Source organism: Chanos chanos, chromosome 10 (genome assembly GCF_902362185.1).
Source record: "Chanos chanos chromosome 10, fChaCha1.1, whole genome shotgun sequence".
Classification (NCBI taxonomy): Eukaryota; Metazoa; Chordata; class Actinopteri; order Gonorynchiformes; family Chanidae; genus Chanos; species Chanos chanos.
In genome coordinates, this window is record NC_044504.1 from 2,187,149 (window position 1) to 2,326,245 (window position 139,097).

A 139,097-nucleotide genomic window follows, 5' to 3' on the forward strand; every position below is an offset into this window, starting at 1 on the left:
ACAAGATGACAAGATTATCAAGATGAATAAGCACATTTTCAGCATTTTTCCTCTTTCCTTTCTCAAGTCCTCTGAACAGCTGTGTCCTCACTGTATTGTACATAGCATTGCAGATCTAAATGACTCAGAATTCAGTGGGATCAGCAGGGTTCATTTTCATTATTCACAATGAATGATGACTAATAGGTGATTCGACAGTGTACTTTAACTAAATTACACAGAATAAAGTCTGTAATTCTAAACGCTAATGTTGACATGCAGTGCCATCAGACCCTTTCCCTTTTTCCACATTTTTGTGTTATAGACTTTTTTCAAAATTACATCAATTTTTAAACACCCGAATGAAACCAATACCCCATACCACAACATTTAGACTTCAGACTTTTTAGAAAATGTATTAAAGATAAAAAAAGGTAATCTCTCATGTGCATAAGTATTCACACTCTTAATTCAGTACTTTGTGGAATCACCTTTAGCAACGATTTGGCAATGAGTCTTTTTGAGTTTGATTGTACCAGCTTTGTACACCTGGATATTGGCAGTCTCTCCCATTCTACCTCACAGATCCTCTTCAAGTCTCGTCAGCATTGTCTTGACTGTGTGCTTTGGCTCCTTATCATGCTGAAAGGTGAATCTCTGCCCCAGTATAAGGTTATGTGCACTGTGGAACAGAGTCTCTTCAATGACCTCTCTGTATTTGGCTGTTTTATAATTTTATTCAAGATGTATACTGATGTTTTCTGTGATGTGTTACTGTCTGGTGATTGCCTGAATGTGGTGATGTGTGAATGTGCTGTAAGTGTGTCTGTCTAATTTATAACTGTTCTTATGTAACAGCTCTGTCTTGAAAACGGGATCTTTATCTCAATGAGACTACCTGTGTAAACAAAGGAGTGATAAAAGACGTAATTTCTTCTCTGAAGTGTGTTGCGTTCTAGCAGAAGTATTGTCATCAGTCTGGAATAACAAAATAAATCACCATTAGGCAGCGGCATCTTTGACAGCAACAGCACATAAACTACTGTGAAGCATGAATAAAGAAATGTCTATATATGATTTCACATCAGAGTCACCAAGACTCATTCAAACATGAATATATCAATAAGCATTTCAACGACCATTTGTCACAGAAACAGTAACCTAGAGTTACGTACAAATAAGAATATTACTTCTCTGTCACAAATGGATCACCGTACATAAAGGACAATGGCGAAACATACGGCAGACATTTCCTCCCCACATGAAGGCAATATTAACTCTTCACAGCAGTATAAATGATACCACTTTAACTTAAATATCTGAAGGAAACACAGTCTTCTCAATAGCTACTTTAATACTTCCATGAGTCAATTACAGCATGAACGTCGTGACAACATTGGCAATATCTCTCATCACGCTGGATAAGACACGCTCAAATGTGTGATTAAACTTACAAGATATAAACGTGTCAGAGCTGATGGTCGTTTGTACAAATAAACAACCTGCCTCGTGTCCTTCTCTCTGTCTGAGGAAAACAAATATGAGAAACTGGTCCCATCAACGTGCTCTGAAATTTACTATCCACTCAAAAACTTAAGATGATTTAGCACAACAGCAAAGCAACAGGCACTTACTTTCCATCACTGACTCATTATTTGGAGTATCACAAACTGGATCATGCAAGAAGGAATAAGGAATGTTAATCGTTACAGGTAAGCGCATCTAAACTTTAATGTGGTGCACATTCCTTCTCATACAGTGACAAAACTAGCAAGGCACATACGTCATCTCCTATAACCATAGAACGTGAGTTTTAAGGTGGTTCTATTTCAGTATTCTCTGTTAAATTGTTCTTGTCAAGGTATATGTAAAGGTTACAGTATACAAAGATGTGTTGTGGGCCTGTGTGGGTGAGGTGGATATAAATAGAACATAAATCAAATTCAGTTATGTATTCACTATAATTGTAGGTTCCACCAGCTAAAATGATTTTAATCCATTTAAGTACCAACTGGAACGTTTCAGACACTACTGTGAACTCAATAACCCAGTTGTCTCCAGCTAAAAACAATACAGTCCAATTGAGACCAGTTCAACCACTACAGACCATTTGATACCAGCAGCTTCTATCAGTTTTTTTTCAACTGGAACCAGACCAATACATTCCAGTAGAAACTAGTTATGAAACCAGTTGAAAGTGTTTCAATTTCCCTATAAAAACCAATAGAAACCAGTTAAAATTCTATTGGTTTTTAAATGGTTTTCTGCTGGTGTTGTTCTGGATGTCTACCGGGATTTTCTACTGGATATGAACTGGAATTTCCACAAGGGAGGCACCTAGACATGTCCAAGCCTTTTAGACACTGTAGTCTGGATCGAATGCTAAAACCCAGCATTGTCCTTGTAAATGAAAATTAGATTTAGGATCAGAATTCAGAATTTCAAATAAAATGAGAATTAAAGGTTTGATTTAAAGATATGCAGGCTCAACGCTGTCACTTGGATAATTCAGTTATTTTGGATTTGATATATTTTGTGTATGTGTATGAGTATGTATATGTGTATGTGTGTCTGTGTGTATGTACGTGTAGGTTTCTGATAGTTGTTGAGAAACAGATTTTCCTTTATCTTTAAATGACTGTCCCCTCAAATTCCGCATTACTATACCAAACAACAAAACATATTTTTTTCTCTCTTTCTTTCTTTCTTTTTTTTTTTTTTTGGCAAAAGATGAGTAACAGAAAAACATGTGATGGTGTATCTTTGTTCTTTATTCATATATTGAGGATCAAGAAAGGGACCAACAGGAAATTTAGGACCTTTGTGTTGCCCAGTGAACAGCACGCCACCTCCAAATTTGCATTTACTTTAAACAAAAACAGTCATGATTCATAACCAAAGCTATTCAGAGCCTGAAAAAGCAGATAAGGAGAAACCAGCTCTAGTCACATGCAGCTCATAAAGTATCGACAGGATGATTTGCATCGTCAAATTTGTCATTGGCCAGATGTACAATCTGGGTCAAAGCCTTTAGAATCAGAACATCTATGTCATTTTGTGTGTCAATCTCCTCATGGTAGTTCTTAACAGGAAAGATGTGGACCATGGGAATGCCCAGATTGATGTGACAGATCTCCATCTGGTTAAAAGAGAGAGAAATAGTGACAGAGAAAAAGAGGAGAGGAGGTGAGAGGGAGAGCTGAAAGGCTGGAAGAGGTGGTTAAATAGCCACAGTATCTGTGCACCACAAGTCAAGTAAAACACAACATATCTTCTGGATCAGCTGCAGTGAAGGCGATCAATTTTTGCAATCTATTAAAAAATGCCATTTAATAAAGTTAAGCTACACACACTGTGCTCTGTTAGGATAAGAGTTCCAGAGAACAGTGTTGACTGAATTCCACTCTCTCTTCTTCATCATCACTATGTTACTTTCAGTCAGTTTCCTATATGAAAACCACAAGGACAGGACTGCACTTTATCTCAGTGTGGTGTGTTGTATTAGAGCAGTATGTGGATCATAGTGTGAAAACATGGTCAAAATGAGCCGATCTTAACCGTTCCTGGTTGAAAAGACTGTATTGCCATGTTAGAAAATGCAAACAAGGGGGAATATCAAAAGGGACCTGATGTTTTAATTCCTCCAATAATCTGACGTATGAGCATATAGATTTAACTTCAAATCAATGGTTCCTCGATGGTGGAATGCGTTGCCCAAATCCATCCAGTCTGCTGACGCCCTTGCAGTTTTCAAAAGGCCAAAAGACTCACCTTTTCTGAGAAACTCTTAACTCCACAGCCACAAACTCACCCACGCCTCTGTACTTGACCCCTAATTACTGTCTTGATGCCTCATATGTACCAGTGTATTGTTCATCGTTCTTTCAAGGCACTTCCTTACAATTACTTTAAATCCATACTGATGCTTATGCCTTCCTGTCTACATTGATTTTCTTTCCTTCTGTTAAAAGTAATACCTAGCACTTATTTATGATAATTATTGCTTGAGTTACTCCATGGTTGTATCACTGGGTCTTTTGACACACCTGTAGTTTGACACACCTGTAATTTGACACACCTGTAGTTTTGACACACCTCTTATTTTCCTTCAGCATTTCTTGCATTTGTATCTGGACTAAAACTGAACTCAGCAGTGGCACTTATGCAACAGACAGCTCTTTAATGGCTATATGCTTGCTTTGTGTTTTGCCTGATTTGGAGGTTGCTTTGAATAAAAGCATCTGCTACATGAATATGTAAATGTAAAGTTACCTGTTCTTTGACTTTCTTGCTCGTGTAAACCTTTTTCAGATCCTTTGCGACCAGCTGACATGCTTTGTCGACCCTGGTCAGGAGCAGTACCTGGGGTACCTCTGCCGAACAGACAGGTGTGATTAACAGAGAGATCAAGGGGCAAACACTTTCCATAAGTAAAACCATCTAACCAACATTTCCAAACTAGCAGTTCCTCAACTTTCATTAAATTTTTTGATAGAGTTATACATATTGCTTTCAGAGTGTATGAATACAAATACTGAGAAGAAGATCTTAAGCATTGTCTCACCCATTTTAGTGGCTTCCTTCCTGATTCTTTTCAGCTTCTCAAAGACTTTAAAACTCATTAATTTAACTTTGTCTGCTGGCAGAACAAACACTAAACAGCAGGTTGGCTTAGAACGATCAGGATTGTTTACGAATCCTGGGTCATTCAGAGACAGTGAGGATACAGGATTAAACTGTGCAGGGGAGGATAGAAGAAAAGAAGAAAGAACGAGAAAGAAAGGGAGAGAGGGAGAGAGAGGAAAAGAGAGGGTTAGAGAGGAGAGAAAGAGCGAGGTTATGAGTTGTATCAGAGACAGAGTGTTTGAACAACTGTATAAGCTAAACATGTGTGTAAGCTATGCATTGAAAAAACACATTTTCTTAATTGGTTAGCACTGAACAGAATTTGTTCTTTTTTTGTGTGTGATTTCATCTTTTTATTCCAATAACAGTTTTAATTCTGTGTGTGTGTGTGTGTGTGTGTGTGTGTGTGTGTATGTGTGCCTGAGTTTACATGTGTGTTTGAGGCTATGCATGAAACAAATGTATTAGTCTTACAGTGTAACCTTCCTTCACTTGATCCTGTAAGGCTTTGATGAGGTCATCGGTGCGGACCCCATCTGATTCTGCTTCCTCAAGACCCATGGTATCACTGAAGACGAAGGGTAACTTGGAATGTCCGCTTTTAGTGTAGTGGGTTTTGTACTAAATACGTACACACATATATTACAAGTGGTTTCAGTACATTAATCAAGAATCCACTTTGAGTTTGTGAAATAAACAGTACTATGAGATTACTGTTGTTGGGAAAAGGCCACAGATACTGAATGAAACTGAATGGCTAGTGGATCCAATGCAAAAATATCTGTTTCTGATGTTTTGGGCACATTACATGCTCATGTTTGTAAGATATACCATATTTGCATGTTTGCCCCAACTAAGTTACTGACTCTGAACATCTTTTCCAAATGATGTAAAATACCATAATAATAACAGTTTACATCATGAAGTAACCCTAATATGCCTACTTTTAAAGTAAAGCTGGCGCCAGAGCTCTCCGCATTGGCAAAGGCGGCGCACGTCATACGACCTTGGAAGACATTGTTGACAGAGTTTATGAAATTGGATTTGCCTGCACCAATTGGTCCAACCAACAGAATCTTGACGAACTTTGAGGAGCTGCTCAGTTTGAATTCTGTCAGAGCCTTCTTCATGTTCTCTTTCTCTCTGCAAAAAACAAATATTTATTTTCATTAGCAGAGATTTAGTCTTCACTCCAGTGAACCAGAACACTCTGTCTTGTATTTTGGGAATGTGCAAAATATACAAACTAAAAAAAATAAGATGCTAAATAATGTGTATTAAATTAGTTAATGTCTCACAGTTTTCACAACTGATTTCCTGAAATTACTCCCGAAAAAAACATCCATTAACTCCAGAATTATTGGCATAGGCTACTTCATGAAACTGGGCAAAAATAATTGTGTAAAGTAAACAAAGAACAAATGCAGAAATGAAACAAACTTCATAAAACAAGTAATTATCATTAAAAACAAACAAACAAACAAAAACAAACAAACAAAAACAAACAAAATATATATATATATATACACATCCATCCATCTCCACAAACCCTGGAGTTCTCAAGATTCAGAATCAACTAGACATCACCTCTGTGTCAACAAGCTCTCTAGAAGGGATGTACAAAAGGAGCCCAAAGTGAGCGTAACTCAGAAATTGCAGTGCCTGAACTTTGCTAAGCGTTATTGGAATTACAACAGGAACTGTGTGTTGTGGTCTGATGGAACCAACATTCAACTGGTTGGCCATGCAAACCATCAGCATGTTTGGTCAGTAGCAACTGGTTTGGTAGGATATTTTAGTTGAAGACCTGGCTGCTTCTGCCAGGAGGTTGAGAATTGAAGAGGGCAGTCCCCACGCACGAACCTAAGACTATTAAGGATCTTGAAATGGTTTACTCAAAAACATGTTATTTTTTATCTGAAGCATGCCTTCAGATGAAAATTTTGCCCTCAGATGCAACACTGAAGCCATCAAATAGATAGACATTACTAAACAGTCATTACTCTCTGATGAGATCACTTCAAAATGCTCAAAATAAGGACTAATTAAAACATTTTTAACAATCACTTAAAACCCAAATCCCATTCTATGGCAAATTGTTTTTTTGTCTTGTTTTGTTTTCCAAAAAAACCCCACACAATTATTTGTTTTTATCCATGTAGAAACCAGTTATTAACAGCAGTCATAAGTAACAAAGTAAGAGTTCCTTGTCACTGTATTTACTGTATTCATTTGTACTCTGAGAGAATATCAACAATGCAACTTGAGTGTAATGCTGTCCAGAATTTATGAGTAGATCTTAAAAAAAAACACAAAGCTCATCTTCTGAATAGACTGTATATTTTCACAAAAAAAGATGTTCTATGTTACTTCACACATTGCTGCAAAGCTATTGAATTTGCCTCTATCTGTTTGATTCTCTCAATTAAATTCTTCATCCACAAACACACATATCTTAAAACCATTCCAAAACTGAATGTATTTTTAATAGAATTTGAATATCTCTTGTTGTCTCTTAGAAATGATAAAAAATAAAAGTTCTGTTTCTAAAATATTACAACAGCTTAATGATTGTACAACCCTTATGGTATGTTATTACTTATTTATCTTTTTTATGTGTGTTAATGTTTGTTATATCCTTTACCATTATTTTTGTTGTTTTCTTTCTCTTTCCTAGACGTTCCTTATTTTTTGTCCCACCCTCCCCTGTATTACATGTTTGTAATACAGGGGAATACTGTTCTGTATTTGTTTGTATCCAATGTTTGCTACATTGTGTAATTGGAATTTAAAAAAAACAAAGATGGTATAGCCTACTACACACCTAGGCTATATGGTGTAGCCTGTTACTCCCAGGCGATAAACCTGTACAGAGACACGGTAAACACAAGATGTATGAGGCTGCTGCTGGCGTAACACGGCATACTGTTTTACAGTAAACTTTTTTTTTTTTAGAAAATATACACTCTAATGATAAAGTACAGTATAGTAAATACATAAACCAGTAACATTATTAAAATATTATGCACCATACATAATAGTATGTGCTATACTTTTATATGACTGTCAGCAAAAGACGTTTCACACTTACACCGCTGTCCAGTTTCTCCAACAGCTTGACTTTCTGTGCTGTATATAAACATAAATGCTTCCTCTTTTTCTTATCAAGTTACTCATAGGAGTATCTGATGCCCTTTTTTGACATTTTCAACAATATTTTTGTACCACAGAGGAGAGACTAAGCAATAAACACAGTGATTAATGCACTTAGGTCTGGCGTTGACGATGGTTGGTAACAAACTGGTGCCAACAGAACGTCAGAGCCCCACATGGGCAAGTGAGGTTAGGTGCAGAATTTTCCACTTGTGGTGTCATGTCAGCACTCAAAAAGTTTCGGATTTTGGAGCATTTCAGATTTTGGATTTATGGATTAAAGATGCTTAACCTGTACTAATAAAGCAGAATTGCTTTATCAGCAGTCAGAAATTTGGGATGGATTAAAGGGCCACAGGGGAGTTGATATGTTCTGGAGATTTAGTGCTTTTAGATTTGGTTCTGGGCCTCTCTTTTCTGAACTAATGTCATTCTTTAAGAATTTACGTTCATACATCCAGTGTCAGTGTGGAAGTGACTGAGAAAAATCTAAATACATTTGTTGTTACTTTGTGAAATTATGGGAATGATGCAGATTTCAAACAGTTCTGTACTGTTGTAAGATCATATTTGGAGAACATAGACTTACGCCCAGTTTATCTGCCTCCATGGCGTGTCAAATTCTGTTGATAAAAAGGAAACAGCGCAGAACTTAGGTACATTCATTTCAAGGACAAGAATTTGCATTTTCTGATTTCTAATAAAAATTCAAGGACTTCCAGATGCATTCCTGTCTACACCAACAATTTATTCATTAGCATACATTTATTTAGCAAACACTCTTATCCAGAGACATATACAAAAAGTGCTTAGAGTTTAAAATAACTTGTGTGCAGGTTCTGGTGTAGTATTGGAGAGAGAAGTGATTGGAACTGGAAGTTAAACATGACGCCAATGCCAAATTTAAACAATACAACGCTAAAGAAGTTATGAGTCTGGCAACTCCTCCAAACCATCAAACAATAAAGTTTTTCTTTCAATTTGTGCATTATTCAATTAATTATTGGCCTTTTAGTGTCAATATTTTGAAATATTTCAGCTTATTCTATGTAGTGCTAACATTATAGATCCTTGTTTAAATCTGTGTTTTGGTGTGCTTGTTGTAATCATACCGTCAAAAAGCACGATTACAAAATAGCTTAAACTCTGGATGAGAGAGGGGTTTTCACATGTGTCATTTTTTCCACCTTTGCTGGTTTGATGATCATGCATTTTAAAGTGTTCGTGGTGCTTTCAACCCTAATCTGAAAGTAAATTTCCATGATTAGCACTGCTAATAAAACATAAACTCACCTGGGGATGGAAGAGTGCTCTCTTGTTCAGGTTTTGATTTAAAACCTCCCATTTTTGTTACTGTACAACATATTGAGAAAAAAGAAATATCATTCAAAAAGCTGAACTGAAATTCAGTGCTGAACACTTAAGTTCTGTCTCAAAAATATTGTATTACAAAGCCAGGACAAGTGATACAATATAGAAATAAAGTCAAAATAATATGCTTAATCATTTCTGTCAGTATCCCCAACTGTCGCTGCAGCCTCTGCATAGACTGGAGAGCAAATTCTATCTCGAGTTTGTGAAGTGACAGTCATACGATACATGTCTAGTGGATGGAGCTTACTCTCGTTTCAGTGATCTGTCTTTTTATGCATGCAAACCCAGCTTTGGGTGTTCTTTGTTCTTGTTCTTGTCCTTTGTTTCTTTGCTGTTTTCTTTTAACTATATCCTGCCTGCCGCTATCTGGTTCCTCACTGAAGTTGCACTGTGTATGTCAGTCGGACTGACTGATGCCTCAACACACAGTCGAAAAACATTGATACAGTTACAGCTTATGTACATTAAAGTTTATTTTAACATACATGTTTATTTATTTGAATATTTATTTTAATGGATCTTATGATAATTACAAACCTCTTTTACTTTCTCAGTTTGGAAAGAAAGAGCCAAAGATGGTGGGTGGGGGTGAAGAAACTTGTGAAAAATATGTATCATGTGAAGGTTTATTTCATGATATACAGTATAAGACCACATTTGACACTGTCCCCCACCAAAAAAAGAGTAAAAGATCTGATACAGGCACACAGTGTCCAAAAACAATATCATCTATATTTTCACATTGGAACAGCTTATAAAACAATGTAAGAGAGCAGAGGATGTTGACTTACCAGGAGTGCAGGAGTCCAGGAGTTGGTCTGGTATGTGGGTCTGGTTAGCGTTAGTTATATTTTCTGGTAAAACCTTCTCCCTTTTTATACCTTCTCAGACTTTCACTTTCACTTCATTCAAACACCCAGACATGTGACCAGAATTGAACCTTGTGGTAGTTCTTGTATGTTGTGGTATGATCTTACCCTCCTTCAACATTTAAAGACATAAGCTCCAAGAAAGTAATTCTATGCCCCCCCCCCCCAAAAAAAATACAAAGATATAGAGATACCAGAGCTATGAGGAACCGTCTCCACACTCAAGGCCAACCACTGCCCATAAGCATCTATTCTTCTAAAAGGGCCAGGATGATGCAATTTGTCACTGTCGACCAGTTTGCTGTGGTTTGCAAACATCCTGTTCTGTCAGCTTCAGGCCTAGTTCCTATCTAAAGTAGGCTAATCACTTCTTTGGTTTTATTTGTTCATTTACTTTTTGTGGGGATGCAGTTTTCTGTTGAACTTGCACATTAAAGAGATTTTCCCCAGAGTCAGTGTGTTAGAGTGTTGCCTGTTTGTCCATGTCTCTGTCCTATGCCCTCTGTTCAGTGTGAGGACTCTCTGCTGATGGAGGAACAGGGAGGTGAGATGCACATGAAATGGCCAAAGTGAATCAAGCCTTGGCCCAATGCCTTTCTCTCCAAAGCTGCTCCCGCCTGAACCTCTGCCGAGATACCCATCATAAACAACTGTCTCCGCCCACTCCCGGAGGATTTATTGTTTCTCTTAAGATTTGTCTGCATTCCCACATCATCCCACTCTGTGTCTCTGTGATGTCTTAAGATGTATTTCATTCCCACTTGAATTTTCTGTCTTTCCTCGTTGACTTTTATGGGTTCTTACTCGAGTGGCTCTGCTGAAACAGGAGCCTTTCCAAAGAAGACTAACATTCTCAGTAAGAATTCACTTATTCACATGATGAACTGACCTTTAGATCAGGGTGCAGGACTATTACAGATACATCCTTTGTAATACACAATACTGTAAACACTATGGGTTAAAAACAATATTGTGCAGTAGTTTAGCATGGATTCTACCAAATTTGTACACCTGGATTTTGGCAGTCTCTCCCATTCTACCACACAGATCCTCTTCAAGTCTCTTCAGCATCATTTTGGCTGTGTGCCTTGGCTCCTTGTCATGCTGAAAGGTGAATCTTTTCCCCAGTGTGAGGTTATGTGCACTGTGGAACAGGGTCTCTTCAAGGATCTTTCTGTATTTGGCTCCATTAATTTCTACCCAAATCTGGACCAGTCTTCCAGTCCCTGCCACTGTGAATCACCCTTACAGCATGATGACACTACTATGCCTTATCGTAGGGAAGGTATTAGGCAGGGGATGAATGATACATGGTGGCATTGCTCTTCATAGTGCAGTGTGGCTGGTAGAGTAATCTTTCTAGTAATGGAGCCTTAATGACATGCAGGATGTCACATGACTCAGTCCAGGGAACATTGCTATGAAACAGGATTTCTCAGTTTGTTAAGTGATATAAATACTTTTGTTAGAATAGGTGAACATTCTTTTTGGACAGTGTTACATTTGGAGTGTTTTTACCAATGACATATTTCATTTGACAATTTTACATCTAAAACTCTCAAAGTTTTATTTTATTCAAGATGTATACTCATATTTTCTGTGATGTGTTACTGTCTGGTGATTGCCTGAATGTGGTGACGTGTGAATGTACTGTAAGTGTGTCTGTCTAATTTATAACTGTTCTTATGTAACAGCTCTGTCTTGAAAAAGATATCTTTATCTCAGTGAGACCTGTTTAAGCAAAGGAGTGATAAAAGGCCCATCAATACTGTAGTTGGGAGCTAATGCTGAAACCCAACATTGTCTTCGTAAAAGAAAATTGAGGGTAGGGTAAAAGCTGTTACTAGGATAATTCAATAATTTCGGATTGGATGTATTTTGTGTATTTGTCTGAGTATGTATATGTGTGTGTGTGTGTGTGTGTGTGTGTAGGTTTCTGATTGTTGTTTAATTAATTTAGAAATAAATGTTCCTTACAGCTCAAATGACAGTCCCCTCAAATCCCTCATTATTATACCAGGCATGAAAACATCCAATCTAGTTATGCAGAAGATGAGTAACAGTAAAACAATGTAATTTTGTATCTATGTGCTATTTTTACTCTTTATTCATATGTTAAGGATCAGGAAAGGGCCCAACAGGAGATTTAGGACCTTTGGTTTATTGTAACAGTTATTTATTGTAACAGTTATAACACTGATATATGCACAAATCTTGAACAATAGGATTGTTGCCTGGTGAACAACACACCACCTCCAAAGTTGCATTTGCTTTAAACAAAAACTGTCATGATTCGTAACCAAAGCTATTCAGAGCCTGAAAAAGCAGATAAGGAGAAACCAGCTCTAGTCACATGCAGCTCATAAATGTCTTGCTTTACAGAGAGTTGTTTTACGCACAAGTATCTACAATACATCATCAAACTCATTTGCAACATCAAGTTTGTCATTGGCCAGATGTACAATCTGGGTCAAAGCCTTTAGAATCAGAACATCTATGTCATTTTGTGTGTCAATCTCCTCATGGTAGTTCTTAACAGGAAAGATGTGGACCATGGGAATGCCTAGATTGATGTGACAGATCTCCATCTGGTTAAAAGAGAGAGAAATAGTGACAGAGAAAAAGAGGAGAGGAGGTGAGAGGGAGAGCTGAAAGGCTGGAAGAGGTGGTTAAATAGTCACAGTATCTGTGCACCACAAGTCAAATAAAACACAACATATCTTCTGGATCAGCTGCAGTGAAGGCGATCAATTTTTGCAATCTATTAAAAAATGCCATTTAATAAAGTTAAGCTACACACACTGTGCTCTGTTAGGATAAGAGTTCCAGAGAACAGTGTTGACTGAATTCCACTCTCTCTTCTTCATCATCACTATGTTACTTTCAATCAGTTTCCTATATGATATCCACAAGGACAGGACTGCACTTTATCTCAGTGTGGTGTGTTGTATTAGAGCAGTATGTGGGTCATAGTGTGAAAACATGGTCAAAATGACGCTTTTTTGATTTGAATCTTATCTCTCAGAGAAAAGCACTGTGTCCACTATAATAAAGTGACCTCTGAGTACTGTGAGCTTAACTGTGGTGTTCCTCAGGGGTCTGTCCTTGGCCCTCTTCTATTCTCTGTTCACATGCTCCCTTTGGGTGACACTATTCATAGTTACAACTTTAACTACCATTGTTATGCTGACGATACCTGGATTTTCTTACCTATCAAACACAATGACCACTCTGAATGGGCTAACCTTGAGGCGTGTCTTTGTGCCATTAAGGGTTGTATGTCTTCAAATTTCCTGATGCTTAACACAGGCAAGACTGAAATGCTAGTCATTGGTCCCCCTTACACATAAGCATCTTTTTAGTGATCTTATCCTAAATTTTGACAACTGCATCGTCAATCAAAACTCTACAGCTAAAAACCTTATCACCTTTGTAATATAGCTAAAATTAGGCCCTTTCTAAGTATGGCTGATGCAGAAATCACTGTTCACGCATTCGTCACGTCTCGCTTCAATTACTGCAATGTTCTGTACTCTGTTCTGCCTGTCTCTATTATCAAAAGTCTTCAGCTGGTCCAGAATGCTGCTGCCAGAATCCTGACCAGAACAAGGAAGTTTGATCATATTACACCTGTCCTGGCTTCCCTTCATTGGCTCCCAGTTCATGCCAGGGCAGATTTTAAGGTCCTCTTATTAACATACAAAATTTTACATGGGCTTGCACCGGCCTACCTGTCTGACTTAATTACACCCTATAACCCCCCTCGCACCCTGTGCTCTCAAGACTCTGGACTATTAGTCATTCCAAGAGTTGAAAAGAAGTCCGCTGGCAACTGAGTCTTTTCCTACCACTCTCCCTTCCTCTGGAATGGTTTACCTACAGATATTAGGGAGGCAAACTCTCCTCATACTTTTAAAACCAGACTAGAGACTTATCTTTTTTCTCTAACTTATGGATAATATAATTTTGATTTGACTTTGTTATGGACATGTAAAGCCCTTTGAGACCATAAATAGTGATATTGGGCTCTAAATAAACTTGTATTATTATTATTATTATTATTATCACTTCCTTCCAATTACTTTAAATCCATACTGATGCTTATGCTTTCCTGTCTACACTGACTTAGTGCCTAGTAGTACCTAGCACTTATTTGTGATAATCATTGCTCAAGGTACTTGATAGCTGTATCATGGGGTCTTTTGACACACTTGTAGTCCACTCTCTTATTTTCCTTCAACATTATTTACATTTGTATCTGGTCTGAAACTGAACTTAGCAGTGGCACTTATGCAACAGACAGCTCCTTAATGCTGTTTTAATAAAAGCATCTACTAAATCAATATATGTAATGCAAATGTAAGTTTACCTGTTCTTTGACTTTCTTGCTCATGTAAACCTTTTTCAGATCCTTTGCGACCAGCTGACATGCTTTGTCGACCCTAGTCAGGAGCAGTACCTGGGGTACCTCTGCCGAACACACAGGTGTGATTAACAGAGAGATCAAAGAGCAACATTTCCGAGCTCCTTCAATTGTTTTACAGAGTAATACATGTTACTCTCAGACTGTATGAATACAAATACAAAAGGGAAGATCTTAAGCATTGTCTCACCCATTTTAGTGGCTTCCTTCCTGATTCTTTTCAGCTTCTCAAAGACTTTGTCACTAATTAATTTAACTTTGTCTGCTGGCAGAACGAACACTAAGCAGCAGGTTGGCTTAGAACGATCAGGATTGTTTACGAATCCTGGGTCTTTCAGAGACAGTGAGGATACAGGATTAAACTGTGCAGGGGAGGATAGAAGAAAAGAAGAAAGAACGAGAAAGAAAGGGAGAGAGGGAGAGAGAGGAAAAGAGAGGGTTAGAGAGGAGAGAAAGAGCGAGGTTATGAGCTCTTAGTGAGTTTATGAATTTAGGCTATGAATTATGAGGTTAAGAGAAAGAGGAAAGAAAGAGAGAAAGAGAGAGGGAGACAGAGAGAGAGAGAGAGAGCAGAGGGAGAGAGAGGTTATGAGATGTATCAGAGACAGAGTGTTTGAACAACTGTATAAGCTAAACATGTGTGTAAGCTATGCATTGTGTCAGTACATCTGCCAGGATTGGGGAATTTGGCCGCCCTGCTGGCCACTCTGTGTATTGTTATGGCTTGTGCTTTTGTTTGTTTTGGCATTGCCATGTGCTTCTGTTTGTCCCTGTGTACTCCTGTCCCCGCCCCCTACCCGATCCCTATTATTACCTGGTTTGTTTCCTCCAATAGTCTGTCTCTGTCGTTAATTGTTCTGTGCATTTAAGTCCTGTGTTTGTACCTGTTCCTTGTTAGATTGTGACCTTTTGTTCTTTCTGCCAGGCTGTGCTGTGCTGTGCTGTGCTGTGCTGTGCTGTGCTGTGCTGTGCTGTGCTGTGCTGTGCTGTGCTGTGCTGTGTGGTTTGCTGTCTGTGAGTTACAAGTTTGACTGTATTTACCTGGACCTGTTTTTGCCTAATGTTTTGGATTTGGTTGCCCTGTGGATCTCTGGCTTTGACCTTGTTTGTACCCTGTTTTTGACTGATCTTTTGCCTAACGATTTGGATTTGTTTGCCTTCTGGATTAGACCTTGGACTGGACACTTTTGAGACTGCCTCTTGATTTTTTGAATAAAGAATTAAACCTAATTCTACCCAGTGGGTCTGCGATTGGGTCTTGGTCTGTCAAAACCTCACACATTGAAAACACATTTTCTTAATTGGTCAGCACTGAACTGAATTTCTTTTTTGTGTGTGATTTCATCTTTTTATTCCAACAACAGTTTTAATTCTGTATGTGTGCTTGAGTTTACATGAAACAAATGTATTAGTCTTACAGTGTAACCTTCCTTCACTTGATCCTGTAAGGCTTTGATGAGGTCATTGGTGTGGACCCCATCTGATTCTGCTTCCTCAAGACCCATGGTATCACTGAAGACGAAGGGTGACTTGGAATGTCCGCTTTTAGTGTAATGGGTTTTGTACTAAACACACTCACACCACAATCTTTAGTGAGATATATTACAAGTGGTTTCAGTATATTAATCAAGAATCCACTTTGAGTTTGTGAAATAAACAGTACTATGAGATTACTGTTGGGAAAACACCACAGATACTGAATGATATTGGATGGCTGTTGTATCCAAAGCAGAAATATCTGTTTCTGATGTTTTGGGCACATCACATGAGCATGTCTGTAAGATACATATGATTAGTTGCACCAGCTAAGCGACTGATGAATATTTTTCTTAAAGATGTAAAGTAGCAGTTTACATCAAAGTATCCCTAAATGACTTACTGCTGAAGTAAAGCTGGTGCCAGAGGCATCTGTGCTGACAAAGGCGGAGCACGTCATACGACCTTGGAAGACATTGTTGACAGAGTTTATGAAACTGGATTTGCCTGCACCAACTGGTCCAACCAACAGAATCCTGACAAACTTCACGGAACCGCTCAGTTTGAATTCTGTCAGAGCCTTCTTCATGTTCTCTTTCTCTCTGCAAAAAACAAATATTTATTTTCATTAGCAGATATTTAGTCTTAACCCCAGTGAGCCAGAACACTTGCATTTTGTAATTTGCACGAATTACACAAACTAAAAAAAATGAGATGCTAAATGATAAGATGAGAGAAAATTCTATTGAATGTGTATTAAATTAGTTAATGTCTCACAGTTTTCACAACTGATTTCCTGAAATTACTCCTGAAAAAAACCCTCAACACTAGAATTATTGACATACTTCACGAAATTTTGCAAAAATGACTGTGTAAAGTAAACAATGCACAAAATGAACCAAATGCTTTCTTCAGACATTTGAGGAAACTACTTACCATCATAAAACATGTAATTCTCATTTTTCTACAAAAAGTTTTTGAGTAATAGTATTTTTCTCGAGTACACAGGGATCAGAATGATTAGCACCTCTACAGAATATTTAAAATAAAAGCAAACATAGTGGCATCTTCTCTGAAAATGATACAGATAAGTATCATGTACTCAGATACACACACATATATATATATAAATTCTAAAACAGCTGCACATTTTCCAAGAAGTGGACCCATATAAACATCCCCCATGCATAGTAAGGAAGATACTGAGGGAGGCAAAGCAGAATCCCAGGATCCATGACAGAGCTGAACAATTTAGTGGAATCTTGGAGTTCTCAAATCTCACAGTTAGACATCACCCCTGTGTCAATAAGCTCTCTGGAAGGGATGCATAATAGGAGCCTTACGTGAATGTAACTCAAATTGCAGTCTGATGGAACCAGCATTCAACTTGTTGGCCATGCAAACCATTGGCTTGTTTGGTAATGAAAGAGGACTGCAGACAAAGAAAAGTGCCTGATCACTATAGTAAAATGTGGTGGATCACTAAGCCTTTGGGGCTGTTTTGTTGCCAGTGGTCCATGGGCTCTTGTTAAAGATGGCATAGGGGATTCCTCTAAGAACCAGGATATTTTGGCTCAAGACCTGTCAGGAGGTTCAGACTTGGCCATAGATGAACCTCTCAGCAAAACAGTAACCCCAAACATCAGTGTTTTGGAATGGCCATCTCAGTCTCTCATATACTTGGAGATTTTGCGCTATTAGGTTTGGTACTGGGCCTCTCTTTTCTAAGCTAATGTCATTCTTTAAGAATTTATGCTCATACATCCAGTGTCAGTGTGGAAGTGATTATGAAAAACGTAAATACGTTTGTTACTTTACGAAACTGTATGAATCATGCAGATTTCAAACAGTTCAAGGACAAGAATTTACATTTTCCAGTTCAAATTCAGGGACTTCCAGAGACATTAAACAATTCATTTATTAGCATACGTTAATTTAGCAAACACTCTTATCCAGAGAAATGTACAAAAAGTGCTCAGAGTTTAAAATGACTTGTGTGCAGGTTCTGGTAAGTGTAGTATTGGAGAGAGAAGTGATTGTAACTGAAAGCTGAAAGTTAAACATGACGCCAATGCCCAATTTAAACAATGCAAAGCTAAAGATGTTCTGACTGTGGCAACTCCTCCACACCATCAAACAATAACGTTTTTCTGTCAATTTGTGCATTATTTAGTTAATTATTGGCCTTTTAGTGTCAATATTTAGGCTTATTTTTTCTAGTGCTAATATTACAGTTAAAGCACTGCTATTAAAACAAACTCACCTTGGGATGGAGGAGTGACTCTGCGCTGTGGTGCAGGCGCTGAACTTGCCCCTCCCATTTTTCTTACTGTGCAAAAGATCATATTCAAAAAGCAGAGCCCAAGTTTGGTGCTCAACACTTGCAATATATTTGAGACAGAATTTATCACAAAACTATATTGTATTCTGTATTGTAAAGTGATCCAATATAGAAGTGAAGTCAAAATAATCTGTTTGACATGTTGCTGTATAAAAATAGGTTTATCATTTCACTGAAACTGTCAGTATACCGGCTGTCGCTGCAGCCTCTGTGCATGCTCCTGTTCCAGTGATCTCTCAAAAGATGCATGCATGAAAAAGGCCACACCCAGCTTTAATACTGTGCTTTTTTTCTTTGCTGTTTTCTTTCGGCTATATCCTGCCTGCTGCTGTTTGGTTTCTTACTGAAGCTGCACTGTGAATGTCAGTAGGACTGACTGATGCCTCAACACACAGTAAAAAAAAAAAAACCCACTGATACAGTTACAGCTTATGTACATTTTAATGTTCATTTCATCTTATGTTAATTTTAATTCATTTTTATTTACTGAGGATCTCATGATAATTCTGGTGTGGAGCAAAAGAGTCAAAGCTGGCAGGTGGGGGTGAAGAAACATACAAAACGATTATATCACATGGAAGGTTTTTTTTTTTCATGATATATACACAACATTTGACACCCCCCTCCTAACCAAAAAAAAATAAAATAAAAGATCTGACACAGACACACAGTTTCCTTAAAACAATATCATCTACATTTTCACACTGGAACAGCTTATAAAACCATGTAAGGGAGCAGAGGATGTTGACTTACCAGGAGTGCAGGAGCCAGTGTGTGGGTCTGGTTAGCATTATATTCTCTTGTAAATCTGACTTTTCTTAGACTTTCACTTTCACTTTCAAACCCAGACGTCTGGCTTTGCTGACATCATGCACTTTCACTTTCTTCAGACACAAACAACCAGAATTAAACCATGAGGTCATTGCTGTAGGTGGTGGCATGATCTTACCCTCCAACATTTCAAGACAAAACACAGGGTTTTTTTTTTTTTTTGCAGTCATTCATTTGTGACAGACTGTATTAACACATGACCCAAACAGTTTTATTTTATTATCAGCATTTGTAATTGAATAAATTGCATGGAAATGTCCATTAATCTGACGTGTTTGTCTCACTTTTCTCTGACCACACTCTGCTGTGCATGAGTAATCTGAGGAATTGTTAACCTTATTTAATGAGGATTTGACAACAAGCTCCAAGAAAGCAATCTCTACCTCCTCATAGTCTTTCACTTTCTAATTCCTCTGTGAAAGTGAGAGTGTGAGCGAAGTCAGGGACTTTTTGAGTGACTGGCCTCTGGGGATGCATCACCATATACTCTGAAACCATTGTCCTTCCTCTGAATTTTATATTTTCCCTTCCTGAAGGCTTTTTTTTATCGATTAATGCTTCCTCTGTTTCACTGAAGTTGAATCATTTAATACAACTGGTATTTTTCAGCTCTTATTTTTATTGTAGTGTGGAGTGCTGGAGACAGGTGAAGGGAGTTTACACAGTTATTTACTTATTTATTTTCCCTTGTTTATTTATTTTTGCGTTCCATAACACCCTGTCACAGTCTGAACCTTGTCTTGGACTTTTGTTTTGACATGTCTTGTGCTCCTGGGGGGTATTTCAGAAAGCAGGTTTAGTGAAAACTCAGAGTTAGTTAACTGAGAGTAAGTAGTAAACCTCCTAATAGAAGAGTCCTGTGGCTTCATTCTCCTAGCAAAACAAAGCCATAGGGCTCTTCTATTAGGAGGTTTACTACTTTCTCTAAGTTAACTAACTCTGAGTTTTCACTAAACCTGCTTTCTGAAATACCCCCCTGTTCTTTGTGTCTCTGTCTCTGCCCCTCACCTAATTCTGTTCATCTTATTTATTAGCCTTGTTTCACCCCATTGAGTTTAACCAATCATGCTTCCTCTGATTGATTCCCCTTGTGTGAGCCGTTGTGTTTAAGCTGTCGTTGTTTGTGTTTGGATACACACTGTCTGGTTGCACCTTTTTGTCACTGGTCTTGGCTCCTGGTTTGCATCTGTTTATTTGCCCTTTTTGTAAGTAAAGTTCTCCGTTGTCGGCCATGACATCAGTGCAGTAAGGTGTGTTCCACTGGTATGGATGAATGCCTCTCTTAATGAGCTGGTTTTCTGCATAGCTTTTAAGACAGTTGTGAACAGCAGCAAAAAAAAAAAAAAAAAGCTTGTTTTCTTGTTTTTTTGTGAGGAGTGGAAGTAACAAAAATTAATTGATTAAAATTGGAGTTGGTAGAAATGCATGTGAATTGAAAAACATAGCGGTAAAAATGAATGTGAACTGAAAAATAGTGATTGTCAACTGATTTGATAAACTTTATTGTCATTTTATTTGAAACAGTGTTGCTCTGATAATCACCTTGACTGACATTTATTGCTTACAGCAAGCACTTTTTGTTACTTCTGCTCATCGTTTACAGCAAGTTACTTCCACTCAAAATGTCAATCAAAAACCCACCCCCTTCTGCTACATATCTTTAGGTTACTTGTATAACCCCGGTTCTCTGGGTAGCATGAGTGAGTGTCTCACACTAGGAATGCCCACAGCGTGACCTCATCAGGAGCTGCTATTACATTCTGCCAGGACTGGCTGGAACTAAGCACGCCCGTGTCAGGGGAGTGTGGAGACACCCCCCCCCCCCCTTTTATAAGGGCTTAACACTGCATTGCCAGTCTTTCAGCAAAACCCCTAGAGCTATAAGCTGAAGCAATAGCCCCCCACAATCCAGTGAGAGCTGCCGCTTTGAGACCGACTTCCCCAAATTGGTTCTTTGCCCAAGACACAGCTGGTCACTTTTCCCACAGCTTTTGGTTCTGTCCGTGTAGATGCATAAAGCCCACACTGGGCACCTCCATCGGTTCAAAAGGTGAGAACGAAAGGGCATCCAACACAGTGGGAAGGTCCCAGGATGGGACCAATGGTTTAGAAACCTGGGAGATTACGATGTGCACCTCTCACGAAGCAGCAGACCAAGGGATGTTGACCCACAGCCCTCCCCTCAGAACCTTTCACCAAAACAATAACCCCAAACATACATCAGAATCAACACAGAAATGGTTGCGAGGACACAAAATCAGTTTTTTGCAATAGCTATCTCAGTTTCCAGACTTGAATCCTATTGAAAACCCATGGTCTGACTTGAAGAGGGCAGTCCACAAGCACAACCATGAGACTATTAAGGATCTCGAAATGTTCTGCACGGAGGAGTGGTCCAAGATCCCTCCAAAACTGTGATCCAACCTGGACATGCTCGGAGGCCAAACATGGAGGCCAAAACAAATCAAAATCAGACATTCTACTCAATCACATGTTATATTTCATCTGAATTAACTGTTGCCCTCTGATGCAACACGTATGCCATCAAATAGATAGACATTACTAAACAGCCATTAGTCTCTGCTGAGATCACATCAAAATACTCCAAATAAAGACTTACAATTTTCACAATCACTTAAAAACCATATCTCATTCTATGGGCTATTGTTTTGTTTTGTGTTGTTTTCCAAAACCCCACACGCAACTATTTATTATCCAAGTAGAGACCAGCTATTAACAGCAGTGACAGGTAACAAAGTAAAAGTTTTGTCACTGTATTTACTGTATGGATTTAGACTCTGAGAGAATATGAGCAGCTTTGATCTTCTTACCCAACTATAGCTATGTGACCCGTTGCGAGTAAACCCTCCACATCGCGGCCACGTCAACTTCACAGGAGACCATAAACACCGTAACAAAAAACAAAAAAACAACAAAAAACCCCAAAACAAAACAGTATTTCGTCAAAAATGAGATAGTGGTGGAATCAAATTCCCGAGGTGCTTACCTATCATTCGCCTTCTTATTGAAACTGAAAGTGATTTGTAAATATGAAAAAAAACCAAAAAACAAAAACAACCCCACCCCCCAAAAAACAAGAAATATCGAGGCAAGTTGATTCTCCGTCAATTGACAGGGGAGAAAATGTGATCAATTTCCTGTGTTTCATTATTAAACCAGGCGCTCGCGCTTCTGTCTTTTGATACAGTCTTTCAGTTCAAGATCACCTTCTCACATTCGCTGTGATGTCAACTTGCTATACAAAGCAATTCTGATATTAAAAACGTAATGTAAATAATATTGGATTTATGACTGAAACCGTATGCGTGCATGCACTCTCTCTCTCCCTGCCTCTCTCTCTGTTGTTGCTGCACTATAAAACCCTGAGACGTGTCCATATATGTGTGCGTGCATGCATTTCCTTTGATAATCTCTCTCTCTTTGTTGTTGCTGTATTATAAAACCCTGAGAGGAGTACCAGACTTTCAGAGGTGCCAGACCCAAGATGAGCAGACTGTCCACTTCACCAGGCAGATCCCATTATGCTGCACTGTTTGGCGACTAATCTAAAATGTTTGACGCTGTCGGCCATGACATCAGTGCAGTGAGTTGTCTTCCACTGGTATAGTTGAATGCCTCTCTTACTTAGTTGGTTTTCTGCATAGCTTACCAGGAGAACTCAAGCTGTTGTTGCTGATGGTATTAAATCATACACTCTTGATATTAGTAACGGTGTCTTTGCTCTGTCGACTTTTTGGTACAAAAACAAAGCTTGTTTTCCTTAGTAATAGAAAACATATTGTCCAGTCATCAATACTGTCCGCGCTTGATTACAGTGATATTGTGCAGTCGTACGTTTCCCTCTCGACCCAAAAGCCGCCACACGCTGTGTATCACTGACAAATCACCCTCACCGCTATATTCTGTATGAAAATGTGGATTGGTCTTGTCAAATCAGGAGAAGAAATGTGCATTGTAGTTCACTTGTTCATAAGGCCCCATTAGCTTATTTACCTAGTTTTCTTCTTTAATCACCTAAAATAAAACGTGACACTTTATCGGCATAAACTCCGCTGACAGCTCCCGCGAACAGATTTTTCCTCTCGTCACTTGACTACTGCATGCTGGACACGCCCGCTTTTAATGCTGCCGTGGCTGGACTTCGTTGAACCAGACGTGATGGGTGGGACTTTGAAACTCAGACACCAATCACAGTGCCCCACGATCAGACCGCTGTGGTATGCGCCCGTTATGAGCACTGTCAACCATGCGACTGCTACCTGAAGGACCACTGAATAGAGGTTAGCAGTAGACGCCGTAGCATGCCATTGAACAAGTATTTGTAATAAATATTCAAACGCATCCAAAGTTATGATGGTTTCCATGAGCCCAATTTTTCGGAAAGTATTAAGTTATGTTCCTTTTGTCCTTGTTCTGATCGACCTAAGATTCGAAGGTAAGTGAACTTGCTAGTAGGCAACAGTGTGCTTCTGCCATGACCTTATCAATATTTTACTAGCAACAAGTATGTTGTGACACTTAAAAGCTAGCTAATTAACTCAAAACATCAAACATTTCATTGCTTACCGATTGTCAGGTGGTTAGCACAGGGCCTTGGAAGACAACACGCAAATGTATCATGAAGTTTGACGTGTTAGCGAGCTATCGATTTAACTGCCTGTCACTTGTATTAAATGCTAGTCAATGCCAACCAAACCTTTCGGTTAGCCAGGGAAAGTAAATGGGATCATGCTATAGTTAAGTGGACAGAACGTTACATGCTCGCCCAGCGCCTGCATTTTATGTTATGTCACGTCAATGAATAACGCGTAACGTCAGGCAAACAAACAAAATCTTCCTTTTAAAAAACATGACCTTAGGACTTCGACTCATATTGTGCGAAACTTCTTGACTCTAGGAGTGAAATGTGGAAAGGACAGCGGCGTAGAGAACCATCTGGAGATGGGTAAGAAACTCCTAGCTGCGGGACAGCTGGCAGACGCGCTCTCCCATTTCCACGCAGCTGTGGGTGAGTAAAAGAGAATAAAGAGAGGAATTGCCCATGCATACGATATTTATGTAGTTTACATTCTGTAAATATACAATATACAGTTCTGTAGTATACAGTATGCACCCGATTAAAGTGTCTCTCATTGTGTTGTACATAAAGTATGTTTTTTCAGTTTCATTGTGTTAAAATTCACGTTCTGTTTCTAGATGGAGACCCTAAAAACTACGTAGCATATTACAGGCGAGCCACTGTGTACTTAGCCATGGGAAAATCTAAATCAGCACTTCCTGATCTCAGCAAAGTTATCGAACTCAAGCCAGATTTCACCTCAGTGGGTATTCCTCGCCATACGGAATTTTGTTGATTTGAGAAGCATGTTAATCCTTATAGTGTGCAAGTACGAACCAGATATCTTATTGTTTCTGTCAAAAAGGCAAGACTTCAGAGAGGCAACCTTCTCCTGAAGCAGGGGAAACTTGACGAAGCAGAGAGTGATTTTAAGAAAGTGGTGAGTTACTGTTGGACTTCAGTCAAATTCATCCGCAAAACCTTAAAATGAGCTTGTTATTCTTTAGTGGACATATGAACCTGATGGGTTATTAAAACAAAATAAATAAACAAGGTAGCCAGCGAGTCGCTCTGTGACTGGACACTCCTGTTCTGTGACTCGACATACTTTAGTTTCACGCCAACTCAAGTTGGTGCAGACTGATTGTTTTTCAGTACGGTGCAGTCAGTGAATCAAACAAAGAGAGAAACCAGCAAAAACAGTGGCGTGATATTTTTCACTGTGTCCCTACTGACGGAAGAAGTACAGCACCACAGTAAAATACAACCCAAACCAGAGATTAAAGTGAATGACAGTGTGCACTGGTGTGTGTATTTCCAGTATGTGACATGCCAGTGTGCACTGGATTTCCTTTGAATTCCTTGTTTGAACTGTATTCAGGCGTAGTGCAGATCTGTGGTAAACAATATACCATTATGAGTGTTCCAGTGGGACAGATCTGAAGACAGAAAAAGTTTTCTTCATGGCTGGCAAAGCATTATAGAGGAGTGGTGTACAGTTATGTTTGAGCTGTATAATATTTATGCAGACTGCTGTGTTTTTCGAATGTGTCGGCTGGTTACCCGTCGGGTCTGATGACAATCGGAGCTGATGGTTAACTAGCCGCGTGTTTCGTATTTAGGGCTTACTGCACATGACATGAATCTGAATGATACTTCAAACCGCATCAGTTTATCTCTACCTAAAGAAGAAGCAAAGGCTCATTCTGTAAAGTCATGCTTCCTGAAACCGGTTGCCTGTGCATGTGCATCCCATGTCAGTAACTCATGTGTGGAGTATTTTTGCTTCAGCTCAAATCCAACCCCAGCGATAAGGAGGAGAAGGAGGCGCAGAGTCAGCTGAAGAAATCAGACGAGATCCAGAGGCTTGTGGCTCAGGCCCGACACGACTTCGACCGCAGGGATTATAGCTCAGCCGCGGCGCACCTGGACACTGTCATCGAGGTGATTACTTACGTATTCATATAACATGTGTACTATACGAACACTGCTGCAGTTCATGTGCACTATACGAGCACTGCAGTGGTACATGTGAACTGTGTGAATACTGCAGTGGTACATGTTTACTGTATGAATACTGCAGTGGTGCATGTTTACTGTATGAATACTGCAGTGGTACATGTTTACTGTATGAATACTGCAGTGGTACATGTTTACTGTATGAATACTGCAGTGGTGCATGTTTACTGTATGAATACTGCAGTGGTACATGTTTACTGTATGAATACTGCAGTGGTACATGTTTACTGTATGAATACTGCAGTGGTACATGTTTACTGTATGAATACTGCAGTGGTGCATGTTCACTGTATGAATACTGCAGTGGTGCATGTTTACTGTATGAATACTGCAGTGGTACATGTGAACTGTATGAATACTGCAGTGGTACATGTGAACTGTATGAATACTGCAGTGGTACATGTGTGCTGTATGAATACTGCAGTGGTACATGTTTACTGTATGAATACTGCAGTGGTGCATGTTTACTGTATGAATACTGCAGTGGTACATGTTTACTGTATGAATACTGCAGTGGTACATGTGTGCTGTATGAATACTGCAGTGGTACATGTGTGCTGTATGAATACTGCCGTAGTGCATGTTTACTGTATGAATGCAGCAGGGATACATGTGAACTGTTTGAATACTGCAGTGGTTCATGTTTACTGTATGAATACTGCCGTGGTACATGTGTGCTGGATGAATACTGCCGTGATACATGTGTGCTGTATGAATACTGCAGTGGTGCATGTGAACTGTATGAATACTGCTGTAGTGCATGTTGACTGTATGAATACTGCAGTGATGCATGTGAACTGTGTGAATACTGCAGTGGTTCATGTTTACTGTATGAATACTGCCGTGATACATGTGTGCTGTATGAATACTGCCGTAGTGCATGTTTACTGGTCAGTGTCGTCTGTGCCCCTTGCTCGATACTCTAGGCATACTGGTCCACTTGAGGACCCCGTTTGCCCTGAGAGAAGGAAAGACAATGTAACTGATGAGTTAAATAAAAAGAGAAAATGATTGCAATGAATGAATAACGGTCATTCGTATTTTGACAAATGACCATCAGACAGTTTGACATTGGCAGTTTGACTCTTCACTGACTGTGTCTTTTCACTGTCCTCATGTCCTCTCTCAGACCTGTGTTTGGGATGCTGACTCCAGAGAGCTGAGGGCAGAATGCTTCATTCAGCTGGATGAAATGGGCAAAGCCATAAGTGACCTCAAAGCCGCCTCCAAGCTGAGAAACGATAACACGCAGGCCTTCTACAAACTCAGCACCATCTACTACAACCTGGGCGACCATGAGATGTCCCTGAAGTAAGACTGTGTGTTCTTGTGTCCACCGCTTTGTGCATTAGTTATTGGAACTGACTCTGATTCTAATATTTGGGTATGAGGCTTTGTCCTTGTTCTGACGGAGCTGAGGGAGTTGAAACTGTGCCAAGGAGTCATTACAGCATCGTTATTTGGAGTCTTACTCACAATGTATACAGCCATAGAATTCATTCAGACCCTGGGAGCAAATGCACAAAGCAATTTAGCATGTAGAAGTCCTGGGATGGTGGATCTGTCGGGTCTTTTAAGAGCACCTATTTTTAGTCAGATGTAATGTTTGTCTCAGACATTCAGTATCCTCTCTCTCTCTCTCTCTCTCTCTCTCTCTCTCTGTGTTGTCCTCAGTGAAGTGCGTGAGTGTCTGAAACTGGACCCGGATCATAAGCAGTGTTTCAGTCATTACAAACAGGTGAAGAAACTCAACAAACAGATCCAGTCTGCCGAGGAGCTCATCCAGCAGCAGAGGTTAGCTTCTCAAAGTCTGCATGTAACACGCAGTTATACCAAACAAAAGAACATGTCACAGAATGGACTGACAGCATTTCAGTACCCCCCCCCCCCCTTTTTTTTTTACCCGTCCTTGAGCTTTTGCCAGATAAATGTCATTAACAAGAAGTGTATACAGAAACCGGTAAAAGAGCTGTCTGTAGCTCCTAAAATAATGCTTGTGTGTAAATCCACAGGTATGGAGAGGCAGTGAGTAAATATGAGTCCGTGATGAAGACGGAGCCGAATGTCCCTCAGTATACCCAGCAGGCCAAAGAGCGGATCTGTCACTGTCTAGCCCAGGTACACAACGACCACATCGCACACCTGAGCACCACACACCTCTGTATGGGTTCTCATCATGAATGTTTCGTTAAGGTTTATGATACACAGCTGAAACAGTGAAAATGTCTTAAATAATGAATGAGGGGTGAAGTTGCTGACTGGTTTTGTGTCTGTCTTTATTTTTTCATAGGACAGTCAGACTGCCAAAGCCATTGAGGTGTGCAGTGAAGTCCTGAAATCTGACCCAGACAATGTTAACGCGCTGAAAGACAGAGCAGAGGCCTACCTTCAGGATGAGCAGTATGAAGAGGGTGAGTGAGGGAGAAATATAATAACAAAGGCAAAAACTGGAAATGCATTTAGTTCCATTACACTAGGCTTACTGAGTGAAACTGAGTACGGCCACAGGTCTGCACAACCGTGTTCTGACTCACTGTCTGTATTACTGCATTGTTCATACCATACTTAGGATGAGTTGAGATTGCCGACAGATATCTTCTTAAATGTTGTACCACTGAGTCACAGTCCAGCTTCTGGCCCTGTGCGACCATACTGATCGAATCAGAACCCCCTCCCCCCTCCAGTCTTTACCTGTGTACATGGTAACTGCTGATTCCACTCAGGATCTGTCTCTCTCAGAATCCCTAGTCCCCTGGTTAGGATAGTTTGGATATTATCCAACGTAAAACCTCTCTGGATGTAAAACCTCTCTGGATTTAAGCCAACTTCATCAGATCAGTTTCTTTACCTTTCTTTTTAACGGGTTGTTTCCTAATACCTAAATATAAACCAACTAAACATGTTGTTTTTGGGGTTATTATTTGTCATTAGTAGCTGAGGTTTCTTTTAGGCCTCAGCTGTTTGAGCCCAAATCAAGTGACAGCCTTTTTTCTGTCTTGACAGCCATTAAGGACTTTGAGAAAGCGCGGGAACAGAATGAAAATGACCGTCAGATAAAGGAGGGGTTGGAGAGAGCACAGCGACTCCTCAAACAGTCCCAGAAGAGGGATTACTACAAGATCTTAGGCGTGAAGAGGTGAGATCTCTCTGCATCGTTGGTGTGCCCTTAAAAAAGCCCTGCGGTGTTTTCTGCCGTGGGCCTGGGGTACGCCCATGCTCATGTATCATCTCTGAACAGATCTGGGTGCTGAAAAGTGCTGATTTGGCTGAAGTTACCTTCATGTTGTTTTCCAAGCTTTGGTTAGTAGAGGCTTAGTCCTGGGATTGCACTGTGGACATCCACAACATTCAGATCATTTCTGATGAATGCTGACGATATTGTTGTGCTTATAGAACTGCCCAAAAGAAGGAAATCATCAAAGCTTACAGGAAGTTGGCACAGCAGTGGCATCCAGACAATTTCCAAGACCCGGAAGACAAGAAAAAAGCTGAGAAGAAGTTCATTGATATTGCCCAGGCTAAAGAGGTGCTCACTGATCCAGGTAAACTGTTCTCCGTAATCTGGCTCAAACTGGAGTCGCTTTGTTGAAGTGGGAATGTCACCATGTCTAAGTGATTTCAAGCCTGTCTCAGGCCACACTTACATGAAAGAGGTTTTGGATACAGTTGCTATAAAGATGTAAAAATCATACGCTGATAGCCGTAAACTGAACCCACTTTATTTATCTAGTAATATCTCCCAGTTCTAGACGTGAATCTCCCAAAATATGTTCTCTCTGATTCATTCAACTTCTGTCGGCTAGCCTCAACAACATTATCCAGGGTTAGTACGCTCATGAAAAACCTGGAAAAGTCATGGAATTTGAAAATAGCAATTTCCAGGCCTGGAGGGGTTTTGGAAAAATAAATAAAATCAGAAAGTCATGTAAAAGTCATGGAAATTTGCTTTGCAGATAACCTGTTTAATAGAGTATATGTGGTTCAGTAGGGCTGTATCGAATGCCACTTCTTGCCAATTGAATCTTAACCAAGCTTTTTCGAACGAAGCTTCAAATGTCTCTGATGTGACGTCATCGTTTTGGCCTGTTGTTTCTCAACAACCTTATCACACAGACACTAAATAAAAACAGCCTAACGTGCCCACTAAATTTCAGTTGAGTAACCTGAACCGTCTCGTGCCTCCACAGAGATGAGGAGTAAATTTGACCAGGGAGAAGATCCTCTGGACCCCGAGAGTCAGCAGGGAGGAGGACACTCCCACTTCAGAGGCGGCTGGGAGAACTTCCAGGGCTTCAACCCTTTTGGCTCAGGACCGTTCAGCTTCAAATTCAGCTACAACTAAAGCTATGTGTCACCCCCCGCCCCCCCCAAAAACACCTAAACTTAACCAAGTGTCTGAATCAGACACCGATGGCCCCGCTGAGTTCCCACTCAAACGTTGTTGTCTGACAACGTAACTTGTCCTCCATGCAATTGAAGGAATAAATTACCTGTTGAGGTGAAGGCCCTGGGGGAATCCCTCCTCTGCAGATGTCTGTGTTTTCAGGCAGTAATCTCTGTGCTTGGAAACAGCTGTACTCAGAAGTTTCTCACCATGAATGGGAGTGTGGGAATCGTTTGAGAATTCCCACTACATCTTCGTTCTGTAGTGTCTGCTCTAACCTCTTTTTGGCCATTCCAAATACTAATGTGTACATACATAACTCCTATTTTTCTATGAATTGAATAATTCTTAATTGTAAATAAATGAGAAATAAAAGATTCTATTTATGCTTCTTTAAGTAGTGGGGGTGTTTTTAAAAAAAAAAAAAAAAAGAGGTCTTATTAAGTGTCCAAACATCCCATCATTCCTGATCAGATCTGAATTATTATTATTATTGATATTATGACTTATTATTTAGTAGTATCATCATCATTAGGGGTCTAAACTGAAAAGCGTACCTCCTGTAGCCTGGTGGGGTGTTGTTTAGGGGTGGTTTGGTAAATCCTTGGTAACTGCAGCAGGGCTCCAGACGAACTGTTTTCAGAGGCATTCCAGAATCGTCCTGAGATGCTGCATCAGCCGTCCCGAATGTGAAAACTCACTGGTGCAAAAAGACAATTGCCTTTGCTTACATAAATGTTATATTTATTTCTCAGTCGAAAGACTTGTGTTACTATTAGCCATAACCATCAGCCATTTTAAAAACTGACTATGTATTTTTGAATCTGTAGTTATGGACAATCATGTGTTCCATGTATTGGTAAGATAACACACTTACACAGGCAGCAATAAGTATATTCTGTTATCTGAAGGTCCACTAGAGTATAATTATGTACAAAATTCATGAAGGATTCGCAAGACAAAGAAAAAAGATGGAAATCAGTCAATCCATGATACTTTTGTGAATCGGTGGCATAAGAGATTAGGGTTTAGGATTTCCTGGGAAGTTCAAGTTCAACCAGTTCAGCCCTTGCAGCACTTTTATTTAGTCAGATACACAAATGTTTACTTTATTATAAGATTTCTAATCCTCCAAGCCATAATACTTTTTTGCCTGAAAGGACCGGTTCGCCAGTGAACACAGTTAAATGTTACACACTATGGTCTTTCCAAAACCTTATACATCACAGAAGCACAGCCAGTCAAGAATTTTGTCATTTTCTGAGGACCTTAATCAAAATTCCACCTCCATGTTTTAACGAATCAAACTCATTCTCCACATAAGCCGCTCTCCCTGGTTCACCCTCAGACACAGGTTTAAGAGAACGGGTCATTTCTATCCATTTCCAACTCAGTCTATATCTCTCTCTGTCAAATGAATACTGATGATAAAATTGAGTTATGAAGAGACTAATACCCTGAAGAAAATGCACTTCAGAGTGAATGACAGACAGAAAACAGAGACTCCTGAAATACAGAAGACAGAACCTCCTCTCTCAGAACCAGACTCCACAAAATGCTTCATAAACTGAAGTGGGTGAATTTGTGTTACACTGTAGAGAAGCTGTATGTCCCATAGACCTCTAGGGGGAGAATTACTTACACTTTATGAACAGAAAACATAAACCAATCAGAAACCTTCACCTAAAACTCCACCCTCTGTCATACCTGGACATAAGGAAGTAAAATCCAGGGCAAAGCTCAGGATGTAAGTCCAGACTGGACAAACCAATTGTTCTATCAATAATAAAATAAAATGAATTTAATTGTTGGCAATCTGACCAAAACTGAAGGATTCACAAAGTCTACAGCTCAGAGTGGAGGTCAACAGGAGGCAGAAATTCTTGAGAGTTCCAAGGATTTTTTTCTCCCTAGAACTGAACATCTAAAAGTGAAAGTTCAGGTGTAATTCAATGAGTCATCATTGAAGAAGTGGAACTTGTGTAAAATGGCTTCTAAAGCGTTGATGTCTGAAGAGGATTTCACCTGTCCTGTGTGCTGTGACATCTTCAGGGATCCTGTTGTCCTGTCATGTAGTCACAGTGTGTGTAAAGTTTGTATACAGCAGTTTTGGGAAAAACAGGATTCGAAGAACTGTCCAGTTTGCAGGACAACATCCTCAAAAGAATTCCCTCCTCCAAACTTGGCTCTAAAGAACCTGTGTGAGACTTTCTTACAGGAGAGAAGTCAGGGAACTTCAGCAGAGTCTGAGGAGTTGTGCAGTCAACACAGAGAGAAACTCAAACTCTTCTGTGTGGATGATAAACAGCTTGTGTGTTTGGTGTGTCGGGACTCAAATAAACACACAAACCACAAATTCAAACCAGTAGATGAAGCTGCACTTGACAGAAGGGTAAGAAAACAATTCAGTAAAATGTTAATGTTTACATTAATTAAAGACCACAGCAGCTTTTTACCTATGTGTAATCTGAAGTTTCCTCAAATAAAATATCCTTTAAATTCTGCAGAGGCTGGCAAAATTGTGTAGGTTACCTTGCCAGTTTGTATGGCACAATGAAACAAACTAAATCTCTATGTCAAAATGCCTTTTCTCTGTTTAAAATGTTATATTTCAGTGTTATATTTCATTATATGCAGACTGTTAGCAGTAATTAATTAGTGGTTAATTACAGATTGTGGGGTCAGTCTATGTCAAAACTGTTTAATGTAGCAGTGAAAGGTCGGATACAGTCTCTGTTTGTCTGTCATCCTGTGTCTGTGATCTTCACAGACCAGGGTCCAGTACTATGAAGGAGGATTTTGGGGTTAGCGAGGTAACTTTAGCGAGGTAACAGATTTAACCCTGGGTTTTCAGTGTCATGATAGGGGTTCACTTCTTACCAGGGTACATCGCTATGATAACTTCTGCTGCAGACCTAACCTGCTCCAGATCAGGCTGTGTTTGAGATAGCAGATCAAAGCGTTTAAAGGCCCCGCCTACTGACTAATCAGTCCCCTCGGAAAATGACGTTACCATTCCTGGAAAGTCCTGTGGATTTTGGTGCGCGGGACATTGAATTTACCCTGTTGAAGAAGTGTTGGAAAGATTTAAGTTAAATATAGACTATACCTGTGTTTCTGGCCATTCAGACAGAGAAGCAGTCCTTCATCTGTTTTTTCACTTTGATCATCCAAATTACTTTAGACAGATATACAAAACTTTATAAATAGAAAAATGGGTATTAATGTCTTTGACGTTATTTTATATTTTGTGTTCAGTGAGTTGGATAGTAATATTAACTATATGATTCGGCTCCTGGTCATTCTTGGCAAATCCCATGTCCACAGATCGAAATGGTCTGGCTCCAAACCCTGCTTTAATCGGTTTGGTGTTCAACTCAAACAGTATGGAACTTTAATCGAATATGTGAAGAACACAAAAGCTACAAAGACTTTTGATATTTTAAAGGAAGTACATTAACTCCAAAAGGCCTCATAGTGAATGAACTTTGGACTCCTCTGGCTAGTACAATGTTGCTCTTTACGGTTTTTCTTTTGTGATAGGGTTAGGGTTAGTTCTTATACTTCTTTGTTGTGAATAAAGGAGGGGGGGGCACCTTGGTGTGAGGATAGTGAGAGCGTCTCTTGGGAAGCGTCAGAGTTTTCAGAGACAAACAAAACCCTTTGGCTTTCCTTGACCAGCATCTGTATGAAGGATATAGATTGTCTGTGGAGGGAGCTGGTTATCTTTATCGGCTCCTTGAGTCGTATGTTGCCAGTGCGACACATTGAAGTCACACGTTAACAATCCAGCAGACTCTATGCATTGCCTTGTGTTTTTTTTTTTTTTTTTGCATATTTATGCTCTAGGTCATGCGGAAAAAGTAAGGAAGAACATGGTCATCCACACAATTCACAACGTGTCTGTTGGTCTAACACAGCGACTTGATGCGTTTGTTGTGTTCCCAGGTCACTTGCCCACGCAGTCAATGAAACAGTACTTTTATGAAGTAGCAGGTAGACAATAACTCAAGTTGACTACGTGATCTATAAATAATGTAGACACTATGACGTGTGCTGTTGTATCTTACTGTTGTACCTCTCCATGTTTGCGACAGGTCGTCTGGTGCCAACACCTCCAGTTCTTAGTGAACGTGTTCATAGTGGGAAAACCTGGGTTGACTTAAGGAGCTGATGACCACTGTCGTGACATTGCTTATCCGTGACTGCAGTTGTTAGGGTTTGTCAGGCCAGCTAATGAAAAGACTGAATGTGAGTCTGTTGAACTTGCTTCATAGTATACGCCTCTGGTCAGTTCAGTAAAGTCTTGGCTGTGTAGTTTCTAATGGACGGGTCAGTGTCTCACACACACACACACACACACACACACACACACACACACAGACTGTCTGTAATATCTCACTTCCCTCCAGGAGGAACTCAAGACTGCACTGAAACCCTTACAGGAGAAACTGAAGATCTTTGAAAAACTGAAACGAACTTGTGATCAAACAGCAGAGCACATTAAGGTGAGAATAATTAGTAATGAAAACAATACAGTCATTTGACACTGAACAATAACTGTGAGATATTACTCACTGTCATGAGTACAGTGCACTATGGTAATTGTGTATTTTTCTGTTTGTCATTTTAGAGTCAGGCCAAACACACAGAGAGACAGATTAAAGAGGAGTTTGAGAAACTTCACCAGTTTTTACGAGATGAAGAGGCAGCCAGGATAGCTGCAGTGAGGGAGGAAGAGGAGCAGAAGAGTCAGATGATGAAGGAGAAGATTGAGGAGATGAGTAGAGACAATTCACATCTTTCAGACTCAATCAGAGCCTTAGAAGAGGAGATAAAAGCTGAAGACATCTCATTCCTGAAGGTAAATTACCACAATATACACAATTCAAATACATTCAATTCAAGTATGTTTGTGTCTCAGGTTATGGCAGACAGGAGGATACTTCCAGTTTTTATAAGTGTGCCCCTCCCACAAACATTTCATGCAAAACCCACACAAAGGGACACAAACCATCACATGTCCCCTCCAAAACACCACTTGCCAACAATGTACATTGCTAGAAGGGTGTGTAGGGTGCTCTATAGAAGACCATCGTAGCCAGTTCATCTTGATGTGTTTTATTTAGTGATGTCTGGCTCTTCCAGAAATGATTAGAATTCATTGATTCTTTGACTCAGTTAATGTTTTTGAGGAGATGTTGCATTCTCAGTGTGTGTTTGTATTGTTTTAGTGTCTCACAGAGAAAGAAAAGTGAATCCTGCTTTTGGGCTTTCTGTGTTCTGAACTGAACATTGGTATAGTGTTTACCTTCATTTTTTACAGTCTGAATCAAACATTCTTCATTGTTCATTTTCTTATTCCCCATAGACAGCAGTAGTAGACATTGTCAAAAGATCAAACAGATCATTTACACATTCTTACTGAAACAGTTTACTCCTTCTTTACCGTGAGGGTATGTGTTTGTCAGAGAGGAATCTAAAAGACATCAGAATTCTTTCCTACCAACTGCATTCTGGTACTCAGTTAGGGAAATGTAGATTGTCCATAAATACATGTTTTATACATTGCAGAGGATTTTTTTTTTTTTTTAACAGCAAATGATATTCTCTCTGTTTCACCAGTTTGACTGAGTTTGAGTGTTTGGGTTTAAACCAAATGAACATCCCTCCCTGAGTCTCTCCTCTACTCCTCTATCACAGCAGTCACCTCCTTCCTCCCCATCTCTCTCTCTCTCTCTCCTTTTAACGCCTCCTTCATTTTCTCTCCCAGTCTGACCAGTTCCCTCTCACAGTAGTCCCAGTCTTGCTGCAGCTGGTTGAGTTGGTGTTGGTTTTTCTCTTGTTTCTTTGTCGTTAGAGATTTACTGTGTAGAGAAATGTGTTTATATCTTGTGTGTCTCATATGAGACAAACATTTCTCTAAGTTTTACCAGTTCTGTCACTAACTGGGAAAATAGTCTTTTATCAGACTGAAGGTGTTTTGTGTCATCAGGTGCTCTGTCTCTATCTCTGATTTCTGTAGTGCAATGTAGGCATTTCTCTCATGTTAAAATGGCCAAATTAGTTCCTTGTCAGGAGCTGATGTTGAGCAGGACTTGTATGTTTTACCTCTCTCTCTCTGTCCCTGTCTCTCTCTCTCTCTCTCTCTCTCTCTCTCTATTTAATCATAAACATTCATTAGATATCTTCTGATCATTCTGTTTTGTCTCCTTTCACAGAACTTTGAGGACACAAAGAAAAGGTAAAGCAGTCACCTCTTAACTCTCTGTTTATCTGTGATACCAAAGCCACAGCAGCACTGACTCCTGAATGTTATTCCAGAGCCCAGTGCACTCTGCAGGATCCACACATGCTTTCAGGATCACTGATCCATGTGGCAAAGCACCTGGGCAACCTGAAGTTCAGAGTGTGGGAGAAGATGCAGGAGATTGTTGAGTACAGTGAGTGTTGCAGCTGGAGAACAGCACAATAACTGTCACTCTGTTGAAATGAATGGAGCTGATGTGTTTGGATTCAACACACTGAGACATGAGACTATGAAGAGAGAAAAGACACTGAGAGAAATGTTTTGGGGACAGACAGTGAGTGTGTAGAGTCTGTAAAGTTGGTCCTCATTAGAGACAGACAGTGGTAATGAACTTGTGGTTTTGGTATGTAGAGGATTTTATCCACAGTGAAGAAAAATTAAAAACAAAAAAACAAGCAGATTTGAACTGATTTTAGACAGCTGAATCGATTTAATGTGGTTGTAAGTGATACACTGAACCATAACCCAAGGAAAATGTTCAGTGAGAGAAATGTTCAGAGAGAGAACTGTTCAGAGAAAGAAATGTTCAGACAGAGGTTTTTATTTTGAGAGAAAAATCAGAGGAATGGACTGTAGCGGTAGAAAAAAAAAAAGAAGTTTAAATAAAACAATAAATTTTAAATTAACACTGTTCAGTTTTAGTAACATTTTATACCAATTTACTCTGTTTGACTGACATCCATTGCCACTAAATTTTATATTTTTAACTTACATTTATTTATTTACATTTAGTCATTTAGCTTTGATTTGTAAGGCATTTACACAATGGTGTGTGTGGTGTGTGTGTGTGTGTGTGTGTGTGTGTTTTAGTGTTGTGAAATAAAAGAGTAAAATATTCAGTACAGGTGTTCTATAAATGAGAGAAGAGAATGATCTCAGTTACATTAACAACATGTTTTCTCTGTATGTTCACTCTTCATTTTCATACAAACACATTCTGTCTGTTACAGTGACATTGGCTTTTTCTAAAGGGATGTAGAGACTTAGAGCTTCTGGAATTATGACACAGTTCAAATGAAAATGTGTTTCATCTCTCCCACTCTTCAGCTCCTGTCATTCTGGACCCCAACACTGCAGAAGCACGACTCATCCTGTCTGAGGATCTGACCAGTGTGAGATACAGTGTTAGACAGCAGCTTCCTGATAACCCAGAGAGATTTGATTCAGGTGTATTTGTCCTGGGCTCTGAGGGTTTTAACTCAGGGACACACTGCTGGGATGTTGATGTTGAGAATAGTATATCATGGCGTTTGGGTGTAATGACAGAGTCAGTCCACAGGAAGGGAAGAGGAGTCTGGGGTGGAATATGGACTGTGAGTTATTATGATGAGAAATATTGGTCACAGTGCCCAGGACAGACAGACACTCTCCTCACATTCAATAAGAAACTCCAGAGGATCAGAGTCCAGCTGGACTGGGACAGAGGAAAGCTGTCATTCTCTGACCCTCTGACCAACACACACATACACACTTTCACACACACTTTTACTCAGAAAATGTTTCCAATATTTTATAATGGTACTAATTTCCCTCTGAGGATCTTACCAGTGCAGTGTAGTGTGAGAGTGGAACAGCCCAGTTCGAGCTGATACTGTCTCTGAATGAACTCACATCACACACACATCATTATGTTCAACTCATCAAAACAGACATTATACAGTTAGATCACATCACCATTACATCACAACTTTCCTACTTATAACTGTCATTTTCTAAATATCACTCATTTGAAGGTGGAGTAAAAACATTGTGAACTGATTACAGACTGTAGAGGGACAGAATACATCGTGTTTTTTGGCGTTTTAGATGGTGTTCAATACCATGGGCTGTTTTATACAAAGACTTAGTATTATTTGCTTCAAATATAAGTATGACCATCGTATAGAGAGACAATACATTGACCAGAGTAATTATAGAGATTAGATTGATTAGATTTTTAGATTTGAAAAACATCACATCTGAGTGGTGAATCAGAAATGAAGAGTTGTAATCATACAGTTTGTTCATGTGTGACACTGCCACATGAAATGTGTTTTTAAATGAAACACGTATTTATCACATCACTGTAAAGAAATGGTTTAAAGTTAAAACCTTACATGGTTAAATCTTTCCTGGGTGCTAATGTATTGAATCGCGTATGTTTTGCGACTTGTAGTAAATGTCACGTTTTGTACAGGGACCTAAATGCTTTTGTTTTACTGTAAGAGAACTGTCCTTTTAAGAACCAAGGAGCGGAGCTTCAGGGGCAGGAAGTGGAGAAAAAGCTTATCCTGGAGGGAGAGGAAGGACAGGAAGGAGAAAGGATAAAAAAAAAAGACTTTTTATGAGATGAGATGTAGTGGTGATATGAGATGTGGTGTCTTATTTAAGGAGGATTTTGTGTAAAAGGACCAGTTCCCCAGTGAATATGGCGACATGTTACACACCAACAACTATGAAGTCTCTCCAAAACCTTATAGGTGTTGACAGAGAAAAAGGTCTGTCAGAAATTTTGTCATTTTCTGGGGATCTTAACCAAAATTCAAACCCATCCATAAAATAAATCAAACTCATTCTGTACTTTAACCGCTCTCTGGTTCACCTTCACACACAGGTTTAAGAGAATGGGTTATCTCTATTCAGTCACTCTGTAATCTATATCATTCTCTATCAAATTAATATTGATGATAAAATAGAGTAAGAAAGGGACTAATGCCCTGAAGAGAATAGACCAGAGTGAATAACAGACAGAAAACAGAGACTCCTTAATTACAGAAGACAGAAGCTCCTCTTTCAGAATCAGACTCCACAAAAAGTTGCTGGTGTTGTTGTTGTCAAACAGCTCAGGGCAAACAATGTTATTTAAAAAAGAAGACTGACCCTTCCCGGTCATTCATAGGTATTAAACACACTGGATACTGTACCATGGGCAGTAAAGTGTTATCCATCCATCCATCCATTTTCTGCCGCTTATCCGGGACCGGGTCGCGGTGGCAGCAGGCTGAGGAGGGTAGTCCAGACATCCCTTCCAAGGTGTTCCCAGGCCAGCCGAGATATATAATTCTCCCAACGTGTCCTGGGGTCTCCTCCCAGTTGGTTGTGCCCAGAACACCTCCACAGGGAGGGGCCCAGGAGGCATCCCGACTAGGTGCCCGAACCACCTCAATGTGGAGGAGCAGCGGCTCTACTCCGAGCTCCTCCCGGGTGTCTGAGCTCCTCACCCTATAGTAAAGTGTAATTTTAAAGCAAAATCAAAGCCCAGGTTATGAGATGTGATGTGTTGCATGATTATGTCTGATCTTATATATAAGCTCTAATTCAATAATAATATTAAAGGGACGGTTTTGTGATTCTTCTTTCATGTCTTCTATGGTCTGTGTGTTACAGTGATGTATCCTGTAAATCTGGCTCTCTCTAACATATCAACAGAGTGTTTCTGTTGGCCCTGAAAACAGCAACAGCAGTGAAACATAATTCACAGATATTTACACAATTCACAGACTAACCCATGCACACCGTAAACCCAAACCAACATCTCACCTTTGGACCATAACAACTCCTCTATGAGAACTCCACACAGTTCACCATATCAAACATTTACCACTGTAATAAAACACAATGCACATATTTCTGGTTTTTCCAACATCCTTTATTTTCCATGAAAGTGTTGAAATGACATAAAAGATCAGAGTCAGTGGATGAAACTCCAGTGCAAAACAATTATAGCATGTATTTCCTGAGAAAAAAAATCCATTTCCTTAACAAGGCATGTGACACATGACATCACGATCACAGAGAGAGGAGACGATGGATCCCCACCGACAGACAGCACATGACACAAGACAGGAGTTATGATACAACTTAGTGTGTCGCATTTAATAGCAGTTCTGTTATTACAGTACTTGGGCTTTTGTTATACCTAAAGAAAAGGTTTTGATTATCCATTTTAGGTTGTAAGTAAATAATTGATGGAAGGCTCAACAAAACCACTAAACAGCAGACAAGAAAGACTGTCTATCTGAGCGTGATATTCCACTGAGTAGATAATTATTCCTTCTATTGGATGACCTCTTCTTTAATGGACCCTTGACTTCTCCTTTAATAGTCTAACAGATTCACATATAGATTATAGATTATTATAGATTCCCTGCTTTCTGTGAAGCTATAAGGAAAATAATTGAGGCTTTTTGTAAACTTTGACATAGTGTGAATTCTAAATATGAGCCAATCATCTGTAACTGTCCCTTCACTGAGCAGTATTTAAATAAATTGGAATGATAATCTTACATAAACTCTAAACTGGAACTCTCTCAGAGGTATGAACCTACGTCTGACGTGACAAACTCCCACCTGTCAGGGCAGCAATGTGTGCAGGTGTTCACTTAAACCTCAAATGACATCACCTGATTTTACAAGCTGGTTCTCCTGCAGAACTTAATGAAGGGAAGTGAATTAAGGAAACCTGGAGTTTTTACAGTGTGTGGTTGGATCAGAAAGCTGCAGTCCCTGTGGCCTCAGAGGACAGGAGTCTCTCACCTCTGATTTATGATCATGGTTTACTTCACAAAATGAGAAATGTTCAATTTCATCTTCAGGAGTTCAGTCTTTTCAGGAATGTGCCTCAGATTTAAGGTGTGTAACCATACTTACCAGTGCAATTATGATTATGTTCTCTCCTGCTCGTACAAGATCAATTTATCTCCACGGTTACAGAGCTTCATGATTCCGACGAATCTGATTTCAGTTCGTATGGACCAAAACCAGTAAGTCTGTGCTTCCATTCAAAGACTCCTTTCAGTGGAGTTTAGGTATATGAGATCTTTATTAAGTATTTGTCTTGTAGTGTGAATGTCTCTCAGTCACAGTCTTCATCTGAGACAGTTGAGATGTAGTGTCTTTTCCTCTGTAGTAATCTGTAGCCAATGTTCATCCCTGTACAGCCCAAGGCAGCACACCTCACACAGGAGGATAAAGCGCAGATATCGCTCTCTTCTCTCCTCTGTGTCACACCTCACACAGGAGGATAAAGCACAGATATCGCTCTCTTCTCTCATCTGTGTCACACCTCACACAGGAGGATAAAGCACAGATATCGCTCTCTTCTCTCCTCTGTGTCACACCTCACACAGGAGGATAAAGCACAGATATCGCTCTCTTCTCTCCTCTGTGTCACACCTCACACAGGAGGATAAAGCACAGATATCGCTCTCTTCTCTCCTCTGTGTCACACCTCACACAGGAGGATAAAGCACAGATATCGCTCTCTTCTCTCCTCTGTGTCACGCACTCCAGCTCGGGCTAAAGTTCATCATGCTGACTGTCTGTTAAAATACAAATGATATGACGTTTTTTTAAAATATTTTTGTACGACTCTTTCCTGCCACTCTCTCCCCTTTTCAGAGTGGCCACTTACCCTTGCATGTCAGCTTATTAAACCAGTGGAAGAGAGAGAACCAACCAGAGAGAGAACCAAGTCTTTTACTGTTCCACTGACAGTTAATCACACAGGGACAAGAGGGAGAGAGACCCTGTTGTCTGTCAGACCCCAGAAAACATATTCAACACATGGTATACAAAGTAGGCGGAGCTAGCCCTCAAATGTAGGAATCCAAGGTGTGGGCTGCACTGCCAAGCTCTTAAGCCCTTAAACTGGTTTTTAAAAGATATTTAAAACTTTAACGTATCAAATATCAAAACAGAAAGGAATTTATCCACATATATTCATTTATATATAGTGATGCCATAGATGTAAAGGTTGGGGTGTCAGAAAGTCCTAGTTAAATTGGGGTATCTTAGCTCCATCAAGTGATGGCTAGAAAACACTTCCATATACCCCCAGTTGAAATGTGAAATTAGTCATTCAGGTAGATTAAATGACATTATATCACAGTTAAGTATAAACAGCATAGGACAGTGCAGGACAAATAAAAAGTAAACTCACCTAAATGTTGGCCTGTAGGCTGTGGTGGGGCAGTGGATGGGCTTGAATGCGGTGTTTTCGACTGATTCTCCTGAACGCGTCTGAGGAACTGTTTCACCTCACTGTCGTACCTCGACCACTCAGGCACAATCCTCACCGCCGCCTTCAGCTTAGGCTCCTTGGTCTTAGGGTTATTACACTGTGGGTACAGCAGTCCAGAGAACCAGTAATCAAAATACTGTGATCTTTTCCTCTAACAATGCCAAAGCACTTTCCCTACATCTGAGGTGACTGTCCAAAGCACTACTTGATTTCTAGAGCTATCAAAGCGACATGTGTTTGGATACAGATGAGAAGAAGTGTCCTCTTTCGTGTCGTTCTGAGTACAAACCATATTCGTAAGGCATAAGTGTACTCTACACATACATTCAGTTTATGTTCAATGAAGAGATGCCATTTTCATAGAGGACATTCACAAAACCCAGATTCAGTGGCACACTGAGCAAAATCGTGAAGTTGGTACATTAAAAATCATCTAGAGCCCTAAAGGTCTAGGGAGCTTTGTAGCCACTGAGTATACGTAACGTGAGAACCTAATTTAAATAGTCTGAAACACAGGGTGATGTGTCACAGACAGGTTAGGAAACAGACAATGAGAACAGACACATGCAGTTCCTATAGCAGTTGGGGCTTTTGCTTGTATTTTTAAGATCGGACTTCTTCGCTGGTAAACTGAACACGTTTCTCAGTGAACTGAACAGCATGAGATCAAACATAGCCTCTCACATTTCTGGTCGCTATGGACAACCTGTCAGTCAATCAACCAACCACCCAACGAACCGGTCAATCATGCTGCATCAATCACATGGTTTGGCCACAGTGGCTCATGGATTATTAATACCACTGACCAGGTCGATGGTCTTGGCGGTGGCTTTGGAGGTATCATCACACCACGTTTCACACCACAGCCAGTCCTGGGGCAGGGATTTGATCGCCACCTGGTGGATCATGTTATTGGGGAGGTCCTGCCAAAACAGACAAGATAAAAAAAAATGTTTCAGCCAAACCAGTCTATTTATAAACCACGAGCAGCTACAGTGTCCAACTGAATCCTTCCCACAGAAAACCCACATGAGCCACTCAAATAACTATCTTCTCAACTCTACAAATGCCTACTGGCTGCTCACTGATACAGACCTCCAGTGACTGGGCAGAGCACCAGTGAGCAGTCTAAATACAGCAACGAGTGACGATTAAGGAGTCCAAGAGGCATTTAGCATGGTCTCTAATTTATGTGGCATGTAAAAAAAAGGAGTGTGCAAAGTGAAAAATGAGAAACGTGTTCATTTAATAAACTGAATGTTTTGTGTTTTCAGGGTGTGCTGTGGGTCTGTAACCTGGTCCAGATTGGAGAGACTGTTGGGGTCTTGGTACTGCCCCCGCAGTCTGTCTCCAGCCGCTATCTTCTGTGGCAGTTTGACACAGAATACTGACTCTTCACTGACTGTGTCTTTTCACAAGGAGTCAAAGCTGTGCCAAGGAGTCACTACATCATCATTATTTGGAGTCTTACTCATAATGTATACAGCCATACAATTCATTTAGCCCCTGGGAGCAAACGCACAAAGCAATTTAGCATGTAGACGTCCCTGGATAGTGGATCTCCTCAGGTCTTTTAAGAGCACCTATTTTTAGTGAGACATAGTGTTTGTCTCAGACATTCAGTGTCCTCTCTCTCTCTCTCGCTCTCTCTCTCTCTCTCTCTCTCTGTGTTGTCCTCAGTGAAGTGCATGAGTGTCTGAAACTGGACCCGGATCATAAGCAGTGTTTCAGTCATTACAAACAGGTGAAGAAACTCAACAAACAGATCCAGTCTGCCGAGGAGCTCATCCAGCAGCAGAGGTTAGCTTCTCAAAGTCTGCATGTAACACGCAGTTATACCAAACAAAAGAACACGTCACAGAATGGACTGACAGCATTTTAGTTTTTTTTTTTTTTTTTTCAGTATACCCAGCAGGCCAAAGAGCGGATCTGTCACTGTCTAGCCCAGGTACACAACGACTGCATTGCACACCTGAGCACCACACACCTCTGTATGCGTTCTCATCATGAATGTTTCGTTAAGGTTTAACGATACACAGCTGAAACAGTGAAAATGTCTTAGATAGTGACTGAGGGGTGAAGTTGCTGACTGGTTTTGTGTCTGTCTTTATTTTTTCACTGGACAGTCAGACTGCCAAAGCCATTGAGGTGTGCAGTGAAGTCCTGAAATCAGACCCAGACAATGCTAACGCACTGAAAGACAGAGCAGAGGCCTACCTTCAGGACGAGCAGTATGAAGAGGGTGAGTGAGGGAGAAATGTAATTAGAACGGCAAAAACTGGAAATGCATTTAGTTCCATTACACTAGGCTTACTGAGTGAAACTGAGTACAGCCGCAGGTCTGCACAACCGTGTTCTGACTCACTGTCTGTATTACTGCATTGTTCATACCATACTCTGGTCAAAGTTGTCTGAGCCATGTTAGGATGAGTTGAGATTGCCAACAGACATCCAGATTCCAGCCCTGTGTGACCATACTGATCGAATCAGACCCCCCCCACACCCCCCCCCCCCCCCCCCCCCCCGACCTCCAGTCTTTACCTGTGTACATGGTAACTGCTGATTCCACTCAGGATCTGTCTCTCTCAGGATCCCTAGTCCCCTGGTTATGATAGTTTGGATATTATCCAATGTGAACCCTCTCTAAATTTAGGCCAACTTCATCAGATCAGTTTCTTTGCCTTTCTTTCTAAGGGGTGGTTTCCTAATACCTAAATATAAACCAACTAAACATGTTGTTTTTGGGGTTATTATTTGTCATTAGTAGCTGAGGTTGCTTTTAGGCCTCAGCGGTTTGAGCCCAGGTCAAATAACAGCATTTTTTCTGTCTTGACAGCCATTAAGGACTTTGAGAAGGCGCGGGAACAGAATGAAAATGACCGTCAGATAAAGGAGGGGTTGGACAGACCTCAAACAGTCCCAGAAGAGGGATTACTATAAGATCTTGGGCGTGAAGAGGTGAGATCTCTCTGCATGGTTGGGGGATATGCCCTCAAAAATGCCCCGCGGTGTTTTCTGCCGTGGGCCCGGGGTACGCCCATGCTCATGTATTATCTCTGAACATATCTGGGTGCTGAAAAGTGCTGATTTGGCTGAAGTTACCTTCATGTTGTTTTCCAAGCTTTGGTTAGTAGTGGTTGAGTCCTGGGATTGCACTGTGGACATACGCAACATTCAGATCATTTCTGATGAATGCTGACGATATTGTTGTGCTTATAGAACTGCCCAAAAGAAGGAAATCATCAAAGCTTACAGGAAGTTGGCACAGCAGTGGCATCCAGACAATTTCCAAGACCCGGAAGACAAGAAAAAAGCTGAGAAGAAGTTCATTGATATTGCCCAGGCCAAAGAGGTGCTCACTGATCCAGGTAAACTGTTCTCCGTAATCTGGCTCGAACTGGAGTCGCTTTGTTGAAGTGGGAATGTCACCATGTCTAAGTGATTTCAAGCCTGTCTCAGGCCACACTTACATGAAAGAGGTTTTGGATACAGTTGCTATAGAGATGTAAAAATCATATGCTGATAGCCGTAAACTGAACCCACTTTATTTATCCAGTTATATCTCCCAGTTTTAGATGTGAATCTCTCGAAATATGTTTTCTCTGATTCATTCAACTTCCGTCGGCTAGCCTCAACATCATTATCCAGGGTTCGTACGCTCATGAAAAACCTGGAAAAGTCATGGAATATGAAAATAGCAATTTCCAGGCCTAGAGAAGTTTTTGAAAAATAAATAAACCCAGAAAGCTTTGGATAAGTCATGGAAATTTGCTTTGCAGATAACCTGTTTAATAGAGTATATGTGGTTCAGTATGGCTGCATCGAATGCCACTTCTTGCCAATCGAATCTTAGCCAAGCTTTTTCAAACAAAGCTTCAGATGTCTCTGACGTGACATCATCGTTTTGGCCTGTTGTTTTGGAATACTCGACTTTCTACTCAGTAATATGAAAAAAGACATGATGAATATGAGGACCTACAGGTCACACTTTTTAAAAGTACAACAGTCTTTGATAGATATTATTATGTTATCTGATCCAGAGTTTGCTGTCTTTGCGTTGTCGACGGTTGGCATTCCTTCCATAGCTGAGGATGCCTAAACATTCAGAAATAATACAGTGATTAGACTATCTGTGCAGTAGGCTAAACTAAATTTAGACGTAACTAGCGATATTGTAGACCTTAATTTACTGAGAGATGTTTTACGAATTCAGAAATAAACGTACACTTTTCAGATGGTTCCCCAGATTTGTTGTTGAGTGATGGAAAACGGGTTTAATCCTGCATATCTGGCACTCCGCTTTTTTTTTTCTTTTCTTTTTTTAATCATCAATAAGCTTAAAATGGTTCCAAACCAGGGTTTTTTCTTTAACTTTTTTTTTCCAGGACTGAGAATCACGTACGAATGTTATTCCTCGTTTACGTGCGAATTTATGACGCCTTGATAGAGAGCAACACGAGGCTTTCGTTACTGAAATTCAAAAAGTGCAAATGTATTTACTGGCAAAAATGTTTATGTTAAATGATAACAAAAATAGGCCACTTTGACATCTAAATTTCTTGTGTTACAGTAGCAATAACCTTAGAACTGCAACCGAGCACCCATCCTAATCATAGAGCGCTTAATTTCAATCAAATGCCAATTCCATGAACGAAGCTTCACATTTTTCAGTACAACCCTATGGTACAGTTAAGACCGACTGAGAAAAATCCATATTGGTTAAATAATACTTTAATATTCAGGCAGATCAATCACGTCACTTTACTTTATGTTGCTCTCTGCGTGGGGTAACGTCAGATTCCGACATAAGTTGCAGTTTGTACTTTAACGAAATGTAAATTCATGCAATGACAGGAAAATGGCGATTTAATCATGTCTGGCTTCAAACTGCACAGCTTGTCATTAATTTTAGTTAAAATATACTGTGGTAAATTTTGACAGATTTTTATGATTATTATACACTTTTCAGAGAATGTACGGTCATGAAATTTTGCCTCAAAGTTGTGGAAAAGTCAAGGAAATGTATTGGTAAAAATGTGTATGAGCCCTGATTATCACACAGACACTAAATAAAAACAGTCTAACATGCCCACTAAATTTCAGTTGAGTAACCTGAACCGTCTCGTGCCTCCACAGAGATGAGGAGTAAATTTGACCAGGGAGAAGATCCTCTGGACCCCGAGAGTCAGCAGGGAGGAGGACACTCCCACTTCAGAGGCGGCTGGGAGAACTTCCAGGGCTTCAACCCTTTCGGCTCAGGACCGTTCAGCTTCAAATTCAGCTACAACTGAAGCTATATGACCCCCCCCCCCCCTCCCAAAAACACCTAAACTTAACCAAGTGTCTGAATCAGACACCGATGGCCCCTCTGAGTTCCCACTCAAACGTTGTTGTCTGACAACGTAACTTGTCCTCCACGCAATTGAAGGAATAAATTACCTGTTGAGGCGAAGGCCCTGGGGGAATCCCTCCTCTGCAGATCAGATGTCTGTGTTTTCAGGCAGTAATTCTGTGCTTGGAAATAGCTGCACTCACAAGTTTCTCACCATGAATGGGAGTGTGGGATTCGTTTGAGAATTCCCACTACATCTTCGTTTTGTAATGTCTGCTCTAACCTCTTTTTGGCCATTCCAAATACTAATGTGTACATACATAACTCCTATTTTTCTATTAATTAAATCATTCTTAATTGTAAATAAATGAAAAATAAAAGATTCTATTTATGCTTCTTTAAGTAGTGGGGGTGTTTTTTTTTATTTTTTAGGTCTTATTATGTCTCCAAGCATCACATCATTCCTGATGAGATCTGAATTATTATCATTATTATTGTTATTATTATTTATTATTTAGTAGTACTAGTAGTATCATCATCGTTAGGGGTCTAAACTGAAAAGCGTACCTCCTGTAGCCTGGTGGGGTGTTGTTTAGGGGTGGTTTGGTAAATCCTTGGTAACTGCAGCAGGGCTCCAGACAAACTGTTTTCAGAGGAATTCCAGAATCGTCCTGAGATGTTGCATCAGCCGTCCCGAGCTGAAAATTTACGAGCACAAATTGCCTTTGTTTACATAAATGTTATATTTATTTCTCAGTTGAAAGGCCTGTGTTACTCTTAGCCATACCATCAACTGTTTTAAAAACTATGTCTTTTTAAATCTGTAGGTATGAACAATCATGTGTTTCATGTATTGGTAAAATAACATGCTTACACAGGCAGCAATAAGTATATTCTAATATCTGAAGGTTCATTGCCGTATAATTATGTTCAAAATGCATGAAGGAATTGCGAGACAAAGAAAAAAAATGGAATTCAGTCAATCCATGATACTTAGGTTAATCGGTGGCATAAGGGATTAGGGTTTAGGATTTCCTGGGAAAACCATAATCCAAAAATGTGACAACTGCATTTTAAAATTCCATATCAACGGTCAACTCATCAGACGTGGCCATAGTGAGAAAATGCAACTGTTACTTTCTGTTCCTCACTATATTGTCAAGTTCAACCAATTCAGCCCCTGCAACACTTTCATTTAGTCAGATACACAAACATTAACATAAGATTTCTAATCTTCCAATCCATAACACCTTTTTGCCTACAAGGACCAGTTCATCAGTGAATGCAGTTACATGTTACACACTCTGAAGTCTTTCCAAAACCCATTTTCTGGGGACCTTAATCAAAATTCCACCTCATGTTTTAACTAATCAAACTCATTCTCCACATAAGCCGCTCTCCTTGGTTCACCCTCAGACACAGGTTTAAGAGAACGGGTCATTTCTATCCATTTCTCTCTCAGTTTATAACATTCTCTACCAGATTAATACTGATGATAAAATAGAGTTATAAAGACACTAATACCTTTGGGAAAATGCACTTCAGAGTGAATGACAGACAGAAAACAGAAGACTGAACCTCATCTGTCAGAACCAGACTCCACAAAATGCTTCATAAACGGAACTGGGAGCATTTGTGTTACACTGTACAGAAGCTGTATGTCCCATAGACCTCTAGGGGGAGGATTAACCACACTGATGTGGATGTTTAAGAACAGGAAACATGAACCAGTCAGAAACCTTCACCTTAAACTCCACCCTCTGTCACACCTGGAAGTAAGGAAATAAGTGTGTCAGTCCAGTTACAAACGGATTTCTTAACCAAAGAAAACAAAAACAAAACAAGGTAAAAAAAACCCTCTATTTGAAAGCTGACCAAGATTAAAGGATTCTCAAACAGGGGGCAAGACTTCTTGTGAGTTCCAAGCTTTTTTTTTTCCATAACTGAGCTGAAAGTGAAAGTTCAGTTGTAATTCAATAAGTCATTGTAGAAGTGGAACTTGTGTAAAATGGCTTCTAAAGCGTTGATGTCTGAAGAGGATTTCACCTGTCCTGTGTGCTGTGATATCTTCAGGGACCCTGTTGTCCTGTCATGTAGTCACAGTGTGTGTAAAGTTTGTCTGCAGCAGTTCTGGGAAAAACAAGATTCAAAGAACTGTCCAGTTTGCAGGAGAAGATCCTCAAGAGATCCACCTCCTGTAAGTTTAGCTCTAAAGAACCTGTGTGAGGCTTATTTACAGGAGAGAAGTCAGAGAACATCAGCAGAGTCTGAGGAATTGTGCAGTCAACACAGAGAGAAACTCAAACTCTTCTGTGTGGATGATAAACAGCCTGTGTGTGTGGTGTGTCAGACTTCCAAAAACCACACAAACCACAAATGCTGTCCAATAGATGAAGCTGCACTTGACAGAAGGGTGAGAAAACGATTCAGTAAAATATTAATGTTTAGATTAATTAAAGACCATAGCAGCTTTTTGCCAAGGTGTAATCTTAAGTTTCCTCCAATAAAATATCCTTTAAATTCTGCAGAAGCTGGCAAAATTGTGTTTGATACCTTGCCAGTTTGTATGGCACAATGAAACAAACTAAATCTCTGTGTCAAAATGCTGTTTCTCTGTTTAAAATATTATATTTCAGTATGTGGTGTGGTACATGTATTTTGTGTTAAATACAGTAATTAGTAGTCATTATATGCAGATTTAGTAGTGATTAATTAGTAGTGATTAATTACAGACTGTGGGATCAGTCTATGTCAAATTTGTTTTATGTAGCAGTGAAAGGTCAGATACAGTCTGTGATCTTCACAGGCCAGGGGCCTGTACTATAAAGCAGGATTTTGGGGTTAGCGAGGTAACTTCAGATTTAACCCTTGGTTTTCAGTGTCATGGGGTTCACTTTTTCCCAGGGTACATTGCCATGATAAAGTCTGCTGCACACCTAGCCTGCTCTGGAGCAGGCTGTGTTTGAGATAGCAGATCAAAACGTTTAGAGGTACCGCTTACTGTCCCCTTGGAAAATGGCGTTACCATCCCATGAAAATCCCATGGACCTTGGTGCGCGGAACATTGAATTTACCCTGTTGAAGAAGTGTTGGAAAGATTTAAGTTAAATATAGGCTATACCTGTGTTTTTGACCATTCAGACAGAGAAACAGCCCTTCATCTGTTTATTCACTGTGATCATCCAAATTTACTTTAGACAGATATACCAACCTTTACAAATAGAAAAAAGGGGAGAACTAATGTACAGATTAATATCTTTGACGTTAATGTTATATTTTGTGTTCAGTGAGATGGACAGTAATATTAACTATATAATTCGGCTCCTGGTCATTCTTGGCAAATACCACATCCACAGATCGAAATGGTCTGGCTCCAAACCCTGCTTTAATCGGTTTGGTGTTAAACTCAAACAGTGTGGAACTTTAATCGAATATGTGAAGAACACAAAAGCTACAAAGACTTTCAATACTTTAAAAAAAAATTATTTTAACTCTAAAAGGATTCATAATGAATGGACTTTGGACTCCTCTGGCTAGTACAATATTGCTCTTTACTGTTTTTTTTATGATAATTATTCTTATACTTCTTTGTTGTGAATAAAGGGGGGGGGGGCACCCTGGTGTGCAGAAAGTGAGAGCGTCTCTTAGGAAGGTCAGAGTTTTCAGAGACAAACAAAACCCTTTGTCTTTCCTTGACCAGCATCTGTATGAAAGATATAGATTGTCTGTGGAGGGAGTTGTTTATATTTGTTGGCTCCTTGAGTCGTATGTTGCCAGTGCGACACATCGAAGTCACACGTTAACAATCCTGCAGACTCTATGCATTGGCTTGTGTTTTTTTTTTTTGCAACAGGCATATTTATATTTATTCTGGGTCATGTGGAGAACATAAGCAAGAACATGGTCATCCACACAATTCACAACGTGTCTGTTGGTCTAACACAGCGACTTGATGCGTTTGTTGTGTTCCCAGGTCACTTGCCCACACGGTCAATAAAACAGTACTTTTATGAAATAGCAGGTAGACAATAACTCAAGCTGACTATGTAATCTATAAATAACATAGACACTATGACGTGTGCTGTTGTATCTTACTGTTGTACCTCTCCATCTTTATGACTGGTCATCTGGTGCCAACACCTCCCCTTTCACGTGAACATGCTCATAGTGGGAAAACCTGGGTTGACTTAAGGAGCTGATGACCACTGTCATGACATTACTTATCCGTGACTGCAGTTGTTAGGGTTTGTCAGGCCAGCTAATGAAAAGACTGAGTCTGAGTCTGTTGAACTTGCTTCATAGTGCACGCCTTTGGTCAGTTCAGTAAAGTCTTGGCTGTGTAGTTTCTAATGGACAGGTCAGTGTGTCAGACACACACACACACACACACACACACACACAGACTGTCTGTAATATCTCACTTCCCTCCAGAAAGAACTCAAGACTGCACTGAAGCCCTTACAGGAAAAACTGAAGATCTTTGAAAAAGTGAAACGAACTTGTGATCAAACAGCAGAGCACATTAAGGTGAGAATAATTAGTAATGAAAACAATACAGTCATTAAACACTGAACAATAACTGTGAGATATTACTCACTGTCATGAGTACAGTGCACTATGGTAATTGTATATTTTTCTGTTTGTCCTTTCAGAGTCAGGCCAAACACACAGAGAGAAAGATTAAGGAGGAGTTTGAGAAACTTCACCAGTTTTTACGAGATGAAGAGGCAGCCAGGATAGCTGCTGTGAGGGAGGAAGAGGAGCAGAAGAGTCAGATGATGAAGGAGAAGATTGAGGAGATGAGTAGAGGGATATCACATCTTTCAGACTCAATCAGAGTCATAGAAGAGGAGATGAAAGCTGAAGACATCTCGTTCCTGAAGGTAAATTACCACAACATACAAAATTCAAATAAACTCAATTCAAGTATGTTTGTGTCTCAGGTTATGGCAGACAGGTGGATACTTCCAGTTTTTATAAGCCCCTCCCCCAAACATTTCATGCAAAACCCACACAAAGGGACACAAACCATCACATGTCCCCTCCAAAACACCACTTGCCAACAAGGGTGTGTAGGGTGTTGTATAGATGACCATCGTGGCCAGTTCATCTCCATGGGTTTTATGAAGTGATGTCTAGTTCCTTCAGAAATGATTAGAATTCATTGATTCTTTGACTCAGTTAATGCTTTTGAGGAGATGTTGCATTCTCAGTGTGTGTTTGTATTGTTTTAGTGTCTCACAGTGAAAGAGAAGTGAATCCTGCTTTTGGGCTTTCTGTGTTTCTGATCTGAACATTAACATAGTATTTACCTTCATTTTTTGCAGTCTGAATCAAACATTCTTCATTGTTCATTGTCTTATTCCCCATAGACAGCAGTAGTAGACATTGTCAAAAGATCAAACAGATCATTTACACATTCTTACTGAAACAGTTTACTCCTTCCTTACCGTGAGGGTATGTGTTTGTCAGAGAGGAATCTAAAAGACATCAGAATTCTTTCCTACCAACTGCATTCTGGTACTCAGTTAGGGAAATGTAGATTGTCCATAAATTTTATACATTGTAGAGGATTTTTTTTTTTTCTACACCAAATGACATTCTCTCTGTTTCACCAGTTTGACTGAGTTTGAGTGTTTGGGTTTAAACCAAATGAACATCCCTCCCTCAGTCTCTCCTCTACTCCTCTATCACAGCAGTCACCTCCTTCCTGCACCTCTCTCTCTCTCCTTTTTACACCTCCTTCATTTTCTCTCCCAGTCTGACCAGTTCCCTCTCACAGTTGTCCCAGTCTTGCTGCAGCTGGTTGAGTTGGTGTTGGTTTTTCTCTTGTTTCTTTGTCATTAGAGATTTACTGTGTAGAGAAATGTGTTTGTACCTTGTGTGTCTCAAATGAGACAAACATTTCTCTAAGTTTTACCTGGTCTGTCTCTAATTGGGAAAATGATCTTTTATCAGACTGAAGGTGTTTTGTGTCATCAGGTGCTCTGTCTCTATCTCTGATTTCTGTAGTGCAATGTAGGCATTTCTCTCATGTTAAAATGGCAAAAATTGTTCCCTCTCAGGAGCTGATGTTGAGCAGGACTTGTATGTTTTACCTCTCTCTCTCTCTCTCTCTCGCTCTCTCTCTCTGTCTCTCTCACCCTCTAATACACAAACTCATTAGATATCTTCTGATCATTCTGTTTTGTCTCCTTTCACAGAACTTTGAGGACACAAAGAAAAGGTAAAGCAGTCACCTCTTAACTCTCTGTTTATCTGTGATACCAAAGCCACAGCAGCACTGACTCCTCAATGTTATTCCAGAGCCCAGTGCACACTGCAGGATCCACACATGCTTTCAGGAGCACTGATCCATGTGGCTAAGCACCTGGGAAACCTGAAGTTCAGAGTGTGGGAGAAGATGCAGGAGATTGTTCAGTACAGTGAGTGTTGCAGCTGAAGAACAGCACAATAACTGTCACTCTGTTGAAATGAATGGAGCTGATGTGTTTGGATTCAACACATTGAGACATGAGACTATGAAGAGAGAAAAGACATTGAGAGAAATGTTTTGGGGACAGACAGTGAGTGTGCAGAGTCTGTAAAGTTGGTCCTCATTAGAGACAGACAGTGAGTCTGTAGAGTTTGTAAAGTTGGTCCTCATTAGAGACAGCAGTGTTAAAGAATTTGTGGTTTTGGTTTGTAGAGGATTTTATCCACAGTGAAGAAAAATAAAAAAAACCCAAGCAGATTTGAACTGATTTTAGACAGTTGAATCGATTTAATGTGGTCGTAAGTAATACACTGAGCCATAACTCAAGGAAAATGCTTAGAGAGAGAAATGGTCAGAGAGAGGATTTTATTTTGAGAGAAAAATCAGAGGAATGGACAGTAGCAGCAGAAAAAAATGAAGTTTAAATAAAACACTGATGAAGTTTAAATTAACACTGTACAGTTTTAGTAACATTTCATACCAGTTTACTCTGTTTGACTGACATCCATTGCCACTAAATTTTATATTTTCAACTTACATTTGTTTATTTACATTCAGTCATTTATCTTTGATTTGTAAGACATTTACACAATGCTGTGTGTGTGTGTGTGTGTGTGTGTGTGTGTGTGTGTGTGTCTGTGTGTGTATGTTTTAGTGTTGTGAAATAAAAGAGTAAAATATTCAGTACAGGTGTTCTATAAATGAGAGAAGAGAATGATCTCACTTACACTAACAACATGTTTTCTCTGTATGTTCACTCTTCATTTTCATACAAACACATTCTGTCTGTTACAGTGACACTGGCTGTTTCTAAAGGGATGTAGAGACTTAGAGTTTCTGGAATTCTGACACAGTTCAAATGAAAATGTGGTTCATCTCTCCCACTGTCTCTGTTCTCTCTCTTCAGCTCCTGTCATTCTGGACCCCAACACTGCACATCCACGACTCATCCTGTCTGAGGATCTGACCAGTGTGAAATACAGTAATGATAGACAGCAGATTCCTGATAATCCAGAGAGATTTAATTCAGGTGTATTTGTCCTGAGCTCTGAGGGTTTTAACTCAGGGACACACTGGTGGGATGTTGATATTGAGAATTGTACATCATGGTGTTTGGGTGTAATCCCAGACTCAGTCCACAGGAAGGGAAGAGGAGTCCGGGGTGGAATATGGACTGTGAGTTATTATAATGAGAAATATTGGTCACTGTCCCCAGGACAGTCAGACACTCTCCTCACATTCAATAAGAAAGTCCAGAGGATTAGAGTCCAGCTGGACTGGAACAGAGGAAAGCTGTCATTCTCTGACCCTCTAACCAACACACACATACACACTGTCACACACACTTTTACTCAGAGAATGTTTCCTGTATTCTGTAATGGTACTAATCTCCCTCTGAGGATCTTACCAGTGCAGTGTAGTGTGAGAGTGGAAGAGCACAGTTAGAGCTGATACTGTCTCTGAATGAACTCACATCACACACACATCATTATGTTCAACTCATCATAACAGACATTATACAGTTAGATCACATCACAATTACATCACAACTTTCCTACTTATAACTGTCATTTTCTAAATATCACTCATTTGAAGGTGGAATAAAAACATTGTGAACTGATTACAGACTGTAGAGGGACAGAATGCATTGTATTTTTTGGTGTTTTAGATGGTGTTCAATACCATGGGCTGTTTTATACAAAGACTTAGTATTATTTGCTTCAAATATCAGTATGACCATCATATAGAGACACAATACACTGACCAGAGTAATTATAGAGATTAGATTGAAACCTTTTTAGATTTGAAAAACATCACATCTGAGTTGTGAATCAGAAATGTAAGTTGTAGATGTAGAGTTGTAATCATACAGTTTGTTCATGTGTGACACTGCCACATGAAATGTGTTTTTAAATGAAGCACATATTTAGCACATCACTGTAAAGAATGGTTTAAAGTTAAAACCTTACATGGTTAAACGTTTCCTGGGTGCTAATGTATTGAATCGCGTATGTTTTGTGACTTGTTGTAAATGTCACGTTTTATACAGGGACCTAAATGCATTTGTTTTTACTATAAGAGAACTGTCCTTTTAAGAACCAAGGGGCGGAGCTTCAGGGGCAGGAAGTGGAGGAAAAGCTTATCCTGGAGGGAGAGGAAGCAGAAAGGAGGCCCAAAGAAGAACACATGGCGGTGTGAGAGAGGAGGACCAGTGTTTGGTGTGTTTGGGAGAGAGTCCACTGGATCTCACTACATCACCTAAGCCCCAAACATATTCCAGTACAGCCATCTCAAAGAACTGCAGCCCTGTCAATAAAAAGTCAAGAGGGTCTAAAAGTGGAGATTTCATCAGAGCTCTTGGAGAAACTTGGAATCAGCCCTGTATGTGCCAGTTAGATCCAGCTGTTTGTTTTTTTGTTGTTGTTTTTTTTCTTATTTTTGCAGTGCATTGCCAAGGACTTGTTCTTTTTGGTTAATCTTTTTTTTTTTTTTTTTTTGCATTCTGGACTGGTTTTGGACTTTGGAGGAACTGAGGAGGGGAATGTAAATATAGTATTTATTTTTTGTTTGTTGGTATTGGTTGTGCTTGTTTGTTGGTATTGTCTGTGTGGGGTGGAATTGGATTTAATCCCTCATGCATTTTTGACACTGAAAGACTGAGACACAAAAACAGGTAAAGAAAAAGGTGTGAATGATGAATAAACTGCTCACTGACACTGGTCAATCCATACATGTTGTTGCACTAGTTTGAACATAAATATTTTGAGTATGTTTAAAAGGGTCCTGTTTTTTTGATAGGGAGATGGTTTCTCTTTCTGACACAACAATGAGGTATCATCTTTTTGTCTGATATGATGTTTTCCAGCAGAAAAGTTTTCACTTTCATTAAAATAGACACTTCCCCTCTGAGATTCTGTATTAAGCTGATCGTATAATTAAATGTGCTGATGGACCCATAACTAAGTTTGTGTGATTGTCTGAAGAGCACAAACCTGTTTAAATATCAGATCCTAAATATGTTCCACTCTCAATAAATAAAACCTGTCAACACTATCATGTGTAATATTAAGGATATTAAGTTTAGTGGTTGAGCTACTGTTTGACATCACAGGGCCTCTGTGAGCCATCAGTCAGGAGGACAGAGAGGGGGCGGGGCCACACAGAGCCCCTGAATCCCCTTTAACCTGACTCACATTACACAATTATTACAAATTTAACAATATACACACAAATATTTCAGATATTAGCTCATCATTTTTACGTAAAACTGTGGCCCAATGTATCCATTTCACCTGTAACCAAACAATACTGGTCACCACTCATTTCTTCCCTATAGTTAGAGACCTTTGCTTTGAGCTGTTCTCCCTGTGTGTGATATTTAGGGTTTGGGTCACAGTTCTGTCCCTTATCATCTCCACTAGAGGGAGGAGAACTGACCCAACCAGCTCTGAAGACTTATCAAGTAAACACATGTCACAGTGAATACTAGTGACTCTCCTTTTCACATAGTGTAGGATGAACTCCAAACACTGATTAGATTGTCGTGACGGTGATGTCATTGTCTCCTAACATGAAATTCAAACCAAGACACACTGAAGTTCCTACTTAGTATGTATCAGTGTACATGTACAGCATTCATATGTGAATTAAAAAAATAAGATTTTTTTTGGTGTTTAATTATTGACCCAGTTGGTAATTTGATGACTATGATATTTTCTTTAACCAGTTTTCTAGATAGCTGATCCCACATGATAAGTGACAGAGACAGTGATGTTTTTATCACCATAGAAACGACCATCAGTGCTGTTGAAGATTCTTCTTCATGACAGAGACCGTTTGATAGGAAAACCCAACCCCCACTTAACATCACTCAACCCACTCCTCAATGATGAACTTCACACTATTCATCAACATTTTTATGTAAAATCCTTTTGTCTAATTTTCTGAATGAACTCACTGTACTGAACAATCTCCTGCATCTTCTCCCACACTCTGAACTTCAGGTTGCCCAGGTGCTTTGCCACATGGATCAGTGCTCCTGAAAGCATGTGTGGATCCTGCAGTGTGCACTGGGATGTAGTGGTGTCATGTTTAAGGAGGATTTTGTCTAAAAGGACCAGTTCACCAGTGAATTCAGTTACATGTTACACAGTATGAAGTCTTTCCAAAATCTTATACATCACAGAAGCACAGTCTGTCAAAAAATCTGTCTTATGTTTTGGGGCTCGCAACCAAAAAATTCCACCTAATGTCTTAACTAATCAAACTCATTCTTTGTATAAACCACTCTCTCTGGTTCACCTTCAGACATAAGGTTAAGAAAACGGGTCATTTCTATTTAGCTCCTTCCCGGTTTATATCATTCTCTATAAAAATTAATACTGATGATAAGATAGAGTAATGCAGAGACTAATGCCCTGAGGAAAATGCCCTTCAGAGTGAATGACAGACAGAGAACAGAGACTCCTGAAATACAGAACACAGAACCTCCTCTCTCAGAACCAGACTCCACAAAATGCTTCATAAAAACTGAACTGGGTGCATTTGTGTTACACTGTAGAGAAGCTGTATGTCCCATAGACCTCTAGGGGGAGGATTGCCTACACTGATGTGGATCTTTAAGAAAAGAAAACATGAACCAATCAGAAACCTTCACCTTAAACTCCACCCTCTGTCACACCTGGGAATAAAGAAATAAAATCCAGGGTGTAAGTCCAGTTCTTACAAATGGATTCCTTTAAAAAACAAACAAACAAACAAAAAACCTCAGGTTGAAATTCAGTTACTTACAAGCTGACAAAGATTAAAGGATTCACAAAGTCAAAGACGGTGCAGAAATTCTTGTGAGTTTCAAAGTTTTTTTTTCCCCCAACCCTAAACATCTGAAAGTGAAAGTTCAGGTGTAATTCAATAAGTCATTGTAGAAGTGGAACTTGCATAAAATGGCTTCTAAATCATTGCTGTCTGAAGAGGATTTCTCCTGTCCTGTGTGCTGTGACATCTTCATGGATCCTGTTCTCCTGTCATGTAGTCACAGTGTCTGTAAAGTTTGTCTACAGCAGTTTTGGGAAAAACAGGATTCGAAGAACTGTCCAGTTTGCAGGAGAAGATCCTCAAAAGAACACCCTCCTGTAAGCTTAGCTCTAAAGAACCTGTGTGAGACTTTCTTACAGGAGAGAAGTCAGGGAACTTCAGCAGAGTCTGAGGAGTTGTGCAGTCAACACAGAGAGAAACTCAAACTTTTCTGTGTGGATGATAAACAGCTTGTGTGTTTGGTGTGTCGGGACTCAAATAAACACACAGACCACAAATTCAAACCAGTAGATGAAGCTGCACTTGACAAAAGGGTAAGAAAACAGTTCACTAAAACTATCAGTTAATATCCAAAATTATCAATATTTCCATTAATTAAAGACTACGGAAATGTTTTATGTGTAATCTGAAGTTTCCTCAAATAAAATAAGCTTGGAATTCCGAGAAACCTGTCAAACCTGTATAGCTTGCTATGCGACCATGCCTTGCACAAGGAAATAAACAACACAAACTGTTGTCTCTCTGTTTAAAAAGTCATAACTCAGTGTGTGGTGTACTTTATGTATTTCGTATGAAATGCAGTAATCAGTAGTCATTAATTGCAGGCTGTTAGTGGTAAATAAGGAGCAGTCATTAATTACAGAGTGTAGGGTCAGTCTATATCAAAGCTGTTTTAGGTAACAGTGAAAGGTCAGATACAGTCTCTGTGTGTCTGTGATCTTCACAGACCAGGTCAGTTCAGTAAAGTCTTGGGTGTGTAGTTTATAGAGGATGGATCAGTGTATCTCTCTCTCTCTCTCTCACACACACACACACACACACACACACACACACACACACACACACACACACTGTGCAGTACATAAGTGGAAAACACACAGACTGTCTGTAATGATGTCTCACTTCCCTCCAGGAGGAACTCAAGACTGCACTGAAACCCTTACAGGAGAAACTGAAGATCTTTGAAAAAGTCAAACAAACCTGTGATCAAACAGCAGAGCTCATTAAGGTGAGAATAATAAGTAATGAAAACAATACAGTCATTTGACACTGAACAATAACTGTGAGATATTACTCACTGTCATGAGTACAGTGCACTATGGTAATTGTGTATTTTTCTGTTTGTCATTTCAGAGTCAGGCTAAACACACAGAGAGACAGATTAAGGAGGAGTTTGAGAAACTTCACCAGTTTTTACAAGATGAAGAGGCAGCCAGGATAGCTGCAGTGAGGGAGGAAGAGGAGCAGAAGAGTCAGATGATGAAGGAAAAGATTGAGGAGATGAGTAGAGACATTTCACATCTTTCAGACTCAATCAGAGCCTTAGAAGAGGAGATAAAAGCTGAGGACATCTCATTCCTGAAGGTAATGAACCACAGCATACACAATTCAAATAAATTCTATTCAAGTATGTTTGTGTCTCAGGTCATGGCAGAGAGGAGGGTAGTTCCAGTTTTTATAAGTGTGTCCCTCCCACAAACATTTCATGCAAAACCCACACAAAGAGATACAAACCATCACATGTCCCCTCCAAAACACCACTTGCCAACAACATAAATTTCTAGAAATGTGTGTAGGGTGTTGTATAGATGACCATCGTGGCCAGTTCATCTCGATGGGTTTTATCAAGTAATGTCTAGTTCTTCCAGAAATGATTAGAATTCATTGATTCTTTGACTCAGTTAATGTTTTTGAGGAGATGTTGCATTCTCAGTGTGTGTTTGTATTGTTTTAGTGTCTCACAGTGAAAGAAAAGTGAATCCTGCTTTTGGGCTTTCTGTGTTTCTGATCTGAACTTTAGTATAGTGTTTACCTTCATTTTTTCAGTCTAAATCAAACATTCTTCATTGTTCATTTTCTTATTCCCCGTAGACAGCAGTAGTAGACATTGTCAAAAGATCAAACAGATCATTTACACATTCTTACTGAAACTGTTTACTCCTTCCTTACCGTGAGGGTATGTGTTTGTCAGAGAGGAATCTAAAAGACATCAGAATTCTTTCCTACCAACTGTATTCTGGTACTCAGTTAGGGGAATGTAGATTGTCCATAAATACATGTTTTATACATTGTAGAGGATTTTGTTTTTAATTTAAAACACCAAATGATATTCTCTCTGTTTCACCAGTTTGACTGAGTTTGAGTGTTTGGGTTTAAACCAAATGAACATCCCTCCCTCAGTCTCTCCTCTACTCCTCTATCACAGCAGTCACCTCCTTCCTGCACCTCTCTCTCTCTCCTTTTTACGCCTCCTTCATTTTCTCTCCCAGTCTGACCAGTTCCCTCTCACAGTAGTCCCAGTCTTGCTGCAGCTGGTTGAGTTGGTGTTGGTTTTTCTCTTGTTTCTTTGTCATTAGAGATTTACTGTGTAGAGAAATGTGTCTGTGCCCTGTGTGTCTCATATGAGACAAACATTTCTCTAAGTTTTACCTGGTCTGTCTCTAACTGGGAAAATGATCTTTTATCAGACTGAAGGTGTTTTGTGTCATCAGGTGCTCTGTCTCTATCTCTGATTTCTGTAGTGCAATGTAGGTATTTCTCTCATGTTAAAATGGCAAAATTTGTTCCTTTTCAGGAGCTGATGTTGAGCAGGACTTGTATATTTTACCTCTCTCTCCCTCTCTCTCTCGCTCTCTCTCTCTGTCTCTCTCACCCTCTAATACACAAACTCATTAGATATCTTCTGATCATTCTGTTTTGTCTCCTTTCACAGAACTTTGAGGACACAAAGAAAAGGTAAAGCAGTCACCTCTTAACTCTCTGTTTATCTGTGATACCAAAGCCACAGCAGCACTGACTCCTCAATGTTATTCCAGAGCCCAGTGCACACTGCAGGATCCACACATGCTTTCAGGAGCACTGATCCATGTGGCTAAGCACCTGGGAAACCTGAAGTTCAGAGTGTGGGAGAAGATGCAGGAGATTGTTGAGTACAGTGAGTGTTGCAGCTGGAGAACAGCACAATAACTGTCACTGTGTTGAAATGAATGGAGCTGATGTGTATGGATTCAACACACTGAGACATGAGACTATGAAGAGAGAAAAGACACTAAGAAAAATGTTTTGGGGACAGACAGTGAGTCTGTAGAGTCTGTAAAGTTGGTTCTGATTAGAGACAGCAGTGTTAATGAACTTGTGTTTTTGGTTTGTACAGAATTTGATTGGCAGCAAAAAAGCAGATTTGAACTGATTTTCAGTAGACAGTTGAATCGATTTAATGTGGTTGTAAGTAATACACTGAGCCATAACTCGAGGAAAATGTTCAGTGAGAGAAATGTTCAGAGAGAGAAATGTTCAGAGAGAGGTTTTTATTTTGAGAGAAAAATCACAGAGGAATGGACAGTAGAAGTAGAAAAAAAACCTGAAGCTTAAATAAAACAATGATGAATTTTAAATGAACACTGTACAGTTTTAGTAACATTTGATACCAGTTTACTCTGTTTGACTGACATCCATTAGTGCTAAATTTTATATTTTTAACTTACATTTGTTTATTTACAATTATTCATTTAGCTTTGATTTGTAAAGCATTCACACAATGCTGTGTGTGTGTGTGTGTGTATTTTTTAATGTTGAGAAATAAGAGTAAAATATTCAGTAAAGGTGTTCTTTAACTAATAAAACAGAATGACCTCAGTTACATTAACAACATGTTTTCTCTTTATGTTCACTCTTCATTTTCATACAAACACATTCTGTCTGTTACAGTGACATTGGCTTTTTCTAAAGGGATGTAGAGACTTAGAGTTTCTGGAATTAGGACACAGTTCAAATGAAAATGTGGTTCATCTCTCCCACTGTCTCTGTTCTCTCTCTTCAGCTCCTGTCATTCTGGACCCCAACACTGCACATCCAGAACTCATTCTGTCTGAGGATCTGACCAGTGTGAGATACAGTAAAGAGATTCAGCAGATTCCTGATAATCCAGAGAGATTTGATTCATATCCATTTGTCCTGGGCTCTGAGGGGTTTAACTCAGGGACACACTGCTGGGATGTTGATGTTGAGAATAGTATAGATTGGTGTTTGGGTGTAATGACAGAGTCAGTCCACAGGAAGAGAGGAGGATTCTGGGGTGGAATATGGACTGCGAATTATTATTATGAGAAATATTGGTCACGGTCCCCAGGACCGTCAGACACTCTCCTCACATTCAATAAGAAACTCCAGAGGATCAGAGTCCAGCTGGACTGGGACACAGGAAAGCTGTCATTCTCTGACCCTCTGACCAACACACACATACACACTGTCACACACACTTTTACTCAGAGAATGTTTCCTGTATTCTGTAATGGTATTAATCTCCCTCTGAGGATCTTACCAGTGCAGTGTAGTGTGAGAGTGGAAGAGCACAGTTAGAGCTGATACTGTCTCTGAATGAACTCACATCACACACACATCATTATGTTCAACTGATCATAACAGACATTATACAGTTAGATCACATCACAATTACATCACAATTTTCCTCCTTATAACTGTCATTTTATAAATATCACTCATCTGAAGGAGGGCAAAAAAAGTTAACTGATTACTGAGTGCAGTGGGACACATTCTACCTTGTATTTTGTGGTGTTTTAGATGGCATTCTGTTCCATGGGTTGTTTCATACACAGACTTAGTATTATTTGCTTCAAATTTAAGCATTGCCAACATATAGAACACCAATATAATGACCAGAGTTGTAATTATAGAGATTAAAATGAAAATATTTTCAGATTTGAAAAACATCACATCTGAGTTGTGAATCAGAGATGAAGAGTTGTAATCATACAGTTTGTTCATGTGTGAAACACATATTTAGTACACCACTGTAAAGGAATGGTTTAAAGTTAAAACCTTACAAGGTTAAACCTGTCCTGGGTGCTAACGTATTGAATCGCGTATGTTTTGCGACTTGTTGTAAATGTTACGTTTTGTACGGGGGCGCTGATTGCATTTGTTTTTATTATAATGGAACTGTCCTTTTAAGAACCTTGCTGGTGATGCAAGGGGCGGAGCTTCATGGGCAGGAAGTGGAGGAAAAGCTTATACTGGAGGGAGAGGAAGGAGAGAGTGGAAGGAGAAAGGAGGCCCAAAGAAGGAAACATGGCAGTGTGAGAGAGGAAGACCGGTGTTTGGTGTGTTTGGGAGTCCACTAGATCTCACTACATCACTTAAGCCCCAAACATATTCCAGTACAGCCATCTCAAAGAACTGCAGCCCTGTCAATAAAAAGTCAAGAGGGTCTAAAAGTGGAGATTTCATCAGAGCTCTTGGAGAAACTTGGAATCAGTCCTGTATGTGCCAGTGAGATCCAGCTGGTTTGTTAGGTTTTTTTTTTCTTATTTTTGCAATACATCGCCAAGGACTTGTTCTTTTTGGTTAATCATTTTGTTTTGTTTTGTTTTGTTTTTGCATTCTGGACTGGTTTTGGACTTTGGAGGAACTGAGGAGGGGAATGTAAATATAATATTTATTTTTTGTTTGTTGGCATTGTTTGTGCTTGTTTGTTGGTATTGTTTGTGTGGGGTGGAATTGGGTTTGTGCTTGTTTTTGTCATTGCTGTTCACAATTGCTCAATATAGTTTGTTCGGGTGGTAAAAACCGATTGGCTGTTGTTTGTGGTATTAAGTTTGCCTACACAGCTCCTACACAGGAACGGTGAATTTATCCTCAAACAGTAAGAGTATCCTCCGAATGATAAGAGAGTCAAAGGGTTTGTTACACGTGGCTGTCACACAAGATTTTCTGACTGTAAAAAAAGGTACATCTGACTTGTGAATCAGAAGTCACGGTTTATGTGTGAATGATTTCAGTGTGAATCAGGGTTTATGTGTGAAAGATGTTAGTGTGAATAAGGATTTAAGTGTGATTCAGGGTTCATGTGTGAAAGACGTCGGTGTGTGTCTGTCATGTTACACACACACACTGAACATGTTTAGTTAAGTGAAGTAGCTAGAATAGTCAGATGTTATAATGGTGTTCACAGATAATCCCTTATGCATTTCTGACACTGAAAGACTGAGACACAAAAACAGGAAAAGAAAAAGGTGTGAATGATGAATAAACTGTTCACTGACACTGGTCAATCCATACATGTTGTTGCATTAGTTTGAACATAAATATTTTGAGCATATATAAAGATGTCCTGGAGTTTTCTGCCAGAGTGATGGTTTCTCTTTCTGACACATCAATGAGGTATCAGCTGTTTGTCTGATGTTTTCCAGCTGAAAAGTTCACTTGCATTAAAATAGACACTTCCCCTCTGAGATTCTGTATTAAGCTGATCGTATAATTAAATGTGCTGATGGACCCATAACTAAGTTTGTGTGAGTGTCTGAAGAGCACAAACCTGTTTAAATATCAGATCCTAAATATGTTCCACTCTCAGTAAATAAAACCTGTCAACACTATCATATGTAATATTAAGTAGAAGATCTGTTCGGTGATTGAGCCACTGTTTGACATCACAGGGCCTCTGTGAGTCATCAGTCAGGAGGACAGAGAGGGGGCGGGGCCACACAGAACCCCTGAATAACCTTTACCCTGACTCACATTACATATTTATTACAAATTTAACACATACACACAAATATTTCAGATATTAGCTCATCATTTTTCCGTAAAACTGTGGTCTAATGTATATATATTCACCTGTAACCAAACAATACTGGTCACCACTCATTTCTTCCCTATAGTTAGAGACCTTTGCTGTGAGCTGTTCTCCCTGTGTGTGAAATTTAGGGTGTGGGTCACAGTTCTGTGCCTCATCATCTCCACTGGAAGGAGAAGAACTGACCCAACCTGCTCTAAAGACTTCATACAAGTACATACACGTCACAGTGAATACTAGTGACTCTCCTTTTCACATAGTGTAGGATGAACTCCAATCACTGATTAGATTGTTATGACAGTGATGTCATTGTCTCCTAACATGAAATTCAAACCAAGACACACTGAAGTTCCTACTTAGTATGTATCAGTGTACATGTCCAGCATTCATGTGTATTCAAAAAATAAAATTTTTTTGGTGTTTAATTATTGACCCAGTTGGTAATTTGATAACTATGATATTTTCTGAATGAACTCACTGTACTGAACAATCTCCTGCATCTTCTCCCACACTCTGAACTTCAGGTTGCCCAGGTGCTTTGCCACATGGATCAGTGCTCCTGAAAGCATGTGTGGATCCTGCAGTGTGCACTGGGCTCTGGAATAACATTCAGGAGTCAGTGCTGCTGTGGGCTTGTCTTCAGAAACACAGAAGAGACACAAGAGAACAATGTCTTACCTTTCCATTCTTACGTTAAAGAGGAAAACATTTCATCACCTCATCAGTCACATCTAACATGTCAATGATTATACATGATGAAAAGAGATTTGAGATGTAGTGGTGTCATGTTTGGGGGATTTTGTCTAAAAGGACCAGTTCACCAGTGAACACAGTCACATGTTACACACTATGAAGTCTTTTCAAAACCTCTAACTAATCAAACTCATTCTCCACATAAGCTGCTCTCCCTGGTTCGCCCTCAGAAACAGGTTTAAGAGAACAAGACATTTCCCTCTCAGTTTAACATTCTCTATCAAATTAATACTGATGATAAAATAGAATAATAAAGACACTAATACCCTGAGGGAAATGCACTTCAGAGTGAATGACAGACAGAAAACAGAAGACTGAGCGTCATCTATCAGAACCAGACTCCACAAAATGCTTCATAAAAACTGAACTAGGAGCATTTGTGTTACACTGTAGAGAAGCTGTGTGTCCCATAGACCTCTAGGGGGAGGATTACCTACACTGATGTGAATATTTAAGAACAGAAAACATGAACCAGTCAGAAACCTTCACCTTAAACTCTGCTCTCTGTCACAGTGTCACGCTGGTGGTGTGGTTCAGGACCCATGTGCAAAGACACAATGATGATGGTGACAAAACAGAAGACTTTACTTGAACTGAAGATCAAAATACAGGTGTGGAGCAGGAACTGGAACAGGAACAGGAACCCAATAACAAAAAGGTGCAGCGTAACAGTGTGCTCTAAAACACAAACAGCAATAGACAATGGACAAGGCAAACACTACGACTTAAATACAGAGGGAAACTAAACAGGGCAAAACAGGATTGGGTAAAACTAACAAGGTGAATAATTAGACAAACGGGAACAGGTGGGAGGCGGAGACGACAGACAGAGAACAGACCCACAAAGACATGCCAAACTAAAAGTCCAAAATGGAGGTGCAGGTTGTGACACACAGCTGGAAATAAGGAAGTAAAACTCAGAGTGTCAGTCCAGTTACAAATGGATTTCTCCACCAAAGAAAACAAAAACAAAACAAGCTAAAAAACCCTCTAGTTATAATGTAAAGCTGACAAAGATTAAAGGATTCTCAAACAGGGGGCAGGACTTCTTGTGAGTTCCAAGCTTTTTTTCATAACTGAACTGAAAGTGAAAGTTCAGGTGTAATTCAATAAGTCATCATAGAAGTGGAACTTGTATAAAATGGATTCTAAAGCGTTGCTGTCTGAAGAGGATTTTTCCTGTCCTGTGTGCTGTGACATCTTCAGGGATCCTGTTATCCTGTCATGTAGTCACAGTGTGTGTAAAGTTTGTATACAGCAGTTCTGGGAAAAACAGGATTCAAAGAACTGTCCAGTTTGCAGGAGAAGATCCTCAAGAGAATTCCCTCCTCCAAACTTGGCTCTAAAGAACCTGTGTGAGACTTTCTTACAGGAGAGAAGTCAGAGAACTTCAGCAGAGTCTGAGGAGTTGTGCAGTCAACACAGAGAGAAACTCAAACTTTTCTGTGTGGATGATAAACAGCCTGTGTGTTTGGTGTGTCGGGACTCAAATAAACACACAGACCACAAATTCAAACCAGTAGATGAAGCCGCACTTGACAAAAGGGTAAGAAAACAATTCAGTAAAACTATTAATTAATATCCAAAATTATCAATATTTACATTAATGAAAGACACAGCAACGTTTTATGTGTAATCTGAAGTTTCCTCAAATAAAATAAGCTTGGAATTCCAAGAAACCTGGAAAACCTGTATAGCTTGCTATGCCACCATGCCTTGCACAAGGAAACTGTGGGGCCTAGCTGAATACTTTGACCGTCACCAGACCTCTTTGGTCTCTTAGTGAGGTGTAGTGGTAAAATACGATCACAGGTATATATTTTGTTAAGTGAATGGAATGTGTGGACATACTTTTCATCTTGTGTTACACTTGTCTCACTCAAACACTGGTTTATCAATCAAGCTCTCACACACCTGCCCCACAGTTTTAGAGAGCTCTCATTATCTATGGGCGTCAAGGCTGAAGGCCCTTGGCTGCACGGGTATATCTGTGTGTGTGAGACCTTGTAGTCTAGTCTTGCACCATCAAGACTCCATCTGGGTGCTCCTCAGATGACCTCCTCTCTGCTTTTGCTGTATACGCTACCTTCTGTTCAATAAAGACAAAAAAGCTACCTGATGTATCACTTCCCTCCAGGAGGAACTGAAGACTGCACTGAAACCCTTACAGGACAAACTTAAAATATTTGAAAAAGTCAAAGAAACCTGTGATCAAACAGCAGAGCACATTAAGGTGAGAATAATTAGTAATGAAAACAATACAGTCATTTAACACTAACCAATAACTGTGAGATATTACTCACTGTCATGAGTACAGTGCACTATGGTAATTGTGTATTTTTCTGTTTGTCATTTTAGAGTCAGGCCAAACACACAGAGAGACAGATTAAGGAGGAGTTTGAGAAACTTCACCAGTTTTTACGAGATGAAGAGGCAGCCAGGATAGCTGCAGTGAGGGAGGAAGAGGAGCAGAAGAGTCAGATGATGAAGGAGAAGATTGAGGAGATGAGTAGAGAGATATCACGTCTTTCAGACTCAATCAGAGTCATAGAAGAGGAGATAAAAGCTGAAGACATCTCATTCCTGAAGGTAAATTACCACAATATACACAATTCAAATAATTCAATTTAAGTATGTTTGTGTCTCAGGTTATGGCAGACAGGAAGATACCTCCAGTTTTTATAAGTGTGCCCCTCCCCCAGACATTTCATGCAAAACCCACACAAAGGGACACAAGCCATCACATGTCCCCTCTAAAACACCAGTTGCCAAGGATGTAAATTTCTTGAAGGGTGTGTAAGGTGTTCTATAGAAGACCATGGTAGCCAGTTCATCTTGATGAGTTTTATTAAGGGATGTCTAGTTCTTCAGAAATTATTAGAATTCATTGATTCTTTGACTCAGTTAATATTTTTGAGGGGGTGTTGCATTCTCAGTGTGTGTTTGTATTGTTTTAGTGTCCCACAGTGAAAGAGAAGTGAATCCTGCTTTTGGACTTTCTGTGTTTCTGATCTGAACATTAGTATAGTGTTTACCTTCATTTTTTGCAGTCTAAATCAAACATTCTTCATTGCTCATTGTCTTATTCCCCATAGACAGCAGTAGTAGACATTGTCAAAAGATCAAACAGATTATTTACACATTCTTATTGAAACAGTTTACTCCTTCCTTACTGTGAGGGTATGTGTTTGTCAGAGAGGAATCTAAAAGACATCAGAATTCTTTCCTACCAACTGTATTCTGGTACTCAGTTAGGGAAATGTAGATTGTCCATAAATACATGTTTTAAACAATGTAGGGGATTTTCTTTTTTTTTTATTTTTAACACCAAATGATATTCTCTCTTTTTCATCAGTTTGACTGAGTTTGAGTGTTTGGACTTAAACTAAATGAACATCCCTCCCTCAGTCTCTCCTCTACTCCTCTATCACAGCAGCCACCTCCTTCCTCCCCATCTCTCTCTCTCTCTCCTTTTAACGCCTCCTTCATTTTCTCTCCCAGTCTGACCAGTTCCCTCTCACAGTAGTCCCAGTCTTGCTGCAGCTGGTTGAGTTGGTGTTGGTTTTTCTCTTGTTTCTTTGTCATTAGAGATTTACTGTGTAGAGAAATGTGTCTGTGCCCTCTGTGTCTCATGTGAGACAAACATTTCTATAAGTTTTACCAGTTCTGCCTCTAACTGGGAAAATGGTCTTTTATCAGACTGAAGGTGTTTTGTGTCATCAGGTGCTCTGTCTCTATCTCTGATTTCTGTAGTGCAATGTAGGCATTTCTCTCATGTTAAAATGGCCAAATTTGTACCTTGTCAGGAGCTGATGTTGAGCAGGACTTTTATGTTTTACCTCTCTGTCTCTCTCTCTCTCTCTCTCTCTCTCTCTCCTAAACATTCATTATATATCTTCTGATCATTCTGTTTTGTCTCCTTTCACAGAACTTTGAGGACTCAAAGAAAAGGTAAAGCAGTCACCTCTTAACTCTCTGTTTATCTGTGATACCAAAGCCACAGCAGCACTGACTCCTGAATGTTATTCCAGAGCCCAGTGCACGCTGCAGGATCCACACATGCTTTCAGGAGCACTGATCCATGTGGCAAAGCACCTGGGCAACCTGAAGTTCAGAGTGTGGGAGAAGATGCAGGAGATTGTTCAGTACAGTGAGTGTTGCAGCTGGAGAACAGCACAATAACTGTCACTCTGTTGAAATGAATGGAGCTGATGTGTTTGGATTCAACACACTGAGACATGAGACTATGAAGAGAGAAAAGACACTGAGAGAAATGTTTTGGGGACAGACAGTGAGTCTGTAGAGTCTGTAAAGTTGGTCCTCATTAGAGACAGACAGTGAGTGTGTAGAGTCTGTAAAGTTAGTTCTCATTCGACACAGCAGTGTTAATGAACTTGTGGTTTTGATTTGTGGAGGATTTTATCTGCAGTGAAAAACAATTAAAAAAAACAAGCAGAATTGAACTGTTTTCAGACAGTTGAATCGATTTAATGTAGTCATAAGTTATACACTGAGCCATAACTCAAGGAAAATGTCCAGAGAGAGAAATGTTCAGAGACAGAAATGGTTTGTCTAACATCCATTGGCACTAAATTTTTAACTTACATTTGTTTATTTATTTATTCATTTAGCTTTGATTTATAAGACATTTACACAGTGGGGTCAGTGTGTGTGTGTGTGTGTGGGTGTGCAGTGTTGCGACATAAAAGAGTGAAAAATTCAGTACAGGTGTTCTAGAAATGATGGAACAGAATGACCTCAGTTACACTAACAGCATGTTTTCTCTGTATGTTCACTCCTCATTTTCATACAAATACATTCTGTCTGTTACAGGGACATTGGCTTTTTCTAAAGGGATGTAGAGACTTAGAGCTTCTGGAATTATGACAAAGTTCTAATGAAAATGTGGTTCATCTCTCCCACTGTCTCTGTTCTCTCTCTTCAGCTCCTGTCATTCTGGACCCCAACACTGCACATCCACAACTCATCCTGTCTGAGGATCTGACCAGTGTGAGAAACAGTGATGAGATACAGCAGCTTCCTGATAATCCAGAGAGATTTGACACATGGCTATTTGTCCTGAGCTCTGAGGGTTTTAACTCAGGGACACACTGCTGGGATGTTGATGTTGAGAATAGTATATCATGGCGTTTGGGTGTAATCCCAGAGTCAGTCCAAAGGAAGAGAGGAGGTGTCTGGGGTGGAATATGGACTGTGAGTTATTATAATGGGAAATATCGGTCACTGTCCCTAGGACAGTCAGACACTCCCATCACGTTCAATAAGAAACTCCAGAGGATCAGAGTCCAGCTGGACTGGGACACAGGAAAGCTGTCATTCTCTGACCCTCTGACCAACACACACATACACACTGTCACACACACTTTTACTCAGAGAATGTTTCCATTATTCTATACGTATGACTCTCTCTCTCCTCTGAGGATCTTACCAGTGCAGTGTAGTGTGAGAGTGGAACAGCCCAGTTAGAGCTGATACTGTCTCTGAATGAACTCACATCACACACACATCATTATGTTCAACTCATCATAACAGACATTATACAGTTCGTTCACTTAACAATTACATCACAACTTTCTTATTCATAACTGTCATTTTATAAATATCAGTCTTTTGAATGTAGAGAGAAAAAGTTAACTGATTACTGACCTTAGTGGGACACATTCTACCTTGTATTTTGTGCTGTTTTAGATGGCGTTCTGTTCCATGGGTTGTTTCATACACAGACTTAGTATTATTTGCTTCAAATTTAAGCATTGCCAACATATAGAGTTACAATATACTGAACAGAGATGTGATTATACAGATTAAAATGAAAATATTTTTAGATTTGAAAAACATCACATCTGAGTTGTGAATCAGAAATGAAGAGTTGTAATTATACAGTTTGGTCATGTGTGACACTGCCACATGAAATGTGTTTTTCAATGAAACACATATTTGGCACATCACTGTAAAGAAATGGTTTAAAGTTAAAAGCTTACAACGTTAAACCTTTCCTGGGTGCTAACGTATTGAATCGCATATGTTTTGCGACTTGCTGTAAAGGCCATGTTTCTTTACTTTGACTGCTCTCTGGTTCACCTTCACACACAGGTTTAAGAGAATGGGTCATCTCTATTCAGTCACTTTGTAGTCAATATCATTCTCTATCAAATTAATATTGATGATAAAATAGAGCAATAAAGAGACTAATGCCCTGAAGAAAATACACCAGAGTGAATGACACACATCCCTTCCAAGGCGTTCCCAGGCCAGCCGAGATATATAATTCTCCCAACGTGTCCTGGGTCTGCCCCGGGGTCTCCTCCCAGTTGGTTGTGCCCAGAACACCTCCACAGGGAGGCGCCCAGGAAGCATCCTGACTAGGTGCTCGAAACACCTCAAGTGGCTCCTTTCAATGTGGAGGAGCAGCGGCTCTACTCCGAGCTCCTCCCGGGTGTCTGAGCTCCTCACCCTATAGTAAAGTGTAATTTTAAAGCAAAATCAAAGCCCAGGTTATGAGATGTGATGTGTTGCATGATTATGTCTGATCTTATATATAAGCTCTAATTCAATAATAATATTAAAGGGACGGTTTTGTGATTCTTCTTTCATGTCTTCTATGGTCTGTGTGTTACAGTGATGTATCCTGTAAATCTGGCTCTCTCTAACATATCAACAGAGTGTTTCTGTTGGCCCTGAAAACAGCAACAGCAGTGAAACATAATTCACAGATATTTACACAATTCACAGACTAACCCATGCACACCGTAAACCCAAACCAACATCTCACCTTTGGACCATAACAACTCCTCTATGAGAACTTCACACAGTTCACCATATCAAACATTTACCACTGTAATAAAACACAATGTACATATTTCTGGTTTTTCAACCATCCTTTATTTTCCATGAAACTGTTGAAATGACGTAACAGACCAGAGTCAGTGGATCAAACTCCAGTGCAAAACAATTATAGCATGTATTTCCTGAGAAAATAAAAATCCTTAACAAGGCATGTGACACATGACATCACGATCACAGAGAGAGGAGATGATGGATCCCCACTGACAGACAGCACATGACACAAGACAGGAGGTTTTGATTGTCCATTTTAGGTTGTAATTAAATAATTGATGGAAGGCTCACCAAAGCCACTAAACAGCAGACAAGAAAGACTGTCTATCTGAGTGTGATATTCCTCTGAGTAGATAATTGTTCCTTCTATTGGATGACCTCTTCTTTAATGGACCCTTGACTTCTCCTTTAATAGTCTAATAGATTCACATATAGATTATAGATTATTATAGATTCACTGCTTTCTGTTAAGCTATAAGGGAAAAAAATTGAGGCTTTTTGTAAACTTTGACATAGTGTGAATTCTAAATATGAGCCAATCATCTGTCCCTTCACTGAGCAGTATTTAAGTAAATTGGAATGATAATCTTACATACAGACAGGAGTTACCTTGGAATCCTCTACTCCACAGACTGAAATCGCTCACACGTAAACACTGGAACTCTCTCAGAGGTATGAACCTATGTCTGGCGTGACAAACTCCCACCTGTCAGGGCAGCAATGTGTGCAGGTGTTCACTTAAACCTCAAATGACATCACCTGATTTTACAAGCTGGTTCTCCTGCAGAACTTAATGAAGGGAAGTGAATTAAGGAAACCTGGAGTTTTTACAGTGTATGGTTGGATCAAAAAGCTGCAGTCCCTGTGGCCTCAGAGGACAGAAGTCTGTCACTTCTGATTTATGATCACGGTTTACTTCACAAAATGAGAAATGTTCAATGTCATCTTCAGGAATTCAGTCTTTTCAGGAATGTGCCTCAGATTTACGGTTTGTAACCATACTTACCAGTGCAATTATGATTATGTTCTCTCCTGCTCGTACAAGATCAATTTATCTCCATGGTTACAGAGCTTCATGATTCCGTTATTCCTTTTTCACCCTGTAACAGGCAAATGACTATGTGCAGCTGATTTCAGTTTGTATGGAGCAAAACCAGTAAGTCTGCGTTTCCATTCAAAGACTCCTTTCAGTGGAGTTTAGGTATATGAGATCTTTATTAAGTATTTGTCTTGTAGTGTGAATGTCTCTCAGTCACAGTCTTCATCTGAGACGGTTGAGATGTAGTGTCTTTTCCTTTGTAGTAATCTGTAGCCAATGTTCATCCCTGTACAGCCCAAGGCAGCACACCTCACACAGGAGGATAAAGCACAGATATCGCTCTCTTCTCTCCTCTGTGTCACACCTCACACAGGAGGATAAAGCACAGATATCGCTCTCTTCTCTCCTCTGTGTCACACCTCACACAGGAGGATAAAGCACAGATATCGCTCTCTTCTCTCCTCTGTGTCACGCACTCCAGCTCGGGCTAAAGTTCATCATGCTGACTGTCTGTTAAAATACAAATGATATGACTTTTTTTTTTTTTAAATATTTTTGTACGATTCTTACCTGCCATTCTCTCCCCTTACCCTTACCTTTGCACATCAGCTAGTTAAATTAGTGGAACAGAGAGAACTAACCAGAGAGAGAACCAAGTCTTTTACTGCTCCACTGACAGTTAATCACACAGGGACAAGAGGGAGAGATACCCTGTGGTCTGTCAGACCCCAGAAAACATACTCAACACATGGCAAACAAAGTAGGCGGAGCTAGCACTCAAATGTAGGAATCCAAGGTGTGGGCTGCACTGCCAAGCTCTTAAGCCCTTAAACTGGTTTTTAAAAGATATTTAAAACATTAACGTATCAAATATCAAAACAGAAAGGAATTTATCCACACATATTCATTTACATATAGTGATGCCATAGATGTGAAGGTTGGGGTGTCAGAAAGTAGTTAAATTGGGGTATCTTAGCTCCATCACGTGGATGGCTAGAAAACACTTCCATATACCCCCAGTTGAAATGTGAAATTACTCATTCACGTAGATTAAATGACATTATATCACAGTTAAGTATAAGCAGCATAGGACAGTGCAGGACAAATAAAAAGTGAACTGACCTAAATGTTGGCCTGTAGGCTGTGATGGGTCAGTGGATGGGCTTGAATGCGATGTTTTCGTCTGATTCTCCTGAACGCGTCTGAGGAACTGTTTCACCTCACTGTCGTACCTCCACCACTCAGGCACAATCCTCACCGCCGCCTTCAGCTTAGGCTCCTTGGTCTTAGGGTTATTACACTGTGGGTACAGCAGTCCAGAGAGCCAGTAATCAAAATACTGTGATCTTTTCCTCTAATAATAGCAAACCACTTTCCCTAAGTTTGAGGTGACTGTCCAAAGCATTACTTGATTTCTAGGGCTATCAAAGCAACATGTGTTTGGATGCAGGAGAAGTGTCCTCTTGCCTGTTGTTCTGAGTACAGACCATATTCGTAAGGCATAAGTGTACACTACACATACATTCAGTTTATGTTCAATGAAGAGATGCCATTTTCATAGAGGACATCCACAAAACCTAGATTCAGTGGCACACTGAGCAAAATCGTGAAGTTGGTACATTAAGAATCATCTAAAGTGCTAAAGGTCTAGGGAGCTTTGTAGCCACTGAGTATACGTAACGTGAGAACCTAATTTAAATAGTCTGAAACACAGGGTGATGTGTGACAGACAGGTTAGGAAACAGACAATAAGAACAGACACATGCAGTTCCTATAGCAGTTAGGGCTTTTGCTTGTTTTTTTAAGATCAGACTTCTTCACTGGTAAACTGCACACATTTCTCAGTGAACTGAACAGCATGAGATCAAACATAGCCTCTCACATTTCTGGTCGCTATGGACAACCTGTCAGTCAATCAACCAACTGCCTGACGAACCGGTAAATCATGCTGCATATTACCAAAAATCACTTACCTTTTCACAATGATTCCAACCCAGTCCAGCACCAAATGGTTCAACTTATTAAACTCCATAACAAGCAAATTCTACTGGAAAAATAAAACACCGCGAATAAATCTGGCCACATTACAGAAACACAAAACTCAAGGAGGATTAGAAGCCCCAAACTTCCAAAATTACTATCTGGCAAATCAGCCACAATATATCACCAATTGGATTTACACAAACCAGCAGAACAACTCATGGTTAGAAATAGAACAACCAGAATGTAAAGAAATATCAATATCCGACCTCCCATTTCTCAGCAACAAGATAAAACACCATAACTGCTTTAATAACACAGTAATTTCAACAACTCTGACAGCCTGGTGGAAAATGAACAAAATCTTCAAATCTGAAACGAAACCCTGTAAATATACTCCAATTTGGCACAACCCTGACTTTCTACTCAACAAGACACCATTTATCTTCAACACATTGAAACAAAGGGGTATCACGCACCTCCACCATCTTTTCCAGAATAACATATTCATCACTTTTCAACATTTGGTCCAAAACTACGACATAGGGAAAGAACAATATCTTCAATACCTCCAATTAAAGTCTATTTTAAAATCCAAAATCAGTTTATCAAATAACAACTTACTACCTCTCCCACTTGTAGAAGAAATAAAAAAAAAAAAAAAACAACCAGAAAAAATTCTTTCAAAATTATACAAACTAATATCCACCACAGACTCAACAATCTCCATTCCAATTAAAGCGTGGGAAAAAGACCTATCACTTACATCTGATACTGAATTCTGGACCCAAATCTGCAGAAACACCTTCACAATGACAAAAAACACCAACCTACAACTCATACAGTACAAGGTAATACACAGAGTACACATCACTCAGCACAGGATGTACAAAATGGGACTCGCAGACTATGACATATGCTCACACTGCTCACTAAACATCCCAGATAATTATCTCCACTCAACCTGGCTATGCCCTCCAACTCAACATTTCTGTCAACAAGTCATTGACAAAATTTCTCTTATTATGAGCTGTAGCATTCCAATATCACCATCCCTCTGTCTACTCGGAGATCTCTCAGTAATTAAACCACCAATCCAGAACCCAAAAACTATACTCATCGCCCTAACTATCGCCAAGAAAACAACCCTCCTAAACTGGAAAACTATGAATACATTAAGCATCACACAATGGTTAAACCTCCTCAAAGATTATATATCCATGGAACAAATTTAATCCCAGCATCAAATCTCACACTTCGAAAACATTTGGGGTTCTTTTATGAGTTCACTAGACTTCCCTATTAACTAACTCCACCAACACCAACACCAACCCAAACACACTCACTCACACACACACACGCACACACACACACACACACATTACAATCCCTCTACGAAATCTTACTTCCTCCCTTTCATCATCTTGCACTCGGATCTCGTACCTCCCACATCCACACATATACTTCCCCATTACTTCCACACAACCCATTGTATGCAATACTTGGTCTTGTCTTGTCTTGTTATGTCTGTCTGTCTGTCTGTCTGTCCGTCCACCTGCTTGGTTTTGTCATGTCCCATTATGGACCGTGATGTCAGTCTGTTAGTCTGTTTGTCTGTCTGTCTGCCTACTTAGTCTTGTCATGTCTTTTCATGCTTGTGTTTTTATGTGCCTGTCTGTCCTTTCGCTTGTTGTTGTTATGTCTCATCATTCCTCTTTCTGTAGGTCTGTCCTGTCTGTCCGTCTGTCTGTCTATCTGTCTATCACAGGGCGACTCCACTGAACGTACTGAATTTTCACTTGTTTAAAATAAATAAATAAAGTTGTCCTCCGAAGAGGGGGGTGGTGGAGAGCCAAAAAAAAAAAAAAAAATCAACCTACCCCCCGACAAATCAATCATTCATGCTGCACCAATCACATGGTTTCGCCACAATGGCTCATGAATTATTAATACCACTGACCAGGTCGATGGTCTTGGCGGTGGCTTTGGAGGTGTCTTCACGCCACATTTCACACCACAGCCAGATCAGATCAGTTTCTTTGCCTTTCTTCTTAAGGGGTTGTTTCCTAATACCTAAATTTTAACCAACTAAACATGTTGTTTTTGGGGTTATTATTTGTCATTAGTAGCTGAGGTTTCTTTTAGGCCTCAGCAGTTTGAGCCTAAATCAAGTGACAGCATTTTTTCTGTCTTGACAGCCATTAAGGACTTTGAGAAAGCCCGGGAACAGAATGAAAATGACCGTCAGATAAAGGAGGGGTTGGAGAGAGCACAGCGACTCCTCAAACAGTCCCAGACAAGGGATTACTACAATATCTTAGGCGTGAAGAGGTGAGATCTCTCTAGATGGTTGGTGGATATGCCCTTAAAAAAGCCCCGCGGTGTTTCCTGCCATGGGCCCGGGGTACGCCCATGCTCATGTATCATCTCTGAACATATGTGGGTGCTGAAAAGTGCTGATTTGGCTGAAGTTACCTTCATGTTGTTTTCCATGCTTTGGTTAGTAGTGGCTTAGTCCTGGGATTGCACTGTGGACATACGCAACATTCAGATCATTTCTGATGAATGCCCTCGATATTCTTGTGATTATAGAACTGCCCAAAAGAAGGAAATCATCAAAGCTTACAGGAAGTTGGCACAGCAGTGGCATCCAGACAATTTCCAAGACCCGGAAGACAAGAAAAAAGCTGAGAAGAAGTTCATTGATATTGCCCAGGCCAAAGAGGTGCTCACTGATCCAGGTAAACTGTTCTCCATGATCTGGCTCAAACTGGAGTCGCTTTGTTGTAGAGATGTAAAAATCATACGCTGATAGCCGTAAACTGAACCTACTTTATTTATTTAGTAATATCTCCCAATTCTAGACGTGAATCTCCCGAAATATGTTCTCTCTGATTCATTAAACTTCCATCGGCTAGCCTCAACAGCATTATCACACAGACGCTGAATAAAAACAGTCTAACGTGTCCAATCATAGCTTTCTGCTTTAAGTGTAACCTGAACTGCCTCGTGCCTCCACAGAGATGAGGAGTAAATTTGACCAGGGAGAAGATCCTCTGGACCCCGAGAGTCAGCAGGGAGGAGGACACCCCCACTTCAGAGGCGGCTGGGAGAACTTCCAGGGCTTCAACCCTTTCGGCTCAGGACCGTTCCGCTTCAAATTCAGCTACAACTGAAGCTATGTGTCAACCCCCCCCCCCCCCCCCCCCCCCCCAAAAAAACACCTAAACTTAACCAAGTGTCTGAATCTGACACCGATGACCCCTCTGAGTTCCCACTCAAACGTTGTTGTCTGACAACATAACGGTGAAGACCCTGGGGGAGTCCCTTCTCTGCAGATAAGATGTCTGTGTTTTCAGGCAGTAATCTCTGTGCTTGGAAATAGCTGTACTCAGAAGTTTCTCATCACGATTGGGAGTGTGGGATTCGTTTGAGAATTCCCACTACATCTTCGTTTTGTAGTGTCTGCTCTAACCTCTTTTTGGCCATTCCAAGTACTAATGTGTACATACTGTTGGATTTTCTTGTGATTTTACAAGTAAACGAACCGGAGCAAAAGCGCGCTTGGCGAAAAGCTTTATTTGGTGGTGGTGGAACCCGGCAGCAAGTCAGCTTGCGATGAAGCTTAACTCAGAGAACTGTTACCGTGATCGGCCTTTTATACCATGAAGCAAACAGACAATAGGTGTACAACATTGCTTGATGCAAATCAGAATCTAGGTGTTCATGCTAAATTCCCCTTTTGTCTGTGATGGCTGCCATTTGCCCATTACCGGTTGTATTTTGCTCTTGGCTCCAACTGTAACGTGGCGCCAAAGGTGTGAGGCTTTCTTTGTATCTATGGTAATAAGACCATCAGGTTAAACAGTTCTCCTATCATGAACCATGTCTGTTCAGATGTCACTATAATCTTACAATACATGACTCCTATTTTTCTATGAATTAAATCATTCTTAATTGTAAATAAATGAGAAAAATAAAAGATTCTATTTATGCTTCTTTAAATAGTGGGGGTGTTTTTTTTATTATTTTTTTTTAGGTCTTAACAAGTCTCCAAACATTCCATCATTCCTGATGAGATCTGAATTATTATTATTATTGTTATTATTATTTATGTAGTAGTAGTAGTAGTAGTAGTAGTAGTATCATCATCATTAGGGGTCTAAACTGAAGTACATACCTCCTGTAGCCTGGTGGGGTGTTGTTTAGGGGTGGTTTGGTAAATCCTTGGTAACTGCAGCAGGGCTCCAGACAAACTGTTTTCAGAGGAATTCCAGAATCGTCCTGAGATGCTGCATCAGCCGTCCCGAATGTGAAAACTCACTGGTGCAAAAAGACAATTGCCTTTGCTTACATAAATGTTATATTTATTTCTCAGTTGAAAGACTTGTGTTACTATTAGCCATGACCATCAGCCATTTTAAAAACTGACTATGTATTTTTGAATCTGTAGTTATGGACAATCATGTGTTCCATGTACTGGTAAGATAACACACTTACACAGGCAACAATAAGTATATTCTATTATCTGAAGGTTCATTGCAGTATAATTATGTACAAAATTCATGAAGGATTCGCAAGACAAAGAAAAAAGATGGAATTCAATCAATCCATGATACTTTTGTGAATCTGTGGCATAAGGGATTAGGGTTTAGGATTTCCTTGAAAACCATAATCCAAAAATGTGACAACTGCATTTTTAAATTCCATATCAGTAAACGGTCATCTCATCAGACATGGCCATAGTGAGAAAACGCAACTGTTATTTTCTGTTCCTCACTGTATACAAACTTTCAAGTTCAACCAAGTCAGCCCCTGCAACACTTTTATTTAGTCAGGTTCACAAATGTTTACTTTATTATATGGATCCTCCGATCCATAATATCTTTTTGCCTAAAAGGACCAGTTCGCCAGTGAATACAGTTACATGTTATACACTATGAAGTCTGTCCAAAACCTTATACATCACAGAAGCACAGGCTGTCATAAATTTTGTCATTTTCTGGGGACCCTAATCAAAATTCCACCCCATGTTTTAACTAATCAAACTCATTCCCCACATATGCCGCTCTCCCTGGTTCACCCTCAGACACAGGTTTAAGAGAACGGGTCATTTCTATCCATTTCCCCCTCAGTCTATCTCTCTCTCTGTCAAATGAATACTGATGATGAAATTGAGTTATGAAGAGACTAATGCCCTGAGGAAAATGCACTTCAGAGTGAATGACAGACAGAGACTCCTGAAATACAGAAGACAGAACCTCCTCTCTCAGAACCAGACTCCACAAAATGCTTCATAAACTGAAGTGGGTGAATTTGTGTTACAATGTAGAGAAGTTGTATGTCCCATAGACCTCTAGGGGGAGGATTGCCCACACTTGAAGAAAAGAAAACATAAACCAATCCGAAACCTTCACCTAAAACTCCACCCTCTGTCACACCTGGAAATAAGGAAGTAAAATCCAAGGCAAAGCTCAGGGTGTAGGTCCAGATCCGACAAACCAATTTTTCTATCAATGATGAAATAAAATTAATTTAATTGTTGGCAAGCCGACCAAAACTGAAGGGATCACAAAGTTTACAGCTCAGAATGGAGGTCAGCAGGAGGCAGAAATTCTTGTGAGCTCCAAGGATTTTTTTTTTCCCCAGAGCTGAACATCTGAAAGTGAAAGTTCAGGTGTAATTCCATAAGTCGTCGTGGAAGTGGAACTTGTATAATATGGCGTCTAAATCGTTGATGTCTGAAGAGGATTTCTCCTGTCCTGTGTGCTGTGACATTTTCAGGGATCCTGTTGTCCTGTCATGTAGTCACAGTGTGTGTAAAGTTTGTATACAGCAGTTCTGGCAAAAACAGGATTCGAAGAACTGTCCAGTTTGCAGGAGAAGATCCTCAAAAGAATTCCCTCCTCCAAACTTGGCTCTAAAGAACCTGTGTGAGACTTTCTTACAGGAGAGAAGTCAGAGAACTTCAGCAGAGTCTGAGGAGTTGTGCAGTCAACACAGAGAGAAACTCAAACTCTTCTGTGTGGATGATAAACAGCTTGTGTGTGTAGTGTGTCGGGACTCAAATAAACACACAAACCACAAATTCAAACCAGTAGATGAAGCTGCACTTGACAGAAGGGTGAGAAAACAATTCAGTAAAATATTAATGTTTAGATTAATTAAAGACCATAGCAGCTTTTTGCCATGTGTTTAATCTTAAATTTCCTCAAATAAAATATACTTTAAATTCTGCAGAAGCTGGCAAAATTGTGTAGGTTACCTTGCCAGTTTGCATGGCACAATGAAACAAACTAAATCTCTGTGTCAAAATGCTGTTTCTCTGTTTAAAATAATATTAATATTTCAGTGTGTGGTGTGGTACATGTATTTTGTGTTAAATACAGTAATTAGTAGTCATTATATGCAGACTGTTAGTAGTAATTAATTAGTGGTTATTAATTACAGACTGTGGGGTCAGTCTATGTCAAAGCTGTTTTATGTAGCAGTGAAAGGTCAGATACAGTCTATGTGTGTCTGTGATCTTCACAGACCAGGGGCCTGTACTATGAAGCGGGATTTGGGGGTTAGCGAGGTAACTTCAGATTTAATCCTGGGTTTTCAATGTCATGATAGGGGTTCACTTTTTACTGGGGTACATTGCTATGATAACTTCTGCTGCACACCTAACCTGCTCCAGATCAGGCTGGTCCTCTTGGAAAATGGTGTTACTATTCTAGGAAAATCCTATGGACCTTGGTGTGCGGGACATTGAATTTACCCTGTTTAAGAAGCGTTTGAAAGATTTAAACTAAATATAGACTATACCTGTGTTTTTGGCAGTTTAGATCTATTTTTTCACTGTGATCATCCAAAATTACTCGGGACAGATATGCAAACTTTGCAAATAGAAAAATGGGTACTAATGTACAGATTAATATCTTTGACGTTATGTTATATTTTGTGTTCAGTAAGATGTATAGTAATATTAACTATATAATTCAGCTCCTGGTCATTCTTGGCAAATCCCACATCCACAGATCGAAATGGTCTGGCTCCAAACCCTGCTTTAATCGGTTTGGTGTTCAACTCAAACAGTGTGGAACTTTAATCGAATATGTGAAGAGCACAAAAGCTACAAAGACTTTCAATATTTTAAAGGAAGTACATTTTAACTCTAAAAGGACTCATAATGAATGGACTTTGGACTCCTCTGGCTAGTACAATGTTGCTCTTTACTGTTTTTCTTTTATGATAGGGTTAGGGTTAGTTCTTATACTTCTTTGTTGTGAATAAGGGGGGGGGTCACCTTGGTGTGTGGATAGTGAGAGGGTCTCTTAGGAAGGTCAGAGTTTTCAGAGACAAACAACACAGTGACTTGATGAGTTTGTTGTGTTCCCAGGCCATTTGCCCATGCAGTGAATAAAACAGTACTTTTATGAAAAAGCAGGTAGACAATAACTCAAGTTGACTACGTGATCTATAAATAATGTAGACACTATGATGTGTGCTGTTGTATCTTACTGTTGTACCTCTCCATGTTTGCGACTGGTCGTCTGGTGCCAACACCTCCAGGTCTTAGTGAACGTGTTCATAGTGGGAAAACCTGGGTTGACTTAAGGAGCTGATTACCACTGTCGTGACATTGCTTATCCGTGACTGCAGTTGTTAGGGTTTGTCAGGCCAGCTAATGAAAAGACTGAATCTGAGTCTGTTGAACTTGGTTCATAGTATACGCCTCTGGTCAGTTCAGTAAAGTCTTGTCTGTGTAGTTTCTAATGGACGAGTCAGTGTGTCAGACCCACACTCACACACACACACACACACACACACACACACACACACACACACACACACACACACACACACACACACACAGACTGTCGGTAATATCTCACTTCCCTCCAGGAGGAACTGAAGACTGCACTGAAACCTTTACAGGAGAAACTGAAGATCTTTGAAAAAGTGAAACAAACTTGTGATCAAACAGCAGAGCACATTAAGGTGAGAATAATTAGTAATGAAAACAATACAGTCATTAAACACTAAACAATAACTGTGAGATATTACTCACTGTCATGAGTACAGAGCACTATGGTAATTGTGTATTTGTCTGTTTGTCATTTTAGAGTCAGGCCAAACACACAGAGAGACAGATTAAGGAGGAGTTTGAGAAACTTCACCAGTTTTTACGAGATGAAGAGGCAGCCAGGATAGCTGCAGTGAGGGAGGAAGAGGAGCAGAAGAGTCAGATGATGAAGGAGAAGATTGAGGAGATGAGTAGAGAGATATCACGTCTTTCAGACTCAATCAGAGCCTTAGAAGAGGAGATGAAAGCTGAAGACATCTCATTCCTGAAGGTAAATTACCACAATATACACAATTCAAATACATTCAATTCAAGTATGTTTGTGTCTCAGGTTATGGCAGACAGGAGGATACTTCCAGTTTTTATAAGTCTGCCCCTTCCCCAATCATTTCATGCATAACCCCCACAAAGGGACACAAACCATCACATGTCCCCTCCAAAACACCACTTGCCAAGAATGTACATTTCTATAAATGTGTGTAAGGTGTTCTATAGAAGACCATGGTGGCCAGTTCATCTTGATGTGTTTTATTTAGTGATGTCTGTCTCTTCCAGAAATTATTAGAATTCGTTGATTCTTTGACTCAGTTAATGTTTTTGAGGGGGTGTTGCATTCTCAGTGTGTGTTTGTATTGTTTTAGTGTCTCACAGAGAAAGAAAAGTGAATCCTGCTTTTGGGGTTTCTGTGTTTCTGAACTGAACATTGGTATAGTGTTTACCTTCATTTTTTGCAGTCTAAATCAAACATTCTTCATTGTTCATTTTCTTATTCCCCATAGACAGCAGTAGTAGACATTGTCAGAAGATCAAACAGATCATTTACAGATTCTTATTGAAACAGTTTACTCCTTCCTTACTGTGAGGGTATGTGTTTGTCAGAGAGGAATCTAAAAGACATCCGAATTCTTTCCTACCAACTGCATTCTGGTCCTCAGTTAGGGAAATGTAGATTGTCCATAAATACATGTCTTATACATTGTAGAGGATTTTTTTTTTTTTTAACAGCAAATGATATTCTCTCTGTTTCACCAGTTTGACTGAATTTGAGTGTTTGGGTTTAAACCAAATGAACATCCCTCCCTCAGTCTCTCCTCTACTCCTCTATCACAGCAGTCACCTCCTTCCTGCACCTCTCTCTCTCTCTGCTTTTAACGCCTCCTTCATTTTCTCTCCCAGTCTGACCAGTTCCCTCTGACAGTTGTCACGCTGGTGGTGTGGTGCAGGACCCAAGTGCAAAGACACGATGATATAGGTGAAAAAACGGAGGACTTTACTGGAACTGAAGATGAAAATACAGGTGTAGAAAAGGAACAAAACCAATAACAAAAAGGTGCAGCGTAACAGTGTGCTCTAAAACACAAACAACAATAGACAAAGTACAAGGCAAACACTAGGACTTAAATAGAAGGAGAACTAAACAGGGCAAAACAGGATTGGATAAAATTAACAAGGTAATAATTGGACAAACAGGTACAGGTGAGGGGCGGAGACAGACAGAGAACAGGAGCACAAAGACATGTCAAACCAAAGTCCAAAATGGCGGTGCAGGTTGTGACAACAGTAGTCATTTCTCCAAGTTTTACCAGTTCTGTCTCTAAATGGGAAAATGATCTTTTATCAGACTGAAGGTGTTTTGTGTCATCAGGTGCTCTGTCTCTATCCCTGATTTCTGTAGTGCAATGTAGGAATTTGTCTCATGTTAAAATGGCAAAATTTATTCCTGGTCAGGAGCTGATGTTGAGCAGGACTTGTATGTTTTACCTCTCTCTCTCTCACTCTCTCTCTCTCTCTCTCTCTCTCTCTCTCTCTGTCACACACACACTTTCTCTCTCTCATAAATATTCATTAGATGTCTTATCATTCTGCTTTGTCTCCTCTCACAGAACTTTGAGGACACAAAGAAAAGGTAAAGCAGTCACCTCTTAACTCTCTGTTTATCTGTGATACCAAAGCCACAGCAGCACTGACTCCTGAATGTTATTCCAGAGCCCAGTGCACAGTGCAGGATCCACACATGCTTTCAGGAGCACTGATCCATGTGGCAAAGCACCTGGGCAACCTGAAGTTCAGAGTGTGGGAGAAGATGCAGGAGATTGTTGAGTACAGTGAGTGTTGCAGCTGGAGAACAGCACAATAACTGTCACTGTGTTGAAATGAATGGAGCTGATGTGTTTGGATTCAACACACTGAGACATGAGACTATGAAGAGAGAAAAGACACTGAGAGAAATGTTTTGGGGACAGACAGTGAGTCTGTAGACTCTGTAAAGTTGGTCGTCATTAGAGACAGACAGTGAGTCTGTAGAGTGTGTAAAGTTGGTCCTCATTAGAGACAGCAGTGTTAATGAACTTGTGGTTTTGGTTTGTAGAGGATTTTATCTGCAGTGAAGAAGAATAAAGAATTAAAAAAAAGATTTGAACAGATTTTACACAGTTCAATCGATTTAATGTGGTTGTAAGTTATACACTGAGCCATAACTCAAGGAAAATGTTCAGAGAGAGAAATGTTCAGAAAGAGGGTTTTATTTTGAGAGAAAAATCACAGAGGAATGGACAGTAGCAGTAGAAAAAACCTGAAGCTTAAATAAAACAATGATGATTTTTAAATTAACACTGTTCAGTTTTACTAACATTTGATAACAGTTTACTCTGTTTGACTGACATCCATTGCTGCAAAATTTTATATTTTTAACTTACATTTGTTTATTTACATTTATTCATTTAGCTTTGATTTGTAAGGCGTGTGTGTGTGTGTGCGCATACGCATGTGTACATGTTTTAGTGTTGTGAAATAAAAGAGTAAAATATTCAGTACAGGTGTTTTATAAATGAGAAAAGAGAATGAGCTCAGTTACACTAACAACATGTTTTCTCTTTATGTTCACTCTTCATTTTCATACAAACACATTCTGCCTGTTACAGGGACATTGGCTTTTTCTAAAGGGATGTAGAGACTTAGAGCTTCTGGAATTATGACACAGTTCAAATGAAAATGTGTTTCATCTCTCCCACTGTCTCTGTTCTCTCTCTTCAGCTCCTGTCATTCTGGACCCCAACACTGCACATCCACGACTCATCCTGTCTGAGGATCTGACCAGTGTGAGATACAGTGTTAGACAGCAGGTTCCTGATAATCCAGAGAGATTTGACTCACATGTATTTGTCCTGGGCTCTGAGGGTTTTAACTCAGGGACACACTGCTGGGATGTTGATGTTGAGAATCGTACAATATGGCTTTTGGGTGTAATCACAGAGTCAGTCCAGAGGAAGGGAGAAGAAGTCTGGGGTGGAATATGGACTGTGTTTTATCATGATGGGAAATATCGGTCACGGTCCCCAGAGTCAAACACTCTCCTCACATTCAATAAGAAACTCCAGAGGATCAGAGTCCAGCTGGACTGGGACACAGGAAAGCTGTCATTCTCTGACCCTCTAACCAACACACACATACACACTTTCACACACACTTTTACTCAGAGAATGTTTCCTGTATTTTTAAATGGTAGTAATCTTCCCCTGAGGATCTTACCAGTGCAGTGTAGTGTGAGAGTGGAACAGCCCAGTTAGAGCTGATACTGTCTCTGAATGAACTCACATCACACACACATCATTATGTTCAACTCATCATAACAGACATTATACAGATAGATCACTTCACAATTACATCACAACTTTCCTACTTATAACTGTCATTTTATAAATATCACTCTTTTAAGGTGGAATAAAAATGGTGAACTGATTATGGTGAGAAAATGGTGAGCTGTACTCATACAGTTTGGTCATGTGTGACACTGCCACATGAAATGTGTTTTTAAATGAAATACATATTTATCACATCACTGTAAAGAAATGGTTTAAAGTTAAAACCTTACATGGTTAAACCTTTCCTGGGTGCTAACGTATTGAATCGCGTATGTTTTGCAACTTGTAGTAAATGTCATGTTTTGTACGGGGACCTAAATGCATTTGTTTTACTATAATGGAACTGTCCTTTTAAGAACCAAGGGGCGGAGCTTCAGGGGCAGGAAGTGGAGGAAAAGCTTCTCCTGGAGGGAGAGGAAGGAGAGAGAGGAAGGAGAAAGGAGGCCCAAAGAAGAACACATGGCAGTGTGAGAGAGGAGGACCAGTGTTTGGTGTGTTTGGGAGAGAGTCCACTAGATCTCACTACATCACTTAAGCCCCAAACATATTCCAGTACAGCCATGTCAGAGAACTGCAGCCCTGTCAATAAAAAGCCAAGAGGGTCTAAAAGTGGAGATTTCATCAGAGCTCTTGGAGAAACTTGGAATCAGTCCTGCACGTGCCAGTGAGATCCAGCTGTGTGTGTTTTTTTTTTTTTTTCTTATTTTTGCAGTTCATTGCCAAGGACTTGTTCTTTTTGGTTAATCATTTTGTTTGGTTTTGGTTTGTTTATTTTTGCATTCTGGACTGGTTTTGGACTTTGGAGGAACTGAGGAGGGGAATGTAAATATAGTATGTATTTTTTGCTTGTTGGTATTGGTTGTGCTTGTTTCTTGGTATTGTCTGTGTGGGGTGGAATTGGATTTAATCCCTCATGCATTTTTGACACTGAAAGACTGAGACACAAAAACAGGAAAAGAAAAAGGTGTGAATGATGAATAAACTGTTCATTGACACAGGTCAATCCATACATGTTGTTGCACTAGTTTGAACATAAATATTTTCAGTATTTTTAAAAGGGTCCTGGTTTTTTGATAGGGAGATGGTTTCTCTTTCTGACACAACAATGAGGTATCAGCTGTTTGTCTGATATGATGTTTTCCAGCTGAAAAGTCTTCACTTTTATTAAAATAGACACTTCCCTTCTGAGATTCTGTATTATTTTGATGGTACAATAAATGTGGTGATGGATCCTTAACTAAGTTTGTGTGAGTGTCTGAAGAGCGCAAACCTGTCAACACTATCATGTGTAATATTAAGTAATAGTAAGTTTAGTGGTTGAGCTTGTGTTTGACACCACAGGGCCCCTGTGAGCCATTAGTCAGGAGAACAGAGAGGGGGCGGGGCCACACAGAGCCCCTGAATCCCCTTTAACCTGACTCACATTACACAATTATTACAAATTTAACAATATACACACAAATATTTCAGATATTAGCTCATCATTTTTACGTAAAATCGTGGTCCAATATATGTATATATATTCACCTGTAACTAAACAACACTGGTCACCACTCATTTCTTCCCTATAGTTAGAGACCCTTGGTATGAGCTGTTCTCTGTGTGTGATATTTAGGGTTTGGGTCACAGTTCTGTACCTCATTATCTCCACTAGAGGGAGAAGAACTGACCCAACCAGCTCTGAGGACTTCATACAAGTACATACATGTCACAGTGAATACTAGTGACTCTCCTTTTCACACAGTGTAGGATGAACTCCAAACAGTGTTTAGATTGTTGTGACAGTGATGTCATTGTCTCCTAACATGAAATTCAAACCAAGACACACTGAAGTTCCTACTTAGTATGTATCAGTGTACAAGTACAGCATTCATATGTGTATTAAAAAATAAGCTTTTTGTGGTGTTTAATTTTTGACCCAGTTGGTAATTTGATGACTATGATATTTTCTTTAACTAGTTTTGTAGATAGCTGATCCCACGTGATAAGTGACAGAGACAGAGACATTTTTATCAGCATAAAAAAGACCATAATTGTGGTTGGAGATTCTCTACATGACAGAGACCGTTTGATAGGAAAACCCAACCCCACTCAACATCACTCAACCCACTCCTCAATGATGAACTTCACACTATTCATCAACATTTTTATGTAAAATCCTTTTGTCTGGTTTTCTGAATGAACTCACTGTACTGAACAATCTCTTGCATCTTCTCCCACACTCTGAACTTCAGGTTGCCCAGGTGCTTTGCCACATGGATCAGTGCTCCTGAAAGCATGTGTGGATCCTGCAGTGTGTACTGGGCTCTGGAATAACATTCAACATTAACTGTGGGTTTGACTTCACAAACACAGAGAAGACAGAGACAAGAGAACGATGTCTTACCTTTCCACTCTTCTGTTAAAGAGGAGAACACTTCATCACCTCATCAGTCACATCTAACATGTCTTTGATTATACATGATGAAAAGAGATATGAGATGAAGTGGTGTCATGTCTAAGGAGGATTTTGTCTAAAAGGACCAGTTCACCAGTGAACACAGTCACATGTTACACACTATGAAGTCTTTCCAAAACCTTACAGATTACAGAGGCACAGGCTGTCATAAATTTGTGTTACACTGTAGAGAAGCTGTGTGTCCCATAGACCTCTAGGGGGAGGATTACCTACACTGATGTGGATCTTTAAGAACAGGAAACATGAACCAATCACAAACCTTCACCTTAAGCTCCACCCTCTGTCACACCTGGAAATAAGGAAATAAAACTCAGTGCATCAGTCCAGTTACAAACGGATATCTTCACCAAAGAAAACAAAAACAAAACAAGCCAAAAAACTCCTCTATTTGAAATGGAAAGCTAACCAAGATTAAAGGATTCTCAAACAGGGGGCAGGACTTCTTGTGAGTTCCAAGCTTTTTTTTTTCATAACTGAACTGAAAGTGAAAGTTCAGTTGTAATTAAATGAGTAATCGTAGAAGTGGAACTTGTATAAAATGGCTTCTAAAGCGTTGATGTCTGAAGAGGATTTCTCCTGTCCCGTGTGCTGTGACATCTTCAGGGATCCTGTTGTCCTGTCATGTAGTCACAGTGTGTGTAAAGTTTGTCTGCAGCAGTTCTGGGAAAAACAAGATTCAAAGACCTGTCCAGTTTGCAGGAGAAGATCCTCAAAAGATAACCCTCCTCTAAACTTGGCTCTAAAGAATCTGTGTGAGTCTTTCTTACAGGAGAGAAGTCAGGGAACTTCAGCAGAGTCTGAGGAATTGTGCAGTCAACACAGAGAGAAACTCAAACTCTTCTGTGTGAATGATAAACAGCTTGTGTGTTTGGTGTGTCGGGACTCAAATAAACACACAAACCACAAATTCAAACCAGTAGATGAAGCTGCACTTGACAGAAAGGTAAGAAAACAATTCATTAAAATATTCATGTTTTCAATTAATTGAAGACCACAGCAGCTTTTTACACATGTGTAATCTTAAGTTTCCTCTGATAAAATATCCTTTAAATTCTGCAGAAGCTGGCAAAATTGTGTGGGTTACCTTGCCAGTTTGTATGGCACAATGAAACAAACAAAATCTATATGTCAAAATGCTGTTTCTCTGTTTAAAATGTTACATTTCAGTGTGTGGTGAGGTACATGTATTTTGTGATGAATACAGTAATTAGTAATCATTAATTACAGACTGTAGGGTCAGTCTATATCAAAACTGTTTTATGTAGCAGTGAAAGGTCAGATACAGTCTCTGTGTGTCTGTCATCCTGTGTCTGTGATCTTCACAGACCAGGGTCAGGTACTATGAAGCAGGATTTTGTGGTTAGCGAGGTAACTTCAGATTTAACCCTGGATTTTCAGTGTCATGACAGGGGGTCACTTTTTATTGGGGTACATTGCCATGATAACTTCTGCTGCACACCTAACCTGCTCCAGATCAGGCTGTGTTCAAGATAGCAGATCAAAACGTTTAAAGGCCCCGCCTACTGACTGATCAGTCCCCTCGGAAAATGACGTTACCATTCCTGGAAAATCCTGTGGACTTTGGTGCGTGGGACATTGAATTTACCCTGTTGAAGAAGTGTTTGAAATATTTAAGTTAAATTTAGACTATACCCGTGTTTTGGCAATTCAGAGAAATAGTACTTCATCTATTTTTCCACTGTGATCATTCAAATTTACTCGGGACAGATATGCAAAACTTTATAAATAGAAAAATGGGTACTAATGTACAGATTAATGTCTTTGATGTTACGTTATATTTTTTGTTCCGTGAGATGTATAGTAATATTAACTATATAATTCAGCTCCTGATCATTCTTGGCAAATCCCATGTCCACAGATTGAAATGGTCTGGCTCCAAACCCTGCTTTAATCTGGTTGGTGTTAAACTCAAACAGTATGGAACTTTAATCTAATATGTGAAGAACACAAAAGCTACAAAGACTTTCAATATTTTAAAGGAAATATATATTATTTAAACTCTAAAAGGACTCATAATGAATGGACTTTGGACTCCTCTGGCTAGTACAATGTTGCTCTTTACTGTTTTTTTTAATGATAGGGTTAGGGTTAGTTCTTAGACTTCTTTGTTGTGAATAAAAGGTGGGGGGGGTGGCATCTTGGTGTGCGGATAGTGAGAGGGTCTCTTAGGAAGGTCAGAGTTTTCAGAGACAAACAAAACCCTTTGGCTTTCCTTGACCAGCATCTGTATGAAGGATATAGATTCTCTGTGGAGGGAGTTGGTTATCTTTGTTGGCTCCTGGAGTCGTATGTTGTCAGTGCGACACATCGAAGTCTCACATTAACAATCCTGCAGACTGTATGCATTGGCTTGCGTTTTTTTTTTTTTTTTTTTTGCAACAGTCATATTTATGCTCTGGGTTATGTGGAGAACATAAGCAAGAACATGGTCATCCACACAATTCACAACGTGTCTGTTGGTCTAACACAGTGACTTGATGCGTTTGTTGTGTTCCCAGGCCATTTGCCCACGCAGTCAATGAAACAGTACTTTTTATGAAAGAGCAGGTAGACAATAACTCAAGTTGACTATGTGATCTATAAATAATATAAACACTATGATGTGTGCTGTTGTATCTTACTGTTGTACCTCTCCATGTTTGCGACTGGTCGTCTGGTGCCAACACCTCCAGGTCTTAGTGAACGTGTTCATAGTGGGAAAACCTGGGTTGACTTAAGCAGTTGATGACCACTGTCATGACATTGCTTATCCGTGACTGCAGTTGTTAGGGTTTGTCAGGCCAGCTAATGAAAAGACTGAATCTGAGTCTGTTGAACTTGGTTCATAGTATACGCCTCTGGTCAGTTCAGTAAAGTCTTGGCTGTGTAGTTTCTCGTGGACAGGTCAGTGTGTCAGACACACACACACACACACACACACACACACACACATACACACAGACTGTCTGTAATGATGTATCACTTCCCTCCAGGAGGAACTGAAGACAGCACTGAAACCCTTACAGGAGAAACTGAAGATCTTTGAAAAAGTCAAACAAACTTGTGATCAAACAGCAGAGCACATTAAGGTGAGAATAATTAGTAATGAAAACAATACAGTCATTAAACAATAACTGTGAGATATTACTTACTGTCATGAGTACAGTGCACTATGGTAATTGTGTATTTTTCTGTTTGTCATTTTAGAGTCAGGCCAAACACACAGAGAGACAGATTAAGGAGGAGTTTGAGAAACTTCACCAGTTTTTACGAGATGAAGAGGCAGCCAGGATAGCTGCAGTGAGGGAGGAAGAGGAGCAGAAGAGTCAGATGATGAAGGAGAAGATTGAGGAGATGAGTAGAGACATATCACGTCTTTCAGACTCAATCAGAGACATAGAAGAGGAGATGAAAGCTGAAGACATCTCATTCCTGAAGGTAAATCACCACAATATACAACAATTCAAATAAATTCAATTCAAGTATGTTTGTGTCTCAGGTTATGGCAGACAGGAGGATACTTCCAGTTTTTATAAGTGTGCCCCTTCCCCAATCATTTCATGCAAAACCCACACAAAGGTACACAAACCATCACATGTCCCCTCCAAAACACTAGTTGCCAACAATGAGTGTACATTTATAGAAATGTGTGTAGAGTGTTCTATAGAAGACCATCGTGGCCAGTTCATCTTGATCAGTTTTATTTAGTGATGTCTGGTTCTTTCAGAAATGATTAGAATTCATTGATTCAAATTTTTTGGAGTAGATGTTGCATTCTCAGTGTGTGTTTGTATTGTTTTAGTGTCTCACAGTGAAAGAGAAGTGAATCCTGCTTTTGGGCTTTCTGTGTTTCTGAACATTAGTATAGTGTTTACCTTCATTTTTTGCAGTCTGAATCAAACATTCTTCATTGTTCATTTTCTTATTCCCCATAGACAGCAGTAGTAGACATTGTCAAAAGATCAAACAGATCATTTACACATTCTTATTGAAACAGTTTACTCCATCCTTACCGTGAGGGTATGTGTTTGTCAGAGAGGAATCTAAATGACATCAGAATTCTTTCCTACCAACTGCATTCTGGTACTCAGTTAGGGAAATGTAGATTGTCCATAAATACATGTTTTATACATTGTAAAGGATTTTGTTTCGAATTTTTAACACCAAATGATATTCCCTCTGTTCCACCAGTTTGACTGAATTTGAGTGTTTGGGTTTAAACCAAATGAACATCCCTCCCTCAGTCTCTCCTCTACTCCTCTATCACAGCAGTCACTTCCTTCCTGCACCTCTCTCTCTCTCCTTTTAACGCCTCCTTCATTTTCTCTCCCAGTCTGACCAGTTCCCTTTCACAGTTGTCCCAGTCTTGCTGCAGCTGGTTGAGTTGGTGTTGGTTTTTCTCTTGTTCCTTTGTCATTAGAGATTTACTGTGTAGAGAAATGTGTTTATGTCTTGTGTGTCTCATATGAGACAAACATTTCTGTAAGTTTTACCAGTTCTGTCTCTAATTGGGAAAATAGTCTTTTATCAGACTGAAGGTGTTTTGTGCCATCAGGTGCTCTGTCTCTATCTCTGATTTCTGTAGTGCAATGTAGGCATTTCTCTCATGTTAAAATTTGTTCCTTTTCAGGAGCTGATGTTGAGCAGGACTTGTATGTTTTACCCCCCCCCCCCCTCTCTATTTAATCATAAACATTCATTAGATATCTTCTGATCATTCTGTTTTGTCTCCTTTCACAGAACTTTGAGGACACAAAGAAAAGGTAAAGCAGTCACCTCTTAACTCTCTGTTTATCTGTGATACCAAAGCCACAGCAGCACTGACTCCTGAATGTTATTCCAGAGCCCAGTGCACAGTGCAGGATCCACACATGCTTTCAGGAGCACTGATCCATGTGGCAAAGCACCTGGGCAACCTGAAGTTCAGAGTGTGGGAGAAGATGCAGGAGATTGTTGAGTACAGTGAGTGTTGCAGCTGGAGAACAGCACAATAACTGTCACTCTGTTGAAATGAATGGAGCTGATGTGTATGGATTCAACACACTGAGACATTAAAAAAAGACAGTGAGAGAAATGTTTTGTGGACAGACAGTGAGTGTGTAGAGTCTGTAAAGTTGGTCCTCATTAGAGACAGCAGTGTTAATGAACTTGTGGTTTTGGTTTGTAGAGAATTTGAATTTGGCAGCAAAAAAGAAATAAAAAACCAAACAGATTTGAACTGATTTTAGACAGTTGAATCGATTTAATGTGGTTGTATGTGACACACTGAGCCCTAAATTAAGGAAAATGTTCAGAGAGAGAAATGTTCAGCCAAAGGTTTTTATTCTGACAGAAAAATCACGGACGAATGGGCAGCAGCAGTAGAAAAAAACCTGAAGCTTAAATAAAACAATGATAAAGTTTAAATTAACACTGTACAGTTTTTGTAACATTTGACACCAGTTTACTCTATTTGACTGACATCCATTGCCACTAAATTTTATATTTTTAACTTACATTTGTTTATTTACATTTAGTCATTTAGCTTTGATTTTTAAGGCATTTACACGATGCTGTGTGTGTGTGTGTGTTGTTACGTTCCCCCTTTTTGTCCAGGGCGTAAGGGAATGTAACAATAAATAAATGTATAAATTAAATAAGTGAATGTCCCAAGTACACCACAATACAACAAAAATCAACTTTGAAAAAGGTAATAATTGGATTTGTTATCAAACTTAAATGAAGACAGGAAGCGTCAACCAGAACAAAACAAAGAGACTTCAGGAGGGGGAAAGGCCAAAACAATAAACAAAACAGACTAGCCATCTGGAGTGGAATCTGACTTACCTAAAGGTAAAAAGAAAGCAAAATTAACAACACAAACCATCCTCACCCCCCTCATTAACCAGAAGAAAACCAGGAGAAAACGGTTTAAAACAAAAAGGCACCCAACCTCCCTATGAGGCTTCCCACGCTATGTACAAAGCTATTTACAAATCTATATACAATACAAAAAAAAGAAACACATGACAGACAAGAAGCAAATAAAGCAAACAACTAATTATCAACCACTATCATCATCATCATCATCATCATCATCATCATCATCATCATCACCACCACCACCACCACCACCACCACCACCACCACAACCAACAACAGTCTTAGTCAGGAGAAGGAACAAAAGGTCTCTAGTGAAGAGGACAGGCTTGTTTATATCCCCTGGCCCCATTTTCTCTCAGCCAATGGGAGTACAGAACGATAAACAGGCCCGCCCCCGTTTCCATGGAGCTTAACGACCTGTTAACAGGAAAGAGGGAGGAGTGGAGAGAAAGAGAGAGGACACAACACAGTACAACAACAACAAATATACAACTCCCAGACAACAGTAAACAAATCAAACACGAAATAAATACATAAATACGTTTTAGGTCGTAACAGAGTGTAGGTTTTAGTGTTGTAAAATAAAAGAGTAAAATATTCAGTACAGGTGAATGAGAGAAGAGAATGATCTCAGTTACACTAACAACATGCTTTCTCTTTGTGTTGACTCTTTATTTTCATACAAACACATTCTGTCTGTTACAGTGACATTGGCTTTTTCTAAAGGGATGTAGAGACTTAGAGTTTCTGGAATTATGACACAGTTCAAATGAAAATGTGTTTCATCTCTCCCACTGTCTCTGTTCTCTCTCTTCAGCTCCTGTCATTCTGGACCCCAACACTGCACAACCACAACTCATCCTGTCTGAGGATCTGACCAGTGTGAGATACAGTGTTAGACAGCAGCTTCCTGATAACCCAGAGAGATTTGATTCAGGTGTATTTGTCCTGGGCTCTGAGGGTTTTAACTCAGGGACACACTGCTGGGATGTTGATGTTGAGAATAGTACATTATGGTGTTTGGGTGTAATCCCAGAGTCAGTCCACAGGAAGGGAGTAGGAGCTTGGGGTGAAATATGGACTGTGAGTTATTATAATGAGAAATATCAGTCACAGTCCCCAGGACCGTCAGGCACTCACCTCACATTCAATAAGAAACTCCAGAGGATCAGAGTCCAGCTGGACTGGGACACAGGAAAGCTGTCATTCTCTGACCCTCTAACCAACACACACATACACACTTTCACACACACTTTTACTCAGAGAATGTTTCCATTGTTCTTTAATGGTTATAATCTTCCTCCTCTGAGGATCTTACCAGTGCAGTGTAGTGTGAGAGTGGAACAGCACAGTTAGAGCTGATACTGTCTCTGAATGAACTCACATCACATACACATCATTATGTTCAACTCATCATAACAGACATTATACAGTTAGATCACATCACAATTACATCACAACTTTCCTATTCATAACTGTCATTTTCTAAATATCACTCATTTGAAGGTGGAGGGAAAAAGTTAACTGATTACTGACTGTAGTGGGACACATTATACCTTGTATTTTGTGGTGTTTTAGATGGCATTCTGTTCCATGGGTTGTTTCATACACAGACTTAGTATTATTTGCTTCAAATTTAAGCATTGCCAACATATAGAGCAACAATATACTGACCAGAGACGTCATTATAGAGATTAGACCGAAACCTTTTTAGATTTGAAAAACATCACATCTGAGTTGTGAATCAGAAATGAAGAATTGTAATCACACAGTTTGTTCATGTGTGACACTGCCACATGAAATGTGTTTTTAAATGAAATACATATTTATCACATCACTGTAAAGAAATGGTTTAAAGTTAAAACCTTACATGGTTAAATCTTTCCTGGGTGCTAATGTATTGAATCGCGTATGTTTTGCGACTTGTAGTAAATGTCACGTTTTGTACGGGGACCGAAATGCATTTGTTTTACTGTAAGAGAACTGTCCTTTTAAGAACCAAGGGGCGGAGTTTCAGGGGCAGGAAGTGGAGGAAAAGCTTCTCCTGGAGGGAGAGGAAGGAGAAAGGATAAAAAAAAAAAAGACTTTTTATATATGATGGAAAGAGATACGAGATGTAGTGGTGTCTTATTTCAGGAGGATTTTGTCTAAAAGGACCAGTTCGCCAGTGAATATGGCGACATGTTACACACCAACAACTATGAAGTCTTTCCAAAACCTTATAGGTGTTGACAGAGAAAATGGTCTGTGAAAAATTTTGTCATTTTCTGGGGATCTTAACCAAAATTCAAACCCATCCATAAAATAAATCAAACTCATTCTTTACTTTAACCGCTCTCTGGTTCACCTTCACACACAGGTTTAAGAGGATGGGTTATCTCTATTCAGTTACTTTGTAGTCTATATCATTCTCTATCAAATTAATATTGATGATAAAATAGAGTAACAAAGGGACTAATGCCCCGAACAAAATACACCAGGGTGAATAACAGACAGAAAACAGAGACTCCTTAATTACAGAAGACAGAAGCTCCTCTTTCAGAACCGGACTCCACAAAAAGTTGCTGTTGTTGTTGTCAAACAGCTCAGGGCAAACAATGTTATTTAAAAAAGAAGACTGACCCTTCCCAGTCATTCATAGGTAGTAAACACACTGGATACTGTACCATGAGCAGTAAAGTGTAATCCATCCATCCATCCATCTTCTGCTGCTTATCCTGGACCGGGTCGCAGTGGCAGCAGGCTGAGGAGGGTAGACCACACATCCCTTTCCCCGGCTACATCCACCAGCTCCTCCTGGGGGATCCCAAAGCTTTCCCAGGCCAGCCGAGATATATAATTCTCCCAGCGTGTCCTGGGTCTGCCCCGGGGTCTCCTCCCAGCTGGTCGTGCCCAGAACACCTCCACAGGGAGGCGCCCAGGAGGCATCCTGACTAGGCACCCGAACCACCTCAACTGGCTCCTTTCAATGTGGAGGAGCAGCGGCTCTACTCCGAGCTCCTCCCAGGTGTCTGAGCTCCTCACCCTATAGTAAAGTGTAATTTTAAAGCAAAATCAAAGCCCAGGTTATGAGATGTGATGTGTTGCATGATTATGTCTGATCTTATATATAAGCTCTAAGTCAATTATAATATTAAAGGGACGGTTTTGTGATTCTTCTTTCATGTCTTCTATGGTCAGTGTGTTACAGTGATGTATCCTGTAAATCTGGGTCTCTCTAACATATCAGCAGAGTGTTTCTGTTGGCCCTGAAAACAGCAACAGCAGTCAAACATAATTCACAGACAGTTACACAATTCACAGACTAACCCATGCACACCGCCAGCCCAAACCAACATCTCACCTTTGGACCATAACAACTCCTCTATGAGAACAGTTCACCATATCAAACATTTACCACTGTAATAAAACACAATGTACATATTTCTGGTTTTTCAAACATCCTTTATTTTCCATGAAACTGTTGAAATGACGTAACAGACCAGAGTCAGTGGATCAAACTCCAGTGCAAAACAATTATAGCATGTATTTCCTGAGAAAATAAAAATCAATTTCCTTAACAAGGCATGTGACATATGACATCACGATCACAGAGAGAGGAGATGATGGATCCCCACTGACAGACAGCACATGACACAAGACAGGAGTTATGATACAACTTAGTGTGTTGCATTTAATAGCAGTTCTGTTATTACAGTACTTGGGCTTTTGTTATGCCTAAAGAAAAGGTTTTGATTGTCCATTTTAGGTTGTAATTAAATAATTGATGGAAGGCTCACCAAAGCCACTAAACAGCAGACAAGAAAGACTGTCTATCTGAGCGTGATATTCCTCTGAGTAGATAATTATTCTTTCCATTGGATAAACCTCTTCTTTAATGGACCCTTGACTTCTCCTTTAATAGTCTAATAGATTCACATATAGATTATAGATTATTATAGATTCATTGCTTTCTGTTAAGCTATAAGGAAATAAATTGAGGCTTTTTGTAAACTTTGACATAGTGTAAATTCTAAATATAAGCCAATCATCTGTGACTGTCCCTTCACTGAGCAGTATTTAAATAAACTGGAATGATAATCTTACATACAGACAGGAGTTACCTTGGAATCCTCTACTCCACAGACTGAAATCCCTCACACGTAAACACTGGAACTCTCTCAGAGGTATGAACCTATGTCTGGCATGACAAACTATAGCCTGTCAGGGCAGCAAGGTGTGCAGGTGTTCACTTAAACCTCAAATCACATCACCTGATTTTACAAGCCGGTTCTCCTGCAGAACTTAATGAAGGGAAATGAATTAAGGAAACCTGGAGTTTTTACAGTGTGTGGTTGGATCAGAAAGCTGCAGTCCCTGTGGCCTCAGAGGACAGGAGTCTGTCACCTCTGATTTATGATCACGGTTTACTTCACAAAATGAGAAATGTTCAATGTCATCTTCAGGAATTCAGTCTTTTCAGGAATGTGCCTCACACTTATGGTTTGTAACCATACTTACCAGTGCAATTATGATTATGTTCTCTCCTGCTCGTACAAGATCAATTTATCTCCACGGTTACAGAGCTTCATGATTCCGTTATTCCTTTTTCACCCTGTAACAGGCAAATGACTATGTGCAGCTGATTTCAGTTCGTATGGACCAAAACCAGTAAGTCTGTGCTTCCATTCACAGACTCCTTTCAGTGGAGTTCAGGTGTATGAGATCTTTATTAAGTATTTGTCTTGTAGTGTGAATGTCTCTCAGTCACAGTCTTCATCTGAGACAGTTGAGATGTAGTGTCTTTTCCTCTGTAGTAATCTGTAGCCAGTGTTCATCCCTGTACAGCCCAAGGCAGCACACCTCACACAGGAGGATAAAGCACAGATATCACTCTCTTCTCTCCTCTGTGTCACGCACTCCAGCTAAAGTTCATCATGCTGACTGTCTGTTAAAATACAAATGATATGACGTTTTTTTAAATATTTTTGTACGACTCTTTCCTGCCATTCTTTCCCATTACACTCACCCTTGCACGTCAGCTAGTTAAACCAGTGGAACCAAGAGAACCAAGCAAAGAGAACCAAGTCTTTTACTGCTCCACTGACAGTTAATCACACAGGGACAAGAGGGAGAGATACCCTGTTTGTCTGTCAGACCCCAGAAAACATACTCAACACATGGCAAACAAAGTAGGCGGAGCTAGCCCTCAAATGTAGGAATCCAAGGTGTGGGCTGCACTGCCAAGCTCTTAAGCCCTTAAACTGGTTTTTAATAGATATTTAAAACTTTAACATATCAAATATCAAAACAGAAAGGAATTTATCCACACATATTCATTTATATATAGTGATGCCATAGATCTGAAGGTTTGGGTGTTGGACTGAATACACAGACGTCAGAAGGACAGTCCTAGTTAAAACAGGGTATCTTAGCTCCATTACATGGATGGCTAGAAAACACTTCCATATACCCCCAGTTGAAATGTGAAATTAGTCATTTAGGTAGATAAATGACATTATATCAGTTAAGTATAAGCAGCATAGGACAGTGCAGGACAGATAAAAAGTGAACTGACCTAAATGTTGGCCTGTAGGCTGTGGTGGGGCAGTGGATGGGCTTGAATGCGGTGTTTTTGTCCGATTCTCCTGAACGCGTCTGAGGAACTGTTTAACCTCACTGTTGTACCTGGACCACTCAGACACAATCCTCACCGCTGCCTTCAGCTTAGGCTCCTTGGTCTTAGGGTTATTACACTGTGGGTACAGCAGTCCAGAGAGCCAGAAGTCAAGATACTATGATCTTTTCCTCTAACAATGCCAAACCACTTTCCCTTCATCTGAGGTGACTGTCCAAAGCATTACTTGATTTGTAGGGCTATCAGAGCAACGTGTGTTTGGATACAGGAGAAGTGTCCTCTTGCCTGTCGTTCTGAGTACAAACCATTTTTGTTAGGCATAAGTGTACTCTACACATGCATTCAGTTTATGTTCAATGAAGTGATGCCATTTTCATAGAGGACATTCACAAAACCTAGATTCAGTGGCACACTGAGCCAAATCGTGAAGTTGGTACATTAACAATCATCTAAAGTCCTAAAGGTCTAGGGAGCTTTGTAGCCACTGAGTATACATAACATAAGAACCTAATTTAAATACTCTGAAACACAGGGTGATGTGTCACAGACAGGTTAGGAAACAGACATGAGAACAGACACATGCAGTTCCTATAGCAGTTAGGGCTTTTGCTTGTTTTTTTAAGATCAGACTTCTTCACTGGTAAACTGCACACGTTTCTCAGTGAACTGAACAGCATGAGATCAAACATAGCCTCTCACATTTCTGGTCGCTATGGACAACCTGTAAGTCAATCAACTAACCACCCGACGAACCGGTCAATCATGCTGCACCAATCGCATGGTTTGGCCACAGTGGCTCATGAATTATTAATACCACTGACCAGATCGATGGTCTTGGCGGTGGCTTTGGAGATGTCGTCACACCACGTTTCACACCACAGCCAGTCCTGGGGCAGGGATTTGATCGCCACCTGGTGGATCATGTTGTTGGGGAGGTCCTGCCAAAACAGACAAGATAAAAAAAAATGTTTCAGCCAAAATAAGTCTATTTATAAACCATGAGCAGCTACAGCGTCCAGCTGAATGCTTCCTATAGAAAACCCACATAAGCCACTCAAATAACTTCTCAAATATCTTCTCAACTCTCCAAATGCCTCCTGGCTGTTCACTGATATAAGCCTCCAGTGACTGGGCAGAGCACCAGTGAGCAGTCTAAATACAGCAGTGAGTGATGATTAAGGAGTCCAAGAGGCATTTAGCATGGTCTCTAATTTATGTGGCATGTTAAAAAAAAAGGTGTGTGCAAAGTGAAAAATGAGAAACGTGTTCATTTAATAAACTGAATGTTTTGCGTTTTCAGGGTGTGCTGTGGGTCTGTAACCTGGTCCAGATTGGAGAGACTGTTGGGGTCTTGGCTCAAAGCTTGGTACTGCCCCCGCAGTCTGTCTCCAGCCGCTATCTTCCTAAACCGCTTCAGATCCACCACATACAACGCACTGCACACACAGAGAGAGAGAGAGAGAGAGTGAGAGAGAGGGAGAGAGGAAGAGAGAGAGTGAGAGAGAGGGAGAGAGAAAAAGATCTGTTTAGTGATTGAGCTACTGTTTGACACCACAGGGCTCCTGTGAGCTGTCAGTCAGGAAGACAGAGAGGGGGCGGGCCACACAAAGTCCCTGACTACCCTTTAACCTGACTCATATTACACATTTATTACAGGTTTAACAATATACACACAAACATTTAAGACATTATTTCATCATTTAACTATAAACTGCATCCATTCACCTGTAAACAAACAACACTGGTCACGAGTCAATGTTTGCCTATAGTTAAAGACCTTTGGTGTGAGCTGTTCTCCCTGTGTGTGAACTTTGGTGTTTGAGTCACAGTTTTGTCCCTTATCAGCTCCACTAGAGGGAAAAGAACTGATCCAACCAGCTCTGAAGACTGAGTAAGTACACACATCACAGTTAATGCTAGTGGCTCTCCTTTTCACACAGTGTAGGACAGGGGTGGGCAAATCCAGTCCTGGTGGGCTGGTGTCCTGCCGGTTTTTGTTTTCACCTCTTAGCTACCTGTTGGTTTTCACAGGTGTGCATGCTCTTCAGCCAGTCAGAGACTGTATTTAGTTGGTTGACAAGAAAAACAGCAGAACCATGGCGCTCCACGACCGGATTTGCCCGCCCCTGGTGTAGGATGAACTCCACACACTGTTTAGATCAGGGGTCTCAAACTCCGGTCCTGCTGATTTTTGTTTTCACCTTTTAGTTACCTGTTGATTTTCACCTTGAAAACAGGTGTGGACACTCTTCAGCCAATCAGAGATTCTATTTAGTTGGTCTACAAGAAAAACAGCAGGACCCTGGCCCTCCAGGACTTGAGTTTGAGACTGGAGATTGTTGTGAAAGTGATATCATTGTCCTCTCACAGAAGAAATTCCAATCAAAACATGCTGTACAAAGGTTTGTCCCTTATCAGCTCCACTGGAGGGAGCAGAACTGACCCAACCAGAGCTCTGAAGAAGTCCACACACGTCACAGTCAATAGTAGTGACTCTCCTTTTCACACAGAGTAGCATGAACTCCAAACACTGTTTAGATTGTTGTGACAGTGATGTCATCGTCGAAATCCAAAAAATTTGATTTTTTGATGTTTAATTTTTAAATCGGCTGCTTATTTGCTAATTTTTTCATATTTGCTAATTTTTTCAATATTTTCATAAACCAGTTTTGTAGATGTGTGATTTCATATGATAAGAGACAGAAAGCAGGTCTCCATTAAGCTGCCTAATGGACAATTTGAAACAGTGAATTAAAAAGTGAGTAGTCTAATGTAAACGTATGAATAATGAACAAACTCTCATATATCGCTACAAAGTTTTTACGCTCGCATGAGGTGGAGTTTCAGACGAGTCGACAGAGCAATATTTTTCGCCAAATTGGAATGGAGACACATTTTTCACATTTACATGACATGACATTAATTACTGTGGATGCAACTGAAATCACCATGCCAAAAATGATAATGTCTTGCATTCATTATTTCCTCAGGTACATCTAACATGTCTATGATGGGGGGAAAAAACCCTTTATATATGATGAAAAGAGATATGAGACATAATGATGTCATGTTTTTGAGGATTTTGTCTAAAAGGACCAGATTACCTGTGAATACAACTACAATTTACAGACCAACAATTATGAAGTCTTAACAAAATCCTACAGATGTTGACACAGAGAAAGGCCTATCAAAAATCTTGTCATTTCCTGGAAAGGTTAACAAAAAGGTTAACCCCCCTTCCCTAATAATAAAAAAAAAAAACTTGTCTTGTATCTATGTTTGTCCAAGAATTCCAGGGCACAATACAAAGGAGTAAATTGATGCTCAGTCTTTTTAGCGATGTATGCTTATGAGGTATTAGGAATCTGACTGATGCACTGATTGTAAGTTGTTTTGGCTAAAAGCATCTACTAAATGCTAAATTGTAAATTGTAAATTGTAAATTGTAAATTGTAAAAATTCCAACCCATCAATAAAATAAATCAAACTTGTTCTCCACATAAACCGCTCTCTCTGGTTCACCTTCAAACACAGTTTTAAGAGAATAGGTCAGTTCTATCCAGTTCCTTCTCAGTCTATATCTCTCTCTGTCAAATTAATATTGGCGATAAAATTGAGTTATAAAGAAACTAATGCCCGGAGGAAAATGCACTTGTAAATAACAAAAATAAAACACGAGACTCCTGAAATATGGAAGACAGAACCTCATCTGTCAGAACCAGACTCCACACAAAATGCTTCATAAATGGAACTGGCTGCATTTGTGTTACACCAAAAAATAGCCAAATGCCCCATAGACCTCTAGGGGGAGAGTTATCTACACTGATGTGGCTCTATAAGAACAGAAAGGATAAACCAGTCAGAAACTGTTACCTTAAACTCCACCCTCTGTCACACCTGGAAATAAGAAACTAAAAGCTCAGTGTGCCAGTCCAGTTCTTAGAAACAGATTCCTCCACCAGACAAAAAAACGGAAGAGAAACCTCAGTTTCAAGTTTGATTTTTGTCAAGCTGACAAAGGCTGAAGGATTCACAAAATTTACAGCTTAGAGTCAAGGTCAAATGGCGGACAGAAGTTCTTGTGAGTTCCATGTTTTTTCTTTTTCCTCATAACAAACATCTGAAAGTAGAAGTTCAGCTGTAATTTAATAAGCCATTGTAGAAGTGGGACTTGTACAAAATGGCGTCTAAATCGTTGATGTCTGAAGAGGATTTCTCCTGTCCTGTGTGCTGTGACATCTTCAGGGATCCTGTTGTCCTGTCATGTAGTCACAGTGTCTGTAAAGTTTGTCTGCAGCAGTTCTGGGAAAAACAGGATTCAAAGAACTGTCCAGTTTGCAGGAGAAGATCCTCAAAAGATAACCCTCCTGTAAGTTTAGCTCTAAAGAACCTGTGTGAGGCTTTCTTACAGGAGAGAAGTCAGAGAACTTCAGCAGAGTCTGAGGAGTTGTGCAGTCAACACAGAGAGAAACTCAAACTCTTCTGTGTGGATGATAAACAGCCTGTGTGTTGGGTGTGTCAGACTTCCAAAAAACACACAAACCACAAATTATGTCCAATAGATGAATTTGCACATGACAAAAGGGTAAGAAAACAGTTCACTAAAACTATTAATTAATATCCAAAATGATCAATATTTGCATTCATTAAAGACTACAACAACGTTTTATGTGTAATCTGAAGTTTCCTCAGATAAAATATGCTTGGAATTCCAAGAAAGCTGGCAAACCTGTATGCCACCATGCCTTGCACAAGGAAATAAACAACACAAACTGTTGTCTCTCTATTTAAAAAGTCATAACTCAATGTGCGGTGTACTTTATGTACTTTGTATGAAATGAAATAATTAGCAGTCATTAGTTACAGACTGTTAGTAGTAATTAATTAGTAGTCATTAATTACAGACTGGAGGGTCAGTCTATGTCAAAGCTGTTTTATGTAATAGTGAAAGGTCAGATACAGTCTGTGTGTGTCTGTGATCTTCACAGACCAGGTCAGATCAGTAAAGTCATGACTGTGTAGTTTATAGAGGACAGGTCAGTGTGTCAGACACACATACACACACACACTCACACAGACACACACACACACACAGACAAACGGACTGTCTGTAATGATCTCTCACTTCCCTCCAGGAGGAACTCAAGACTGCACTGAAACCCTTACAGGAGAAACTGAGGATCTTTGAAAATGTCAAACAAACCTGTGAGCACATTAAGGTGAGAATAATTAGTAATGAAAACAATACAGTCATTTTACACTAACCAATAACTGTGAGATATTACTCACTGTCATAAGTACAGTGCACTATGGTAATTGTGTATTTTTCTGTTTGTCATTTCAGAGTCAGGCCAAACACACAGAGAGACAGATTAAAGAGGAGTTTGAGAAACTTCACCAGTTTTTACGAGATGAAGAGGCAGCCAGGATAGCTGCAGTGAGGGAGGAAGAGGAGCAGAAGAGTCAGATGATGAAGGAGAAGATTGAGGAGATGAGTAGAGAGATATCACATCTTTCAGACTCAATCAGAGCCATAGAAGAGGAGATAAAAGCTGAAGACATCTCATTCCTGAAGGTAAATTATCTAATTAAATGTACGATATATGGATTATAATAATGCATGACTGTGTGTGTTTGTGTGTATAGACACACACACACACACACACACATATATATGGATAAAGATCTATTCTTATTTATGTATAGGGCAGACCGGTTGTGGTTGTAGCAACTTCGAGAGAATACTATCAAAGATCTATCAAAGATACTATCAAAGATCTTTATATAGTCTTTCTTTTTTTGCCACTTGCATTTTGGTTCTCAGTTGGGGAAAGGAAGATTGCACATTAATATATGTTTTGTCTATTGAAAACGATGTCTTAAAAAAAAAAAAACTAATGATAATCCGTCTGTTTCACTCTCTGTTTGGTCTTAAACCAAATGAACATCCCTCCCTGAGTCCTCTACTCCTCTATCACAGCAGTCAGTTCCCTCCTTCCTGTTCTTCTCTCTCTCTCCTTTTCTTAGTCTTAGTCTTATTCTTATTCACATTCTTAGTGAGTTCACATTCTTATTCTTACTCATATTAATATTCATATTCTTAGTCTTAGTCTTAGTCTTATATTGTGTGATGTTTCAGTACTTCCTTTACTGTCTACTGACTGTATAATGATGTTTCTCTCATTTTAACATCACATCATTTTGTTCTTTAGTTAAAGCTCTCTCTCTCTCTTAGTGGAGTGGGAGAGGGGATTCTTCTAACCCTGATTGGCTATACCGACTGACATCTCTGTTTTTGATTTTCTCATGTTGGAGGGATAATTTGCATGGTTATATTTCAAAAATGTATTTATATAAAAAAGGAAAATCTCAGTCAAATGAAGCTTTAGTATGAGATATTTAGTAACAGTTTAGCTCATTAATCTAATCTTTTTAACACTGAGATGAGAGTCCTCTGAATCTCTGTTCTCTCCTCTCTTACAGTAATGTCCCTCAGTCTGTCTCTCTTCTCTCCATCTACTGTTATTTAACAGCTATTTCTGATTATTTCATTTGTTGTTTTTTTTTCTGTATGTGATGTTTCAATCCTTCCCTTACTGTCCATTGTTCTGTCTCCAGACCCCCCCCCCCCTCTGTAATTAATCATAAACATTCATTAGATATCTTCTCATCATTTTATTATGTCTCCTTTCACAGAACTTTGAGGACACAAAGAAAAGGTAAAGCAGTCACCTCTTAACTCTCTGTTTATCTGTGATACCAAAGCCACAGCAGCACTGACTCCTGAATGTTATTCCAGAGCCCAGTGCACACTGCAGGATCCACACATGCTTTCAGGAGCACTGATCCATGTGGCAAAGCACCTGGGCAACCTGAAGTTCAGAGTGTGGGAGAAGATGCAGGAGATTGTTGAGTACAGTGAGTGTTGCAGCTGGAGAACAGCACAATAAGTGTCACTCTGTTGAAATGAATGGAGCTGATGTGTTTGGATTCAACACACTGAGACATGAGACTATGAAGAGAGAAAAGACACTGAGAGAAATGTTTTGGGGACAGACAGTGAGTCTGTAGAGTCTGTAAAGTTGGTCCTCATTAGAGACAGCAGTGTTGATGAACATGTGGTTTTGGTTTATAGAGAATTTGACTGGCAGCGCAAAAAAAAAAAAAAACACAAGCAGATTTTATACTGATTTGGTTAATGTGGTAGTATGTGATACACACTGAGCCTTAATTTGTGGAAAATATTCATAAAGACGTTTTATTGTGACAGAAAAGTCACAGTGAAGAAAAGCAGTATGTGAAAAGTTGTCAAGTGCGCAATGCCAAATTTTAAATTAACACTGTACAGGTTTTGTCACATTTGATACCAGTTTACTCTGTGTGACAGACATCCATTACCACTGAATTACACATTTTTAACTTAAATTTGCTTGTTTACATTTAATAAATTAGATTTGCTTTTTAAGACATTTACACAAATACTCTCTATGTCACAGGCCAGACACTGTTTGTAGAGAATCAGCAGTCGTCCTTTGCGTGTGTGTGTGTGTGTGTGTGTGTGTGTGTGTGTGTGTGTGTGTGTGTGTGTATGTATTTTAGTGTTGTGAGGTGAAAGAGTAAAATATTCAGTACAGGTGTTCTATAAATGACAGAAGAGAATGACCTCAGTTACACTAACAACATGTTTTCTCTTTATGTTTACTGTTCATTTTCATACAAACACATTCTGTCTGTTACAGTGACATTGGCCTGTTCTAAAGGGATGTAGAGACTTAGAGTTTCTGGAATTATGACACAGTTCAAATGAAAATATGTTTCATCTCTCCTACTGTCTCTGTTCTCTCTCTTCAGCTCCTGTCATTCTGGACCCCAACACTGCATATCCACAACTCATCCTGTCTGAGGATCTGACCAGTGTGAGAGACAGTGATGAGATACAGCAGCTTCTTGATAATCCAGAGAGATTTGATACATGTGCATTTGTACAGGGGTCTGAGGGTTTTAACTCAGGGACACACTGCTGGGATGTTGATGTTGATGTTGAGAATAGTACATCATGGTGTTTGGGTGTAATCCCAGAGTCAGAACACAGGAAGGGAAGAGAAGTCTGGGGTGTAATATGGGCTGTGTGTTATTCTTGTGGGGATTATTGGTCACAGTCCCCAGGACAGGAAGACACTCACGTCACAATTAATAAGAAACTCCAGAGGGTCAGAGTCCAGCTGGACTGGGACACAGGAAAGCTGTCATTCTCTGACCCTCTAACCAACACACACATACACACTGTCACACACACTTTTACTCAGAGAATGTTTCCATTATTCTATACTTCCTGGTCTCTCTCTCCTCTGAGGATCTTACCAGTGCAGTGTAGTGTGAGAGTGGAACAGCCCAGTTAGAGCTGATACTGTCTCTGAATGGACTCAGATCACATCACAATTACATCACAATTTTCCTACTTATAATTGTCATTTTCTAAATATCACTCATTTGAAGGTAGAAGAACAAAAGTTAACCGATTACTGACTGTAGCGGGACACAGAATGCATTGTGTTTTGTGGCATTTTAGATGGCTCTCAATATCAGGGGCTGTTTTATACACAGACTTGATTTGCTTGAAATATAAGCATGACCATCATACAGAGAGACAATACACTGACAAGAGTTCTAATTATAGACATTGAAATGAAAACATTTTCAAACTGGAAAAACATCACATGAATCAGAGAGCAGGGTTTATGTGTAAGATTTCCATGTGAATGAGGGTTTATGGGTGAATGATTTCAGTGTAATCACCGTTTATGTGTGAATGATCTTAGTGATAATCAGGGTTTATATGTGAATGATTTCAGTGTGATTGATTTCAGTGAGTCTCAATCATTTGACAGACACACTGAACATGTGTAGTTTTGTGAAGGGTCTGATACTGTTTCTGGATGAACTGTATAAAACTGAAATTCACAAAACAGTTGTAAAGATCAGAAAGACATTTTTTTCTCTAGAGCAGTCTTTGAAAAGAAAAATCATTAGACAGCAATAAACCCAGAGATAAAGGAACTGAAGTATAGAAGCTGGTTTGAGTACCAGACGTGTCCTCTGTGTCTGTGAATCCAAAGCCTCAGTCAAAGGTGAACTGGTAGAATACAGCACGTATAAAGAACATGAAGCTACTCCCATATTTAACACTGTGTTAATAGAGGTGTATCTGGACTGGAATACTCCTGTATATTCCTGGATACTCCACAGATATAGAATGGTGTACTTGCAGCAGCAGATTAAAAGGGCCTATCTTGAAACTGAATAAGTGGAACACCAGTTAGAGGTGGGTGCATGGTAACAGGTGAATTGTTAATTGTTGGAACAGTCTAAATATAGTACTTGTTGAATTTGCATCTGTAAGAAATAAAGAAGACCAAATGAAATGTGACTGATTTTTCTTTATTTGACTGCTGAGGTGGTGGTATCTTAATCTGTGAAATGATTTTGGCAAATTATGTCTCGGACGGCTCCTCCATCCAGGACATCTGCAGGGTGGATGGGACTGTCTTCCTTAGGGTCGTTCATTTGTGCGGCAGGGTGCTGCTCTCCACTAATTGTGGCAATATTATGGACAACAACACATACCACAAAAAAGTCACACACCCTCTCTGGTGTTACTCTGACTTTACACAGATGCTGGAGCCGGGCTTTGAGCATGCCTATTGTCATCTCAACCCGGGCTCTAGTCCTGCAGTGGGCCACACCAGAATGTTGTTGGGGGCCCAGGTCAGGGTAAGGGCTCAACAGAGAGGGCTGTCACCAAGCAGGTGGCCATCAAAACTCTAGTGTAATTATATAGTGGATACATTTCAAGAGTGTTAAAAGAGGGAGACAAGGGAATGATATTTGTGCAAAGCTTTACTTACCATGTGCAAATCTGTTGCTTAGGGTATACTAATGATACATTCATGAATCATGCACAGAACCAGGCCACTTGGCTTCAACATTTGTGATCAAGTGCACTGCATCACATATGATCTTGAGAGTGCAGAGAATGAGATATTAGTTGCAGTATATAGTGATGTATAGTCTTTGTTATTGTAAGACAATAGTCAGTGTACCTGCACATTAATGCTGTGGAAAGACTTCCAATTCACATAGTCTACTTCATTAACTGAAGGAGCAGTGATAGGGATCTGTGTTATGTTACAGAGACAGTTCTATAGACTAATATAATTTATTGATAATTGATTAGAATAATCTGTATCAAACTTAAGACTTGAATGTGTCCCAACTAAAATTCCTCTTATATTTGACACTGAGAGACTGTGATACAAAATAAAATTCAGAAGGATGAGTAAGGGCTGCGATCGTGGAATAATATGTATAAACATTTAAAAGAGAATTTATAAATGTTACGTGCCAGTGTATTGATTAGGACAGATATATTGTGAATATGAATAAAAAGGTCCTTTGGAGTTTTCTGACAGAGAGATGGTTTCTCTTTCTCACACAACAATGAGATATCAGCATTCTCTCGCAAAATTCCACAGCTAAAAACCTTGGTGTGATTTTTGACTCTAGTCTCTCGCTTGTCACTCAAGAAAACTACCAAAATGGCCTTCTATCATCTCCGCAATATCACCAAAATTAGGCCCCTACTATGTTTGGCTGATGCAGAAACCATTGTTCATGCATTTGTCACGTCTCGCCTCGACTACTGTAACGTTCTGTACTCTTTGTCATATGATAGCATAATCTCAATCTGACCATCTGGTGAGGCTCAGTCTCTGCTGTAGTCTCTCCTAGCATAGTTTAGCTTAGTAGCTGCCAGCTTAGATACCTCTCATCTTCTCTCTCTCCTCCCTCTCCTCTGCTCTTCTCTTAACCTTGTCAGTTTCTGTCACTAACCTGCTCTCTTCTCTTTGTGTGAGTGGTCGATGTCTGCGCCTACTTCCAGGATGTGGTGCCTTCCCTTGGCCGGCTGACTGACTTTGTGCCCTACTGTCCCTGGCCCTGCTCCCCCCGCGTGGCCCTGCTCCTCCTGCGCCCTCCACAGCCACTAATCTTACAACTTTCATGTGTCTATAAAATTATTTTCCTTATTTGATCTGTTAAGTGCTGCTACTCCAATAATGCTCTCCTTCCTTCCCTCTTCTCCTGCATGGCTGTGGCTCATCAGTTCGAGCATGAGTGTCTGGCTTGAATGTGGCCACTTTCTTCTTAGGTGTGTCCCCCCCCTTCCTCTCTCCCTCCCTGTCATCTCTCTCTTCATCGTCATCCCGATGGCTGCTGCGGCTTCGTGGCTTCCTGCGCTGCTGTAGCTGTGTCATCCACCTCAACTGAGCCCCCTGCTGTCTTGTCATTCTTCATACTACCTACTAGTTGTGTTTTCATTTTCATTATTTTCATTATCACTGTGTTGTTTTGTAATTTGCCCACTGGGTTGGCACCTACTGCACGCCTGGCTGGCCCAGAAGGGGTCTCCTCTCTCTGTGGTCCTTCTCAAGATTTCTCCTATTTTTCCCTTTCATCTGGGTTTTTTGAGGAGTTTTTTCTTGCCCGCTATGAGGATCAAGTCAAGGGGTGCCACCCTGCTCTGCTCTGTTTGCTGTAATCCTGTGGGCATGTAAAGCCCTTTGAGACTGTAAACAGTGATATTGGGCTTTAAATAAACTTAAACTTGAACTTGAACTTGAACTTGTTTGTCTGATATGCTGTTTTACCACTTATTTCTTCCCGATAGTTAGAGACCTTTGCTGTGAGCTGTTCTCCCTGTGTGTGAAATTTAGGGTTTGGGTCACAGTTCAGTCCCTTATCATCTCCACTAGAGGGAGGAGAACAGACCCAACCAGCTCTGAAGACTTCATACAAGTACATACACGTCACAGTGAATAGTAGTGACTCTCTTTTTCACACAGTGTAGGATGAACTCCAAACACTGATTAGATTGTTGTGACAGTGATGTCATTGTCTCCTAACATGAAACTCAAACCAAGACACACCGAAGTTCCTACTTAGTATGTATCAGTGTACATGTACAGCATTCGTATATGTATTCAAAAAATAAGATTTTTTTGGTGTTTAATTTTTGACCGAGTTGGTAATTTGATGACTATGATATTTTCTTTAACCAGTTTTCTAGATAGCTGATCCCACGTGATAAGTGACAGAGACAGAGACGTTTTTATCACCATAGAAACGACCATCATTGCTGTTGAGGATTCTTCTTCATTACATGACAGAGACGGTTTGATAGGAAACCCAACCCCCACTCAACATCACTCAACCCACTCCTCAGTGATGAACTTCACACCATTCATCAACATTTTTATGTAAAATCCTTTCATCTGGTTTTCTGAATGAACTCACTGTACTGAGCAATCTCCTGTATCTTCTCCCACACTCTGAACTTCAGGTTGCCCAGGTGCTTTGCCACATGGATCAGTGCTCCTTAAAGCATGTGTGGATCTTCCAGTGTGCACTGGGCTCTGGAATAACATTCAGGAGTCAGTGCTGCTGTGGGTTTGTCTTCAGAAACACAGAGAAGAGAGAGACAAGAGAATGATGTCTTACCTTTCCCCCCTTTTGTTAAATTGGAAAACATTTCATCATCTCATCAGTCACATCTAACATGTCTATGATTATACATGATGAAAAGAGATATGAGATGTAGTGGTGTCATGTTTGGGGGATTTTGTCTAAAAGGACCAGTTCACCAGTGAACACAGTCACATGTTACACACTATGAAGTCTTTCCAAAACCTTACAGATTACAGAGGCACAGGCTGTCATAAATTTGGTCATTTTCTGGGGACCTTAATCAAAATTCCACCTCATGTTTTAATGAATCAAACTCATTCTCCACATAAGCCGCTCTCCCTGGTTCACCTTCAGACACAGGTTTAAGAGAACGGGTCAGTTCTATCCATTTCCCTCTCAGTTTATAACATTCTTTATCAAATTAATACTGACGATAAAATAGAGTTATAAAGAGACTAATATCCTGAGGAAAATGCACTTCAGAGTGAATGACAGACAGAAAACAGAAGACTGAGCATCATCTGTCAGACCCAGACTCCACAAAATGCTTCATAAACTGAACTGGGTGAATTTGTGTTACACTGTAGAGAAGCTGTGTGTCCCATAGGCCTCTAGGGGGAGGATTACCTACACTGATGTGGATCTTTAAGAACAGAGAAACATGAACCAATCAAAAACCTTCACCTTAAACTCCACCGTCTGTCACAACTGGAAGTAAGGAAATAAAACTCAGTGTGTCAGTCTAGTTACAGACGGATTTCTCCACCAAAGAAAACAAAAACAAAAAAAGCTAAAAAAAAAAAAAAAACAACTATATTTGAAATGGAAAGCTGAACAAGATTAAAGGATTCTCAAACAGGGGGCAGGACTTCTTGTGTGTTTTTTTTTCATAACTGAACTGAAAGTGAAAGTTCGTGTGTAATTCAACAAGTCATTGAAGAAGTGGAACTTGTATAAAATGGCTTCTAAATTGTTGATGTCTGAAGAGGATTTCTCCTGTCCTGTGTGCTGTGACATCTTCAGGGATCCTGTTCTCCTGTCATGTAGTCACAGTGTGTGTAAAGTTTGTCTACAGCAGTTCTGGGAAAAACAGGATTCGAAGAACTGTCCAGTTTGCAGGAGAAGGTCCTCAAAAGATAGCCCTCCCATAAACTTAGCTCTAAAGAACCTGTGTGAGACTTTCGTACAGGAGAGAAGTCAGAGAACTTCAGCAGAGTCTGAGGAGTTGTGCAGTCAACACAGAGAGAAACTCAAACTCTTCTGTGTGGATGATAAACAGCTTGTGTGTTTGGTGTGTCGGGATTCAAGAAGACACACAAACCATAAATTCTGTCCAATCGATGAAGCTGCACTTGATAGACGGGTAAGAAAACAATTCAGTGAAATATTAATGTTGAGATTAATTAAAGACCACAGCAGCTTTTTACACATGTGTAATCTTAAGTTTCCTCAAATAAAATATCCTTTAAATTCTGAAGAAGCTGGCAAAATTGTGTAGGTTAACTTGCCAGTTTACATGGCACAATAAAACAAACTAAATCTCCGTGTCAAAATGCTGTTTCTCTGTTTAAAATGTAATATTTCAGTGTGTGGTGTGGTACATGTATTTTGTATTAAATACAGTTATTAGTAGTCATTAAGTACAGACTCTTAGTAGTAATTAATTAGTAGTTATTCATTACAGGCTGTAGGGTCAGTCTATATCAAAGCTGTTTTATGTAGCAGTGAAAGGTCAGATACAGTCTCCGTGTGTCTGTCATCCTGTGTCTGTGATCTTCACAGACCAGGGGCCTGTACTATGGAGCAGGAATTGTGGGTTAGCTAGGTAACTTCAGATTTAATCCTGGGTTTTCAGTGTCATGACAGGGGTTCACTTTTTACCAGGGTACATCGCTAAGATAACTTCTGCTGCACACCTAACCTGCTCCAGATCAGGCTGTGTTCAAGATAGCAGATCAAATCTGTCGTGCCAATGATATGAGGAAAATCTCGTTAATGGTTCACTGTGAATATTAGACTTAATACTAATATCACTTAACTGTAACCATAACCTTATTTTTGGAACCTGAACCCAGTGAAATTACAGATATTCTGAAAAACTCTATTTATAGCGCAGCGCTCTGAACACTGAACCTAGAAATTATTCTGAGTACCTCCTCATTAGCCGTACATATAATAAATAACAGTATTAAAGTAGCAGGTACAATAATACTCTTCGAATTCAATACTTCTAGCTAACTAAGTTCCTGGATCACCACATTCAGTAACTAGGAAATAATTTATCACGTACTCAAAGAGTAGGACTACAGACGTACACGTTAATCACAACGATCAAATTCAAACGGTACAGAATGAGTCTAATGTTGAATAAATTGGAAATCAGGTGGAATTAATTAATTAAGACACATCCGCTATACACACACATACGACAGCATCTAAACTACTAACAAGAAGACAAACAACTAACGGTAGACAATAACAATATCCTCGTTACCTAAAGTATGTATGAATGAACAACTACGCGAGCATGAGGCATTACTCACGAGAAGGCACGCTTAACCAAAAAAACTACCTGAGTGATGTTCTAGTGGAGTTACTCACACATAAAAAGAGGTTGTGAGGAAGGGAGAGAAAAGGGATGAGGAAGAAAAAGAGCAGGGCCCAGCCACGTTCAGGTATGAGAGACCGGAGTTACCGAGGTTGGCAGAAGGAGACCGTGAGCGAGACTTCGTGTCGGTGCCGGGAAAGTCTTTTAGCGTCGCGGATCTTGCGTAGCGGTGAGCCGGGGCCGATTCTTTGTGGAGACGAGCAGGACGGAACGGACGGACTTACATTACGGCTGATACAACCGGAGCTCAACTGGAGCTGAACCTTAGCGCAGCTGAACTGAACTTTGGCGCAGCTCAACTGAACTGTAGGATAGCAGAGAGTCTGGCGTTTTATCTGATTTGCAGACGGGGGGTGCCGCTATCCTTTGGGGGTGTCTCTGCCTGAAAGGAGGACACACTCCTTGGAATTTGGGAAGTATTAATCTGAGCTCGGTTGAAATAATTTTTCATAACTTTTTCCCATTAAAGAATAGTAAAATTACGTCCGCGTACTTGCGAATCTACCGCATTTTATGCTCCCGAACAAGACCAAATATGGTTTCTTTACCATTAAAAACAGCACAGTTACACCGATGGTCATACAATTAGCTGCTCATGATTTGGCTCCTGGCTATTTTTTAAGTTTTAACGCGCATTTATGACTATACGAACAGTTATGCGTAGTAATATCGTAACTGATAATATCGTATGGTTAGTTTCGTTTTTCTTTTTTTCTGCATAGTTTGTGCCCGAGTGGAGCAATGCAGATGGGGCCTGTGACATGGTCTGAATTCCATTCTCACAGGGAAACTAACCTCCCGAGGTGATCTAGTCTCCCTCACAATTAAAAATTATCAGCATTTGAGCAAATGGTCTGGGGGTTGCTGCGCTAATACATCAAGCCTGGCGTCTGTTAGGTGTTACAGCAAGTGGTCTCTGCTTTGATATGCATTGGTCCTGCATGCAGGGAGGTTTGGGCCATGAAGAAAGAACTGGGATCAAAGGGGATAGGGATAGAGAGGCAGAGTAAGAGTGATAGAAATAGATAGGGCAGGGTGAAAAAGAGGGAGAGAGTTTACACAACTGCAACTTTAATTACTAAGGAAAACAAATGTCCTTTTCTTTCTGAAAGCTGCACAGTGTCTGCCTGACACTCCCTCCTTTTGGCCTGGCAAGTTAGCGACGAGCTGACTTGCCAGGGCAAGCAAGTTGTCAGTGGAGCTGCTGGTCAACGGATTCCTCTGCTGGAGCAGGTGACCGGCCAGTCTCCTGAACGTTTGCAGGCAGATGAGCAGTCCCTCCTTTAGAGACAGTCTCTTCTTCTGCTTCTGAGGTGATTGGCATCCTTGGCTGGAGCATGCTGTGATGGAAGCACCTGTTGTCTGTTGTGGAACTGTTGATGGGGAAAGGAGCTTGGAATGATTCACAGCAGTGTCTTCACAGCAGGACGTTGGATTGGCTTGTCTTGAAGTTACCACTCCAAGTTTGCATATCAGGGCCTGTGAGTGAGGGAAGTTGCCCTGAAAGTCAAAGGATGGTTGTGAGCCCCATAGTATATTTTCATGGCAGTCAAAGAGGGGCTGGAAACGGCTTAGGAAGTCCATGCCGAGTAAAAGCATTGTGTCTTTGTGGGAGGCCACATAGACAGGGTGCTTGACTGCCATCTGCCCAAGTGTTATTCTAGCTAAACCACACCCCTGAGTGGTTGTGACTATGTGCTGCCAAAGGCTGTTAAGTTCAAATCACTGGCTTGAAGCTGCAGCCGTAGACCCTTGACAGGTGCCTGTCTTTGAAGTTCACTGAAGAGTGAATGGGTCATCAGGGATACTTCTGCTCCTGTGTCCAGGAAGGCTTCCACCTCCATGGCATTGTTTAACTTCACCTTTGCATACAGTCTGTTGGCTGGACCTTTTCTAATCAGTGGGCAAATCTGTGTTAATCCATCTCTTGCTTGCAGCAGGGACAGTTCAGCCTCCGCGGACGGGGTCGAATCCAAAGGGGGGTCAGTGGACGCAGAGGCAGGGAACCGTCATTGTGAAGAGCTGGATTCACCTGTTGGAGTCTTTTTCTTGGGTGTCTGTTGGTCTAACACAGCGACTTGATGCGTTTGTTGTGTTCCCAGGCCACTTGCCCACGCAGTCAATAAAACAGTACTTATATGAAATCGCAGGTGGACAATAACTCAAGTTGACTACGTAATCTATAAATAATATAGACACTATGACGTGTGCTGTTGTATCTTACTGTTGTACCTCTCCATGATTGCGACTGGTCGTCTGGTGCCAACACCTCCCCTTCTTAGTGAACGTGTTCATAGTGGGAAAACCTGGGTTGACTTAAGGAGCTGATGACCACTGTCATGACATTGCTTGTCTCTGACTGCAGTTGTTAGGGTTTGTCAGGCCAGCTAATGAAAAGACTGAATCTGAGTCTGTTGAACTTGCTTCATAGTATACGCCTCTGGTCAGTTCAGTAAAGTCTTGGCTGTATAGTTTCTAATGGACAGGTCAGGGTGTCAGACACACACACACACACACAGACTGTCTGTAATATCTCACTTCCCTCCAGGAGGAACTGATGACTGCACTGAAACCTTTACAGGAGAAACTGAAGATCTTTGAAAAAGTGAAACAAACTTGTGATCAAACAGCAGAGCACATTAAGGTGAGAATAATTAGTAATGAAAACAATACAGTCATTAAACACTAAACAATAACTGTGAGATATTACTCACTGTCATGAGTACAGAGCACTATGGTAATTGTGTATTTTTCTGTTTGTCATTTTAGAGTCAGGCCAAACACACAGAGAGACAGATTAAGGAAGAGTTTGAGAAACTTCACCAGTTTTTACGAGATGAAGAGGCAGCCAGGATAGCTGCAGTGAGGCAGGAAGAGGAGCAGAAGAGTCAGATGATGAAGGAGAAGACTGAGGAGATGAGTAGAGAGATATCACATCTTTCAGACTCAATCAGAGCCTTAGAAGAGGAAATAAAAGCTGAAGACATCTCATTCCTGAAGGTAAATTACCACAATTTACACAATTCAAATACATTCAATTCAAGTATGTTTGTGTCTCAGGTTATGGCAGACAGGAGGATACTTCCAGTTTTTATAAGTGTGCCCCTTCCCCAATCATTTCATGCATAACCCCCACAAAGGGACACAAACCATCACATGTCCCCTCCAAAACACCAGTTGCCAAGAATGTACATTTCTATAAATGTGTGTAAGGTGTTCTATAGAAGACCATGGTGGCCAGTTCATCTTGATGTGTTTTATTTAGTGATGTCTGTCTCTTCCAGAAATTATTAGAATTCATTGATTCTTTGACTCAGTTAATGTTTTTGAGGAGATGTTGCATTCTCAGTGTGTGTTTGTATTGTTTTAGTGTCTCACAGAGAAAGAAAAGTGAATCCTGCTTTTGGGGTTTCTGTGTTTCTGAACTGAACATTGGTATAGTGTTTACCTTCATTTTTTGCAGTCTAAATCAAACATTCTTCATTGTTCATTTTCTTATTCCCCATAGACAGCAGTAGTAGACATTGTCAGAAGATCAAACAGATCATTTACACATTCTTACTGAAACAGTTTACTCCTTCCTTACTGTGAGGGTATGTGTTTGTCAGAGAGGAATCTAAAAGACATCAGAATTCTTTCCTACCACTGCATTCTGGTCCTCAGTTAGGGAAATGTAGATTGTCCATAAATACATGTCTTATACATTGTAGAGGATTTTTTTTTTTTTTAACAGCAAATGATATTCTCTCTGTTTCACCAGTTTGACTGAGTTTGAGTGTTTGGGTTTAAACCAAATGAACATCCCTCCCTCAGTCTCTCCTCTACTCCTCTATCACAGCAGTCACCTCCTTCCTGCACCTCTCTCTCTCTCTGCTTTTAACGCCTCCTTCATTTTCTCTCCCAGTCTGACCAGTTCCCTCTCAGAGTAGTCATTTCTCCAAGTTTTACCAGTTCTGTCTCTAAATGGGAAAATGATCTTTTATCAGACTGAAGGTGTTTTGTGTCATCAGGTGCTCTGTCTCTATCCCTGATTTCTGTAGTGCAATGTAGGCATTTCTCTCATGTTAAAATGGCAAAATTTATTCCTGGTCAGGAGCTGATGTTGAGCAGGACTTGTATGTTTTATCTCTCTCTCTCTCACTCTCTCTCTCTCTCTCTCTCTCTCTCTCTCTGCCACACACACACTGTCTCTCTCTCATAAACATTCATTAGATGTCTTATCATTCTGCTTTGTCTCCTCTCACAGAACTTTGAGGACACAAAGAAAAGGTAAAGCAGTCACCTCTTAACTCTCTGTTTATCTGTGATACCAAAGCCACAGCAGCACTGACTCCTGAATGTTATTCCAGAGCCCAGTGCACACTGCAGGATCCACACATGCTTTCAGGAGCACTGATCCATGTGGCAAAGCACCTGGGCAACCTGATGTTCAGAGTTTGGGAGAAGATGCAGGAGATTGTTGAGTACAGTGAGTGTTGCAGCTGGAGAACAGCACAATAACTGTCACTGTGTTGAAATGAATGGAGCTGATGTGTTTGGATTCAACACACTGAGACATGAGACTATGAAGAGAGAAAAGACAGTGAGAGAAATGTTTTGGGGACAGACAGTGAGTCTGTAGACTCTGTAAAGTTGGTCCTCATTAGAGACAGACCGTGAGTCTGTAGAGTCTGTAAAGTTGGTTCTCATTCGACACAGCAGTGTTAATGAACTTGTGGTTTTGGTTTGTAGAGGATTTTATCTGCAGTGAAGAAGAATAAAGAATTAAAAAAAAGATTTGAACAGATTTTACACAGTTCAATCGATTTAATGTGGTTGTAAGTTATACACTGAGCCATAACTCAAGGAAAATGTTCAGAGAGAGAAATGTTCAGAAAGAGGGTTTTATTTTGAGAGAAGAATCACAGAGGAATGGACAGTAGCAGTAGAAAAAACCTGAAGCTTAAATAAAACAATGATGATTTTTAAATTAACACTGTACAGTTTTACTAACATTTGATAACAGTTTACTCTGTTTGACTGACATCCATTGCTGCAAAATTTTATATTTTTAACTTACATTTGTTTATTTACATTTATTCATTTAGCTTTGATTTGTAAGACATTTACACACTGGGGTGTGTGTGTGTGTGTGTGTGTGTGCGCATACGCATGTGTACATGTTTTAGTGTGGTGAAATAAAAGAGTAAAATATTCAGTACAAGTGTTTTATAAATGAGAAAAGAGAATGAGCTCAGTTACACTAACAACATGTTTTCTCTTTATGTTCACTCTTCATTTTCATACAAACACATTCTGTCTGTTACAGGGACATTGGCTTTTTCTAAAGGGATGTAGAGACTTAGAGCTTCTGAAATTATGACACAGTTCAAATGAAAATGTGTTTCATCTCTCCCACTGTCTCTGTTCTCTCTCTTCAGCTCCTGTCATTCTGGACCCCAACACTGCAGAAGCACGACTCATCCTGTCTGAGGATCTGACCAGTGTGAGATACAGTGTTAGACAGCAGCTTCCTGATAATCCAGAGAGATTTGATTCAGGTGTATTTGTCCTGAGCTTTGAGGGTATTAACTCAGGGACACAGTGCTGGGATGCTGATGTTGAGAATAGTATATCATGGCGTTTGGGTGTAATGACAGAGTCAGCCCAGAGGAAGGGAAGAGGAGTGTGGGGTGGAACATGGACTGTGAGTTATTATGATGAGAAATATCAGTCACAGTCCCCAGGACAGACAGACACTCTCCTCACATTCAATAAGAAACTCCAGAGGATCAGAGTCCAGCTGGACTGGGACAGAGGAAAGCTGTCATTCTCTGACCCTCTGACCAACACACACATACACACTTTCACACACACTTTTACTCAGAGAATGTTTCCAATATTCTTAAATGGTACTAATCTCCCTCTGAGGATAGTACCAGTGCAGTGTAGTGTCAGAGTGGAAGAGCACAGTTAGAGCTGATACTGTCTCTGAATGAACTCACATCACACACACACACACCATTATGTTCAACTCATCATAACAGACATTATACAGTTAGATCACATCACAGTTACATCACAACTTTTTTAATTTACAGTGGTGGAATGTGTTTTTCATGTATCTGTACTTTACTTAAGTAGATTTAGGTGTGGGTACTTTTGACTTTTACTCCACTACATTTTACAGCAAGTATCTATACTTTCTACTCCACTACATTTCTACAATGCGTTGCGTTACACGTTACAGTCACATTGCGTTTTTTTTGTTTGTTAGTTTGTTAGTTTTAAAGTAATCAATGGCGAGAGGGATATTGGTCCACTGAACCAATCAAACCGGGCAGGTAATGTTAGACCCTCCTTCAACACCAGCGGGGCGCGCCCGCAGCAGCAGCATCAGCAGCAGCACTAACCGGTGATAAAACACCCAAAATGGATTCAAGAGAGGTCACCACGGAGATTCAGCCATTAGACATGCGCCACCCATGGCCTTATTTAAAAGAGTTGTTTGAGGTCTCAACTTTCTTATTCATAACTGTCATTTTATAAATATCAGTTTTTTGAGGGTAGAGAGAAAAAGTTAACTGATTACTGACTGGAGTGGGACACAGAATGCATTGTGTTATTGTAGTGTTTTACATGGTGGTCAATGCCCTGTCCTGTTTTACACACAGACTTATAGTATTATTTGCTTCAAATATAAGCATGGCCAACATATAGAGCAACAATATACTGACCAGAGTTGTAATTATAGAGATTAAAATGAAAATATTTTCAGATTTGAAAAACATCACATCTGAGTTGTGAATCAGAAATGAAGAGTTGTAATCATACAGTTTGTTCATGTGTGACACTGCCACATGAAATGTGTTTTTAAACACATATTTAGTACATCAGTGTAAAGAAATGGTTTAAAGTTAAAACCTTTACATGGTTAAACCTTTCCTAGGTGCTAATGTATTGAATCGCGTATGTTTTGCGACTTGTAGTAAATGTCGCGTTTCTTTACTTTAACCACTCTCTGGTTCACCTTCACACACAGGTTTAACAGAATGGGTCATCTCTATTCAGTCACTTTGTAGTCTATATCATTCTCTATCAAATTAATATTGATGATAAAATAGAGTAACAAAGAGACTAATGCCCTGAGGAAAATACACCAGAGTGAATAACAGACAGAAAACAGAGACTCCTGAAATACAGAAGACAGAAGCTCCTCTTTCAGAACCGGACTCCACAAAAAGTTGCTGTTGTTGTTGTCAAACAGCTCAGGGCAAACAATCTTATTTAAAAAAGAAGACTGACCCTTCCCAGTCATTCATAGGTAGTAAACACACTGGCTACTGTACCATGAGCAGTAAAGTGTAATCCATCCATCCATCCATTTTCTGCCGCTTATCCGGGACTGGGTTGCAGTGGCAGCAGGCTGAGGAGGGAAGCCCAGACATCCCTTTCTCCGGCTACATCCACCAGCTCCTCCTGGGGGATCCCAAGGCGTTCCCAGGCCAGCCGAGAAATATAATTCTCCCAACGTGTCCTGGGTCTGCCCCGGGGTCTCCTCCCAGTTGGTCGTGCCCAGAGCACCTCCACAGGGAGGCGCCCAGGAGGTATCCTGACTAGGTGCCCGAACCACCTCAACTGGCTCCTTTCAATGTGGAGGAGCAGCGGCTCTACTCCGAGCTCCTCCCGGGTGTCTGAGCTCCTCACCCTATAGTAAAGTGTAATTTTAAAGCAAAATCAAAGCCCAGGTTATGAGATGTGATGTGTTGCATGATTATGTCTGATCTTATATATATAAGCTCTAATTCAATAATAATATTAAAGGGACGGTTTTGTGATTCTTCTTTCATGTCTTCTATGGTCAGTGTGTTACAGTGATGTATCCTGTAAATCTGGCTGTCTCTAACATATCAGCAGAGTGTTTCTGTTGGCCCTGAAAACAGCAACAGCAGTCAAACATAATTCACAGACAGTTACACAATTCACAGACTAACCCATGCACACCGTAAACCCAAACCAACATCTCACCTTTGGACCATAACAACTCCTCTATGAGAACAGTTCACCATATCAAACATTTACCACTGTAATAAAACACAATATACATATTTCTGGTTTTTCCAACATCCTTTATTTTCCATGAAACTGTTGAAATGACGTAACAGACCAGAGTCAGTGGATCAAACTCCAGTGCAAAACAATTATAGCATGTATTTCCTGAGAAAATAAAAATCCATTTCCTTAACAAGGCATGTGACATATGACATCACGATCACAGAGAGAGGAGATGATGGATCCCCACTGACAGACAGCACATGACACAAGACAGGAGTTATGATACAACTTAGTGTGTCGCATTTAATAGCAGTTCTGTTATTACAGTACTTGGGCTTTTGTTATGCCTAAAGAAAAGGTTTTGATTGTCCATTTTAGGTTGTAATTAAATAATTGATGGAAGGCTCACCAATTCCACTAAACAGCAGACAAGAAAGACTGTCTATCTGAGCGTGATATTCCTCTGAGTAGATAATTATTCCTTCTATTGGATGACCTCTTCTTTAATGGATCCTTGACTTCTCCTTTAGTAGTCTTATAGATTCACATATAGATCATAGATTATTATAGATTCACTGCTTTCTGTTAAGCTATAAGGGAAAAAATTGAGGCTTTTTGTAAACTTTGACATAGTGTGAATTCTAAATATGAGCCAATCATCTGTGACTGTCCCTTCACTGAGCAGTATTTAAATAAACTGGAATGATAATACATACAGACAGGAGTTACCTTGGAATCCCCTACTCCACAGACTGAAATCCTTCACATGTAAACACTGGAACTCTCTCAGAGGTATGAACCTATGTCTGGCATGACAAACTCCAGCCTGTCAGGGCAGCAAGGTGTGCAGGTGTTCACTTAAACCTCAAATCACATCACCTGATTTTACAAGCCGGTTCTCCTGCAGAACTTAATGAAGGGAAATGAATGAAGGAAACCTGGAGTTTTTACAGTGTGTGGTTGGATCAGAAACCTGCAGTCCCTGTGGCCTCAGAGGACAGGAGTCTGTCACCTCTGATTTATGATCACGGTTTACTTCACAAAATGAGAAATGTTCAATGTCATCTTCAGGAATTCAGTCTTTTCAGGAATGTGCCTCAGATTTACGGTTTGTAACCATACTTACCAGTGCAATTATGATTATGTTCTCTCCTGCTCGTACAAGATCATTTTATCTCCATGGTTACAGAGCTTCATGATTCCGTTATTCCTTTTTCAACCTGTAACAGGCAAATGAGTATGTGCAGCTGATTTCAGTTCATATGGACCAAAACCAGTAAGTCTGTGCTTCCATTCACAGACTCCTTTCAGGTATATGAGATCTTTATTAAGTATTTGTCTTGTAGTGTGAATGTCTCTCAGTCACAGTCTTCATCTGAGACGGTTGAGATGTAGTGTCTTTTCCTCTGTAGTAATCTGTAGCCAATGTTCATCCCTGTACAGCCCAAGGCAGCACACCTCACACAGGAGGATAAAGCACAGATATCACTCTCTTCTCTCCTCTGTGTCATGCACTCCAGCTCGGGCTAAAGTTCATCATGCTGACTGTCTGTTAAAATACAAACGATATGACGTTTTTTTAAATATTTTTGTACGACTCTTTCCTGCCACTCTCTCCCCTTTTCAGAGTGGCCACTTACCCTTGCATGTCAGCTTATTAAACCAGTGGAACAGAGAGAACCACCCAGAGAGAGAACCAAGTCTTTTACTGTTCCACTGACAGTTAATCACACAGGGACAAGAGGGAGAGAGACCCTGTTGTCTGTCAGACCCCAGAAAACATATTCAACACATGGTATACAAAGTAGGTGGAGCTAGCACTCAAATGTAGGAATCCAAGGTGTGGGCTGCACTGCCAAGCTCTTAAGCCCTTAAACTGGTTTTTAAAAGATATTTAAAACTTTAACGTATCAAATATCAAAACAGAAAGGAATTTATCCACACATATTCATTTATATATAGTGATGCCATAGATGTAAAGGTTGGGGTGTCAGAAAGTCCTAGTTAAATTGGGGTATCTTAGCTCCATCAAGTGATGGCTAGAAAACACTTCCATATACCCCCAGTTGAAATGTGAAATTAGTCATTCACGTAGATTAAATGACATTATATCACAGTTAAGTATAAACAGCATTAGACAGTGCAGGACAAATAAAAAGTGAACCTCACCTAAATGTTGGCCTGTAGGCTGTGGTGGGGCAGTGGATGGGCTTGAATGCGGTGTTTTCGTCTGATTCTCCTGAACGCGTCTGAGGAACTGTTTCACCTCACTGTCATACCTGGACCACTCAGACACAATCCTCACTGCCGCCTTCAGCTTAGGCTCCTTGGTCTTAGGGTTATTACACTGTGGGTACAGCAGTCCAGAGAGCCAGTAATCAAAACACTGTGATCTTTTCCTCTAACAATGCCAAACCACTTTCCCTACATCTGAGCTGACTGTCCAAAACATTACTTGATTTCTAGGGCTATCAGAGCAAGGTGTTTGGATACAGACGAGAAGAAGTGTCCTCTTGCCTGTCGTTCTGAGTACAAACCATATTCATAAGGCATAAGTGTACACTACACATGCATTCAGTTTATATTCAATGAAGAGATGCCATTTTCATAGAGGACATCCATAAAACCTAGATTCAGTGGCACACTGAGCCAAACCGTGAAGTTGGTACATTAAGAATCATCTAAAGTCCTAAAGGTCTAGGGAGTTTTGTAGCCACTGAATATACGTAATGTAAGAACCTAATTCAAATACTCTGAAACACAGGGTGATGTGTCACAGACAGGTTAGGAAACAGACAATGAGAACAGACACATGCAGTTCCTATAGCAGTTAGGGCTTTTGCTTGTTTTTTTAAGATCAGACTTCTTCACTGGTAAACTGAACACGTTTCTCAGTGAACTGAACAGCATGAGATCAAACATAGCCTCTCACATTTCTGGTTGCTATGGACAACCTGTAAGTCAATCAACCAACCACCCAACGAACCGGTCAATCATGCTGCACCAACCACATGGTTTGGTCACAGTGGCTCATGAATTATTAATACCACTGACCAGGTCGATGGTCTTGGCGGTGGCTTTGGAGGTATCATCACACCACGTTTCACACCACAGCCAGTCCTGGGGCAGGGATTTTATCGCCACCTGGTGGATCATGTTGTTGGGGAGGTCCTGCCAAAACAGACAAGATAAAAAATATTTCAGCCAAAAAACGTCTATTTATAAACCGCGAGCAGCTACAGTGTCCAGCTGAATCCTTCCCACAGAAAACCCACATGAGCCACTCAAATAACTATCTTCTCAACTCTCCAAATGCCTACTGGCTGTTCACTGATACAGGCCTCCAGTGACTGGGCAGAGCACCAGTGAGCAGTCTAAATACAGCAGCGAGAGACGATTAAGGAGTCCAAGGAGTGTGCAAAGTGAAAAATGAGAAATGTGTTCATTTAATAAACTGAATGTTTTGTGTTTTCAGGGTGTGCTGTGGGTCTGTAACCTGGTCCAGATTGGAGAGACTGTTGGGGTCTTGGCTCAAAGCTTGGTACTGCCCCCGCAGTCTGTCTCCAGCCGCTATCTTCCTAAACCGCTTCAGATCCACCACATACAACGCACTGCACACAGAGAGAGAGAGAGAGAGAGAGAGGGAAAGAGAGACAGGGAGAGAGAGAGAGGGAGAGGGAGAGAGAGAGAGGGGGGGGGGAGAGAGAGAGAGAGAGAGAGAAAGAGACAGAGAGAAGGGGAGACAAAAACTTCATTCTCATGCTGAAATACAGTGACAAAAGGAAACAAACTGAATTTGATCTGACTACAGAATAGATTATTAATACATATTAATAATTAATGTATTATTAATTCATTCCTGAAAAAAGGACTTTTATGCTCAACTCCTGTGCCCGTGTGTCACATGTTCATCAGAGAATTCTGTACATTTAAGAAGATAAGTTATGATATGTCATGAAGTGAAATCCTGGTATTTCTGTGGCCCAAATATTCATACAAAAGAGAAATCTGAGGGGACTGCTTGAAGTGTAAACCATGAGAGTCACTACGAACAAAATCCATAAAATGAACAGGTTTTTCTAGCACAGATAAAGAGAGAAAATAATTTTCACGCTTGACAGATGCTGACACGTACATACCTGATATGATACTTCCTGTGGCCGAGATGGGAGGCCCAGTAGCCTGTTTTCCAGAAGCGGTATCCCTCCATCTCTTTCCGACTGTCGCAGAACGGCGTGTACCCGTAGGGGGCGCCCTGCAGGTCCAAGTCCCTCAGCTCCTTCAAATCTGCCCGAACAATCTGTGGAAAAGGACAGAACTCAGTCAACGTCCTTTTTACATGCTTAATCTAACCTGCACATAAACAAACCAATGAATGTCTGTTTACTTTTGGTCCAACCACACTCCTAATGCATATATATATATATATATATATATATATATGGACTGTCTTGGATGAGAATGAAGTGGTTGATGAAACCAATCACAGATCTTGTTGTCACCTAGGCAATAATTCATGATTTATGAGTATGAGTCTTAATGACACAGTGTGAGATTACCTGATCAGCATCAACGAAGATGATCTTGTCGACAGCCAAGGGAAAGAGCACGTCCAGGAAGAGGATCTTATAGCCCCAGATGATGCGTTGCTTCTCGGTCTGCTGATGGAGCCAGCGTGGCCATTTATACTGGACCAGTTCATACTGGAAACCATACGCCTCGGCCATACGAGGAATGGTCTCCTACAAGAACACAGTGGGCACTGTGAAGGTTCTAGAAAATGATAAACCACACTGTACACACACAGATCAGTGTTACGATTTCAGCAGAGGAACATTGTCCACACAAAGATTGTGGAGTTAACTTTTGGAGAGAATGGTGGACATTACTGTGTGATGTCCAGCGTGTGAAGGCCTAAAGACTCTTCATTACTGAACCATACCAGTTTACTGTGTCAAAACCAGAATGCACTGCTTACTGGGATGCTTCCCTTTAATACAGCACACCCATTAGAGAGATTAGGATTCTTTGTGTCTCCTGGCAAATGTGCTGACAGTAATTAATTAATCAGAGGAGCTAATCTTAATATCAGTGCCATGAACAAACTATAACGATTTACTGATTCAGGGAAAATCCACCTCATTTATCAAACAGCCACATAAAAAAAGCATTTCACCTCCCACTAGATATAATTCAATATCAACTTTCCTTAACACACCGAGGAAGCCATCAAGACAACACTGTTCCGTATCCATCTCATCATTATGTCTCTCATCATACCCAGTTGTTTATAAATATATCTGACTTGGACTCAGCCTGTGGGACTTAACAGGGTTAGGGTTGGGGTCTATAACAGAACATACACATTACTGATGTGACATTTGACAGCAGAAGGCAATGAGTAAGTAAAGTAAAGGCAGGCAGGCTCTGTTGTAAATGAGTCAGTACAGAGTGCTCTGGAGTAAATGAGTCAGTACTGAGTGCTCTGGAGTAAACGAGTCAGTACTGAGAGCTGTGGAGCAAATGAGTCAGTACTGAGTGCTCTGGAGTAAACAAGTCAGTACTGAGAGCTGTGGAGTAAACGAGTCAGTACTGAGAGCTGTGGAGCAAATGAGTCAGTACTGAGTCAGTACTGAGAGCTGTGGAGTAAGTGAGTCAGTACTGAGTGCTCTGGAGTAAACAAGTCAGTACTGAGAGCTGTGGAGTAAACGAGTCAGTACTGAGAGCTGTGGAGTAAACGAGTCAGTACTGAGAGCTGTGGAGCAAATGAGTCAGTACTGAGTCAGTACTGAGAGCTGTGGAGTAAGTGAGTCAGTACTGAGTGCTCTGGAGTAAACAAGTCAGTACTGAGAGCTGTGGAGTAAACGAGTCAGTACTGAGTGCTCTGGAGTAAATGAGTCAGTACTGAGTGCTCTGGAGTAATCGAGTCAGTACTGAGTGCTCTGGTGTAAATGAGTCAGTACTGAGTGCTCTGGAGTAAATGAGTCAGTGCTAAGTGCTCTGGAGTAATCAAGTCAGTACTGAGTGCTCTGGAGTAAACGAGTCAGTACTGAGTGCTCTGGAGTAAATGAGTCAGTACAGAGTACTCTGGTCTAATTGAGTCAGTACTTAGTGCTCTGGTCTAATCGAGTCAGTACTAAGTGCTCTGGAGTAAACGAGTCAGTACTGAGTGCTCTGGAGTAAACGAGTCAGTACTGAGTGCTCTGGTGTAAATGAGTCAGTACTGAGTGCTCTGGTGAAGGAATTACCTTGAAGGAGGGAGAGAGGTAGTTCTTGAGGAACCAAAACTTTACTGGAGTCTTTGTGTGTTGGAGCACAGAGAGCATCATTATTCTGGCAGATGGAGAAAGAGGCATAGTACAGAAATATGAGGTCTTAGTGTTAGCAGTGTGCTTTGTATGTTTATGTGTGTGTGTGTGTGTGTATTATCTGTGTGAGAGAGTGTCACCTACTTCAGGAAACACTCATACAGGAATATGAGGTCTTAGTGTTAGCAGTGTGTTTTGTGTGTGTGTGTGTGTGTATGTGTGTGTGTGTGTGTCACCTACCTGAGGAAACGCTCATACAAGTGTCCAGAGGCGACAGAGAAGATATTCAGCACATCCTCCTTCTTCTCCCCGTCTTCCACACTCGAACTTCCTGTGATACTACAACAGGGGGCGCCAAACACACATTATTTGACTGGATCACACACAAGCACAAAGAACGAATAGGTGACACCACTAAAAGATCAGCAGAAACTCAAGAGTGCTATCTCATATACAGGTAAGAGAATGATCTCCCGAAATCACACACACATGCATACACAAAAACAGACTCTCTCTCCCGCACACACACACACACACGCATGCACGCACTCCCTGCCTTAAGCCTGGCATACATAATAATTTTTAACTAGCTGACTAAAGTCTTGGAACGTGACATTTAGTATAGGCTAAAATCTCTGCCTCCATTTTTACATCTCTCCATTGAAAAAGAGCACAAGCTAGATGATTTGACAATAACAGTGATTCCACACTGTCCCAAATCATAGGATTCCTTGAAGATTTTACGAAAAGATCATGTCGTGTTGCTCTTTATGGTACAGTTCCTTAAATCTAATGATAAAAAGAACCTGGTCTGATTTGGTTACAGGGTCCCACACAGGGAGATGGTGGGGAAAGCCCAGCCCGTGTCACAGAGGCTGTCAAATGTTTGTTCGCACGTGAACAGACAAACGTTTATTCGCTCTGACGAAAACACAGAGTGAACAAATTCCCGCCGATGTCCAAAGTCAGTCAAGGACAGTCAAATCAAACAGATGATCATATAGTATACAGAGAGATTTACTGTCTCCCTCTTATTTAATGAAGGAAAGACATGAATATAGCAGTTTCTGCATTCTCTCTCCCTCCCCTCAGAGGCTGGCTGCCTCTCCCCAGTAATGAAAAGACAGAGGCAAGGAGAGGACCACTGTATGTACTGCTTTTGAGGGGCAGAGAACCGCTGCGTAATGGGCCTGCACGGTGGAGAGACTGACTTCAGATCAGCAGCTCACACTCTCAGGTAAGCTCTGAATCTGAAACGAGGCAAACTCTGAGGGGGGTTCCACTCAGGGAATCACATTCGCTCTGCCTTTCATGAGCCTGGAACCTACAAAGTCTGAGAGCAGCGGATAACAATGCTTGCATTTAAAGAAGGCGGACCATTTCTGTCTTCATGCTCCCTGGTTTGCTGTCACTACTGTCACTCAAATGTTGGAACTACTCTCCACTGGTAATCTTAACTTTTCCACGTCTAAAAACAGGCACAGAATCAAGCACTCAAATACTCTTTCGATTCTAGCATCCGACAGACCACTTCTACTAACCAAAGTATATACTGCAAGCTTTATACAGTTGGACTCCCATGATGATGACTGATTCATGAACATATCTTGTCAGTGATTATTTATACTGACATGCCATGGTGGATCAGTGATAAATAGCACAGACAAATTACAAACCAGTAGACACTGCTGGCCTCACCAAATGACTTTCTTCCTCTGTATTTTAAGAATGTGACAGAAGTCATTCACTGACGATGACACCGGTTTAATCCTATCCCAAAGCTTCACCTCAGTAGACTACTGTCCACACATATGACTAAAGACATTCATATATTCAGTAAACACCACTGAGACAGTGAACTAAGATGTAAGAAACAGAAGAAATAAAGAGAGACACATCCACTCCCTACCTTTTCTCCAAAGAATTCCACACACTTCACACAGACAGCAGTGAGTGAAAAGACAGATTACAACGTTAACAAGAGCTTAACATGTAACACACACACACACACACACACGCACGCATGCAAATATTTTATAGGGAGGGAAAACAGAGGGATTGGCCCTACCAAACAACTGACTCACCTCAGTACAGAATATAAAATATCAGCCAATCGAGCAAACGGGAGTGATCTAATTTTTTTCCTATAGACAATAACATGACTTAAAAAATACCTAGCCCCTGGCCAGGTTTGTGTCTAACCAAAAAAAGGCAACATTTTGACTAAAAAGGAAAGGCACAGATTCAATGCTCTCTCTCTCTCAGACACACACACACACACACACACACAGAAAAAAAATGATGACACGATGCTCTTTGATAAGAGAAAGTTTGGTCCTGACCTGGTTATGGAATCCCACAATCCTTTGCTTTCAGTGGCTTCACTGAGAAGGTCTTCATTCAGTTTCTCTGGTCTTTTCTGTACCTGCGGAGTGAGAAACAGATGTCTCCATCAAACACCTCCTACAAAAAAAGACATTTCACAGCCATAGAAAACCTCACAAAGCCTCAAAGTGACAGAACAGCTCAGAGGAATTAGAATACTGATCTCAACCCGGCATCCCCCTAATTCAGGCATAGGCAACTGAACCCTAAACATCAAGAGCAATACAGAGCGCACTTCATTCATTTCATTTGGCTCTTCAGGCGATTTACAGAATTTTGATTAGTACGTTTAAGAGTAATAAGTTAGAGTAATAAGTGAGTAATAAGTTAGAGTAATAAGTGAGTGATAAGTTAGAGTAATAAGTTAGAGTAATAAGTGAGAGTAATAAGTTAGAGTAATAAGTGAGTAATAAGTGAGTAATAAGTTAGAGTAATAAGTGAGTAATAAGTGAGTAATAAGTTAGAGTAATAAGTGAGTAATAAGTTTGAGTAATAAGTTAGAGTAATAAGTGAGTAATAAGTTTGAGTAATAAGTTAGAGTAATAAGTGAGTAATAAATTAGAGTAATAAGTTAGAGTAATAAGTGAGTGATAAGTTAGAGTAATAAGTTAGAGTAATAAGTGAGTGATAAGTTAGAGTAATAAGTTAGAGTAATAAGTGAGTGATAAGTTAGAGTAATAAGTGAGTGATAAGTTAGAGTAATAAGTGAGTAAAAAGTTAGAGTAATAAGTGCTCAGTTAACGTTCAGGAGTTCGAGTAGGAGAAGGAGCAGTGAGTTGGCAGTGTTTGTAAAAGTTTGGTGCTGATTCCACACGATGAGCCCTGCTCCTGGTGCTAACCTGATGGATTTACTCACTCGGACTTTGATGATCTTGCTGTGAAAGCTGTTCAGAACTACAATCACGTCTTTGGCGTCAGCTGGAGAGTCCGTCCCGTCGTGTCTGTTTGCGGAGCAAAGTGTCGTCAGCTATAACATCCGCTATCGTCACAGTCATGCTCAGAAAACATACTGCCCTTAACCAGCGCGTGTCGTGACTGCCTGCGATTTTTAACCTTTGTGTTAATTCAACAGACACTGCAGTGGACGGTTACTCCATTCTTCTCTACATATTCAGTTTCCTTTTTTTACTAGTTTCTGCCCTCCACTGCAGTTCCTGCTAAAAAAAAAAACAAAAAAAAACTTTTCAAATAAAAGCTACTCTGTCAGAGGACAAAAAGAAAAGCAAACACCACCAGCCTCTCCTCTGTGATGTGAAAGAAATCAAGAAATCAAGAAAGCTCCGCAGAAAACACACACTGCCTTAGCCAGGTTTTCCTTTTCCCTTTTAAATTAAACCTTGAAAATTTGATAAACATACAAATGAAGGCTGAGACTCACGCTTGTATCTGATAAATCTCCTCCGATCGTCCATCACGTAGCCGGAGGATCCAGGCTCCTGGGTTGGCCTTCAGCTGGAAATATCCCTGTGAGAATACATGAAACTTTACGCTTTTTCCTCGCAAAAACCACACCATAAAATGTTTAACTAAACACAAGTTCTCCACAGCCAGACCATATCATATGATCGACTGTCTAATCATAATACTCTGAGATATGAAGATCAAAGACTGTCAAGCTGTACTCAAAAATGTGAAAAATAGTAAACACAATTTAAAAATAAAATGCTACACGTCGAGGGAAAGCATGAGATAAGGACCCTCACGGGTTACGTCTGGTCTATTTGAGCAAAGAGGTTTTCCAGCCACTTAAAAAAAAAAATCAAAGCAGATTCTAGACTCAGTAAAATTCCTGAGAGGCAATTCAAATAAGGAGTAAGAAAGTGTTGGATCTTTACCAGGTTGGCCATGACGATAGTGTCCTGCATCAGGGGGTTTTGACTCATTCCCAGTGTAAACTGGAGCCCGCGCGGAGGCTGACTGGTCGACAGGTCAAAACAGTGTCCTTCCAACAACAGGTACTCCAGTTCATACTCTGCCTTCACCACACCGTTCACCTGGGAACAGACACGGACAACACCGTCACTGACACAGCAACACCGTCACCGACACGGCAACACCGTCACCGACACGGCAACACCGTCACCGACACAGCAACACCGCCACCGACACAGCAACACCGTCACCGACACAGCAACACCGCCACCGACACAGCAACACCCTCATCAACACAGCAACACCGTCACCGACACAGCAACACCGTCACCGACACGGCAACACCGTCACCGACACGGCAACACCGTCACCGACACAGCAACACCGCCACCGACACAGCAACACCGTCACCGACACAGCAACACCGCCACCGACACAGCAACACCCTCATCAACACAGCAACACCGTCACCGACACAGCAACACCGTCACCGACACAGCAACACCGCCACCGACACAGCAACACCGTCACCGACACAGCAACACCGCCCTAATGCTCACGCTAGAGCACTCTGACTCCACCCCATGACGTGACTGAGTTACCCATTCTATTCACTGACTCAGTAAACAATGCAATGACCTGACATAGTGACAAGTTCAGTGAATGACAAACACCAACATTGACTCAATGATATAAGCACATATACGCAAACAGCCAACCTCACTTCAGCTGTGTAGCAAACCAAAACTTAAGCTCGTATGTCTCCATTCTGCAATCGGGCAGTCTCGTGACCCTGAACAGTTTATGAATGGTATCTATAGCTCTGATTAAAGACAAATAAGATTATTAGATAAGATTAACATCTCACCCAATCAAAATAAAGTGACTGGTTTGTTTTGAGTGTGAGAGCTCTTGTGTGGAGTAAAGATGTGCATGCGGAGAACAGCTTCTTGTGCAAACTGATCACGTGAGGTCACACTTACGCCGAAGTCCATGGCTGAGGGCAGAGCGTGACGTCCGTGGATGCCCGTGTGGAAAAAAAAACAGCAAGTGTGTGAATGAAGTACCTCTTTTAGGTGGATGTTATCTAAGTCGTAGGGACTCCGGACAGACTCCACCATCCAGCTCTCTGGCGTGATCATGTTGAGTGTTAGCAGAGGGGATTCTGGGATGTCTGTGAAGCGAGCCATTGGTCCAGGAGACAGCGAATCATTGCCCAGGAAGGAGACATCTGGCTCCAGCACAAAGCGGTAAAAACTACCAAAACCACAGAGGAGGAGGAAGAGTAAAGAGACAGGGTGAATTCATTGCCTCGTCATTTCATAAAAGCTACTGTCAATAATAGGACTAATTTTCTCATCCTATAACAATTAAAAATGACACACTGATCACACAAAGCAGCTCTCAAAGCATTAATCAAGTTTCATTAACACATCTGAACACTCAATGCACTGTTACAGTTCCTTTTGGCTCTGTTAGGACAAACACACAGATAAACGTAGCAGAAACATCCAGGGTTTCACTAAACCAGAATTCAGTTTTGCCCCAGCAACTCAAACATCACCAAGAAAACTTGTCAGGCAAGATGACTAGACTCAGGATTGTAAGAGAAACTACTTTAGTGTCAACAAAATATCCAAACATTTCCTGATCAGGAATATCATTTCTCCTTAACAGTGAGCACACAGCCGCACGCTTGAGCTCTTTAATGAGATCTGAGGGTTTTGGGAGTATCCTGGACCAAACTAATCGGACTTTGGCACTGAAACTTGAAACGGGAATTGATGGACTTTGTTTGACAAGCGGGTTTTTGTTAACCACTGAATTTGGCAGTGGAGAGTGCCTGGAGAATGCTCTGATAAAAGCCCTCATATAGTCAGTCTCCACAGAAGAATCTGTCTATAAAACACATCATGTTGCATCGCGGCTACGGTCAAAATAACGAGACAAACTCTCCCTTCAGTTGTCTGCAACCTGTCAGTTCATTTGTATTCTTTTACAGCAAATGGAAATTTCTATTGCTCTTGTCCAGGGACACAGCTAAAAGAGCTTTGAAAAAACAAAACAAAACAAAACAAAAAAAACCCTTTAATGACAGTCGAGGCAGCAGTTCAAACTCTAGGGGTGATATTACATTGTCGCTGTTACGCAACCAGTCAGGACAAACAGCTTCAGAATGTTCTGGATGTTCTGTCGTTGTCCTGGGAGACGGTGACATTAGTGCTCCTATCACATCCATTTTTCTTGGTTCTCTTTCGGCACATCAGAAAACAAACAGACCACATAATTCAGGACACGTTCAAAACTGCGGCAGTTTGTCCTTTTTCACAGTCCCCTTCTTCTGCAGCACCCCAAACTACACGGTCTGTTCAGAAAAGCAAAAGATCAGAGGGCCCAAAGCAACGAGGCCCAGAATGAAGCAGCGGGTTACAGACAGGTGTACAGGAGGAGGAGGAGGAGGAGGAGGAGGAGCTGGGTGGCTGCAGGTTCTACAGTCTTGCCAACCCCCTCTGGGATACAGCCTAATTAAGTGTTTTTAATTAAGAGTCTTACCTCTTCAGGGGCATCTCTGACAGCTTGGCCCTGCAGTTCATGAAGACCTGCAGTTTCATGTTGACCACCTGACCGAGCACCTGTGAGGGAAAACAGGGCAGACAGTAGGATTTACTGCCTGAGTGTACGTGACCCATGTGCTCACAACATTCAAACCTCCAGGTCTCTCACACTCCAATACACCTCGCATCACACGGTCATGCACTCCTCAACTGGGAAACAAGAGGTCACCGACCTTCCCATCAAACACTAGACTCGCAGTGCTGTCCATAAATTTAACTGTGTTATAGAAGTGGCTGACAAAATGCATCCAAACGAGACCAGAGGCTGTGTCTTATTTCGCATTCCTGTTTGGATGGATGAGTGTGTGAGACAGATGGTAGGACAGCATAAGTCCTGAGCTTTGTTGAGTACTGTACTATACTGAGGGCACCAGACTCAGGCCCTGTGTCAGAACCACAGCATGCCGCAAGAACAGGACGTGACTGGAGGCCCAGGCAAACAGAGCACTAGTCAGAGCAACACACACACACACACACACACACACAGACAAAGACACACATACACACACACACACACTGACACACATACACACAAAGACACACACAAACACACACACACAGACACAGACACAGACACACACACACACACATACACAGACCTGGTTTGTGCCAGTGAGTCAACTTTTTCGTGCAGACAATGAATGAACCCGTCTGAACAGAATGATACTGTTCT

The 139,097-nt window shown here is 40.3% G+C and overlaps 15 protein-coding genes across 27 annotated transcripts in view; 10 read left to right on the top strand and 5 right to left on the bottom strand.

Moving 5' to 3' along the window:
• Positions 1 to 2,935: 2,935 nt before the first annotated feature.
• On the bottom strand, positions 2,936 to 5,735 carry LOC115822630 (interferon-induced protein 44-like). The gene is made up of 5 exons (XM_030786541.1): positions 5,550 to 5,735; positions 5,080 to 5,226; positions 4,544 to 4,715; positions 4,252 to 4,352; positions 2,936 to 3,118 (listed from the first exon to the last, which is right to left on the bottom strand). Exons 1-5 carry the CDS (start codon positions 5,733 to 5,735, stop codon positions 2,936 to 2,938), a joined length of 789 nt encoding a protein of 262 aa, XP_030642401.1.
• A 6,671-nt stretch (positions 5,736 to 12,406) lies between these two features.
• Positions 12,407 to 16,489, bottom strand: LOC115822632 (interferon-induced protein 44-like). Its single transcript, XM_030786543.1, has 5 exons — positions 16,304 to 16,489; positions 15,843 to 15,989; positions 14,615 to 14,786; positions 14,371 to 14,471; positions 12,407 to 12,589 (listed from the first exon to the last, which is right to left on the bottom strand). Exons 1-5 carry the CDS (start codon positions 16,487 to 16,489, stop codon positions 12,407 to 12,409), a joined length of 789 nt encoding a protein of 262 aa, XP_030642403.1.
• Positions 16,490 to 23,333: 6,844 nt separating this feature from the next.
• Positions 23,334 to 30,023, top strand: dnajc3a (DnaJ (Hsp40) homolog, subfamily C, member 3a). Its single transcript, XM_030786033.1, has 12 exons — positions 23,334 to 23,528; positions 23,991 to 24,101; positions 24,290 to 24,414; positions 24,517 to 24,591; positions 25,443 to 25,595; positions 26,800 to 26,981; positions 27,345 to 27,464; positions 27,683 to 27,788; positions 27,961 to 28,081; positions 28,674 to 28,806; positions 29,064 to 29,212; positions 29,858 to 30,023. The coding sequence occupies exons 1-12, from the start codon at positions 23,444 to 23,446 to the stop codon at positions 30,010 to 30,012; spliced, it is 1,515 nt and encodes a 504-aa protein (XP_030641893.1). The 5' UTR covers positions 23,334 to 23,443; the 3' UTR covers positions 30,013 to 30,023.
• Positions 30,024 to 32,041: 2,018 nt separating this feature from the next.
• On the top strand, positions 32,042 to 37,953 carry LOC115822633 (tripartite motif-containing protein 35-like). The gene is made up of 6 exons (XM_030786544.1): positions 32,042 to 32,446; positions 34,467 to 34,562; positions 34,688 to 34,918; positions 36,276 to 36,298; positions 36,379 to 36,497; positions 37,412 to 37,953. The coding sequence occupies exons 1-6, from the start codon at positions 32,042 to 32,044 to the stop codon at positions 37,951 to 37,953; spliced, it is 1,416 nt and encodes a 471-aa protein (XP_030642404.1).
• Positions 37,954 to 41,565: 3,612 nt separating this feature from the next.
• On the bottom strand, positions 41,566 to 43,840 carry LOC115822636 (UDP-glucose:glycoprotein glucosyltransferase 1-like). Its single transcript, XM_030786546.1, has 5 exons — positions 43,837 to 43,840; positions 43,661 to 43,767; positions 43,172 to 43,288; positions 42,285 to 42,462; positions 41,566 to 41,664 (listed from the first exon to the last, which is right to left on the bottom strand). Exons 1-5 carry the CDS (start codon positions 43,838 to 43,840, stop codon positions 41,642 to 41,644), a joined length of 429 nt encoding a protein of 142 aa, XP_030642406.1. The 3' UTR covers positions 41,566 to 41,641.
• Position 43,841: 1 nt separating this feature from the next.
• Positions 43,842 to 79,607, top strand: LOC115822637 (dnaJ homolog subfamily C member 3-like). Its single transcript, XM_030786547.1, has 7 exons — positions 43,842 to 43,867; positions 44,046 to 44,238; positions 44,281 to 44,317; positions 44,491 to 44,607; positions 78,630 to 78,762; positions 79,024 to 79,172; positions 79,453 to 79,607. The coding sequence occupies exons 1-7, from the start codon at positions 43,842 to 43,844 to the stop codon at positions 79,605 to 79,607; spliced, it is 810 nt and encodes a 269-aa protein (XP_030642407.1).
• Positions 49,706 to 55,618, top strand: LOC115822470 (tripartite motif-containing protein 35-like). Of its 5 annotated transcripts, none has more exons than XM_030786329.1 (6): positions 49,706 to 50,110; positions 52,129 to 52,224; positions 52,350 to 52,627; positions 52,893 to 52,911; positions 54,023 to 54,122; positions 55,080 to 55,618. In XM_030786329.1, exons 1-6 carry the CDS (start codon positions 49,706 to 49,708, stop codon positions 55,616 to 55,618), a joined length of 1,437 nt encoding a protein of 478 aa, XP_030642189.1. The 5 variants fall into 5 exon arrangements, with proteins under 5 accessions (XP_030642189.1, XP_030642190.1, XP_030642191.1 ...); XM_030786330.1 differs by lacking the exon at positions 52,893 to 52,911 and adding an exon at positions 52,765 to 52,769 and having other exon boundaries at positions 52,350 to 52,623; positions 54,011 to 54,122; XM_030786331.1 differs by lacking the exon at positions 52,893 to 52,911 and adding an exon at positions 53,901 to 53,923 and having other exon boundaries at positions 52,350 to 52,580; positions 54,004 to 54,122.
• LOC115822469 (tripartite motif-containing protein 35-like) lies at positions 59,116 to 63,565 on the top strand. Of its 4 annotated transcripts, XM_030786325.1 has the most exons (6): positions 59,116 to 59,520; positions 60,120 to 60,215; positions 60,341 to 60,571; positions 61,920 to 61,942; positions 62,023 to 62,141; positions 63,027 to 63,565. In XM_030786325.1, the coding sequence occupies exons 1-6, from the start codon at positions 59,116 to 59,118 to the stop codon at positions 63,563 to 63,565; spliced, it is 1,413 nt and encodes a 470-aa protein (XP_030642185.1). The 4 variants fall into 4 exon arrangements, with proteins under 4 accessions (XP_030642185.1, XP_030642182.1, XP_030642184.1 ...); XM_030786322.1 differs by lacking the exon at positions 61,920 to 61,942 and having other exon boundaries at positions 60,341 to 60,631; positions 62,030 to 62,141; XM_030786324.1 differs by lacking the exon at positions 61,920 to 61,942 and having other exon boundaries at positions 60,341 to 60,622; positions 62,042 to 62,141.
• Positions 67,696 to 72,041, top strand: LOC115822473 (tripartite motif-containing protein 35-like). The gene is made up of 6 exons (XM_030786340.1): positions 67,696 to 68,100; positions 68,692 to 68,787; positions 68,913 to 69,143; positions 70,483 to 70,505; positions 70,586 to 70,704; positions 71,500 to 72,041. The coding sequence occupies exons 1-6, from the start codon at positions 67,696 to 67,698 to the stop codon at positions 72,039 to 72,041; spliced, it is 1,416 nt and encodes a 471-aa protein (XP_030642200.1).
• Positions 79,608 to 82,150: 2,543 nt separating the features above from the next.
• LOC115822472 (tripartite motif-containing protein 35-like) lies at positions 82,151 to 88,068 on the top strand. 5 transcript variants are annotated; one of them, XM_030786337.1, is made up of 6 exons: positions 82,151 to 82,555; positions 84,322 to 84,417; positions 84,543 to 84,820; positions 85,105 to 85,121; positions 86,503 to 86,607; positions 87,536 to 88,068. In XM_030786337.1, exons 1-6 carry the CDS (start codon positions 82,151 to 82,153, stop codon positions 88,066 to 88,068), a joined length of 1,434 nt encoding a protein of 477 aa, XP_030642197.1. The 5 variants fall into 5 exon arrangements, with proteins under 5 accessions (XP_030642197.1, XP_030642196.1, XP_030642199.1 ...); XM_030786336.1 differs by lacking the exon at positions 85,105 to 85,121 and adding an exon at positions 86,007 to 86,020 and having other exon boundaries at positions 84,543 to 84,816; positions 86,496 to 86,607; XM_030786339.1 differs by lacking the exon at positions 85,105 to 85,121 and adding an exon at positions 86,386 to 86,408 and having other exon boundaries at positions 84,543 to 84,773; positions 86,489 to 86,607.
• A 3,071-nt stretch (positions 88,069 to 91,139) lies between these two features.
• Positions 91,140 to 97,819, top strand: LOC115822474 (tripartite motif-containing protein 35-like). Its single transcript, XM_030786341.1, has 6 exons — positions 91,140 to 91,544; positions 93,595 to 93,690; positions 93,809 to 94,039; positions 95,342 to 95,364; positions 95,445 to 95,563; positions 97,281 to 97,819. Exons 1-6 carry the CDS (start codon positions 91,140 to 91,142, stop codon positions 97,817 to 97,819), a joined length of 1,413 nt encoding a protein of 470 aa, XP_030642201.1.
• Positions 97,820 to 101,205: 3,386 nt separating this feature from the next.
• LOC115822638 (UDP-glucose:glycoprotein glucosyltransferase 1-like) lies at positions 101,206 to 104,975 on the bottom strand. Its single transcript, XM_030786549.1, has 5 exons — positions 104,905 to 104,975; positions 103,402 to 103,516; positions 102,902 to 103,018; positions 102,021 to 102,198; positions 101,206 to 101,282 (listed from the first exon to the last, which is right to left on the bottom strand). The coding sequence occupies exons 1-5, from the start codon at positions 104,973 to 104,975 to the stop codon at positions 101,206 to 101,208; spliced, it is 558 nt and encodes a 185-aa protein (XP_030642409.1).
• Positions 104,976 to 106,260: 1,285 nt separating this feature from the next.
• LOC115822639 (tripartite motif-containing protein 35-like) lies at positions 106,261 to 114,517 on the top strand. The gene is made up of 7 exons (XM_030786550.1): positions 106,261 to 106,665; positions 107,216 to 107,299; positions 107,425 to 107,655; positions 108,777 to 108,799; positions 108,880 to 108,998; positions 109,932 to 110,415; positions 114,478 to 114,517. Exons 1-7 carry the CDS (start codon positions 106,261 to 106,263, stop codon positions 114,515 to 114,517), a joined length of 1,386 nt encoding a protein of 461 aa, XP_030642410.1.
• Positions 114,518 to 115,560: 1,043 nt separating this feature from the next.
• Positions 115,561 to 123,166, top strand: LOC115822471 (tripartite motif-containing protein 35-like). 2 transcript variants are annotated; one of them, XM_030786333.1, is made up of 6 exons: positions 115,561 to 115,965; positions 119,759 to 119,854; positions 119,980 to 120,210; positions 121,457 to 121,479; positions 121,560 to 121,678; positions 122,631 to 123,166. In XM_030786333.1, exons 1-6 carry the CDS (start codon positions 115,561 to 115,563, stop codon positions 123,164 to 123,166), a joined length of 1,410 nt encoding a protein of 469 aa, XP_030642193.1. The 2 variants fall into 2 exon arrangements, with proteins under 2 accessions (XP_030642193.1, XP_030642192.1); XM_030786332.1 differs by lacking the exon at positions 121,457 to 121,479 and having other exon boundaries at positions 119,980 to 120,257.
• A 3,432-nt stretch (positions 123,167 to 126,598) lies between these two features.
• LOC115822164 (UDP-glucose:glycoprotein glucosyltransferase 2-like) overlaps positions 126,599 to 139,097 on the bottom strand; it is a 28,838-nt gene continuing 16,339 nt past the window's right edge. Inside the window, exons 27-40 of the mRNA XM_030785859.1 lie at positions 138,363 to 138,442; positions 136,877 to 137,066; positions 135,773 to 135,931; positions 135,316 to 135,401; positions 134,794 to 134,878; positions 133,895 to 133,977; positions 131,793 to 131,891; positions 131,493 to 131,577; positions 129,804 to 129,986; positions 129,384 to 129,544; positions 128,741 to 128,855; positions 128,299 to 128,415; positions 127,414 to 127,591; positions 126,599 to 126,793 (exon numbers count right to left, since the gene is read on the bottom strand). Of these exons, the coding sequence (XP_030641719.1) occupies positions 126,771 to 126,793; positions 127,414 to 127,591; positions 128,299 to 128,415; positions 128,741 to 128,855; positions 129,384 to 129,544; positions 129,804 to 129,986; positions 131,493 to 131,577; positions 131,793 to 131,891; positions 133,895 to 133,977; positions 134,794 to 134,878; positions 135,316 to 135,401; positions 135,773 to 135,931; positions 136,877 to 137,066; positions 138,363 to 138,442 (1,644 nt within the window). The 3' untranslated portion in view covers positions 126,599 to 126,770. The remainder of the gene's footprint in view (positions 126,794 to 127,413; positions 127,592 to 128,298; positions 128,416 to 128,740; positions 128,856 to 129,383; positions 129,545 to 129,803; positions 129,987 to 131,492; positions 131,578 to 131,792; positions 131,892 to 133,894; positions 133,978 to 134,793; positions 134,879 to 135,315; positions 135,402 to 135,772; positions 135,932 to 136,876; positions 137,067 to 138,362; positions 138,443 to 139,097) is intronic.

Excerpts from the sequence above, each read along its gene's own strand:
- LOC115822630 (XM_030786541.1), bottom strand. The coding sequence starts at position 5,735 with ATGAAGAAGGCTCTGACAGAATTCAAACTGAGCAGCTCCTCAAAGTTC. Across the intron at positions 5,227-5,549 it reads GCGCCAGCTTTACTTTAAAA|TACAAAACCCACTACACTAA; the intron begins GTAGGCATATTA and ends GTACGTATTTAG. Across the intron at positions 4,353-4,543 it reads GAAGGAAGCCACTAAAATGG|AGGTACCCCAGGTACTGCTC; the intron begins GTGAGACAATGC and ends TCTGTTCGGCAG.
- LOC115822632 (XM_030786543.1), bottom strand. The coding sequence starts at position 16,489 with ATGAAGAAGGCTCTGACAGAATTCAAACTGAGCGGTTCCGTGAAGTTT. Across the intron at positions 14,472-14,614 it reads GAAGGAAGCCACTAAAATGG|AGGTACCCCAGGTACTGCTC; the intron begins GTGAGACAATGC and ends TGTGTTCGGCAG. Across the intron at positions 12,590-14,370 it reads GCAAGAAAGTCAAAGAACAG|ATGGAGATCTGTCACATCAA; the intron begins GTAAACTTACAT and ends TCTTTTAACCAG.
- dnajc3a (XM_030786033.1), top strand. The coding sequence starts at position 23,444 with ATGATGGTTTCCATGAGCCCAATTTTTCGGAAAGTATTAAGTTATGTT. Across the intron at positions 26,982-27,344 it reads GACCATGAGATGTCCCTGAA|TGAAGTGCGTGAGTGTCTGA; the intron begins GTAAGACTGTGT and ends TGTTGTCCTCAG. Across the intron at positions 27,465-27,682 it reads GAGCTCATCCAGCAGCAGAG|GTATGGAGAGGCAGTGAGTA; the intron begins GTTAGCTTCTCA and ends GTAAATCCACAG.
- LOC115822633 (XM_030786544.1), top strand. The coding sequence starts at position 32,042 with ATGGCTTCTAAAGCGTTGATGTCTGAAGAGGATTTCACCTGTCCTGTG. Across the intron at positions 36,299-36,378 it reads TTTGAGGACACAAAGAAAAG|AGCCCAGTGCACTCTGCAGG; the intron begins GTAAAGCAGTCA and ends ATGTTATTCCAG. Across the intron at positions 36,498-37,411 it reads GCAGGAGATTGTTGAGTACA|CTCCTGTCATTCTGGACCCC; the intron begins GTGAGTGTTGCA and ends CCCACTCTTCAG.
- LOC115822636 (XM_030786546.1), bottom strand. Across the intron at positions 42,463-43,171 it reads CCGCCAAGACCATCGACCTG|TGTAATAACCCTAAGACCAA; the intron begins GTCAGTGGTATT and ends CTGTACCCACAG. Across the intron at positions 41,665-42,284 it reads GCCTACAGGCCAACATTTAG|ACAGTCAGCATGATGAACTT; the intron begins GTGAGTTTACTT and ends GTATTTTAACAG.
- LOC115822637 (XM_030786547.1), top strand. The coding sequence starts at position 43,842 with ATGTATACAGCCATACAATTCATTTA. Across the intron at positions 44,608-78,629 it reads GGACGAGCAGTATGAAGAGG|CCATTAAGGACTTTGAGAAA; the intron begins GTGAGTGAGGGA and ends CTGTCTTGACAG. Across the intron at positions 78,763-79,023 it reads AATATCTTAGGCGTGAAGAG|AACTGCCCAAAAGAAGGAAA; the intron begins GTGAGATCTCTC and ends TTGTGATTATAG.
- LOC115822470 (XM_030786329.1), top strand. The coding sequence starts at position 49,706 with ATGGCTTCTAAAGCGTTGATGTCTGAAGAGGATTTCACCTGTCCTGTG. Across the intron at positions 50,111-52,128 it reads AAGCTGCACTTGACAGAAGG|AAAGAACTCAAGACTGCACT; the intron begins GTGAGAAAACGA and ends ACTTCCCTCCAG. Across the intron at positions 52,225-52,349 it reads AAACAGCAGAGCACATTAAG|AGTCAGGCCAAACACACAGA; the intron begins GTGAGAATAATT and ends TTGTCCTTTCAG.
- LOC115822469 (XM_030786322.1), top strand. The coding sequence starts at position 59,116 with ATGGCTTCTAAATCATTGCTGTCTGAAGAGGATTTCTCCTGTCCTGTG. Across the intron at positions 60,216-60,340 it reads AAACAGCAGAGCTCATTAAG|AGTCAGGCTAAACACACAGA; the intron begins GTGAGAATAATA and ends TTGTCATTTCAG. Across the intron at positions 62,142-63,026 it reads GCAGGAGATTGTTGAGTACA|CTCCTGTCATTCTGGACCCC; the intron begins GTGAGTGTTGCA and ends CTCTCTCTTCAG.
- LOC115822473 (XM_030786340.1), top strand. The coding sequence starts at position 67,696 with ATGGATTCTAAAGCGTTGCTGTCTGAAGAGGATTTTTCCTGTCCTGTG. Across the intron at positions 68,101-68,691 it reads AAGCCGCACTTGACAAAAGG|GAGGAACTGAAGACTGCACT; the intron begins GTAAGAAAACAA and ends ACTTCCCTCCAG. Across the intron at positions 70,506-70,585 it reads TTTGAGGACTCAAAGAAAAG|AGCCCAGTGCACGCTGCAGG; the intron begins GTAAAGCAGTCA and ends ATGTTATTCCAG.
- LOC115822472 (XM_030786337.1), top strand. The coding sequence starts at position 82,151 with ATGGCGTCTAAATCGTTGATGTCTGAAGAGGATTTCTCCTGTCCTGTG. Across the intron at positions 84,418-84,542 it reads AAACAGCAGAGCACATTAAG|AGTCAGGCCAAACACACAGA; the intron begins GTGAGAATAATT and ends TTGTCATTTTAG. Across the intron at positions 86,608-87,535 it reads GCAGGAGATTGTTGAGTACA|CTCCTGTCATTCTGGACCCC; the intron begins GTGAGTGTTGCA and ends CTCTCTCTTCAG.
- LOC115822474 (XM_030786341.1), top strand. The coding sequence starts at position 91,140 with ATGGCTTCTAAAGCGTTGATGTCTGAAGAGGATTTCTCCTGTCCCGTG. Across the intron at positions 93,691-93,808 it reads AAACAGCAGAGCACATTAAG|AGTCAGGCCAAACACACAGA; the intron begins GTGAGAATAATT and ends TTGTCATTTTAG. Across the intron at positions 95,564-97,280 it reads GCAGGAGATTGTTGAGTACA|CTCCTGTCATTCTGGACCCC; the intron begins GTGAGTGTTGCA and ends CTCTCTCTTCAG.
- LOC115822638 (XM_030786549.1), bottom strand. The coding sequence starts at position 104,975 with ATGTGTCTCCATTCCAATTTGGCGAAAAATATTGCTCTGTCGACTCGT. Across the intron at positions 103,019-103,401 it reads GTCTCTCCAATCTGGACCAG|GACCTCCCCAACAACATGAT; the intron begins GTTACAGACCCA and ends CTGTTTTGGCAG. Across the intron at positions 102,199-102,901 it reads CCGCCAAGACCATCGATCTG|TGTAATAACCCTAAGACCAA; the intron begins GTCAGTGGTATT and ends CTGTACCCACAG.
- LOC115822639 (XM_030786550.1), top strand. The coding sequence starts at position 106,261 with ATGGCGTCTAAATCGTTGATGTCTGAAGAGGATTTCTCCTGTCCTGTG. Across the intron at positions 106,666-107,215 it reads AATTTGCACATGACAAAAGG|GAGGAACTCAAGACTGCACT; the intron begins GTAAGAAAACAG and ends ACTTCCCTCCAG. Across the intron at positions 108,999-109,931 it reads GCAGGAGATTGTTGAGTACA|CTCCTGTCATTCTGGACCCC; the intron begins GTGAGTGTTGCA and ends CTCTCTCTTCAG.
- LOC115822471 (XM_030786332.1), top strand. The coding sequence starts at position 115,561 with ATGGCTTCTAAATTGTTGATGTCTGAAGAGGATTTCTCCTGTCCTGTG. Across the intron at positions 119,855-119,979 it reads AAACAGCAGAGCACATTAAG|AGTCAGGCCAAACACACAGA; the intron begins GTGAGAATAATT and ends TTGTCATTTTAG. Across the intron at positions 120,258-121,559 it reads AATACATTCAATTCAAGTAT|AGCCCAGTGCACACTGCAGG; the intron begins GTTTGTGTCTCA and ends ATGTTATTCCAG.